Here is a 144,179-nt window from a genome sequence, read left to right on the forward strand (position 1 = left end):
TTAAGGCACCTCAGGATAAATTTGACCGTTGTCCAGTGGTCCACTCCTACATCATTCTTGTACCCTCTTTTCCAGATAAGTGACAAGACACACATTAGGTGTGGTACACAGCATGGCATATCGTATGGAACCTATGGCTGAGGCATAGGGAATTGTTGGGTAACGTAGTAATTTCAAAAAAAATCCTACGCACACGCAAGATCATGGTGATGCTAGCAACGAGAGGGGAGAGTGTTGTCCACGTATCCTCGTAGACCGAAAGCGGAAGCGTTAACACAACGCGGTTGATGTAGTCGTACGTCTTCACGATCCGACCGATCAAGTACCGAACGTACGGCACCTCCGAGTTCAGCACACGTTCAACTCGATGACGTCCCTCGAACTCCGATCCAGTTGAGTGTTGAGGGAGAGTTTCGTCAGCACGATGGTGTGGTGACGATGATGATGTTCTACCGATGCAGGGCTTCGCCTAAGCACCGCTACGATATTATCGAGGTGTAATATGGTGGAGGGGGGCACCGCACACGGCTAAGAGATCAATGATCAATTGTGTGTCTATGGGGTGCCCCCCTGCCCCCGTATATAAAGGAGCAAGGGGGAGGCGGCCGGCCAAGGAGGAGGGCGCGCCAAGGGGGGAGTCCTACTCCCACCGGGAGTAGGACTCCTCCTTTCCTTGTTGGAGTAGGAGAAGCGAAGGGAGAAGGAGAAGGAAGGAAGGGGGCGCCCCCCTCCCTAGTCCAATTCGGACTAGTCCATGGGGAGGGGTGCGGCCACCCTTTGGGGCCTTTCTCTCCTTTCCCGTATGGCCCATTAAGGCCCAATACGAATTCCCGTAACTCTCCGGTACTCCGAAAAATACCCGAATCACTCGGAACCTTTCCGAAGTCCGAATATAGTCGTCCAATATATCGATCTTTACGTCTCGGCCATTTCGAGACTCCTTGTCATGTCCCCGATCTCATCCGGGACTCCGAACTCCTTCGGTACATCAAAACACATAAACTCATAATATAACCGTCATCGTAACGTTAAGCGTGCGGACCCTACGGGTTCGAGAACTATGTAGACATGACTGAGACACCTCTCCGGTCAATAACCAATAGCGGAACCTGGATGCTCATATTGGCTCCCACATATTCTACGAAGATCTTTATCGATCAGACCGCATAACAACATATGTTGTTCCCTTTGTCATCGGTATGTTAATTGCCCGAGATTCGATCGTCGGTATCTCAATACCTAGTTCAATCTCGTTACCGGCAAGTCTCTTTACTCGTTCCCTAATACATCATCCCGCAACTAACTCATTAGTTACAATGCTTGCAAGGCTTATAGTGATGTGCATTACTGAGTGGGCCCAGAGATACCTCTCCGACAATCGAAGTGACAAATCCTAATCTCGAAATACGCCAACCCAACAAGTACCTTTGGAGACACCTGTAGAGCACCTTTATAATCACCCATTTACGTTGTAACGTTTGGTAGCACACAAAGTGTTCCTCTGGTAAACGGGAGTTGCATAATCTCATAGTCATAGGAACATGTATAAGTCATGAAGAAAGCAATAGCAACATACTAAACGATCGAGTGCTAAGCTAACGGAATGGGTTAAGTCAATCACATCATTCTCCTAATGATGTGATCCCGTTAATCAAATGACAACTCATGTCTATGGCTAGGAAACATAACCATCTTTGATCAACGAGCTAGTCAAGTAGAGGCATACTAGTGACACTCTGTTTGTCTATGTATTCACACATGTATCAAGTTTCCGGTTAATACAATTCTAGCATGAATAATAAACATTTATCATGATATAAGGAAATAAATAATAACTTTATTATTGCCTCTAGGGCATATTTCCTTTAGTCTCCCACTTGCACTAGAGTCAATAATCTAGTTCACATCGCCATGTGATTTAACATCAATAGTTCACATCTCCATGTGATTAACATCCATAGTTCACATCGTCATGTGACCAACACCCAAAGGGTTTACTAGAGTCAATAATCTAGTTCACATCGCTATGTGATTAACACCCAAAGAGTACTAAGGTGTGATTATGTTTTGCTTGTGAGATAATTTTAGTCAACGGGTCTGTCACATTCAGATCCGTAAGTATTTTGCAAATTTCTATGTCTACAATGCTCTGCACAGAGCTACTCTAGCTAATTGCTCCCACTTTCAATATGTATCTAGACCGAGACTTAGAGTCATCTAGATTAGTGTCAAAACTTGCATCGACGTAACCCTTTACGACGAACCTTTTGTCACTTCCATAATCGAGAAACATATCCTTATTCCACTAAGGATAATTTTGACCGCTGTCCAGTGATCTACTCCTAGATCACTATTGTACTCCCTTGCTAAAATCAGTGTAGGGTATACAATAGATCTGGTACACAGCATGGCATACTTTATAGAACCTATGGCCAAGGCATAGGGAATGACTTTCATTCTCTTTCTATCTTCTGATGTGGTCGGGCTTTGAGTCTGACTCAATTTCACACCATGTAACACAGGCAAGAAACTCTTTCTTTGACTGTTCCATTTTGAACCACTTCAAAATCTTGTTAAGGTATGTACTCATTGAAAAAACTTATCAAGCGTCTTGATCTATCTCTATAGATCTCGATGCTCAATATGTAAGCAGCTTCACCGAGGTCTTTCTTTGAAAAACTCCTTTCAAACACTCCTTTATGCTTTGCAGAATAATTCTACATTATTTCCGATCAACAATATGTCATTCACATATACTTATCAGAAATGTTGTAGTGCTCCCACTCACTTTCTTGTAAATACAGGCTTCACCGCAAGTCTGTCTAAAACTATATCCTTTGATCAACTTATCAAAGCGTATATTCCAACTCCGAGATGCTTGCACCAGTCCATAGATGGATCGCTGGAGCTTGCATATTTTGTTAGCACCTTTAGGATTGACAAAACCTTCTGGTTGCATCATATACAACTCTTCTTTAATAAATCCATTAAGGAATGCAGTTTTGTTTATCCATTTGCCAGATTTCATAAAATGCGGCAATTGCTAACATGATTCAGACAGACTTAAGCATAGATACGAGTGAGAAAATCTCATCGTAGTCAACACCTTAAACTTGTCGAAAACCTTTTGCGACAATTCTAGCTTTGTAGATAGTAACACTACTATCAGCATCCGTCTTCCTCTTGAAGATCCATTTAATCTCAATGGCTCGCCGATCATTGGGCAAGTCAATCAAAGTCCATACTTTGTTCTCATCTCAGATTTCATGGCCTCAAGCCATTTTGCGGAATCTGGGCTCACCATCGCTTCTTCATAGTTTGTAGGTTCGTCATGGTCTAGTAACAAAACCTCCAGAACAGGATTACCGTACCACTCTGGTGCGGATCTTACTCTGGTTGACCTATGAGGTTCAGTAATAACTTGATCTGAAGTTCCATGATCATCATCATTAACTTCCTCACTAATTGGTATAGGCGTCACAGAAACTGGTTTCTGCGATGAACTAATTTCCAATAAGGGAGCAGGTACAATTACCTCATCAAGTTCTACTTTCCTCCCACTCACTTCTTTCGAGAGAAACTCCTTCTCTGGAAAGGATCCATTCTTAGCAACGAATGTCTTGCCTTCGGATCTGTGATAGAAGGTGTACCCAACTGTCTCCTTTGGGTATCCTATGAAGACAAATTTCTCCGACTTGGGTTTGAGCTTATCAGGATGAAACTTTTTCACATAAGCATCGCAACCCCAAATTTTAAGAAACGACAACTTTGGTTTCTTGCCAAACCACAGTTCATAAGATGTCGTCTCAACGGATTTAGATGGTACCCTATTTAACGTGAATGCAGCTGTCTCTAATGCATAACCCCAAAACGATAGTGGTAGATCGGTAAGAGACATCATATATCGCACCATATCTAATAAAGTACGGTTACGATGTTCGGACACACCATTATACTGTGGTGTTCCAGGTGGCGTGAGTATTGAAACTATTTCACATTGTTTTAACTGAAGGCCAAACTCGTAACTCAAATACTCTTATCCACGATCAGATCGTAGAAACTTTATTTTCTTGTTATGATGATTTTCCACTTCACTCTGAAATTATATGAACTTTTCAAATGTTTCAGACTTCTGTTTCATTAAGTAGATATACCCATATCTTCTCAAATCATCTGTGAAGGTCAGAAATTAATGATACCTGCTACGAGCCTCAATATTCATCGGACCACATACATCTGTATGTATGATTTCCAACAAATCTGTTGCTCTCTCCATATTTCCGGAGAACGGCGTTTTAGTCATCTTGCCCATGAGGCACGGTTTGCAAGCATCAAGTGATTCATAATCAAGTGATTCCAAAATCCCATCAGTATGGAGTTTCTTCATGCGCTTTACACCAATATGACCTAAACGGCAGTGCCACAAATAAGTTGCACTATCATTATTAACTTTGCATCTTTTGGCTTCATTATTATGAATATGTGTATCACTACGATCGAGATCCAACAAACCATTTTATTGGGTGTATGACCATAGAAGGTTTTATTCATGTAATCAGAACAACAATTATTCTCTAATTTAAATGAATAACCGTATTACAACAAACATGATCAAATCATATTCATGCTCAACGCAAACACCAAATAACACTTATTTAGTTTCAACACTAATCCCGAAAGTATAGGGAGTGTGCGATGATGATCATATCAATCTTGGAACTACTTCCAACACACATCGTCACCTCACCTATTACTAGTCTCTGTTTATTCTGCAACTCCCTTTTCGAGTTACTACTCTTAGCAACTGAACCAGTATCAAATACCGAGGGGTTTCTATAAACACTAGTAAAGTACACATCAATAACATGTATATCCAATATACCTTTGTTCACTTTGCCATCCTTCTTATCCACCAAATAGTTGGGGTAGTTCCGCTTCCAGTGACCAGTCCCTTTGCAGTAGAAGCACTTAGTCTCAGGCTTAGGACCAGACTTAGGCTTCTTCACTTGAGAAGCAACTTGCTTGCCGTTCTTCTTGAAGTTCCCCTTCTTCCCTTTGCCCTTTTCTTGAAACTAGTGGTCTCATCAACCATCAACACTTGATGTTTTTCTTGATTTCTACCTTCGACGATTTCAGCATCACGAAGAGCTCGGGAATTACTTTCGTCATCCCTTGCATACTATAGTTCATCACGAAGTTCTACTAACTTGGTGATGGTGACTAGAGAATTCTGTCAATCACTATTTTATCTGGAAGATTAACTCCCACTTTATTCAAGCGATTGTAGTACCCAGACAATCTGAGCACATGCTCATTGCTTGAGCTATTCTCCTCCATCTTTTAGCTATAGAACTTGTTGGAGACTTCATATCTCTCAACTCGGGTATTTGCTTGAAATATTAACTTCAACTCCTGGAACATCTCATATGGTCCATGACGTTCAAAACGTCTTTGAAGTCCTGATTCTAAACCGTTAAGCATGGTGCACTAAACTATCAAGTAGTCATCATATTAAGCTAGCCAAACGTTCATAATGTCTGCATCTGCTCCTGCAATAGGTCTGTCACCTAGCGGTGCATCAAGGACATAATTTTTCTATGCAGCAATGAGGATAATCCTCAGATCACGGATCCAATCCGCATCTTTGCTACTAACATCTTTCAACATAATTTTTCTCTAGGAACATATCAAAAATAAACACAGGGAAGCAACAACGCGAGCTATTGTTCTACAACATAATTTGCAAAATACTATCAGGACTAAGTTCATGATAAATTTAAGTTCAATTAATCATATTACTTAAGAACTTCCACTTAGATAGACATCCCTCTAATCCTCTAAGTGATCACGTGATCCATATCAACTAAACCATGTCCGATCATCACGTGAGATGGAGTAGTTTCAATGGTGAACATCACTATGTTGATCATATCTACTATATGATTCACGCTCGACCTTTCGGTCTCCGTGTTCCGAGGCCATATCTGCATATGCTAGGCTCGTCAAGTTTAACCTGAGTATTCCGCGTGTGCAACTGTTTTGCACCCGTTGTATTTGAACGTAGAGCCTATCACACCCGATCATCACGTGGTGTCTCAGCACGAAGAACTTTCGCAACGGTGCATACTCAGGGAGAACACTTTTATCTTAAAATTTTAGTGAGAGATCATCTTATAATGCTACCGTCAAGCAAAGCAAGATAAGATGCATAAAAGATAAACATCACATGTAATCAATATAAGTGATATGATATGGCCATCATCATCTTGTGCTTGTGATCTCCATCTCCGAAGCACCGTCATGATCACCATCGTCACCGGCGCAACACCTTGATCTCCATCGTAGCATCGTTGTCGTCTCGCCAACTATTGCTTTTACCACTATCGCTACCGCTTAGTGATAAAGTAAAACAATTACATGGCGATTGCATTGCATACAATAAAGCGACAACCGTACGGCTCCTGCCAGTTGCCGATAACTCGGTTACAAAACATGATCATCTTATACAATAAAATATAGCATCATGTCTTGACCATATCACATCACAACATGCCCTGCAAAAACAAGTTAGACGTCCTCTACTTTGTTGTTGCAAGTTTTACGTGGCTCCTACGCATCAAAACCACAACGATAGTTTGTCAAGTTGGTGTTGTTTTAACCTTCGCAAGGACCGGGCGTAGCCACACTCGGTTCAACTAAAGTGAGAGAGACAGACACCCGCCAGTCACCTTTAAGCAACGAGTGCTCGCAACGGTGAAACCAGTCTCGCGTAAGCGTACGCGTAATGTCGGTCCGGGCCGCTTCATCTCACAATACCGCTGAACCAAAGTATGACATGCTGGTAAGCAGTATGACTTATATCGCCCACAACTCACTTGTGTTCTACTCATGCATCGGATGCCACTGTTGGGTAACGTAGTAATTTCAAAAAAAAATCCTACGCACACGCAAGATCATGGTGATGCATAGCAACGAGAGGGGAGAGTGTTGTCCACGTACCCTCGTAGACCGAAAGCGGAAGCGTTAACACAACGCGGTTGATGTAGTCGTACGTCTTCACGATCCGACCGATCAAGTACCGAACGTACGGCACCTCCGAGTTCAGCACACGTTCAGCTCGATGACATCCCTCGAACTCCGATCCAGCCGAGTGTTGAGGGAGAGTTTCGTCAGCACGACGGCGTGGTGACGATGATGATGTTCTACCGACGCAGGGCTTCGTCTAAGCACCGCTACGATATTATCGAGGTGTAATATGGTGGAGGGGGGCACCGCACACGGCTAAGAGATCAATGATCAATTGTGTGTCTATGGGGTGCCCCCCTGCCCCCGTATATAAAGGAGCAAGGGGGAGGCGGCCGGCCAAGGAGGAGGGCGCGCCAAGGGGGGAGTCCTACTCCCACCGGGAGTAGGACTCCTCCTTTCCTTGTTGGAGTAGGAGAAGGGAAGGGAGAAGGAGAAGGAAGGAAGGGGGCGCCCCCCTCCCTAGTCCAATTCGGACTAGTCCATGGGGAGGGGTGCCGCCACCCTTTGGGGCCTTTCTCTCCTTTCCCGTATGGCCCATTAAGGCCCAATACGAATTCCCGTAACTCTCCGGTACTCCGAAAAATACCCGAATCACTCGGAACCTTTCCGAAGTCCGAATATAGTCGTCCAATATATCGATCTTTACGTCTCGGCCATTTCGAGACTCCTTGTCATGTCCCCGATCTCATCCGGGACTCCGAACTCCTTCGGTACATCAAAACACATAAACTCATAATATAACCGTCATCGTAACGTTAAGCGTGCGGACCCTACGGGTTCGAGAACTATGTAGACATGATTGAGACACCTCTCCGGTCAATAACCAATAGCGGAACCTGGATGCTCATATTGGCTCCCACATATTCTACGAAGATCTTTATCGATCAGACCGCATAACAACATATGTTGTTCCCTTTGTCATCGGTATGTTACTTGCCCGAGATTCGATCGTCGGTATCTCAATACCTAGTTCAATCTCGTTACCGGCAAGTCTCTTTACTCGTTCCCTAATACATCATCCCGCAACTAACTCATTAGTTACAATGCTTGCAAGGCTTATAGTGATGTGCATTACTGAGTGGGCCCAGAGATACCTCTCCGACAATCGAAGTGACAAATCCTAATCTCGAAATACGCCAACCCAACAAGTACCTTTGGAGACACCTGTAGAGCACCTTTATAATCACCCAGTTACGTTGTGACGTTTGGTAGCACACAAAGTGTTCCTCCGGTAAACGGGAGTTGCATAATCTCATAGTCATACGAACATGTATAAGTCATGAAGAAAGCAATAGCAACATACTAAACGATCGAGTGCTAAGCTAACGGAATGGGTCAAGTCAATCACATCATTCTCCGAATGATGTGATCCCGTTAATCAAATGACAACTCATGTCTATGGCTAGGAAACCTAACCATCTTTGATCAACGAGCTAGTCAAGTAGAGGCATACTAGTGACACTCTGTTTGTCTATGTATTCACACATGTATCAAGTTTCCGGTTAATACAATTCTAGCATGAATAATAAACATTTATCATGATATAAGGAAATAAATAATAACTTTATTATTGCCTCTAGGGCATGTTTCCTTCAGGAATGACTTTCATTCTCTCTCTATCTTCTACCGTGATCAGGCTTTGAGTCTTACTCAACTTCACACCTTGTAATGCAGGCAAGAACCCGTTCTTGGATTGAACCATTTTGAACTTCTTCAAACCTTATCAAGGTATGTTTTTTGTGAAAGTTATATTAAGCGTCTTGATCTATCCCTATATATCTTGATGCTCAATATGCAAGTAGCTTCACCATGGTCTTTCATTGAAAAATTCATATTCAAGTATCCTTTTATGCTATCCAGAAATTCTGTATCATTTCCAATCAATAATATGTCATCCACATATAATATCAGAAATGCTATAGAGCTTCTCTCACTTTCTTGTAAATACAGGATTCACCGTAAGTCTGTATAAAACCAGATGCTTTGATCACCTCATCAAAGCGTATATTCCAACTCCGAGATGCTTGCACCAGTCCATAGATGAATCGCTGGAGCTTGCATGCTTTGTCCGCACCTTCAGGATCGACAAACCTTTCTGGTTGCATTATATACAACTCTTCTTTAAGATATCCATTAAGGAATGCAGTTTTGACGTCCATTTGCCAGATTTCATAATCATAAAATGTGGCAATTGCTATCATGATTCAGACAAACTTAAGCATCGCTACGGGTGAGAAAGTCTCATCGTAGTCAACTCCTTGAACTTGTCGAAAACATTTTGTGACAAGTCGAGCTTTGTAGATAGTGACATTACTATCAGCGTCAGTCTTCTTCTTGAAGATCTATCTATTACCAATGGCTTGCCGATCATCGGGCAAGTCCACCAAAGTCCACACTTTGTTCTCATACATGGATCATATCTCATATTTCATGGCCTCAAACCGTCTATCGGAATCTGGGCTCGTCATAGCTTCTTCATAGTTCGTAGGTTCGCCATGGTCTAGTAACATGATTTCCAGGACAGGATTACCGTACCACTCTGGTGCGGAACGTGCTCTGTTCGACCTACAAGGTCCAGTAGTAACTTGATCTGAAGTTTCATGATTATCATCATTAGCTTCCTCTCTAGTTGGTGTAGGCATCACGGGAACGGATTTCTCTGACGTGCTACTTTCCAAATTGAGAGAAGGTACAATTACCTCATCAAGTTCTACTTTCGTCCCACTCACTTCTTTCCAGAGAAACTCCTTCTCTAGAAATGTTCCATTCTTGGCAAGAAAGATCTTGCCTTCGGATCTGTGCTAGAAGGTGTACCCAATTGTTTCCTTAGGGTATCCTATGAAGACGCACTTCTTCGATTTGGGTTCGAGCTTATCAGGTTGAAGCCTTTAAGTGCCCTGTTTAACGTGAATGCAGTTGTCTCTAATGCATAACCCCAAAACGATAGTGGTAAATCGGTAAGAGACATCATAGATCGCACCATATCTAATAAAGTACGGTTACGACATTCGGACACACCATTACGCTGTGGTGTTCCAGGTGGCGTGAGTTGTGAAACTATTCCACATTTTTAAATGAAGGCCGAACTCGTAACTCAAATATTCGCCTCTGTGATCAGATCGTAGAAACTTTATTTTCTTATTACGATGATTCTCCACTTCACTATGAAATTATTTGAACTTTTCAAATGTTTCAGACTTGTATTTCATTAAATAGATATAGCCATATCTTCTCAAATCATCTATGAAGATCGGAAAATAATGATACGCGCCGCGTGCCTCAACACTCATTGGACCGCATACATCGGTATGTATTATTTCCAATAAGTCATTGGCTCGCTCCATTGTTCCGGAGAACGGAGTTTTAGCCATCTTGCCCATGAGGCATGGTTCGCAAGTATCAAATGATTCATAATCAAGTGATTTCAAAAGCCCATATGTATGGAGTTTCTTCATGCGCTTTAAACCAATATGGCATAAACGGCAGTGCCACTATAATTATCAACTTTGCATCTTTTGGCATCAATATTATGAATATGTGTATCTCTACGATCAAGATTCAATAAACCGTTTACATTGGGTGTATGACCATAGAAGGTTTTATTAATGTAAATAGAACAACAATTATTCTCTGACTTAAACGAATAATTGTACTGCAATAAACATGATTCAATAAACTCTCTACTTCTTCCATCAAATAAACTTGCAAAAGAATGGAGAAATATTTCTGCTGTTTCCTCAAAGAACTTCAAAAGAACAAAAGGACAAAAAAATCATTTTGGGTTACTTTTAAAAGCAAACAACAAACAAAAGAAAAGAAACAATAGGCTGCAAAAAAAAGAATACAAAAAAAGCGATCAAAAACTAAATGAAACTAAACAAAGAAGAACGAGAAATACTTTTATGTTTTTGATCTTTAATTAAGAGAACACCTACTTGCTACTTCTAGTTTCATCGCTCGGTACTTCTTCGTCAACCTCTTCAGTTGAGACCCTAACTACATTGGAGATTAGGCGACTTCAGTTCCTACTAGCTGATTCTTTTGGTTCTCCATCAACAGGTTTGCTACTGATTTTTCTAGTACCAGGTGACCACTTTTTACACGGGTGACCACTTTTTAGATGACCAGGTACATCTTCAAGGATCCTTTGTACTGGACGTATTTTCATAAAACTTCTAATTCTTCCAGTTTGTCATCCATTCGACCCCCAGATTCTCACATTCATGTTCTTACTGCAAGGAACTTCCCTCACAGTCGATAGTCAAGGTATTCTTAGCACTTCGTATTTTCATGTTCCTTCAAGTTCCTCGACCCATGCAACTCATTTCAGGTGGTTAGATTGTTTACTTTGGTTGTAGGGTCATTCTTTAATTCAACTCTTGTTCTGATTAGGATCCTCACATGGATGCTCTACTTGGTGTTGCCCCTCGACATTGAAAGGCTCAAGTCCTCTGGGAGTTTGACTGGCTTAATCTTCCCTCTGCTGCCACTGCCGCCAGTCTCTCTACCTCGGTTACTTTGTCTACCGGTTCTTTGTAGCATCATCATCTTGGTCACTTGTGTGGCCTTTGTCTCTCATCCTTAGTTCGAGATAGTCTTCTTGGATCTGTGTGTGACGTTGTGCCTTTAGACTATCAAGTTCGTCGGCTTGGCAAACAAGTTCGATTACTTTATCCTCATAGCTAGACTATTTCTCAGTGTCCTTTCTATCTTATTCATTTCAATGTTTGGGGTCCAGCTCTCTTTGCCTTAAAAAGGAGGCCATCGGTACTATATTATCTTCATAAATGATTTCTCTCAACACACATGGATATATTTTATGCTTTTCTTGTAGAGGTCTTATCTATCAGTAAGAAGTTTTGTCGCTATGTTGCATACCCAGTTTTCCACTCTTATCCATGTCGTCCATGCAAAAATTGCTTGTGAGTTTATCTATCATTTGTTGCGCGGATTCATTGCTGAGCAGGGCACATTTCTCAGTTCTCTTGTCGTGGTCCTGATGTTCAGAATGGTTTTGCTGAGTGTAAGCATTGTCACCTTCTTGAGGCAGAATGTGCGTTGAAGATTAACGCCTCTCTTCCACCTCATTTTTGGGTTGAGGTTGTTTCTACTTCCACCTATCTTATCAACAATCAGCCTTCTTTTCTTTGCATGATGACATTCCTCTTGAGTGTCTTTTTGATGGTTCTCGTGGCTACGTTTGTTTTGCTTGTTTTGTTGCATTTACTACGTTCTCCTTGCCGCCACCCACCCTCCTAACACAGCAAACTGACTACTTAGTCTGTTGAATGTGTCTTCTTAGGTTACAGTGATGAGCACAAGGGCTATCACTATTGGGATCATGTCGATCAGCGGATGCGCATTCTTCAGGATGTGACTTTTGATGAGTCTCGCCCTTTCTATCCACGTCCATCCTCTCCTTCAACCTCCCCCATTGAGGATATTTCTTTCCTAACTTTTTCCGATACACCTATCACTTATGTATTGCAAGATCCATGATGTATTGCCCTCGTCCATCCATTTCATTTTGTTTGTTCTTAGGCATATAATCCTAGTTTTTGGAGAAACACCCATAATGCAAATCAGAATCGTCGTATGCTAGATTGTGTTGTGCAAATGAAGGCAACTATATCGTGGGGAGTTATCTATGCGATTATAGTTCACCTCGAACTCTGAGTTTATTTGCCTCTAAAAATGAACATCGGCCCTCAGAACATCAGCATCGTGTGTGTCTTTCCACAAAACTAGAACTCATTTTTTTAATGATCATATAGAAGAACGGTGTTGCTTCTTAAGCGTGGAGCTAAGCAATCAAGGAGTAGTATATCTGGTAGGTAGGAAGATAAGTTGTTGCTTCGGTTGTGGAAAATAACTAACAGAAACCATGACTTTGTTAATCAGGCAACCATGTTAAGTAAACAAAAACCCATATTTATCTAGTAGGCGGGAAGATAGGTTGTTGAATAGTACTGCAAGAGAACTGGGAAATAATGCAAAAAAGCAAACTGATAATATTGTACTATGTAATTTACAGAAACGGTCAAGCATTTCCATACCTGATGATTTCATGAACCTTTCATATCACATTGTATTCAGGGGCGTAGCTTTCAGATCAAACACCTTATAAGCGCAGTTCCAGGTGAGGAAAATTGTGTCGTAATTCAGGTGCACTGATTTTTAACATTAGAGTTGAGACCTATCACCAGCACAGTTAAGGCATAATCTATTCCATTAAACAAATAACATGTTTCCTGTTTTGCTCAGTACAATTTCATGACCACAGCTGAGACTATCTTGAACAAAATTAACGCATAATCTATTCCATTAATCAAATCTTTTTCCTATTCTTCTCAATACAATTTCATGACCACAGCTGCATATACTACCAATTTTTATCAACACAAAATTGCTGGATTAGAGCAATTATGCTAGAACAAAAGCAACGGAAATATTAATGATTTGGAAAATAAACAAAGCAGGATCAAAAGAGACGTCACACCAGGCTATCACGCTTACATAGCGATTGCTTCTACTGCTAACATCTTCTGTCACAATCATCATAGCACCAGAATGCACTTGATCATAGTGCGATCCATGTGAACTTGAGATTCTCGATAGTTGATACAAATGCTCAGCAATTGCCCCTTTGAACCCAAACCGAAGAACATATACCCAATCCATGCGGCTGCACATAACATGTGGAATTTAGAAGGAAATCAGTGGAAAGGACAGCCATAGGCTGGCAGGGAATAGCTGACTGAACACGTAACTTGTCCGGTCATCCCAGCGCATTCAGGTGTGCATGCTACTAAGCTGTGCAGTTTACCCAGTAAATTAACCAACCACACACAATTCATCACCGAGCAACAGATTGGTGAAGAACAGCTGCTGCATAAACCGTGAACCACACAGCTGCTGCATTGCCATTTCACTGCATCCACGGCTGCTCATCTTATTAATCGTTACTACCATGGGAATTTGCTTGTCCTAACAATGCTATGTAATGTATGATTGTTTCTGATTCCTGAGTGGGGCTATGTGGTTGGTTTAGTACCTTCTTGTCGACGCAGTGGTTGTGCTCGCGGGAGCAGGCGTCCAGGTCGTCCGAGGGCTTCTCCCCACCGCTGCCGCCATCAATGGATACTCAGATTAGCAACGAATGACAATACAATCCATGGATTCAGACAGATGTTTGAAGGGCACGCACCATCGTAGTTGAGGGTCGCGCAAGAGCGGCTGCACGGAGGTGGCCGCGGAGGCGCCAGCAACAGCCTCGGGGCACTCCGCCGGGGCACCGTAGGGGAGGGCTTGATACGTCTCCAACGTATCTATAATTTTTGATTGCTTCATGCTATATTATATTCTGTTTTGGATGATTAATGGGCTTTACTAAGCACTTTTATATGATTTTTGGGACTAACCTATTAACCCAGAGCCCAGTGCCAGTTCCTGTTTTTTCCCTTGTTTCAGTGTTTCGCAGAAAAGGAATATCAAACGGAGTCCAAACGAAATGAAACCTTCGGGAGAGTTATTTTTGGAACGGAAGCAATCCAGAAGACTTGGAGTGTACGTAAGGGAAGCAACGAGGAAGGCACGAGGCAGGGGGCGCCCACCCCCTGGGCGCGCCCTCCACCCTCGTGGGCCCCTCGTGGCTCCCCTGACCGACTTCTTTCGCCTATATATATCAATATACCCTAAACCCATCGGGGGACAGAATAGATCGGGAGTTCCGCCGCCGCAAGCCTTTGTAGCCACCAAAAACCAATCGGGACCCTGTTCCGGCACCCTGCCGAAGGGGGAACCCTCATCGGTGGCCATCTTCATCATCCCGGCGCTCTCCATGACGAGGAGGGAGTAGTTCACCCTCGGGGCTGAGGGTATGTACCAGTAGCTATGTGTTTGACCTCTCTCTCTCTCGTGTTCTTGAGATGGTACGATCTTGATGTACCGCGAGCTTTGCTATTATAGTTGGATCTTATGATGTTTCTCCCCCTCTACTCTCTTGTAATGGATTGAGTTTTCCCTTAGAAGTTGTCTTATCGTATTGAGTCTTTAAGGATTTGAGAACACTTGATGTATGTCTTGCATGTGCTTATCTGTGGTGACAATGGGATATTCACGTGATCCACTTGATGTATGTTTCTGTGATCAACTTGCGGGTTCCGCTCGTGAACTTATGCATAGGGGTTGGCACACGTTTTCGTCTTGACTCTCCGGTAGAAACTTTGGGGCACTCTTTGAAGTTCTATGTGTTTGTTTGAATAGATGAATCTGAGATTGTGTGATGCATATCGTATGATCATACCCATGGATACTTGAGGTGACATTGGAGTATCTATGTGACATTAGGGTTTTGGTTGATTTGTGTCTTAAGGTGTTATTCTAGTACGAACTCTATGATAGATCGATCAGAAAGAATAACTTTGAGGTGGTTTCGTACCCTACCATAATCTCTTCGTTTGTTCTCCTCTATTAGTGACTTTGGAGTGACTCTTTGTTGCATGTTGAGGGATAGTTATATGATCCAATTATGTTATTATTGTTGAGAGAACTTGCACTAGTGAAAGTATGAACCCTAGGCCTTGTTTCCTAGCATTGCAATACCGTTTACGCTCACTTTTACCACTTGTTACCTTGCTGTTTTTATATTTTCAGATTACAAATACTCATATCTATCATCTATATTGCACTTGTATCACCATCTCTTCGCCGAACTAGTGCACCTATACAATTTACCATTGTATTGGGTGTGTTGGGGACACAAGAGACTCTTTGTTATTTGGTTCCAGGGTTGTTTGAGAGAGACCATCTTCATCCTACGCCTCCCACGGATTGATAAACCTTAGGTCATCCACTTGAGGGAAATTTGCTACTGTCCTACAAACCTCTGCACTTGGAGGCCCAACAACGTCTACAAGGAGAAGGTTGCATAGTAGACATCAGGGCTCCATGTCCTGGGCTGGTGCGAGGGGACGGGCGGCGCCGTCCTGCTCCATCCCCGCGAGCTAAGCCGAGCAATAGCTGGGCGAGGCGGCGGAGATGCTACGTGCGTGGCTTCTAGGGCTTTCGCGTGGACGATTTGGCTCTCCCCTCGGTGGATTGGCCGGCGGCTTGGATGGATTGGAAGCCGAACCTTACATCCCCTTCTCCACTCTGAATCGTACACGAACAGCGAGTTTGGTTGGGGGAGTTGGAGATTGGGAATGGGAGTTTAAGGTATGTGAGATTTAAAATCCCTTGATTGGCTCAGGAACATGGGAATTAAGAAGGGAAGGGGAAGAGGAATTAAGAGTCCAACTCCCTCAAATCTCTTCCCAGGGGGACCCCTGGTAATTGATGTGGGGATTGGGAGTTGACAGAAGAAAACAACGATAAGTTCGTTGGATACGTGCGCCAGGGAAGGGCCACCGTTGCAAGTTTGTTATTCTCCTACCTAATCCTACCAATTAAATAGGGACAGTTAACTCTCTCTTAAATTCCCTGGTCTAATTGCCTCCACACGCCAAACAAGGGAATCGGATTTGATATCAATTTCCCATGATAATCCCTCTGCAAACTCCCATCTCCAAATTCCCATTCCCTCTCCCCATCGTTGCCAAACACGCTGGAAGCAGGCAAGCGAGGAAGATGTGTGAGTGCGGGGACGGACGAGACGACGGACGAAGAAACGGGAATCAGCCGACGGCGGAAAGCGACAGGGTGTGAGAGAGAGAAAGATCGGGAGATGGAGACGGGGATGAGGGCAGAGCAGACAGCGGCGGTAGATTGGTTTTTCAGCTCCCCACTCGCGTTCGTGTGGGAGGCGGAGACGGAGACGGACGACTCCGTGGGCTACTGGGCTGGTTTTTTTTCTCTTTCGCGTTGAAGAACAACTTTGGAAGGGGTCCGGCCCATTGGCAGGCAAGCAAACTAATGCCACGCTGCATCGGTTCACCGTAAATCGCGAGCGCTGTAGCGGTATTGTGTGCGATACTAACAGTGAGTGACTGTAACTTTGGTGTTACTGCATCTCGTAAAAATACTGTAGCGTCTTATTGTATCTCGTGATTCAAAAATTTGTGAACGCAATTTGCTAAAGGAGTGAACATTACTTTTTGAAAATTTTGAACAATTGCATAATTTCGAACATTATTTTGAAAACAGGAAAAACAAATTGAAACTCTGAATTTTTTTTGTATTTTTGAACATTTATTTAAAAGTGTGAACATATTTCTAAATTTAAAACAAAATTTGAAGTTTAAAATTTTGAACAAAAAAATTAAATTCCGATCATTTATTGAATTTTTTAACATTTATTGAAAAACTTGTAGGACTTTCAAAATTTCAAACATTAAAAAAATGAATACTGAACATTATTTTAAAAAAAGCACAAAGTTTAAGAACTCCAAATAGAAGAACGAACAATTTTTTTGCAGGTGAAAACAATCTTTGAATTTATAAAAAATAGAAAACACAAAAAATAAAAATAAAATAGACAAAAATGAAAACCAAAAAACCTAACAAAAAAAATAAAAGAGGCAGCTAGAAGGTTCCCAAGACAGTTAATTTTTTTTTGCTTAGAAGGTTCCAGAACAGAACACCTATGTGTACCGCTATAATGGGTCGGCCCATTGCACTCCTCCTGTGCGATGCCCCGACTATTTCCGGGGAGGCAGACGACGTAAAAAAAGAGACCGACACAGACAAGAAATTCAGAGAAACAAACCTTGTTTTTTTTATCATCACTACTACTACCAGCGCGTGCTAGGCGTCATCCGGCTGTTCCCTCGCGCCCGGGTCGCTGACCATCGGATGATCCCGTAGCGGTGTTGCAAAGTAGGACACTCATCCACATGAGTGGAGAGCCCTGCACTACTCAGCGGTTCTTTTTTCTCTCTCTCAGCGTTCAGTGATGAGGGTTCAGCTCTGGCTCAGTGCTGCCCATGCGACAACAGACCTTGCAACATATTCTGGAAAAAGGCAAAGTTTGCAACAATATGATTGTATACAACATAGTTGTAAGCATTTTTTTTGTTGCATGTCAAAGATCATAATATAATATTACAAATATTTTGAGTGCATATATGCAACAACCTAATTCATTGCGACAAAAAATGCTCAAATAATAATGGTCGCAACGTATGCAAACACCTCTGAAGTCATCCGACGTGACACGCATAGCCGTATGATCTATTTGCCTCTGCACCTCCTCCGATGCAGCCGTACCATGCAAACGCCGAGTCTTCTTCTCGGAGTGCCACTTGCTTCTGACTCCATGGCAGTCATATCATCACCACGCTCACAACATCGTGTATACTCTCATTTAGTTAAACTCCCTGGAGAACTGGACGAGATCAACACAACTTCACAGCCGATTAAGGAAGAAACTGCATGATTACAAACATAATAACTCCCCGCAAAAGAAAAAACACAATAAATCAGGGAAGAAAAATATGTGTTCTATTCCACTTTTGAACTGATAACTAGTACTTGCATGATTTCTTTAAGCAGTACAAACAAAGATGCGTGAGTAAAGTACCATCTTGTGTTAAATCATCAAATACCGACATGATAATAACACACACACATCCTCTTATTGTACAAAGACACCAAAGAGGCTGATGGCCAAGTGGATGTACACGTACAGGTATCCATTTGGCTTTACCAATTCTAGTTCCTGATGCCTTCTATTTCGAAATCCTTAGGCTGCCTTGGTTTGTCACTCTCACCCTCCACTCATTTGCCTCCCTTATCAATGGTAGTATTTTATAGACGGGTGTAGGTGCATGGTTCAACCTCTCAAGATGTACAAACTTGATTATTTCACCTACCACCCAACATACAAATGTAGGTTGTAAAAAGTTCAAGAAAATTACACCAATCGTCCTTCGACTTGTTGGCGCGTAACAGGAATGTCCTTTTACTTGCGAAACATTGCAATACGGTACTTATATGAAAAATACATTACATTTATGATCCTGTATATGGCCCTGTCTACATGTCTACAGTAGGGCTTTTTCGCTGCCAACATGTGGCCAGTGTATTTTTGTGGAAACGCCCCCTAGAATGTCCTGTAATCAAATTAATGGCAGCGGAAAGCCCTACTGTACACAGGGTGTTTTCACAAAAATACACGGGCCCTCCGCATTGCGCTGGAGTGGTTCAAGGTGGACACCGGCGGCAGCTCCGGATCTAGAGCGACGCCGCAACTCCCGGGCCGGTGCAGCGTGGACGCCGGAGCTGGACCCTCCCAGTCTGGATTCTGAAATTCTCTAGCCACTTCACTGCATCCACGGCTGCTCATCTTACTAATTGTTACTGCCATATGAATTTGCCTGCCCTTTTTATTTTTTTGCTTGTCCTAACAACGCAATGTAATGTATATATGGTTGTTCCTGATTCCTGAGGGGGGATATGTGGTTGGTTTAGTACCTTTCTTGTGGACGCAGTGGTTGTGGTCGCGGGAGCAGGCGTCGAGGTCATCCCCACCGCTGCCACCATCCATGGATACTCAGATCAGAAACAAATGACAATACATTCCATGGATTCCAGACAGAGGGTCTCGCACGAGCAGCTGCACGGAGGTGGCCGCGGAGGCGCCGGCAAGGAGGAGGATCTACGGCCTCGGGGCACTCCGCTGGGGCGCCGTAGGTGAGAGCTCCGTGTCGTCGCGCGCCCAGCCGTCCATGGCGACGTCGTCTAGGGCTTTCGAGTGGACGATTTGACTCTCCTCTCAATGGACTGGCCGGCAGACTGGATGGATTGGAAGCCGAACCTTACATCAAATGATCCCCTGCTCCGCTCTAAATCGTACACGAACTAGGCGAGTGAGGAAGATGCGTGAGTGCGGAGAGGGACCGGACGACGGCGAAAAAGCGAAAAATGTTGGGAGTTTTGAAATTATGTTAATGTTTTTTAAAGTTTGGAAGGTTCCTAAAACCAGAACAGAACGCCTCTATGTACCGCTATAATGGGTCGGCCCATTGCACTCCTCCTGTGCGGTGCCCCGACTGTTTCCGAGGAGGTGGACAATGTAGAAAAAACTGATACAGACAAAAAATTCAGAGAAACAAACCTTTTTTATCTCTAAACTACTATCGGGGCTTGCTAGACGCCATCCGGTTGTTCCTTCACGCGGGTCAGTCGGGTTATTGATCGTCGGATGATTCCAGGTCTGTCCATTGGATCCCTTAGTGGTGTCGCAAAGTAGGGCACTCATCCACATGAGTGGAGCCGTGCACTGCTCGGCGTTCTTTTTTTTTCTTTCTCTCGGCGTTCAGCGATGAGGATTCAACTTTGGCTCTCTTGTGGGCTCGTGGCTACCCATGCGTGGCACGTCTCTCTCGCTGCAAAGGGTCAGGGCCGCTGACTAAGCAAACCTTGCAACATATTCTTAAAAAGGCAAAGTTTGCAACAATATGAGTGTATACAACATAATTGTAAGCATTTTTTTTGGCATGTCAAAGACCATAATACGATATTACAAAATATATTAGCATCTACAACCACAAATTAGTCTCTTGAGATTCTTTACGAAATATATTTTCATTACAACTGTTATAGTGATTGGCGAATTTAGGAGCCGTCCATTCACTACGATCAAACGGTGGAGAAATAGGAGTTACGAGAAGTTACGAGAGTAAAATTACATGAAATTACAAATAACTGTGGGACCATTACAAGATTATGGTGGGGCTAATCATTTTCCAAAAGGGTAGATTCGTCCAATTTAGTGTGCAGCGCTGGGAGAAAAGGAAAAAGAAACCTAGCCAAGCACGGTTCTTCCCCCTCTGTCGATCCCCTCTCCGCGCCTCCTCCTCTGCCGTGTCGCTGCGCCGCCGCACGCTTCTTCCCCCCCCCCCCCTCTCCGCGCCTCCTCCTCTGCCGGTCGCTGCGCCGCCGGCTCAGCCGCTTGTCCTGCGCCTTCTCCTCCCCGCTCCTCGCTGAGTCATCGACCAGATCGGCGTCCATGTTCAGCAGCGGCGGGGGCATCTTCAGCGGAGGAGGCGGGTGGTCGTGGCGGCGGCACCTTCAGCGGCGTCGCCGGACTCCCGTCGCTGACCTCGGCCTCACCCAGAAGAGGTCTTGTCCGCCCATGCCGCCAAGGAGGGGGAGCAGCCGTGCCCGGACGAGGTCGTCCCCAACTCCTGCATCTAGTCGTCGACCTTACCAACACTGCAGTCGCCGCTGCTGGTCGAGGTCGCCCAGGTTGACACCGGCCCCGCCGGCCTGCAGGTCATCCTGCCCGACATGGTACGTACGGTCTCTTGCTCCCCCCCCCCCTCATCCCCTATGTTGATCTCGACATGTATTGATTTGATTGGGCAGTTCAATTCGGTGGTTCCAAGCGAGGAAGTGGTTGGATGTGCGATGGTCTAGCGGCGTAGATACGCGATAGATTTGTGCTTTGTCGATTGATGCACATGGGGAGCTATGCAGTTACCCTGGAGAGGAATCAAATTTCTTGTAGAATGATATTTGCAGTGTTATTGTTCGTCACGTACAAAGCGTAGGAATCATATTAATAAGTTATACATCGTTTGTGCCATAATTTGCCATCTTGGATAAGGATTGATAGAAGACAGAAGGACCAAAATCATCTACACTTGCTCACTACTAAGTGGAAATTTGCTACTGCAACCCTTCTGGTTTAGGAAAGTGACAGTTTTCAGCAATTGTTTAGCCGTAGGGAAGAACATACAACATATCCCTTTATTCTGCCCATTCGTGTCTGATGGAGCAGTTGTAGAACGTTGTTTTTTCTCTTCGATGTTCTTTTCCAGGTGAAATCCATGGCTGCTTCCGAAAACGTAAAATTTGTAAGCAGACGTTTTATTTGCCAAAAGATGGTTGTTGTCCTGCCACTAGACTGACCATCCAGCTTTTAATTTTAGTTTAATATCAAGATATTGCAATTGAACTCTTCTTAAGGTAATTCTCTGTTTTATCTGAACTCACTAAGATTATTTGCTTTTTCTTTGGTCTTTTGCGCATTTAAAATGCCAGAGAAAATTTTGCCAATCTCTTTAATTTTCACGCAAAGCTAAGATGTTTCCCATTTATAATTTAGAGACAAGCATCTTGTCAAAGCTTAGGCTTACAATGGAGACACCATCAGTGGCAATTGCAAAGTTCTGTGCTTGATATGTCAGTATCTTTCTAATCTCCCACCTCACGCGCTGAAATTAAAGAGGAAAGGAGCACACAATGAGCACCCACAAGTAATATATTCTGCCAAATATATACAAGCATGCCTACACAATGCTAGTAATAATCATTGTGTACAATGGCGCCATACATTGTGGAGCAAGGCCAGAACTATGTTTCTTCATCTACATTTTGTACAGATGAGCAATTATCATCTTCTTGCCTTTTTCAGGTATTTGGCAATATTGGTTCTTGGGCTGCCCAATTGATCACTGAAGCTGGTGGCAAGGTGGTCTCCATCAGAGATGTCACAGGGGTTGTCAAGAACTCCAATGGCATTGACATAGCCAAGCTGATGAAGCACTCGGCAGAGAATCGCGGGATCAAGGGCTTTGACGGAGGTGACGCCGTCGACCCGACCTTGCTGCTCACAGAAGAGTGCGACGTGCTCATCCCGGCAGCTCTGGGAGGAGTCATAAACAAGTAATCTTCTATTTCCTCATCCCATCTCACTTCATCCAATCTTTATCAGATTACTGCTCAGAAGCTCAGTTAAAGTATCCTCCTGGCTGTTATTTTTTGTGTATCTGAATACATTTTTGTTAATAAAAAGTCCGTTCAATTTTCTTCTTCTACTAGGGACAATGCTGATGCCATCAAAGCAAAGTACATCATCGAGGCTGTTAACCACCCAACAGACCCCGAGGCCACGAGGCAAGAACACCAACATTTTGCCACAAAACTAAGCTGCATTTGTTGACACATTCACACATTGACTGACAGCAGAGAAATGTTCATGTTCGTGGTGCAGATTCGGGCAAAGAAGGGCGTGCTGATCCTACCGGACATCATGGCCAACTCCGGCGGAGTGATGGTGAGCTGCTTCGAGTGGGTGCAGAACATACAGGGGTTCATGTGGGACGAGGAGAAGGTGAATCGGGAGCTCAAGACATACATGACCCGCGCCTCAAACATAGTTCTGAATATTTAGGCAATGTATGGCACAGTAGAAAATGGAAAGTAGTTATGTAAAGTATATCTTCAAAAACCAGAATTGGCTCAATTTGGAAGAATGCCTACTTCATATGAATTTCTTGCCCGCTTTGCACGCGTTGCTACATGTGCATTATCATGCCTCAGCCATAATCATTGTCGACAAATATGGAACAGAAGAAGTATGTCCCCTATTTTAGTCCTCTCTGTCATGTTTGCGTGCACAACCTATTTTGCCAATGAGCAAGTTTAGCATCTGTTTGTTCTTCCATGATCTTATGCTGGTTGCCTGGTTCTCATTGTCGTCCTAGCTGTCTAGTTAGTAAGCAGAACTCTGTTAGAGTAAAGCTAGCTGGGACATCTGTTTCAGTATTGTTACCCAACAGACTTAGGCCTAGATTTATTAGTTGTAAATTCATTAGCTCCATGTATCGCATTAGTTTCGATGCAAAACACAAGCTGCAATGTGCCAACTCTTGTCGACATGTCTATATCAGTATAAAAATGGTACATGGTGTTCCTGATGCTATTCCTTCTTATTTTCTGCAGGAGAGGCTGGCATTTGACAATATGGTTCTGTGTGTGCATTGACTGCTGGTGTTGCAGCCTGAAATTTTTCTTGTGGAGTGGACTGAAGTAATCCATCAAACTAGCTGCATTATTGATTCTGTTCTTTTTGCTGGCGAGGTAATAATCTCCCACTCAACTCGTGATGTGAGAAATAATAGTGTAACCATGATATTTACATAATTGCTCATGTGTTCTATATGCTATGATTTTTCTTCCTTAATTACCCTGCCTCAGCCATAATCATCATCCACTTAAACCAGAACGGTATACTTACGCAGTGTATGGCGCCGTTAGAATGGGGAGCATGCGTTTGTAAGTAGTCACTTATGGTAGTGTTTTAGATGTAAGGTTACTCCGATGCAGAAAGGTATGGATCAGATGGTGCAAATGATAGAAGTGGAACTTGCAGCTCATTAGCTGGGTTTTTTCTAAAAAGAACCAATGAAAAGTCAAGCATTTGGATGGACATAAGCATACATATAATATGCAAAAACATTAGAACATAAGTGTAGTCTTTAATTCAAAGAACATGCCATGAAGATCAATCATTTGGATCTGCCCTTGAAGTGCCTCTCCGTGTAGCCCATTCATGGTTGTACGAATGGGCTGGACACGGCGTTTGATGGTTTGCGCTTGCGTCTTTTTGACTCCACTTGTTTAGCGATAGTCTCTGTGTCAAATTGTTGTTTCACTGGATTACTAGGAGGGGCATTCTTCCTCGGGCGTCCACGTTTACGCTTTGGGGCACCGGATGTGTCTGGTTTGTTTGTAACATCAGGGTTGCTGACAATCGTGACGTCATCGTCTGCACCTTTTCGTTCCTCTGGAATGCTGGCTTCGTACTCGTCCTTCTGTAGAGGAAATAGTGGTCATGAAAGGTAGGAACTACATGACATGAAATGCTAGTTGTGTAGAACTTACCTCTATAGGATTCTTGTATGATTTTTTCCGAAGCTTGTTGCAATCCGAACGCAGCAGGCTTGAACATATTTTCCAGCTGAAAATATGTATTTCTGCCTGAATTAGATAGTGACGCATAGGTTAGGATAGCGGTGAAGCATAGGTAGTGCATGATTACAAATGTAATTTAGTGTTCGGCAGACCTGTGTGAAATCCTCAGTAATTTTGTCTCCGTCCCATGTCAACATGTATTTGAGTGTGTACGCCCCACAGGAATAACTGTGATGTAAAGTTGAAGTTAAGTATTGTAATGTAGGTGAGGAATCATGTAGCTGCCTATACGTACCCATCCGTCTGTTGTGGTATGTTAGTATAGCAAGTGGTTTTCCACTGGGTAATATTGATGGGTTTAGGCAGTGTTACCAAGCCATCCTCGACCGCTTCGTTGATACACGCCTGAATGGACTCCACCTGGTGTATGAGGAGTGATTCAAGGGATTGCGTCAGTGCATTTCAAAAAGTGTCACATGAGGTAAGAGGAAGCAAGAGAGCAAGCTTACCAGTGCAGTTTCCTTGGCAATGTCACGATATGCTTGGATGGAGTTTAGGACCTGGGTCTCTTCTTTGTCTAAATTAAACACGAGTAATAACCAGTGCATGCTGTGCACATTCATTGGGACACGTACCTGGCAGAAAATTAAAGCGGACTCAATTTAGGGAAAATCAAGATATACAATTAAACAAGTCAGGAAATATGCATACCATTTTGCGTCCTACAAATTTCGTTGATACATTAGCAACATGTGGGCTTTTGCATCCCATTGGAATACCCCCAAATTCGCCTAGCAATCTTCTGCTTTCTATGGTGGAAATGAATGATGTAGCATCAGTTGCAACATTGCTAATGTGTGCATATGCATTAATAACCTGCAAAATTTGTAGTCATGTAATATGGCACAATTTAGAATACTTGATGTAGATTGCAGTATACGGGCCTTACGTCATCGACGAAGAATAGTTTGCTAACATTTGTCTTGAGTTGATGAACTGTTAGCACAATGTCTTCGATGTGAACTACCTCAACAAGGTCGTGACTCCCTCGGATGAAAAGTGCAGCCTCATAGTCTTCATCTGTCAATATGTAATCATTGTTGAATACAGGCTTCCGTGGTGGGATGTCTTGGTCCAACTCCTCGTTTTGCACCACAGGTTTTGCACTAGGTGTACCAGTATAAGTACGTGCTTTCCATGCGTCAAACCCAGGAGTTGATGAAAACTTGCCATTGCTTGGTTGCTCTTGTTCCTAAAATTAGGAGTTGGTCAATGAACAGAAATTAGCTCATGTTAGCAAGGTTATGGGCCATAGTTATCACCTGTACGTATGCATTGTTCGTCGTTGATTGTTTGTTTGTTTCAACTAGGGATCTTAATTCCTGTAACATGAAATGCATAGAATGAAAATATAGGAAGTTATGGGTAAAATTGATGTTGTAGTGTCACTTACTTGGAGTTCCCTTTTGAGGTCTCCAACTTCCCTTTTGAGGTCTCCAACTTCGTCCTCCAGCTTGGACAACCTAGGTTGAGTGGCAATTTTACCCCTTATGTTTATCACGTCCTCGGTCACGGTGATTATTCTTTTATCTAATTTGTGCTCTACTTCTACTACTTGTTTGACCAACTTTTTCTCTTGTTCTGCAAATAGATCGTTCTGGGTTTGAAGTATCATGTCCATCTGCATAAAAGAAATGTCAACTCGTTTTGTTAGAAGAAAAATAAGTGTGGTTAGGTGTGACCTTTGTTGTGTTATTGAGAAGGATGTGTCTTGGAGCAACTTACTTGTTGGCTACTCATAGTTTGACCTCGTGGTTGTGGTCGATAGATAGCATCTTCATGCGCATGTGTATCTTTGTTGGTATGCTGGTCATTTGTAATGTTGGTTGGCTCCAGACCGCCAATGTTCATGACAACCTTTGAAAAGATATAAAGAATCAGTACTAAGAAATAAATATGGTAAATAAAGAAGTCAAGTCTAGAAAGGTACCAATCCATTATATAGGCCTCCTTTATCATAAGCCTCATGTCTTATTTTACCTGTGGCTTCATCCCACCGTGCCATCAGCGGACGGGGTATACGAGAATACAAAATCGATCCAGCACGAACATGTTCCCAATACCAAAATTATAGGAAATATTAGTTCATCAATGATAGAGATATATGCATCATATGAATAATAGTTGAATGACAACTACTGTTGTAGCACTTACTTGGAGCAAAGCTATATTTCCTTGTAGATTGACTTGATCCTTATAATTAAAGTATTGATGGATGTTATCAAATGGTCCAGTGTGAAACATCCCCAGTTAAAATTGGGAATTCTTGCGACGTCTTCAACAAGGACGAAATATTTGGAGTCGACATAATCTTGTACCGTGGGTGCTAAAATAATGCCAATAGCATACAAAACAAACCGCCTGATGAAATGATCATCTGGAGTTTTGGAGGCTTTAATTTTGTCCTCGAGGTCACTCAGCTTAAGTCTTCCATCTGTTTGATAAGCCCTTAACAGGTTTGCGTCTTTTGGTTTTCCCATTTCCATATATATATTTTTCCCCTCTATTGGAAGGTCCATTAATTGATAGACATCCGTTGGAGTTATAGAAATGTCCTTACCAGCAATGTGAATACTCTGCATGTCGTGGATGTAGCTCTTCGCTAGCAGCACCAACATAATACGTCGGAGAGACACTGACTTCATCTTTGTTAGCCCTCCAAGACCGGTTTGAGTGCAGATGGCCTTTAGGTGCTCGTCATCTAACACATCAATCATTTGCGCGAACCTTATCGGTGAGCACATTAACCTCATATTTGCATGTTTCACACTGAGTTCGTCCAAAAAAGCCTGAAATACGTGTAAAGGTAAAAGAACTATGTGTTTTCAAAGATTTTCACCTAACTGGGAAAAAATATACCTGATTGGTTAAGTCTGGTAATTGTGTGTCGGCACAACTTGTAGGAGAACTGGCCATTCCTTGAAAATATGCACAAACAGAGACTGGGTCAAGTCAGAGAATAAACATAAGCTATGGGGTTGTACCATACTGTAATTGTTCCACCTGTTTCTTACATAGCACAAAATTACTATGATAAGCTATTTAATTTAATTACTTCTTTGTTACTACCTCTCCAGAGGTGTACGTTAACCACACAGATTGATCGGTGATTAATGATTACTTACTAAATTTTCTCTACTGTCGTTAATGTGAAGAACACGTGGTATTTATTCTGCCATTTGATATTTATATACAAAGTTTTGGATTACATGTCAGACATTGAAGTGAGACGCGCGTTGATTACATGTCAGTCCCAAAGCCGGAGATATTCCATATCTTGTTTTTTTGTGCTCTATGCACTGCATGTATCTGGTAGAGCGATAAGTTATTATGCGAACTCTAATCACAGATAACCTGCCACACACAGTATAATACACCAACCAACAGAGAGGACAGAAAGAGCATGCACCACAAACCAAATGAGGTTGGTGTTAATGTTTCATTGAAGCCGCAGCAGACCATGTAATAAGTGACAAAACTGCAACACACCTGACCACCTCATTTACTAGGATTAATGCACCACATTGCCCTCTTGTCTTACCAGTGCACCACCCTCTACAGCAGTGACGGAAATGTGTATTGAGTGGTTCACTAATTTGTGAGTTTTTTTAGATGAATTTTTAGCTATGCTAGATCAGCTTAGGTCTATCTCCATGTCAGGCCAGGCGTGTGCCTACACATGATTAATGTTCATAAATTGCAACTCAAAAAAATCCTAAATTGTAGTAAATATTTTAAATTTTAGGAATCCATGATTTTAAAAAAAAATTAATATGTCCACTGAATAAGATTAAACTAGTGCACCTAGAACATATAATCATAGCACCAAATAGCTATTTTTATTTTTTAGATGAATTAGTGTGAACTTTTAAGTATGCTAGATCGGCTTCGGTCTATATCCATGCCAGGCCAGGCATGTGCATACACATGATTAATGTTCCTAAATTGCAACTCCAATTTTTTTTTCCCGAAATTGCAGTAAACATTTTAAAATTTCAGAAATCCAAGCTTTTAATTTTGAAAAGTATGTCCACTACATAAGATTAACCTAGTGCACCTAGAACAAATAATCAGATCCCCAAATAGCTCATTTTCCCTTTTAATTGAATTAGTGTGAATTTTTAACTATGCCAGATCAGCTACGGTCTATATCCATGTCAGGCCAAGCATGTGCATACACATGATTAATGTTCCTAAATTGCAACTCCATTTTTTTTCCTAAACTGCAGTAAATAATTTTAAAATTTTCAGAAATCCAAGATTTTAATTTTGAGAAGTATGTCCACTACATAAGACTAAACTAGTCCACCTAGAACAAATTATTACATCCCCAAATAGCTAATTTTCTTTTGTAGATGAATTAGTGTGGATCTTTAACTATGCTAGATCGACTTAGGTCTGTCTCCATGTCAGGTCAGGCATGTGCATACACATGATTAATGTTCTTAAATTGCAGTGAATATTTTGAAATTTCATGAATCCAAGATTTTAATTTTGAAAAATGTCCACTACAAAAGATTAAACTAGTCCACCTAGAACAAATAGTCAAAGCCCCAAATAGCTAATTTTCATATTTTTGTTATCCATGTTTCCCCATGTATCTACCAGTATGTGCGTCCTCACCTATCGCGCAATCAGTGTAATGTTATACTTATCACTCAATAATTCATTTTCACGTTGTTCTGCTGATATTCATCAGCACTAGAAATTAATTTGTGTTTGTTCCAATGGTTATGCTTATCACATGATTCAGATTGTACGTCACACACAAAACAGTAGGAACCTACAAATTAGAGGTGCCTAGCAAAAGCAAGCACCATAAATCTCTCACATGCTGCCGACTTTTCGCCGTTTGGACCATTATAAATGAGTCTGTGGGTCATCATTGCACCCAGCAAATATTAGTATGCATACAAATTAAAAGCTTCAAGGCCCACTCTTGCCCCGTATAGAAAAGTGTATTCAAATGCATTACTGAGCAACACTGTTTGTATTGCAGGAAACACTATATTAATTAGTAATCTAGATGCAAACACGGACGGTCGAGATTTTGGCATCGTATGCCACCATGTCCCAAAAATTCGCGTCCCACATCGCATGCACTAAACTAAAATACAGAAATCTAATACTTTCTCTAAATTGTAGCAGTATGGGCATACTTTATAATGATCATGCCCTTCATTCATCTCTTTTCAAACTAGGAATGCATCATGGAATAGAATTGATCATTTATTTCTCATTGTATTATAGAGGCTGTTAGCGGAATTACCAAGCACTCCGTACCTTCAGTTCGGCCACATTGTGTTGAATAGTGACAGTTTGAAATTAATAGATATTTCAATTTTCAAACATATTGTAACTAGCACTGTTCTGTTGGTTTCTATAGGGACCATGGATTCAAAGGCACAGCACAACCGAATGGATGATGACAAGTACTTGCATCAGGCGCGTCAAGAGATGGACAAGAATATGCAGCGAGAGCGAGAGGTGATGGACAAGAATCTGAAGCAGGAGTGGGCAACCGTGGACCGCATGAGGAAGGAGGAGCGTGCAGCCGTGGAACAGATGATGACTGAGGAGCGTGCAGCCATGGATAAGAGGTTGAAGCATTTCCATGACGATATGGACCTAAAGTTGAAGCAGGAGCGCAAGGACCTGGATCGCGCTATGCAGCTCGAGCATGGCATGATGGAATTCAATATCATGCAGGCGCGTGCGAACATGGACCGTATGTTGCAGCAGGAGCGTAATGACATGAATCACAAGGCCAAGATGGAGGGGATCCGCATGGAAGGGAATATGATGCAAGACCGCGTTCTACATCTCGAGCGTGGTAAAATGGGCTTCGATAACATGCAGACGGGTGCGGGCATGGACCTTAACTTACCAAAGGACCGCAATGATCTGGATTACAAGGCCAAGATGGAGCAGATCCGCATGGAAGGAAATACGATGCAGGACCGTGCTAATACACGTCTGAAGGTACGTTCCTTTACTAAGATTATTATTCATTATGTTATCCACACACAAAGCAAAATCAGTTTGTAACCACAGCAGGCTCAGCAGGATGAGAAGGCCAAAATGGAGGAGATCCGCATGGAAGGGGGTATGATGCAAGACCATGCTAGTACAGGATGAGAAGGCCAAAATGGAGGAGATCCGCATGGAAGGGGGTATGATGCAAGACCATGCTAGTACAGGCACGAAGGTACCTTTCGTTATTTACTTATTACTCATTAAATTATCCACACACAAACGAAAATCAATTTATATCAACAGCATGCTCAGGCACAACAAGACATCAGTACACTAGAGCAATCTGTCTCATCACCACCTCCGCAGGCAAAATGCGACATCCCACCACCGGAACAATCTATCTCATCACCACGTCGCCGAGTAAGTATGTTTTACAAATGGTATGCACATCCTACGTATGAACACTTTAATATTGTGCAAAAACTGATGTCAACGAGCCGTATGTAGGTAGTTGTAATGGAATTTATTGTTCATGTGGACGAAGAACTTTCTCATGTTCCTCAAGCATACCACAACAAGAAACCTGGTATGACGACAGTAGTTGAACCTGGCAAGGTGGATTGGCAGATAATGGTGAAAAATTTGCGTTACCATGGGTACAGAGGGGAAGCAGATTTGTACTACATCAAGCCTGGGTGCGTACCACCTGAAGGAATGGTACAGATGTCAGGCCAGCATGACGTCGATGAAATGTTGCACGCTTTAGAAGGGATAAAGAAATGTCATTTGTACATTGTGAAGAATTGTGCATTCTTAGATAATAGCGATGATGACATGTCTGAACAGGTTGGTTATATTTCCAAGTTCCTATTTATTATACAAAAAATGGCCACATCATTTGCATAAATACCTTTCGCATGCATTTGGGCAGGACATGTCCGAAGAAGACATATATGCATGTGGGTACATGGATATCGGCGAGAGGGACTTGGGCGAATATGGGTCATCGCCCAAAAGGAAGAAACTTGCAGATAACAATCCGAAGAAGGCATTGGATTTCGGCAGCAGTGACGAGCCTCTTCAATAGGCTTTTGGTTTTTCTACAATTTCAAGCTTTATAGCTGAACTATTGTCCCAAGTAGTTTTTTCATTATTTTCGAACCAACAATCACTTCATTGAAGTGATTGTGAGACTATGTTTGCAATAATAGGCTTTCAAATTTGAGTTGTTGCTCAATTTTTAGATGAAAGGTTCCTTTGCTGCCCGCACACTTAATTGTGGCTTTTACTATTTTTGTATTGCATGTGCTGCACTAGTCCAAACCAGTTTTATGTTCATAACGTCAATTAAACGAGGGACTCCACTTGAAATCAGTGGCGGAGCTTCAAAGAAATCTTAGGAGGGGTGAAGCTACATTTTCTATGGTTCGAGGGACTCCAAATATGATCTACATCGACTCATCTTCTTCCGCTGCAACTCGGAGTCGGTAACGATCGCACTCAAACCGTTGATGCATCTTCATGTTATTCCTGGGCGGCACAGCAGTCAAGCACAAGGGGGAGTGCGGCGCGGATCACAGAGGAAGATGGACATCAAAGACATCAATACACGTGATGATCCAGTTATCTCTACTATTAAAATCTACTGTTAAAGGTGAATGTGTGCGTCATTGTATATATCTAGATCCGAAAACGCGCATAATCATATGCCTGCCAACGTCACATGTAAAATGCATAATCTTAAACCTGTATAAGCGATGGCATGCTCCAGCAAATTGTATTATACAACATCCTGAAAGCACAATATAGAAAATCTGATAGAATATGCCTCGACCCATCCACAAAAACACAAAGTCGGCACTGTTCCCCACCTGCAGCCGAGCAATCTGACATCCTCAACACAGCAAACATCTCACTTGCTAAACTATCTGGACTGCAGATCACTAATTACATAACATTCTCACTAATCCACAATGAGATATGACAAAAACAGTTAGAACTGCTACCCAGGAAATGCATGCAGCTCTCTGTTCTTCTTGATGACGCCCTTGTCGCTGACCATCCAAAATCTTCCTCATACCCTCCTTCACATGGCATTCCTGGTTCAAGGAAACATAGGAAGGATTCAGGATCGGAATATTTTGCTATCATTGGTCACTCAAATGTTATGTGCGTAAATCAAAAGAATCAACTTTGATCAATCAACATAGTTTCTTTTATCGAAAGCTCCAGGCAGTACAGCTTAAATGTCCTCATATTGGAGACTAGCATGTTTCCATTTCATAGTTGCATTCCATTATAAAAAAACTGATAATACAAGAAGAAATATGTGCCTGAGGAAAACTTCCATGGTTCATGCACAAGCTCAGTCATGTAAAATGGACCCATACTTATAATAAATTAAGGATCAAACATGATCAGAATCTCAGGTAACAAATAAAGTAATTTGTTCTTCACAAAACCAAAAAGACAAAGCATCATGCTCAAGGAGCAAGTTCAGAGAGCCCCTCCCTGCATGTAGGAATGGCTTTCTGCCAGCACATGTAAACTTGCTTTAGGACAAAAAGAACTCAATGTCCATATAACAGATAATACTTTTAGGCTTTAGCAGCTAGGTTGCACCACAGGATCAAAGTGGAAAGAAAAGACCAAGAAACACAGTAATGCTCACATAGGATATTCAGGGTTGGGGCACTTCGCCACCAACACAACATCACTCTCTTGAGGCTCAACAGCTGTGTCCATTTTGCCAATGGCCTTGTACAGAGAGCTGTAGCTAACAGTTTGCTGCCATCATTTCCTACACAGCAACAGATATAATCAGTGCACTATAGTAATGAGTAAATCAGATGTAAAAATCAAAGTTAAGACATATTTGACACCTCTTTCAATTTATTGCATTTACGCCGATTATGACCTTCCACCCCACAGTAGCCACATTTCCTCTTTGATCTTTGCTTCTTCATCTTTGCCTGCAGCCTTTTCTTCGGTGCACCTCGGCCTTGCACATGCACTGGGTCCAGAACTTTTTCCAAATCTCCACAATCAATTTCCGTGGTCTGTGGCAGCACCGGACCAAATCTAATGCATTCTTCCTCACCACGGCTTGATTCCTTGCTGCCATCTTGTTCACTCAGAACCATCTTCAGATGCTGATACTCCTCACTAGATTGACATGCCCGGAAACATGCCGCGTGACTCAAATTCCGCAACTCACGGTACCTCACAAGGCTTGCCGAATAGTCATACATCTCGCTCTTTCTGGTCGGAGGGAATGCAGACTTCGCACTCATCGTCCACCTCATGGGAACACAACACCTAGGCAGCAGTTCCACTTGACGTATTCCCAAGATGTAGAATATGTGAGAGCAAGGTGTTCCCAAGCATTCCAGCTTACGACAAGAACAACTGATCCTGTACAAAGAACCTTCCTTCATCTCACAGCGCACTTCAGAATTCTTCTCTCTTCTATCGATCTTAGCCACAACATATGTAGTCAACTCCCATGCATCTAGTATCTCGTTGATAACACATTTGCTAACAACACTTATGCTCCATCTGACCAACTGAAACATACAAGGCGTGAAAACCCGGGTAGCATGTTTCTCGAGACTTGAAGCATCAGCGTCTGTTAATGGAACGGACTGCAAGGCCACGATGTCTAGGATCGCCTCGTTCAAGCGTCGCCCGGAAAGGCAACGCTCATAGTGCTCTAGCATATCAAACAATGTCATCTTACCCTCAAGATGTGTATGTAGCACGGAGTTTAGGCTCTCACTCTGCTGATTGCTGCTCAATCCTAAGAAACAGCGCCCCACCAGGTATGGAGCACACCACAACTTCCTCATCTGATACATCTGATGCAGCCACGACTCCTCACTTGTCACTTCATTCCTTCGTAAGAACTCTATCCATTTTCTCTCATGCTCTTCAATAGAAGACGAGTCATATATGAAAGATCTGAATTCTTCCCTAACCTCATCATCATGCAGATGGCGTACGATGTTTTGCTGAATGTGCCATACACACAGCCTGTGGTATGAGTCAGGCCACACCACCCTGATCGCTCTCTGCATTGCAAGGTCCCCGTCAGTGATTATAGATATCGGATGCTTCTGCGACATGGCTTCAGAAAATGTCCGCAACATCCACTCGTACGCCTCGTTAGTTTCATGAGAAATGATCCCGCATCCAAAGATAACTGTGCTGCGGTGGTGATTCAACCCGACAAACGGCACAAACGGCAGATTGTACTTATTGGTCCTGTATGTGCTATCAAAAACCACAACATCGCCGAAAGCCTCGTAGTCAAGGCGGGATTGAGTATCGGACCAGAACAATCCCTTCAGATGCCCATCTTTATCAACCAAGTATTTGAAGAAATAATCTGGGTCTCTCTCTTGCCGCGCCATCATGTGACAGATCACCGTCTGAGCATCACCGGCAGCGACTGTTTCCTGCTTGTAGCGATGACAGAAGTTATAGATGTCCCTCGTCATGCATCCAACATGGTCATATCCACCGTACTGCATGCACAACACATCCATGATTTTGTGTTTCCGGATTCCAACACTTTCCATCTCTATAATGTCCGCTTTCTGCTCGTCGCTGATTCTTCTGTGGGAACGCAAAAAGCAAGCAAGGTCTCGTGGGGCCAGAGGATGGTTGTGTTCATCGATGAAATCCTTCACAAACCACCGCCCTGTTTTCGCGACTCTTGCAATGACAAATTTCGCTTTACACCCCACACGAGTGATATTCCGTGGCTTCCTCTTCCTATCTTCTCTCTTCCTCTTCATGTGCTTCTCTTCACGGCAACATTCACGACTACAGACAAGTTTCCTCAGAATTATCTTCTCGTTCGCTTCATCCCACTCAACATAGCCTTTTCTCACACTAAAGCCTTTCTCAAGAGCATACTTGTTATAGAACTCAAAACCTTCATCCTCGCTATGAAACATCCTGCTGACAATGTTTACGTACTCATCCAAACACTCTGCACTTGCATCGGCCATGTCTTCCTGCATATCACATATAAATTATCAACCGGTCTCAATCATGTACTGGATGTAAAATAATTTCCATGCTCACATGTTCCCCTCAAGATAAAAGGTTCAGAGATTCAGAAGTTCCATCATGGCTTATTTTGTTCAGGTTAGTCTATGTTTTGTTCTCTTGTTCTAAAGATAAAAACTTAAACTAAGTGATGCTCTTGGTGCTTAAATATAATGGATATTGCAACAAAGAAGTTCAGTTCAACGTTGTTGCTACTGCACTGCTTTTACAAGATTCAGATTTATGCTAGCTAAAAATTGTACATACTGTACCAACCTATGGACAATTCTATGCACAGTTTATATGGTACTATTTAAAATCTGTGCATTGCTTTTCATGGCAACCAATCATAACACAGCAGTTAACACCATATAACAGCTCATAACTGTGGATGGCTGGTCATGTTCTGAAAGAACTATTTGGCTGCAGCATATCTTCAGAAGTGAATTAATAATATGGTATACAATGAAGCTAATTATTAAATTATTCTAGTCAACTGGTCACATAGCCTTTTTACCATCAGAATCAATGATAAGAGACATCCAGTGGGGTTGGAACATGTTTACGATAAATTACCTTTAAAACAAGCTCAAAGTATCCAATATCAAAATCCAGTGTATTTGGAGTATAAGGCTTGACTACTTCCTCACCAGTAGCATCCTTCCCTCTGCAGTCGGTTAACAAAATACAGAAAACAGAATCAGAATATTCAACTCACTCCATGTACTAAAAAGGATGACCATAACTCAACATCATAATTGTACACCAGGATATGAGCAGTACAAATGGTCAGACCTGCATCTTATATATCGGCCAATTGCAAGGCCCAAAACAGAAGTAGGTCTAGGGAAACTAATTTGAACTTGGCCACATTATGACTGATCTGTCTCTTCTGCACAACATCATAGCACATCCATTAATTTTTATATTAAACACAAACTTCAAAAGCAGTAATCTTGAATGCAGCATATAACTTTGTCCACAGGGTACTAAATGTGAAAATGAGGATCCCGCAAAAAAAAATCCGCACACTGATTAATTAAGCTGGCATGCTAGCTAGCTCACCTAATTTAGGCTGCCTTTTTCATGGTGGGGCTAGTTAGTACTGATTCTTTAGACTATATCTCTTGCGGTTGTTCACAACAAACTGATTGTGTGTTTTTTACTCTTCATGTACTATTGGTTAATTAAGGTAGGTCATTTGGTTCCTATGATGTCATATGAAGTTTGACTGCAAACTGAATAAAACTGCAACTGTTATGTGACCACTTCAATTTGTTTTCTTCTGCCTCTAATCTCTCTAGCTAGCTACATATTGACATTTGTTCCCACTACAAGGTTGTTGGATTTAATCATGCTTTTCATTCAACGACAGTGCGTGTAATCTAGAATGGGAATCATATTCGGTGGCGAGTGAGCCTACCGACTTATAATTCAGTCATTGACTTGCCAATGATTCCAGCTCCTGTTCTCCGAACCTAACCCGTGATCAGTCTTGATTTGATACATGCAGAGAGAGTATTTTCCATACAGTGTATTCCATAGAAAATGTTATGGCGCCACTAGCAAATTAGTACGCAGTACGGTTCGCATCAAGCAACTGAAATTCCTCTGACAGTCGGCGGACAGTCTGACTACCAACGTGCGGGGCGGGGGGAGGGGGTGGGGTGGGGTGGGGAGGGGTGTAGGGGAGGGAAAGGTACCTGTCCACGGAGTGCTCGCCGGCGTTGCTGGGCGTCGCCGGCTGCTTGGCGGAGGGAGGCGCTGCAGTGGCGGTGGGGCAGGGAGACGTCGGCCGGCTCGGCGCGCCGCAGCGGTTAGCAGTTCCTGGCGTTGGCTGCTTGAATGGATTGGGGCCGCCGCCAGATCTCTTGATCGGAACGACAGAAAGGGCGGCGGCGGCGGCGGCAATGCTTTGGAACGACGGAAAGAGTTATCTGTGCGGGGGCGGACGAACTAATTCTCTTCGGAACGGAATGGAAAAATCTGACCATTCTACCCTTTTGACCAAAAAACAAACCTTTAACTGATTTTTCAGATCCGACGGTCAGGAAAAAACAAGGGTAGAGTTACATGAAATTACGAGTTGTAACTCGCCAATCACCCTAAAAGAGCTCTATTTTCATACTATGTGTATTTGGTGTTATAGATCTTAGCATCATTTTCTATAGAGTTGGTCAAACTTAAGCAATTTTGACTTAGACAAATCTAGAACTTCAATTATTTGGAAATGGAGGGAGTATGGAACCCTCCTCTGCTCCTACAGCCTCGTCGTGGCATCAACTCGGTTGCGCAGTAGCGGAGCCTAGTAGGCTTGTCTATCTGCTACTGCATGCGCTACAGTGCTGAAGTATACATTCTTGATGATGACCCATGCTGCATGTGGTGCTCCATAGTCCTCCCAAGTTACTAAAGGATAGTAATAGCATACATTGTCTTGCTAAACCAAGACAGTGAAGCATAAAATTCTTGGCTCGTGATCGTCACGGGGCACAAGGATTTTCATTTGGCTCCTCCAACTTTAGTTCCCAATGCCTCCTACTTCGAATGGATTATGCTTAGGCTGCTCCGATGCCCACTTGGTTTGTTACTATGACCCTTCATTTTTATGGTTCATACCTAGCCCCACTAATACTATTTTATAGGTGAGTGTAGGTCCACGATTCAACCTCTTGGAAATGCAAGATGTTAGATGTCCGCATGATGTAGAAAGTTGTTCATACATTTGAAGAGCTAGTTGGCTTGCATGCAGATGGTGTCCATGTATTCTTTGAATATATGGAACCTATATGGCAGGACAAGGATGCTTGTCGCACTTAGTGCAGATGTCCCATCTCAATTGTTGTCGATTACTACGGCATGGTCTCATTGAAGTAGTTGAGCTCCGTAGTTCATCTACACCCAGTGATATTTGAGCTACACAAATAGAGCCCTTGGAGTAAATGGGCCACTCACGTAGGCATTTGGATGGTGTTGAACCAATCTGCAACCAGTCACTCATTATTGCCCCCACTAGCTTCCAGCAGCAAGAAAATAAAAATAAAAGAAAGTGTCTAGAGGGAGGGTGTTATATATATAAAACAGGACGAGAGTCTGTCTCAAGAGAGGGAGGGTGCTTCCTGGCCAGCGGCCCTATGGGAAGCGCACCGAGCAAAGCCACAACGCCAACTAGCTGAGTCCCTACCATCCCAAGGAATGAGACACAAGTTTAGTGACTTCCTGGTTTTGCTTCTACTTTTAAAGGATCGGCGCCACTTGGACAGGCTATATGGAAACAAAAGTCCTACACTTACAAAAAATCCATACGGATTCGCTTTTACGGACTCATCTTCCACTAAGGCCTTATACAATGCAAGGTACTTAAGGAGGTGCTTCATAAAATAAATTGAGTTTTTCTCAACCACCAGTGCTTATCTCTACAGTATGGGTGTCTAATTAAGCGTCCGTCCTCTATAAATAAACATCGATGCTTAAAGAAAAATTGATTTATTTCTCTAAGCATCTCTCTTAAGCATCTTGCATTGTACGAGGTTTAATTCTCCCCCTATTTTCAGGGGTGGTCCCCCTCTTCCGATAAATACCCAAGCACAATTTGACACGCTCGTCTGAAATGTCAATCTCATAAGAATCTGTTTATAGCTCTAGTATCTCTCATATGGAAAAGACCACAAGATGATACTCGAGCTACAAACCACTCAACAGCCGCTAACACATGAAAACAGAGAATATTGTTTGAACACACAGACATAAAAAAAATCAGAAAAACAATAGAATGTTTCACTATTTACAAATATCTTACCTTTCTTTGAAAAGGGGATAACCCTGGCCTCTACATCATATATTGTAGGCAACCATTTTATAGGACATAAAAGTAAGTCCAAATCAAGAAAAACGAAACGGTTTACAACAAAACACGACCGCATTGGTCAGAAACGAGATTACATAGCTCATCTACGTAATCTTCTACTGGCACGCTAGCCAAACTGGCAGAACAAACCCCGTACAACTGTTTCCAGCGGGCTGCGCCCAAATGACATAGGCTCCCGTGTGTTCACACGCTGTAGTGATGAACATGTACGGATTGACGTCGTAGTTTTGAACATAACCTGCAAGAAATTAGAAATAGATGAATCGGTAAAAACACAATCATTCCGGCAATTTCAAATTGCCCAAGAATGGCACAAACTCCCACGTGAATTTGTTCGTTCAGATTATAATTAATACCACCCAACTAGTTACCAAACAAATTTGGTACACTTGTTGTTGGTGATAAATTGAAAGTAACATGAATTCTACGTAAAAAAGTGTTTCTGATTTTTGTTAAATCAAAATAATATAGGAAATTACAGAAGTACGTGCACACTTTGAAAAATCATAATGTGTATATAATATATATCAAATGTTCAGAAAAATCATAGTGTGGCCGTTGACCGCACTCTTGCGCTGAGCTTCTGCGATACCGGCGATTTGCCGAATGCTGATGAATCTGGTTCTTCGTTCCTGACAGCTTCCGGAACAACGATCCAGTGCAGTGGCAGGGCGAAATGGACTACAACTTCTTCCTGAGCAACGATCACGCCGGCTTTCCGCTGAGCTGCTCCCGTGCTGATTGGGCTTCCCCGGCGGCGTGCGAGCATCACGGCGAGACATCATCTGGTCCTTGCAGGTTGCAGCTTCTCGTTGATCAACGATCACGCCGCCCGCAGAACCCTCGTGAGCCCCGGTGCTGATTGGGCGGCAATTGAGCAATACAACGCTATTTCTTTTGGTTCTTGGATGAGCAGGATGGACTTCTTTGAGAGCTTTCCCATAGCCAGATTCGATCAAGAGGCGTCGATCTACTTGTCCGGCGAACCGTCCTCTGCTCCTAGCCACCTACAGAATCGTCGACTGCATTGCACGGCAGCGGAGCCGAGTGGGCTTCTCCAATGCTACTCCCACTACAAGGATGGGAAGATCTCACTGACGATCATTAACGAAGGATTACACACACGCATCCTCTTGTTGTACCAGACAACAAGGTAGATGATCGTCTAGGATGTTTAAGTCCATTTTCATTTTAAGCATCTGAATGTTTGGTTGTCTGTCCATTCTGAAGTTTGGGTGTTTGTTCGGCCTGCCTATTGTGGTTTCCTGCGATGTAACCTTCTGAAGCTGTTGTTTTCAGCTCATAACTGGTTCAAGGACTAGCAATCCTTTTGCTTAATATATATGGGAGTCTCTATATACTCTGTTTTGAATAGGTCGTGCTTCATTTTGTAGTTCCATCTTTTTTAACTTGACTCAGAATGAAGCATCAAGGTGATACAAACACAATGAGCACACACCCGGCCTCTGCATAGTTAGGATGCACACAACCAATACCCAACTCACACACGCAAATAAAAAAACATGTTGGAAATAGCAAAGTCACCAAAGCTATGCCAAACGAGGCAAAAAAAACCCAAAGTGATCAAATCTGCGACCGACAAATAACAGTTATGGCCATATCCGCACCAATCATCTCATGACATCATAAGGACAATGAGGATTTTCAACAGCAACGCCTTCTAGAAGGGAGCGACGCTCGAGCGCCACTGTCACCGCATCCAACCACCAAAGGCTAGATTTTAGGTTTTCACCTGAAGAACCAATCCGAGCATATCCGAACAATGCCTTCAAGAAGGGAACAATGCAAAAACATCGCCATTGTCAGCTATAACCAACTTGGGTCAAACCTAGGTTTGAACCCCGGAGCTCGTTGAAGTCAATCATGTGTTGTCACCACCACTTTTGCACGATCCCATCAGCTGCATGTGTTGGCTAGCTAACCACCGCTGCTGCACAACCATACCCTCTACGTCAAGCCGTCGTCTGTAGGTAGCATCACACCGTCGAAGACAACCACTGAATCTAGAGAGAGGAACTCTCACGAAGATCTTTCGATGGCCACCAATCAGCGGATCCGCGGCTGCAATCCGGTGTGATCACCGTTGCCATCACGGCCGCCTGAGATGTAGAACCGGATTCGGCAAATCATACCCTTCATGCGATGGATGGGCTAACGACTCAATCTGCCGCCGCGTCAGTGCTACACACGCCGCTAGCCGCCGCCCGGGGAGACGCAGCTGATGCGGACAACCGCTGACCTGACCAAGGACCGGCGACCATGGGCGCCCTCAACTGGCCCCGAACTGGGCATGGCAGGACGTTGTACATGGCCCCTGCCTCATAGGTGATGGCTGGATCTGCGTGAGAACCATCCCTCACCGGCTCCTCCATCTGGACCCAATCAGATCTGGCTAGTACATATTTTATCGTTTGTAGTTCCATCTGGCCCTGGCTATTACAAATAACACAAATTTGGTAAGACTGTGCATCATGGTTGCACATGAATCATAGTATATTCTCATTCAATTAAACTCTCTGAATTTTATCGAAAAGTTAAGCCCTTTTTTTGCATGGTGAAGCTAAACTCTATGGAGGTCTGGACAAGAGATCAAGGAAAATGACTTTCATATTTATACAGTCAGAAACTGTACAGAAATACAATCCTTTTCATTTCCTGGGGCAACGTATGGTTATAAACCTCTATTATGCCCTGGATGAAATGAACAGTACATCATATTCGAGGTCAAATACCCTAAAGAAAATGATCAGGATACTGCATCCTACTGTTACTGCAAATATGTACACCTCTCCTTTGTGGATACATGGTAGCAGCATAACATAATTGAATTTTATCAAAGTTAATTCAATACATGGAATCCTCCCCTGCTCCTACCACAGCAGCAAGCAGAGCCTCAGTCGACTTGTCCATTTGCTACTGCATGCCACTGCAGAGCTGAAGGATATAACCCAGCTGATGACCCATGCCGCCGTGTTGAACAGAAGGATATATAATAGCATGCATCGTGTTCCTATACCAAAGACACTGCCGAATTAACATCTTGGCTGATGACGGTCTGGATGCACACACGCCTCCTTTTGGCTTCTCCAACTCTAATTCCCGATGCCTTCTATTTCGAACAGATTATACTTAAGCTGCTCTGATGCCCACTTGGTTTGTCGCTCGGACTCTTTATTTTTGTAGTTCATACCTAACCCCACCAATGGTATTTTATAGACGAGTGTAGGGCACGGTTCAATCTCTCAAGATGTACAAGATCGAGTGTTTTGCCAACCACCCGTAATGCAAGATGTCACATGCAAATGTTGTCAAAAGTAGTCAATAGCTTTGGAGCTAGTTGGCCTGCATGCAAATGTTGTACATGGATTCTTTGAATATATGGAACATGTATGGCAGGAGAAGGATGCTTCTTGCGGCACTTACTGCAGATGTCCCATCTCAATTGTTGTAGGTTAGTACGACATGTTCGCATTGAAGAGTCTGTCTGAGTTCATTTTTTTAGGCAAGTTTGAGTTAATTTACACCTAGTGATATTGGAGCTAGACAAATAGAGCCCTTGAAGCAAAATGGACCACTTAGGTAGGCCTGTGGATGGTGTGTCAAGCCAATCTGCAACCACTCACCCATTATTCCCCATCAATGATCTTACAGTCCCTTGGGCTGCAAAACAATATTCGGAGTGGTGATCAAAGTCGCTATGGTTATACCATCACTAAGATAAGCTTTGAGCTATGGTTCTAAATTGTAATTTTATTTTTGAAGGCCGAGCTGTTAACGGCGAAGCCCATAGTTTAGCTAAGCACTCTCTTACTCTCGGTCCGGGTCACCACGTTTGGCTGGCTAACCTACATGATCTGAATGTAATTCCACTCCATGTGGCTTTTGATTAATAAGCTTAGCATTTTCCCCCTAAAAAACCCATTATTCCTCACACTGCTAAAAAAAATCATTATTCCCCACGGTAGTTAGCAGCAGCAAAAAATAAAATAAAAGAAAGAGCGCCTAGAGGGAGGTTGCTTGTTGTTCACACCGAGCAAAAGCCACAATGCCAACTAGCTGAGTCGCTACCACCCCAAGGAACGACGATTCGGACCAGCCGCTAGCCTCTAAAAAGAGAGAATACTGTTTGAACAAACAAACATAAAGATACCACAACAAACAATAGAATGTTTTCACCATTAGAATAAAATAATCAACAATGCCATTATCTTTCAGTTCTGCACCAATACGACACAATGACTAAACGGCTTTGTCTCGGACACAAGTTTCGTCCACCACCAAACATAGTATAGTTGCATCAAATATAACAGTTGCAAGAACTCAAGAATAACCATTTCAATCCAAACAGCCAGATACATCAAGAAACTGAAAGATATGTATCTCTTTGTTCCTACAGCCTCGTCGATCGGATGCGTCAACTCGGAGCAGCGGAGACGAGTGGGCATGCCCATTTTCTATTGCCACTACAGGGACCTCTGCTGGTCGGGACTGCTTACTCGTGTAGCGGTGTTGGACAACCTCTCGTACAGGTTTTCATCCAGCTTTATAGATAATGCCTAAACGGCAAAATCGATACAATATGACTAGGAAATCTTCAAACAAACTGGTCAAAGGGAAAACAACACTAAACGGGGACCACATTGCTACGAAGCGCTACTGGATAGTCCTACCGAGTTATTGAAGGATAAAAACACACATTCTCTTGTTGTGCCGAGAAACCATGACATTGACATCTTCGTTGATGGTCATCTGGATGCACGCACACAACTCTCCATTTGGCTTTATAAACTCTAGTTCCCTATGCCTCCTATTTCAAACGCATTATTTGGCCGGTATGGTTTGTCATTCTCACCCTCCATGCCTTTGCCTCCCACACGAATGATAGTATTTTATAGACAAGTCTAGGTGCATAGTTCAACACCTCAAAATGTACAAGCTTGAAAACCTGTTTGGTTGCTCGCATTCCATGTAGGTTCTCGGGGCAAAATCTAGCCCATTTTGTTATCTACACGTGCACCTCGGCCCCCTCCTCAAAGCAACCTTGCTCCGGTGGAACGAATCGGCGGTTTCTAGAAAGCCAGGAGCGAGCAACTATAGCGAGGGCAAGCGGTTGCACGCGCAGGGCTGAGTGGGAGATGGCACGCTTTGTCACGAAGCAGCGCCATCCATTCACCGCTCACTCATCTCTCTCTCTCTCTCTCTCTCTCTCTCTCTCCCTGGCAGTGTGGCAAGCAAAGGCGTCGGGAAGATCTAAACGACGAGTATCGAAGGCAGGAACATCTGGATGGCGTCCGCTGATAATGATGACCATCTGTGGGCGCTTCCTCACCATTTCGTCAATGGCCGTAAGCCCTTCCTTGCCAGATTTGGGTTTGATTAAGGTTGCGATTTAGGGCATTTAAGGTTTGATTTATGGCATGATATGGCCCGATTTGGGGTCACGGTTTGCATGTCGGTTTAGGGTTAGATTTGGGGTAACATAAAGTTCAATTTGGGGGAACATCTATGTGATTTGAGGGATGATCAATGTGATTTAGGGTTAGAACAGTGTGATTTAGGGTTATATGTGGTACTGTATTGAGCAATGATCTTCACTGTTGTGATGTCTATGTATTAGGGTGATCATTAGCGATTATTGGTTATCCGACCCCTTCTACCTTGGACATGCACATTGCTATCATCCTTCACATCACCATTGACGTGCACATTGGCCATGTGTAATATGCTAGAAATATGGTAGTGTGTTCAACCTATGTTCTTCATTGCAGTGCTCCGCTGACAGGTTGGTCCTCGGCAAATGATGCTTTGACCAGCTGCTCGAAAGACAATCTTGTCCTCGGCAATGTTGCTCAAAGCAGTTGCTCCAAGGACAAGCTAGTCCTTAGTAACGTACAAGAAGGCAGTGCCTCCAAGATGCGACGGGGGAGCCCCCGATGAAGGATGGCCATTCACACGACAAAGTGAACAAGAAAACTTAATTTTCGTGTTTATACCGTCAGAAACTTTAAAGAAATACAATACCATTTTGATTTCCTAGGGCCAACGTATGGTTGCAAAACGCAAAATACATCATATTTCAGGTCAAATAATCTGGGTAATAGGTTGAGTGTATATCTGCAAGACTGCAATAACAAAACGATCAGCATGCTGCATCCTACTGTTACATGAAAGAAATGGGTATCCTGTTAACAAAGACTAGAACTAAATCAAAGATAACATCAAGACTGGAAAAATGCTGGCAAACATCAGAAATCACCATTTCCTTCAAACAACCGGATACATCATTGAATTGAAAGATACAGCTGAAGAGAAAGGCATCAAACTGCATGCATCAGTAGATATCATGGTGTTTTTTTTTTTTTTTGGGAATAAGTAGATATCATGGATGAATGGGGCATTACACAAACTAGAACTTGTGTACTATACCTCTCATTTTTTAATACATGGGAGCAGCATACTTGAATCCGATAAAAATTATCAACACGAGTCAAAATTAATTCAATCCATGGAACCCTCTTCTCCTCCTACAGACAATTCGGTTCCACAGCAGCAGAGCCTAGAAGACTTGTCCATTTGTTAGTGCATGCCACTGTTGGGCTGAAGTATACATCCCTGCTGATGACTCATGTCGTGGTTCTGGATGGTTCTCCTAAGTTAATGATAATAGCATACATCCTCTTGCTGTACGAAGACACTGCAGAATTAACGTCTTGGCCGATGATCGTTTGGATGCACACATGCCTCTTTTTGGCTTCTCCAACTCTAGTTCCCGATGCCACCTATTTCGAACAGATTATCCTTAAGCTGCTCCGATACCCCCTTGGCTTGTCACTCTCACCCGCCATTGCCTTTGCCCCCACCCCCCCCCCCCCCCCCCACCCCATCCACCAGTCGTATTTTATAGACGAATGTAGGTGCATGGTTCAACCTCTCAAGATGTACAAGCTTGAGTGTTTCACCAACCATCCAACATTCAAAGATGTAGCTGTAAGAGCATCTCTAGCTCATCCCTTAAAATCGGTTAGAGGAATAAGAATGAAAAATGCTTTTAACCGGGAATTAGCGGAAAGCCTAAATCCTATAGTGGAGTCCAATTTTAACCGGGAACTAGCGGAAAGCCTAAATCCCATACTGGAGTAAATATTTTACTCCACGCTTCCCTGAGCACCTGAAATTACTCCTCCGCTCGGTCGCGGAGTAAAACATAGCATGCCTCTCTGCCTCCACCCAATCCCATGCCGCCCACCTCGCCGGCGATCCCTGCAGCGTTCCCGCACCCGCACCCGCGCCGCCATGGCCGGATCCAATGGTTGGCGCTCCCCGCCGCCCATCCGCAGCGCAGATCCGTGCCGCCATGAGCACATCGCCGGCCCATGTACCTCCCACGACTGCCGCAATTAATGCTTCCTCGAGCGCCGCCCCATCTGCCTCCCGCGGTCGGCTCTCCGGTTTCCCCGAGCTCCCCGCGCCGCTGCCGCCACACATGCCGTACATCAGCGTGCGGCAGCAGGCATGGGGGATGTGAGTGGCCGAGATGACGGGCCGGCCCCACAAAAAGCTTTGGCTCAGATCCTTCCACTCCATGAGCAGGACGCCAAAGAATACGGCATTTTGTTGGTCCAGGCGTCCAGCTGCACGATGCTGACAGCCACAGGAACTTTGAGTTCGGTGAGATGCCACGGCTAGATGCCTTCGATCCGTGGGTGGTCTCTCCGCCGGAGAGGACGGAGGACCGGGAGGCGAGGGGAAGGCTGGTGGCAGAGGCCTCCGATGAGGCTTACACGGTGGAGCTCCGCCGGCTCTACCCAAAGCAAGTGGAAGCGGAGCGCCGCCTGTACGAGCAGCTAGCGACGAAAAATACAACGGCAGCAATAGAGGCAGCGGAGGCGGCAATGGAAGTGACAACGACGGCGGCGGCGACAACGTCTTCAGGATTGGATTTAAAAGAATCTTCCGCGGCGAGGATGACGTCACATGCCCGGACCCCATGATCGGTAGGATGTCCAGAGCGGAGTGGAAATTGCTCGTTGAAGATACAGATAGCAACTAGATTTTCGTAAGTTCTAGTTTCAGTTAAGTTAGTAGACTATGTTTCGGTTGATGACATTATGAAATATTATCAACTAGCGCAATGGCGAGTGCGTTCTTTTTCCACTCAAGCCACCTAGGTTCGAATCTCCCCACCTACCTAACAACGAAAGTTAAGGGAGGGAACTTCCCCCCTTAGCCTCTTTTTTTTTTGAAATAGTATGAATCGGTGGTCGAATTTCAGTTAGTATGTTTGTTTGAATCGAATTTGCGTTTATCTTATCCAAATTTGTTTTTTACTCTGCTAAATTTACGAGATCGGGTAGAAACGGACAAAATTTAGAGTAAAATTACTCTACTAACGTTTACTCCTCCATTTTTTTGGGATCGGCTAGGTGCTCTAAAAAGTTCTAATAGCCTTGAAGAGCTAGTTGGCTTGCATTCCAATGTTGTGCATGGACTCTCTGAAAGTCTGAATATATATGGACCTAGATGGCAGGACAAGGATGCATGTCGCACTTACTTCAGCTACTCCATCTCTCAGTTGTTGCAGATTAGTACAGCATGTTCATCTATCCTCCCATCGAAGTGTTGAGTTTCCGTAGTTCCTTTACTCTCGGTGTTACGAGCTAGACAAATGGAGCCGTTGAAACAAATGGCCAATCAGGTAGAGCCTTTGGGTGTTGTCAAGCCAGTTTTAACCACTATCTTGTTGTCTGTCTATTCTCATGTTTGAATGTTTGTTCGACCCATGTGTTATGTTTTGCTGTCATGTAATCATCTGAAGCTGTTGTCTTTGAGCTCAGAACTGGCTCAAGAACTTGCAATCCTTTTGCCTAATATACTCTATGTACTGTGTTTTGAATACGTCGCATACCTCATTTTATGGTTCCCAAATTTGCTAAGAATGTGGGTGATGGCTGCACATCAATGACAATTTATGGCATTACACGGAGAAAACTGAATCACGTGTACTCCCCTTCAGTTAAACTCCCTGGAGAGCTGGACAAGCGATCAACAAAACTAAACTTTCTATGTGCTTATACAGCCTGAAACTCTGGAGAAATAAAAATGCTCTAATGATTTCCCGAGGTCAAAGTAATCTATGTAGCAGATTAAGGAAGAAGCCGCCACAACAATTTTGTGTCGGACACAAGTTTCCTCCGCCACCAGTACATATTACAATTGTATTCAGAAGGAAATGGGTAGCCAGTTAACAAAGACCGGTCAAAAGAAAACCGTTGCAAGAAAGAAACTAATGATGCAGAGGCCGGTGTCATTCCCCTTTTCAAAAAAAATGAAAGAAACTGATCGACAAATAGTACTCATTTCCTACAGCATCGTCGAATGTGTCAACTCGGAGCAGCGGAGCCGAGTGGACTTGTCAAAGAAAGAGTTCTTGCCTGTGTTACAAGGTGTGAAATTGAGTAAGACTCAAAGCCCGACCACGTCAGAAGATAGAAAGAGAATGAAAGTCATTCCCTATGCCTCAGCCATAGGTTCTATAAAGTATGTCATGTTGTGTACCAGATCTATTGTATACCCTACACTGTGTTTTGCAAGGGAGTACAATAGTGATCTAGGAGTAGATCACTGGACAGCGGTCAAAATTATCCTTAGTGGAATAAGGATATGTTTCTCGATTATGGAGGTGACAAAAGGTTCGTCGTAAAGGGTTACGTCGATGCAAGTTTTTGACACTGATCCAGATGACTCTAAGTCTCAATCTGGATACATATTGAAAGTGGGAGCTATTAGCTAGAGTAGCTCCGTACAGAGCATTGTAGACATAGAAATTTGCAAAATACATACGGATCTGAATATGGCAGACCCGTTGACTAAACTTCTCTCACAAGCAAAACATGATCACACCTTAGTACTCTTTGGGTGTTAATCACATAGCGATGTGAACTAGATTATTGACTCTAGTAAACCCTTTGGGTGTTGGTCACATGACGATGTGAACTGTGGGTGTTAATCACATGGTGATGTGAACTATTGATGTTAAATCACATGGCGATGTGATCTAGATTATTGACTCTAGTGCAAGTGGGAGACTGAAGGAAATATACCCTATAGGCAATAATAAAGTTATTATTTATTTCCTTATATCATGATAAATGTTTATTATTCATGCTAGAATTGTATTAACCGGAAACATGATACATATGTGAATACATAGACAAACAGAGTGTCACTAGTATGCCTCTACTTGACTAGCTCGTTGATCAAAGATGATTATGTTTCCTAGCCATAGACAAAGAGTTGTCATTTGATTAATGGGATCACATCATTAGGAGAATGATGTGATTGACTTGACCCATTCCATTAGCTTAGCACTCGATCGTTTAGTATGTTGCTATTGCTTTCTTCATGACTTATACACGTTCCTATGACTATGAGATTATGCAACTCCCGTTTACTGGAGAAACACTTTGTGTGCTAACAAACGTCACAACGTAACTGGGTGATTATAAAGGTGCTCTACAGGTGTCTCCGAAGGTACTTGTTGGGTTGGCGTATTTCGAGATTAGGATTTGTCACTCCGATTGTCGGAGAGGTATCTCTGGGCCCACTCAGTAATGCACATCACTATAAGCCTTGCAAGCATTGTAACTAATGAGTTAGTTGTGGGATGATGTATTACGGAACGAGTAAAGAGACTTGCCGGTAACGAGATTGAACTAGGTATTGAGATACCGACGATCGAATCTCGGGCAAGTAACATACCGATGACAAAGGGAACAACGTATGTTGTTATGCGGTTTGACCGATAAAGATCTTCGTAGAATATGTGGGAGCCAATATGAGCATCCAGGTTCCGCTATTGGTTATTGGCCGGAGACGTGTCTCGGTCATGTCTACATAGTTCTCGAATCCGTAGGGTCCGCACGCTTAAAGTTCGATGACGGTTATATTATGAGTTTATGTGTTTTGATGTACCGCAGTTAGTTCGGAGTCCCGGATGAGATCGGAGACATGGCGAGGAGTCTCGAAATGGTCGAGACGTAAAGATCCATATATTGGACGACTATATTCGGACATCGGAAAGGTTCCGAATGATTTGGGTATTTTTCGGAGTACCGGAGAGTTACGGGAATTCGCCGGGGAGTATATGGGTCTTATTGGGCTTTATGGGAAAGAGAGAGGAGAGGCTGGGCGCCCCCCCCCCCCCCCCAAGGCCTAGTTCGAATTGGACTAGGGGGAGGGGATGCGCCCCCTCCTTCCTTCTCTTCTCTCTCCCCTTTCCTTGACTCCTACTCCTACTACTTGGAAGGGGGGGAATCCTACTCCCGGTGGGAGTAGGACTCCTCCTAGGGCGCGCCATAGAGAGGGCCGGCCCTCCCCCTCCTCCACTCCTTTATATACGGGGAAGGGGGCACCCCTTGGAGACACAACAATTGATCGTTTAATTTTTTAGCCGTGTGCGATGCCCCCTCCACCATAGTCCACCTCGATAATACTGTAGCAGTGCTTAGACGAAGCCCTGCGTCGGTAGAACATCATCATCGTCACCACGCCGTCGTGCTGACGAAGCTCTCCCTCAACACTCGGCTGGATCGGAGTTCGAGGGACGTCATCGGGCTGAACGTGTGCTGAACTCGGAGGTGCCGTGCGTTCGGTACTTGATCGGTCGGATCGTGAAAATGTACGACTACATCAACCGCGTTATGTTAACACTTCCGCTTTCGGTCTACGAGGGTACGTGGACAACACTTTCCCCTTTCGTTGCCATACATCATCATGATCTTGCGTGTGCGTAGAATTTTTTTTGAAATTACTACATTCCTAACACATTGAACCTGTGTGTTCGGGTATAAACCGGAAATATGTCTCGACCTATGAGTCTAATGATACACACACCGTGGTCCTGTTCGTCTTCAACTTTAATTCCCGCTGCATCCTAATCTCGTTTCCAATGAACCACACTGGTACCGCTTCTCATCCTAGCTTACATGGTTTGTCGCTCGCACCCTTCATGCTCCAGCCTTCCTCGTCCACACCATATATTGACGAGAGCAATAGCAATAGATGCACGCTTCATCAACCACTCAAGAGAGAGAAGCTTTAGTGCGCATAATGAGAAAAATGAATGCGTGTACGAAAAGCCAGAGGACTACATGCACATATTGCACATGGTTTCTTAAAGGTATGGAACATGAATGGCATGGTGAGGACCCGTGCCACACTTGATGTAAGTATATAATTTTAGTTGCCGCTTGGACCACACGCGAGTTTGAGACTCATCATGACCTTGCTTTCAAACAGAAATGGACGTGTGTGGATTTGGATGGAGCGGAGGAGTCGGAAGCCTGGAATATTGCACAAAGGCCGAATAGGACGCTCGTGAGAGCTCCTATCCAGTGCCTTAAGCGCCAGTTAGGCCAAATCGTGCCCACGCGCGTGTGATGGGCCTGCCCAACTATGCCTAGCAGGCTAACAGGTGGATGGTTCACCGTCCACCATTTACTTTTGAAAAAAATTGTCAATTTGAACAGTTCATAAATTTCAACTAAAGTCTATATATATGAAAATTTTGAAAAGTTCATGGATTTTGGGGAAAATACGGATTTGATTTATTTTTTCTAATTTGAAAACAGTACATAAATTCCAAAAAATGCTCATGTGTATGAAAAAGTTCAAAATTTTGGAAAAGTTCTTGGATGTGGAAAAAACTGAATTTGCAAAAAGTCATGGATTTTGAAAAATAAGGTTCGTGGATTTGAAAAAAGTTCACATAGTTGGAAAAAAGTTTGTAGATTTCAAATGCTCACATTTGAAAAAAGTTCATGGATTCAAAAAAACGTTCATGAATTTGAAAAAAAATCATTTTTTGAAAAAGTTTGTAACTTGAAAAAAGAGTTCAAAAAAATAAATAGAATTTCATATAATTGGAAAAAGATCAGAAAATTTGGGAAAATTTCAAAAGTTTGACAAAGTTCATGAAATTTAAAATATGCTCCCTCCGTCCCATAATATAAGAGCATTTTTGACACTACATTAATGTCAAAAACGCTCTTATATTATGGGACAGAGGGAGTATTACACATCTGAAAAAAGGGAAAAACACAAAAAGATTTTTTTTGGAAAATAATTCATGATTTTGAGAAAATTTCATGAAATTGGAAAAAGTCCACGCATTTGAAAAAAAGCTCAGAGGAAGAAGAAAGAAAAGGAAAAAAGAAAAAAAGAGGAAAATGATAAAACTTGCCAAAACCCATGGTAGGAGAAAAACCAAAAAAAATCGTTCATGAAAAACCGACCAAACATTCAAAGGTTACATGATGAAAAATAAATAAACTTAGTTGGGAAGAGCCTAAGGTGGTGGTGGTAGGGGAGGGGGTGCATCAATTGCGAAATGCCCTTTAACTGGTGCATAATGTTCCCCTCAAAAAGGTCGACAGGACCACGCACACGGCGGCTGCTCGTACCCAGCACCAATCATGCTAAGGCCTCTCCTACCTCCCACTAGTGCCTTCACCAGTCTATCTCGTCTCCTGTGGTCTTAGGACCATGGAGGCGCGGTGGATCCCGGTCATTGCCGGTGGAAGGGTTCCTTTTTTGATATATTTTTAGTTTTCTTAGGGCGTGTGTTCTGCTCAGAGACGCTAGGTGGCGGTGGCTCTCTGTAGACGGAAAAGGTCCTTCCCGCCACCTGTTTTTCTCTTTTCGAGAAGCATATGTTGTGCTTATGACGGAAGCACATGTTGTGCTTCTCCAAGAAGCAAATCCGTGCTTCCATCGGAAGCACAAACTTTACTTCTGATAGAAGCACATGCTGTGCTTCTCATGAAAGCATACGGTTGCTTTTTTCAAGAAGCACAACTGTGCTTCGCAATATTTTTCTTCAAAAAGTAGAGAACAGGCAAAAACGAAAAGCCCAAAAAAATCAAGAGGACCCATCTAAACCCCGAAAACACATACAAAAAAAACCAAAATGTGAGGGAGTACCCAGCACGCCACACATGGTGACGGCTAGACGAACGACTTGACAAAACAAGTGAGCTTTGCATGAGCCCCCAAGGGGTAATGGTTTGTTAAGAACTTCCCAAATAGGATTTGGCGACGCCTCATGCACTAGTTGGCTAGATAGCACCCACACAGAATGCTCGTGGGCTGCGGCCCATTATCATGCTTCGACGCAACCCGATCAACAATTGACCAGTTGACCAGTCAATCGTTTACTTAAAAAAACATAAATTAAAAAACCATAAAAAAATAGTGCACTGATTTTAAAAAGTTCAGTTTTTTATGAATTTCGGAATTTAAGAAAGTTCACTGACTTCCAAAAAATATCACTAATTTAAAAAAAAAACTTTCACGAATTTAAAAAAGTCATAAATTTATTTTAACAAAATCATCGATTTCAAATAAGTTCACAGTCTTTGAATGAAAGTTCATCAACTTTGAAAAAAAATCATGAATTCAGAAAAAAGTTCATGAATTTGATAAATGTTCCTCGATTTTGATTTTTTTTTATTTAGAAAAAACTCATGAATTTGAAAAAGAATTGAATTAAAATAATGATGCAGTTTTTAAAAAGTTCACGAATTTGGTAAAAAAAGGATTCCAAAAAAGTTCATGCATTTAAAAAAAGGAAAAAGCAAAGAAAACGTCAATAAGAAAAGAGGAAAAAAAACGGCAACAATAAGATAACCGAAACACATGAAAAATCCGGTTGGGAAGCTTCCCAAAACCTGTGGGGTTTCTAGAAAACGAACACTAGGGATGCGCCGGCCCATTAGGAACGACTTGAGGCAAGGGGGTGCGCTAGTTGTAATCAACCCTTTATTTACGTTTAATGCGCCAAATAGGGGCTGAGGACCCAGTTGGGGATCTCCTAATTGGCGCTTTAGTCTATGTTTGATAGCAAAGATTATTAAAACTAAAGTATTGAAAAACTACAGTAATATAGTCTGTAGGTACCCAATACCACAGTTTTAACATAATAGAGTATTTTTGAAGTATTTAGAATATTGTGAACCTGTTTGGCAAGAGCTTGCATGCATCGACGTAATGTTAACTAGGTAGCCCTTTGAACCAGTTGCAAACGGTGCGTTGCTAGCTACAAACTGGTGAACGGCGCACAGTGCACCGGCGTGCACAAACTAGCAAGCCCATGCACTAACTGAACCGAACGGCCAAGCTAAACGCACCATGCACAAGCTTAGTGCACACTTACCAAAGTACACCAAATAGGTCAAAGTACCATAACACCGATCACACCGTCGCACCTCGCGGTGGAGCTGCGCGTTGACCGGGTCTTGGAGCACCAGGAGCTAAGAGCAACTCCAACGGGTCGATCTAAATGGACGATGTTTTTGTTTGTTTTTTTTTCATTTGAGTCGGCGGCCCGCTCGGTGACCGCCCTGTTTGAGATTTGTGTCGGCAGTCCGTCCAACGCGCCGACCCATTTCATGTTCGCACGTAATTTTTTAAAAAGGCTCGCGGCTATTGATTATGCCAGCGGCCATGTCGTCGCCCGAAGCTCATGTCGGCACCATGCCAGCGCCGGCATACAAAACACTACACAGTTCATACTGGCGCACTCGTCAGTGGCTAGCACACATGCCAGCACACAGAAAAGGGTGGGATTTGAGTTTGACCACGCCATCACGGCCCATGGTCATGCATATGCCAACACACCTGCCGGCATACAAAAAGGATGGCGCTCGCCGCCATAGATCACGCATCATCGAACTTGAGCATGTCGGCCTGCATCTTCTCGAACCACGGCCTCTTCCTTGGCAACATGATGTTGAGATCCACCTTCATGATCTCCACCCCGGTTATCATGCTCGCGAGAGCCACTTCTTTCGCCTTGGTCTTGGCGTTGGTGGCCTCGATCTCTAGCATCTTGGCTTGCTTCTACGCCTCCATCTCAAGCATCTTGGCTTGCTTCTCCGCATTCATCTCAAGCCTCCTCCTTTGGATCTCCATGAAGGCGTTCATTCGTTCTTCTTTGTATCGCCGGCGCTCCTCCTCCCTTGAGTCCTTCTTACTCATCATGCCCTCCACGCTTGCGATCAAGGCGTTCGACGCCGCATCCCGCTTGTCCTTCTTCTTGGAGTTAGTCTTCCCCCACGACTGTGCCTTCTCGCCATCCCCAACCTCCTCCACGGCTTGCTTCCCCCACGCGACTTGAGGCGGCATATTGCGCCTTGAACTTTTCCTTGTCTTTGATGACCCACCAACAATGGGAGAGGTTGAATCACTTGCCATTGTGTTGGACCTTGAATGCCTCCAAAGCTTGAAATGCCTATAAATGTATTTCATGCAAGCATATTGGCAAATGGATATGGAAATGGACACGCAAGCATAAACGGAATGACACAAAAAAGAGGGTTGCTTGCTAGCATACCATGTCTTGCATGCCGATGACGCTCACGGGGCGGACCTTGACGCTCTCAAGAGTGGCACAAAACTTGTTGCACTCTTGTTGGATCACCCTCCATCTCTTCGAAATGAACACCCACCCGCGCGTGCTTTGGATTTGGTACGGCGGAAACTTCTTGCGCTCATGGAACTCACGGTGGACACAAATCCAAAAGGTTGATGCCTTTTGTTCGGCGCCGGTCTTGGGGTCTTGCCCAATGTCCCTCCAACACTCACAAAGGAGCTTGTCCTCGACCGCCGTGTATACCTTGGTCCGCTTGCTCTTGTGCTTCGGCTTCGCCCCGCCAGCTTGGTTGGCGAGCTCGTCCTCGAATAAAGGCTCCCCTTCGATGTCGCACTCATCCTCTTCCTCTTGCCCGTAGTCCTTCGGAAACTCATGGTCGAGGGGGAAGCCGTCCAGGTCCAGGCCGACCTGATCATGCATGAAGGCCACCCGATCTTGATCAAAGGTGGACAGTGTGAACGGTCCTCGGTCGTCCTGGCTTTGTGTCTCGTCAGGATCATAGCCAGCCCCGGAGGCACCGCCAGCGGCCGGCGCACCACCCTCGGAGATGATGTTCTGCATGTAGTCGCCGTCGCCGGAGGCCGGCATTCGGTCGAACAAGTTGCGTGCTCCCGGCAGCACGTCGGCTGGCATGTGCCGCGCGCGTTTCCTCGCGCCTCTGGATGACGAGCCATCGGCCACCGGTGTGGCGTTGAGGTCGATGGGCGCGGGCGCGGGCATGGAAGGTGCCACCACGCTCACCTCGGGCGAGCACTCCCCGGAGAGACGGGAGGCCTGCGGGTAGACATGGAAGCCAGGTATCGGCTGCATCGCCGATGCGCGGGGCGAGTCGGGCAGCACCATCCGAGGGAACGCGGATGAGCCGGTGCTGGCCACGGCCACAACGGCGTTGACGAGGCCGTGTTGGCTAGGGTTTAACCCTAGCCTGTATAGCGCCTCCCTCGTTGTCGCCGCGACGCGGGCGTTGGTGACCTCCTACTGCGCGGCGGCAGCGATGGCGGCCGCCGCGATGGCTTCGTTCCTCGCGTCCGCCGTGTGCATCCGTTCCTTCCTCTTTGCCGACTCCCTTGCCCCCTGTTCGGGCGTCGGTCTCTTCTTCGGTTTGGGCTCGGCGGCGGTCTTGCAAGGGGCACGAGGCTTGCCTTTGTCGGAGGGGGCGGTCTTCATGCCTGACGAGGCGATGGAGGCGAGGTCGGCGGTGGCGTCGAGGTCGTCGCCCATGGCGGGTGGCGGGAGCGCGCGCGGGCGGGAGGGCTTTTTTTGGGTGGGAATGGAGTGAAATGGTGGAGGCTGCCACCGACCAACGGGCCAGGGGAGAGGACAAGGCGAGCGCGTGCATGTCCGTCTCGTGTCCACGCCGACTCAAATCCGGCTCAAAAATGGGCCGGGAATGGGTCGGCAGGCGGATGAAAAGCGGACGAGCGTCCGTTTGGGTCGACGCGTTGGGACGACTTTTCTGTCTGCGTCGACCCAAACAGACGCCCGTGGACGAAACGAGTCGCCCCGTTGGAGTTGCTCTAACGCTCAGCAAGACGGCAGTGCCGGCAGCGCACCACGCAGCGAAGCGCTCATGAACTGAGAGCAACTCCAACAGGGCGACCCATTCATCCGCTAGCGTCCGTTTGGGTCAGCGCGGACACAAAAGTCGGCCCAACATGCCGACCCAAACGGACGTGTGTCGGCTTTTCGTTCGCGGGCGACCCATTCCCGGCCCATTTTTTAGCCTGATTTGCGTCGGCGCGGACACGAGACGACGCACGCACGCTTGCCTTGTCCCCCCCCGGCCCGCTGGTCGGTGGCACATTGGCCTCTCCCCATCCAACAGCAAACCCTCGCCCGCCTCCTTCGTCGCCACCGCCCATTTTTTTCCGGTGAGTCTGCCAGCTGCCGGCGCCGCAACATCCGCCCAGCAACGCCGCCAGCTCCCACATCGCCCGCCACCGCCGTCTTGCCGCCGGCGAACCGACAGCTTCCCACCCCCGCTCCCCCCGACACAGCCGCGACCGCGACCAAGAAGCCGCCTCGCCTCCCCGGCCAGATCCTCACCGGCACGCTCGTCGGACGCCGGCACGGCAGCTAGCTGGTCCGCGCGCCGCGACTCCCTTCGCCAGCCGTCTCCTTCGTCGACGCACGCAAGCTATTCGACAGTATGCCAAGGTACAAAATGGACTCCGCCGACGAGTTCTTTTTGTTGAAATATATGTTTGACTATATGTTTGAATGCAAAAGTTGTGTGAAACAATGCAAAAATGAGTTATTTGTTGAAATAGGGCGACCAGCCTGCCACGGCGGCACATATGGATCGGCGCGTTGGGCGCACTGCCGACCAAAAACTAAAACAAGGCGGGCGGCCGACTCAAACGGACAAATTCGCCGTCCGTTTGAGTCCGCCCGTTGGAGTTGCTCTGAACGGCTTGGCCTTCGTCCGCGTCGCCGTCGAGGTAGTTGCCGCCGTTGAAAGAGACAAGTCTAGCAGCCTGCTCCTTCCCATCAAGTACGGTACTCTCCCATGTACACGCCACACTGTACTGCCTATCGTTGATTTGTCCATAGGTGCCCGATCAAGACGAGCTCCACGGACAACAGGGCGGCGGCGGCGGCTTGGGAGCTACCGAAGATAACGATGGGCTCGTTCTTTTCACATGCTCTGTTAAAAAAAAAGATGTTCGGGCTTTTTTTTTACGCAGAGAAAATACCATAGTATTGAAAAAACTGTAGTATGAAAACCACGGTTTTGTGCGGTTGTCAAACAGCTCAAAGTAAATAAAACCATGGTAATCCTAAAAACGGTAGTATTTTTGAAATACTTAGAAAATATTGAGGTATCTTTTTTGAACACAGTACAAACGCAAGCACTCATATACACGCGCATACACTCACCTCTATGAACGCACACACGCACACCCTACCTCTATGAGCACCTCCAAAAGACTGAGCCGGCATATCATCTTGAAATTTACAAAGTCGCCGTAGACACCTTGTCGTCGAAGGGAACGTCTCCTCCCACTGAATGCGTACAACCGAAAATCCTGAAATTAATTCAGGAATAAATGCGAGCACCAGGATTTGAACCCTGGTGGGCTAGGTGTGGCACCCCGGCTCAGAGCAACCGGTTTACCTTGCATTGCCAGCCCAGAGATCAAGTCTTCGGGCAACACACAACAACATGGTACAGAAACAACAGCTTTATTGATGCTAGCGGATACATAAGTCTGATATTACATCGAGATAAGAGGTCAAGCGGCACACACGGTGCGGCTGAACAATATGTACATTATTTAATGAACATGAAGGGGCCTCGATCACACGAACTACGCGGCAGCGGAAGGACGAGAAGTGGAACTCCATAGCACAGGGACACCGACGTGGACACGGCCTAGGCGCGGGAAGCTCTCCGATCCGAAACGACTTGCCTGAAATCTGGCATGACACGCCAGGTCAGTACATTGAATGTACTTGCAAGCTCACAACAAACATAAGCACGATGACAAACAATATCATGACAATTATTCAGGTTAATGCAATGCAAGTAATACTACTAATGCAGTGAAACCAACATGTGCCCCGAGTCCCTCGGACTCGCTTACCAGACGGGTTACCTCGTAACCAAATGGGGATCATTCCCGGATCACAACTGAAACCAATCACTCATGACCAGCTCATGATCCAACAATAATTATTAGTGTGCAAGATTAATTATAAAGGTTGATCCATGGTGTGACCTACTCCCGAGTTGTGTCCATAACCGAGGATGCGACTATCGATAGATTGAACACACTCTGCAGAGGTAGCGCACTTTACCCACACCACGGAACCCATGGCCTCGCACTCCCATTCGGGTGGACCAACGGCATTCCGACGAAACCGTCCCTTTGCCATGACACTCTCCCGGCCACTCCGACCAACTCCCTCCCAGGGCTAAGTCATGGGTGGCCCCGTGCCTACCAAAGGCATCAACGACCACCGTCGTGGCAAAACGGTCCCAAACGGGGACAAGGTACCATAAAAACAAATGGGCACACAAGGTTATGTCTGCTTACCGGGCCAGGGTACCGCACGCCCATAACCTTCCCTCGTTGGAGGCACCGACGAGAGGCACAACAAAGGACCGAATCAAGACCCCCCACAAGGTAAATGTGGTCGCACTGAGAAAAACCTGATTCAGTGGCACCATGACTTGATCAACGTTATATTCAAGTTGGACTATTAACATGTTTAACTTGAAAATAATTTTTTTATACCAAGTCATACGATGCCATGATCATGCAACTACTCTATATGCAAAACATGCAACTTCCACGTACGGATCAAACTTATCACTGTAACTTTCTTGCACTTACTAATCATGAAACCTTACTGGTTCTACCTCATTATTTATTGTCATGCAATATTGTGATTAACCCATAATTTATATGAAAATCTCACTTAACAAAAAGAACTACCATTATTTATCATAGCAATATAACTAAGGAAATTTTTTATTCTACTATACCAAACTAGTCCATGAATTCAACCAGTAGCTTAAACAAACATTTCAAGCATGGCAAAGTAACTAGCAATCAACCATATTTATTTAACAAATTTTTAATGCATAAAAGAGCTCATATTTAAGTAAGAAAAATCATAGATATTGAAATGACACCATCCAAATGCTGGTGTGGCTTGCCTTAGTGCAGAGGAGGGTCACACTCCTCCTGGTTATCTTCAAGGCAAGTCCCTCCTTCTGAAAATAATTAAAAACCACAAAACAAAATATCAAAAACCAATCTAAAAATCACCAGAAATTCTAGACAGCAATGAAAATTCCACATTTTGGTGTGCTGCTAGAGCTTTCTGAAACAAACACAATGCAAAAAGAATCAACTCATTTGGACTTATAGGCTAGGAGTTATTACTGGTCAAAGTTGTGGTCAAGATTTTTGAATTAAATTGAATTAAAAAGAAAATCTGAGGGGGGGGTGACGTCGATGGCGTAAAGAAAGAATACGCCTCCACTCGTACCGCTTCGGGTGCGAGTGGAGAGGCTGACACCGGGCCCCACCAGTCAGGAGAGAGAGGGGGAGAGAGGAAACAAAGCGCGGCGGCGCTCCGCCAGAGTTTACGCCGGCGATGAGTGGGTCTTGGGCGAAACCAGAGGGATAGAAGTGGAGAGGGGGTCATGGCGCACCTGCCCGTACCCGTGGCTTGTCGGGGGATGGCCGGAGCTGCTCGCAACCAAGCTCGCAAGCGGCGGTGCCGGTCGGGGCTTGCCGGAGAGGAAGAAGGCGACGGCGAGGGGCGACTCCAGGGGCTCTGCTGCTTCCAGGCGACACCAGTGGATCCCCAATGACGCGCCTGAGAGGTTGATTGAGCTCGAGAGGCTCTAGAGCAGGGTGGTTGGGCTGCGGGGGTCGCCGACGATCTCTGGTCGAGGTCAACGGCCAGAGGCCTGCCCAACCGGACTACGGCTATCCTACGGGGTCGTGGTGGTTGAGAAGTGCGGGGTGAGGCTTCGAAGCGACGGGAGGGGCTCTATATATAGCCGGAGCGAGGGGGGGTACGTGGCGCCGCCGGAGCTCTCTGGAAGCCAGCGAACGGCAACGAAAGGCTCCAGTGCGAGGAGGCAAGGGCTCAGTGCTCAGGCGGGAGCTGTCCACGCTCGCGGACGAGCACAGGAAGCAGGGAAGAAGCGGACAAGGGCACGAGCGCACTGTGGCTTTTGGCCGCGACGTGCCCGTGCTTGCTGTGGCGTCTCCGGCGTCGGCGAGCGCCAGGGAGAGGTTAAGGGTGATGAGTCGGGGCTGGTGGCGCTGCGCGGCAGTCGTCGGCGAGCTCTGGCTCGAGCACGCGCTGAACAGAGGCGTTGGCGCGACGCAGAGCACGTCGAACGCATGCCAGACCCCGTGTCCGCACGCGGTCACCGCCCTGGCATGGTCAAAACGATGCACACGCGCGGCCAAACCTTGTCTGGGCTATAGTCCACGCAGTGATAGGTCTAGGGAGGCTGAGGACTCAATGCCAGGCCGACCAGAGGTGACTCAACCTTCTTGGCAAGTTTCTAGCCAGAAACTTGGCCGCTACTTTTGGATAGCTTCTAGATGGCCATTAGGGCTAATCTCCTGGAGTTAAGGGTTACTTAGGAGGGTAAAGAGGCTCAAGAACACCAGGGCCAAAGGATCAACGAAAAATACACTTGTTGTACAAAGTGTATTTTTGGGACAGAAGAGAAATGATTTTCTGTAGCAAAATTATTACAAAAAGTCATGCAATATTTTTGTTTGGGGAAGTGGGCCAAGGTTCAAAGAATATTCAGGAATTATCTCAAGATTTTTGGAGCAATAAAAATAAGGGTTGCTTTGGTGCACTAGTTTCTGAAATGAGTTTCAGAAGAGAAATTGAATATTTTTCTTTTATGAAAAATATTCATTTGACCATTTTGGGATTTTTCAAAGAAATAAGATTGAATGAGAGGTAGATAGGTCACTTGGGTGAAAATCAAGGGCATGCCCAAGTGATAAGTCCATTTGAATTGATTCCAAAAACTCAAATCCAAGGCAAAGGCAAAACCAAGTCCGAAAAAAGAGAAGGCAAAATCCAAACTATCACACTAGGGATACTTAAACGCTACCCACCTACATGAATGGAATAGGAACGTAATGAAAAAACCTGTGAGAAGGACGAATTGAACTCTACATCAGACTATCGAGGAACGCCCTGCTGCGTTGTGCTAACCACTAGTTCGGCCACGACTTCATTGTCTAAAAGAAGGAAACTGTACTATTTAAACCTTAATATCGCACATAACTATATATTACTCCCTCCAATTTTATTTACTCTACATATTAATTTTGGTCAAAGTCAAACTTTATAAACTTTGACAAAGTTTATAGACAAAAATATTAACATGTACAATTACAAATCAATACCATTAGATTCATTATTGAACGTACTTTCGCGTCATATAGATGTGTTATCGTAAATATTTATATTCTTTCCTATAAACTGGGTCAAACTTTACAAAGTTTGACTTTAGTCAACTCTAATATGCAGAGTAAATAAAAACGGAAGGAGTATACTATAACCAGTATAAATTAATTTTAAATACAAAACATAAATTTCTAAAATAATTAGTAAATATATAGAAAACCATGAATATGAAAAAAGCTAATTGATTTTGAAAAAGTTCATCAATATAGAAAAAAAGGTTCACACAATTTGAAAGAAAGTTCACTGAATTTGAAAAAAGTTCACACAATGTGAAAGAAGTACATCGGTTTTGGAAAAAAACTCATCGAATTTGAAAAAAATATCATCTAATACGAAATAAAAGTTTGTCAAATTTGAGAAAAAGTTAATTGAATTTGTCAAGTGTATTTTTAAAAAGAAAATAAAAGTTTGTCAAATTCAGCAATTTTTTTAAAGTTAGATGAATTTAAAAAGAAAATGATAGTGTGACAATATGACTTAGTTTATAGAAAATGTATATTATATATTCATTAAAAATTAAAACATACTTGTTTCTACCAATTCTTGTTAAACACAAGCACAATTACCAAAATATTTTCTTTCACAATGCACACAATTTGTGTATATCACTGTGTGCTTCCGATTATTTACAACACTAGTGGAAAAAGTGCTAACCACAACTTCTGTTGATGGCGCGCCATTTTTATCCAACGCCATCACTATTTTTTCCAGATAGTGGCGGCGTTGAATTATTTGGTACCACATTAGTTGGGTCATAGTGGTAGCGTTGAAAATTAGGCGAGCGTCAGAAGCATATGGGATCAATAATTTGTACAAATCGTAATATAGTGTAGGTGTGGTATAACATGGAACGCCAAGACTATTACGTTTAGTTGTGGTGTGTCACTGGTTTCCACGTCAGTATTGTTATTTTGTCATTGTGAACATTCTTAATTATATTGATATATTAGACTTGAAATATGTAGTTTACTTTTATTAACTTTATATTATTTTAAATGGAAATACTGAAATTTTTTAAAATATATACTTTGAGGCTTCAAATTTATTTTTTTACTTTTAGTTTGAGACTTGAAATATGTACTTGTTGAGACTTCAAATATGTAGTTTCACACTTGAAAATAAAATTATTTTTATTTTTCTAGGTGGTGATCATCTTTAAAGTATATTGTAGTTTATTTTTTAAAATTTATATTATTTTAGATGGAAATACTGTTGATTTTCAATTTACATTATTTTAAATGGAAATATTGATGATTTTAAATGTAAATACTGATGATTTTTAATTTACACTATTTTAAATTTGTATTATTTTCAGTGGAAATACCGATGATCTTAAATTTGTATTTATTTTAAATTTATATTATTTTAAATGAAAATATTGATAATTTTAATTTATATTATTTTAATTAAAATACTGATGATTTTAAATTTATATTTATTTTAATTTATGTTTATTTTAAATTTATATTATTTTAAATTTAAATATTGATGATTTTAAATTTATATTATTTTAAACTAGAAAAAAGGGCCGTGCGTTGTAACGGGGAAAAAGTATCGATGTACTTGCTTATCAAAATCTTAAAGCACCAATCAAGATCTTCCAGAAATGGAAATTCTCTTAATGACATTCCAAGTTCCAACTCTATAAGATTAGTAATAACATTTATAACTCATGAATACATTTAATTCAATGATGCTTCGCTACAATCAAACACCATTTGCAATGTACTTGGGTTGACCGGGTCGAGGAATTGGATGGAAGAGCGCCTTTCGTATCCCACTAGCGAGAGCAGGATAAAGATACTCCATCCTTGGGCTAATACAATAGGGAAAATTGAGCAGTTCATGTCGTTGATCTGAGCCGCTAACTCTGCTTTCCATTCGATTCCGATTCCCGCTCCATTCTCTCATGTTGTTCATCTTGTTCAGACCACATAAAGGTTCTGTGTTTAATTGCATATTTGCATCTCGGCTTCTGGTTCTGTTTGTAATAAACAGAACAAAATATTAGGTTGACTCATTATAACTTCAGTATAGACAAGATTGTAAGTCATGTAATCTTGTGCTTTCAGAAACCGAAATTTAGACATGGCCAAGCATGTTGTCGCTGCTGTGCTGCAAAGGGTAGGCGCAACCAACATGTATGAGGCCACCAAATAATTCTTTTGTGTTATGAATGAACTCCAAAAGGACCAATCATACTAAAATATCATGGTAGTTTTTAACAGAATGTATTCCTCTCTAACTGAATTAAATGAATATATAATTGAATGGATGTCACGTGCCACCTTCAACCTTCAAAGGAACGATTATCCTGTATAATGTTTCGTCCCATTCAATCTTGTACAATTAATCTAGTTTCACAAGAAGACTTCGGGCTTTCCTTTGGCAATGTTCTGAATCTGGTTCTTCAACATGTGTAAGACAAATCTGAACATATATGAAAATCAAGATCCAACAAATACGCTGGCAAAAGTATCTGCAAAACTCTGGACTACAAAATATTAAGTTTCATCTTGCTGTCTGGACATGAAGTAAGAACATGAATCAATTTACCTGGTGAGGATGTGGCTATTCTCATAGGAAAGGAATTGTTATGATTACTACGAAAAATCTCCTCATGCACCAAACCACCTGATGAAATTAGAATGAAACGACATTCCAAATTACAAACCTTACCTACAAAGAATGGGCGAGCAACTCTACCCCGTTTGTCTATTATGCTAATCTTTTGTCAGGCGATACATTTAGGTCCATCAATTAAAATGAGCAGAACAGTCCAGCCCAATTTTCCTTCAATCTGAACCCCACGACGTGCAAAGGCAGCTCCTATTCAACGGCCAGTAAACAGAGTGCATGTGTGCTCCTAGACTCACAATACCAATGAAACTCGATTGACCATGTTTTATTGGTTTGGTAGCAATGCCAACACGCTACAGCAAATCTAGAGCCAACGAAAATTCAACCCCATCCTTGGCTAACCTGAGGTACTAACGGATTTCAGGGTTAGACCAAAGAGGGCCTACAGTCGCATGGCACAGGCACAAAACCAAGGCTGCTCATGGCAATGTCGAATTGCGGTGCAAATTGGAGGGAATGCAAACTCACTGTAGGGTCATCAGCGGACACAGTTACTTAGCGGTGTGGTCGTATTAAGTCCCACCAGGTAATCCCCGTTGTCGCGGCCTCACCGAAGATCACCCACGACGCACACTTGTGGAGGTGCTGGGGCACGAGCCCGTCCTCCGTGTGTGCTCTGCCCCGTCCCCGACGAAGGCCTCCATGAGCCACTCGTCGTGCCCAACTTCTTGCCCGGCTCGAGGAGACCAGCTAGGTGCTCGTGCACGTGCTGCATCTGGCCGGGTTGCGCCGATGGGCTGATGGCCTTGGATTCCTCTGCGACCGACGCCATCCAGCCGAGGAGTGGATGGGCTCCGGTGGTCGAAGATGGGGTGGGTGGCGGCGCTAGTTCGGGTAGGAGGGGATTTGGGGTTGCAGTCAAGCAAAATAGAACGACCGCGCTTACGTGACGAAGATGGACGGTGACCCCTGGGCCGACGCGTCAACCATTACCTTATATAGGATGGCGACGTGGATCTGCGTCCCCGCACCTATGGACGGGTCGGAGCTCTCCCGCCGAACCGCCGATGAGGCTTGCGTAGAGGGCGCCGCCGGCCTCAGCTCCCGTCTTGAGTAGATCCCTCCTCCTTCCCTCGTGCACCGAACCAGGAGGGGAGCACCGCGCCCCATCTCCTCTTCATCCTCCCGCCCGAGGTGCAGCGGCCGCCGGCGCATGAGAGAATGGGCGGTATGGATAAGAGGAAGACGCTTTTTTCTGAATAAAGGATTGCGGGTTGAATAAAACTAAATGTAGGGTTGTTTATGTAAAAAGCGAAATGTTTTCTCAGATCCACTTAAAGAGGAACTGCGGATTGAATTCCAAAAAATACAGGGATCTTGTCGTAAAAATGCCGCGTCGGTGAACCCGACAGAATCAATGCGTGCTTTATTAGTAGGTAAAGATGGAAATACGGATGATTTTCAATTTATATTATTTCAAATGGAAATACTGATGATTTTAAATTTATATTATTTTAAATTTTGTATTGGGCCAAGCCCAAATATTACTAGGAGGCCATGGGGGGTCAAAACAAGGGGCAACGCCCCCCTCACCCCACTCCCCCTCTCTCTCTGCCCCGCTCTGTTTCTCGTTCACCTTTCGTCTCTCCCTCTCTCGCTGCTCGTCGTCGCCGCTCCGATTCCGGCCGGCTCCGATGGTTTGGTAATCTCCCCCTCTATCCCCCTCTCTCTCCCTCTGTCGCCGCTCATTTCCATCCAATTTGATTGTAGTACATTTCGTTTTGAGCTAGGGTTTCGTCGATGGCAGCGGCGACAACGACGGCTTGCTAGGGTTCCTCGCCTCCATCTTCGTCCCCTCGGTGAGTTCATCCCCTCCACTTTTTTTTATTTACATAGCTAGGGTTCATCACTAGGTAGTGGCAGATATACAAAAAGTAATGCTCCAAGTATGTTTGAATCAAATTGCGCATGTTATAGCTACAAAAAGTAATGCTCCAAGTATGTTTGAATCCTCTGAATTTGTTTCTAGGAAAATTTCCACTCGAAAGTAATGCTCCAAGTATGTTTGGTTCTTGTCACTACAAAGGCAAGAAACCTCTAAATTTATTTCTAGGAAAATATGCTAGGTGTGTGTTTGGTTCTTGTCACAACTAAGGCAAGAATCCTCTGAATTTTTTTCTAGCTAGGAAAATCTGCTAGAGATTCTCTAAGCAAGTATATAAGCATTCTTTGTGTTAGATCTTTTTAAGGTTATGAGGTATGTTGATGGAGGAGGAAGAAGACTTCAGTTCTCTCAATGATTAGAATGTATTGTATTTTTCTGTATGGATGAGTTTTTGTAAGGACCTGTGTTGCTTAATATATAGCATTAGGTCTTTTAGTTAAAAAAGGATTGTGAGGTATGTCAATATTGGCTCGGCAAGTTGGTACGGTGGTGTGTGTTTGGTTCTTGTCACAACTAAGGCAAGAATCCTCTAAATTTGTTTCTAGGAAAATCTGCTAGGTGTGTGTTTAGTTCTTGTCACAACTAAGGCAAGCATTTTTTTGTTAGCACTAAGGCCCACATGTTATAGATACAAAAAGTATGGCAAGATTCCTTAAGTAAGGCAAGTGTGACAAAAGAGAATGGCAATATGTAGATAATCTTATCCTGACTTATTATTACTTTGTAATTGCAGCCATGAGTAGCTGGAACAACCACTACAAGTCCTCGTGCAACTTCGCGGCGTATGAAGAAGTCAACAAAGGCGAAGCGAGCACCAACAAGGTAAGATTTCAAAAACATCCATGAACATTGCAAACACATGCATATATCTAACCATTCATTATTGATGATTTCAAATATTTGACTTGCTAGGCATATGTACGAAACTCATCTCCAGCACTTGTCGAGCGGCAGCTATGTGATGTGGGCATGCTCAACCATGAGCTTGTCGCGTCAAAGGAGAGTATAGTGAAGGCCCACAGGGAGTTGAATAACTCCCTTGGAATGAGAGGGATCAGATCATAATGACAACTCGGATTACTACGATAGGAAACTGAAGCTCAATGAGCAGAAGGACAAACTGGTCGTTGAGATAGATTCTCTGAAGAAGGAGATACGGCTCCTGAAGGACGAGAGGGTGGAACTCAAGACGCTGAAATTCCATTACAGGAAGGAGGGGGAGCAACAAGAACAAGTTGCGAGAGATGAAGATCATTCTTCAGAGAGATGTAATGCGCATGTGTAGGTAGTTTGGACGTATTATCAAAGGTTGCGGTCACTTTTGCTTCTAGCTAGCTAGTATACTAATGTTTGTGGATTTGAAGTTATCACTAGAAGTACTAACCTTTTGTGAGTAAGTTTAAATGGCTGCATATATACTAGGTTTGAATTGCTGGGTATATTTTTTTATTGGCGACAAAATGTAATTGCTGACGTTGGCACAAACTCAACGCCATAGCTAACACGAATATATTGCTGTTGTTAGCCTCGTGGCACGCCAGCAGTACTCAGAATACTGCTGACGCATGTTCCAACGCCGCCACTAAAAAATTTCACCGGCCCCATATTAGTGGCGTTGGAACCCACGCCAGCAAGGGCAATTTTGGCACGCGCATAACTGGCCTTTTCTGCACTAGTGCAATTATGAATTATATTAATATTATATGCATAAAAGCACTTGATGAAAAGCTTGAACTCTAAAGCTTGTAGCTACCTCACATTAAATAAAGTTGATACTTTTAGTGAACCTTTGTTTGGCACTCAGGAAACGGTAAATGCAAGGTGTGCCTTTCTCTAACTCTTTTTATTTTTCGCATCCGCCCACTTCATCATGTATAGAGGAAGCTTCATCAGATTCACAGTTTCCTTCATTTTCTCAACCTCCCGCTTTATCAATAACACTTGTTAGACAACAATTATTTGATCAATGAATGTTACAACCAGTTCAGGCCATGAATTTACTCGAAATAAATCTCTCAAATTGTTCACCGGGATAAAAATGGCACAAAACAACCAAAAGAATACATTTGCAGAAGCTTACTCGGTTCCCACCATGTTAATAAGAGCCAATAAAAATAACATATGTTACATATATGTAGAACTTGAGTCACTTATGTTTCAATCATCAGGCAAACATGCAGGTCAGCAGAGACACCTACAGAAAATCTCCACAAATGTTTGTCGTTGTGTGCATCTTTTAAATCCATACACTTGTTGCTTGATGACTAAATAATTACCTAGAACAAATCTTGTTTTGTATGGAAATTCAACTTCAGTGACCGGAATTGAACAAACAACATAGCATTGAAAGCTATCAACAGGTCAACCTACCACAAATCTTGTTTCCGGAATTGAACAGACTACATACCACTGAAAGCTATCAAGGTATCACACCATTCAATATCTTGGTATATCTGAGTTACAACTTTTGGTATTTGATTTGATCGTCATAACTTTCAGCTTTATCTCGGTGTATACAAAAAAAAAATACTGATTCAGGCCTATCACAGCAACAGAAAACAATTGCTTGACAGGAAAAAGATAAATGACATAACCAACAGGCACACCTCAAATTACCCAGCATAAATCAAATGTTGGGCACATCACCTGGAAAGCACATACATGCGTGCATCAATATAATAAGGGTGTTGGGCATAAGTATAACCTGCACAATTTTTTAATCTACAGCCACTCCCAACTCGAGTATGATTAACCACACATGTAGATACGATCTCAACAATTAACTGGCTCTGTTGTTGCCAAACTAGCTAGATCACAGAGGGAGCCAGGTGTGTGTGTGTGTGGGGGAGAGAGAGAGAGAGAGAGAGATAGAGAGTTGGGGTGTCAATTAACGAGCCATAGATTTGTGCTGCCCGAAACTCAGCAGCGTTTTCTGTTTTCTCATTGCATCACTTTATCTGTTACATCACGCGAGCTAACTACCTCCCGGTGGGCGCGCTATGATCCGCGACGGCCGCGCCATCCCACGGCGGCCATGTCCCACAGCGCATGCACCCACCAGGAGGAATTAAAGGGATAAGTGGTCAGTGCACACAACGGCACTTGATCCACAGAGCTACGTGCATGTCCGGGTCACATCACCCCGCATGCATACGTTATTCAAAACAGAAAACTACTATCCTAGCCAACGAGAGCTTACTGGAGCTAACATGCACCATATTTCAGAGTACATCCGACCATGTGACGAACACCTCGCCAAGGCTGGTATCGAGTCCAAAAGCATGCCACACCGCGGCGGATGTGCTGATCTCGTCGGTGCGGCAGCCGTTTTCGGTGTCGCACTCGTCCACGACCATAGCCTGCCCGATTGCCCCATCCGAGCTCTTGATGTTGATCATCCTGCCACACCGGAGGCCCTGTTGGTACCACTGCGTGGTTAGCGCCACCAGGAAGAGGGAGTCGTTGTGGTACTGGCCATCACACTTTGCAGGCCCGCCCTCCTCCCCTTTCTCAAAGCCGTTCACCGACATCACCGCCGGGATGTCGCCAACCACCCCTGTGATGCGGGACACCTGCAGGACGATAACAATGCTAAGGATTACCACGGCCTTGGTAGTGCTAGCCATGGTGATTCAGCGAGCTCCTGCTTGGGTTTATCAGTTAGCTTGCCGTTGCCCTCCCTGTGTGTTTTCCTTTCTCCCAAGGCTGTTGGTTGGGGCACTTTATGTAGACTCGTGCTGCAGCCTGGAGACAAACCGAGAGACGTATGCGCACACGTGATGCGCATGCCGTCCTTGTGTTACTGATTATCTTCTCGTACTTGCATTGGTAAGACCACGCATATTTTTGGATCTCATGTGGCCGAAAAAGGAAGGAGCATTGCAATCCAAGTTGAATGTAATTAATATTGCGCTACGTACAAACAAAGATGGTTGAGGGCAAGATCGAGACAAGTGCATGTAGTAATTTACTCCCTCCGTCTCATAATTTTTTTTGGCAGGAAAAACTTCCAATATATTCATCTTCAATCATGATAGTACAACAAACACTAAAAATAATAAAAATTACATCCAGATCCGTAGACTACCTAGCAATAACTACAAGCACTGAAGCGAGCCAAAGGCGCGTCGCTGCCACCGCCCCTCCTTCACCGGAGCCGAGCAAACCTTATTGTAGTAGACAGTCAGGAAGTCGTCATGCTAAGACCCCATAGAACCAACGCACCAGAGCAGCAACTGCCGCAGATGAAGAGTGTAGATTAAAAGGATCCAACCTGAAGCTGTCAAAACACTTTTATATTATGACACTAGTAGAAAACAGGGCTTTCGTTCGGGCCTGACCAGCCCATTAGTCCCGGTTCCGCACGAACCAGGACCCATGGGGTGCATTAGTCCCGGTTCGTGAGCCCAGGGGGCCGGCCGGGCCACGTGGGCCACTGGTCCCGGTTCGTCTGGACCTTTTGGTCCTGGTTCAACGCACAAACCGGGACCAATGCGCCTCGCCCCTGGCCCATGACCATTAGTTCCGGTTCGTGCCACAAACCGGGACTAAAGGGTTGGTCCTCGTTGCGGCCAGAGTTTAGTCCCACCTCGCCAACCGAAGGGCGCTCACACCGGTTTATAAGCCCGTCCCTCTCTGCCTTGTTGAGCTCCTCTCAAAATGAAAATAGATGCCCTTATACAGGTAATTTGACCTAAATTCATAGTGAGTTTCTCTGAAATTCATAGAAATTTATTATGAATTTAGGTTGAATTTTCTCTATAGGCGCATCTATGCTCATTTTTTTATGTTGGGGTTGGCGATCTTTACAGACTTTTTGTGTGTTGAATATGCACCATTCAAAATCAGTCTCTGTTTTGAAAGGTTCATTTTGAACACACAAAAAGTCAGGAGTTCAAATAAGTTTTAAAATCCCTTTTAACAGACGAGTTTCCGTATGAAATCCTGATACTTTGAAAGAGATTGTCCGTTTTGTACACGAAGTGCATCCAGTTTTTGCCGGGACCCTCTCAACTTTCTTGCACATGCTATGTGGATGAAATGATGATACCATGCCAACTTTCAACCTTTTCAGAGTTCATTTGAAATGCTTTTCAATTTTATGGTCTTATAGCTTAAAATAATTAGTAAATGCATGAAAAATAACAAATGAAGTCAGAAAGGATTGAAAAATGATGATGTGGCTTTGAATGCTGCATTTTGAACACACAAAAAGTCAGGAGTTCAAATAAGTTTAAAAAATGAAATCCCTTTGTAACAGACGAGTTTCCGTATGAAATCCTGATACTTTGAAAGAGATTGTACGTTTTGTACACGAAGTGCATCCAGTTTTTGCTGTAACCCTCTCAACTTTCTTGCACATGCTATGTGGATGAAATGATGATACCATGCCAACTTTCAACCTTTTCAGAGTTCATTTGAAATGCTTTTCAATTTTAGGGTCTTATTGCTCAAAATAATTAGTAAATGCATGAAAAATAACAAATGAAGTCAGAAAGGATTGAAAAATGATGATGTGGCTTTGAATGGTGCATTTTGAACACACAAAAAGTCAGGAGTTCAAATAAGTTTAAAAAAATGAAATCCCTTTGTAACAGACGAGTTTCCGTATGAAATCCTGATACTTTGAAAGAGATTGTACGTTTTGTACACGAAGTGCATCCAGTTTTTGCCGTAACCTCTCAACTTTCTTGCACATGCTATGTGGATGAAATGATGATACCATGCCAACTTTCAACCTTTTCAGAGTTCATTTGAAATGCTTTTCAATTTTAGGGTCTTATAGCTCAAAATAATTAGTAAATGCATGAAAAATAACAAATGAAGTCAGAAAGGATTGAAAAATGATGATGTGGATTTGAATGCTGCATTTTGAACACACAAAAAGTCAGGAGTTCAAATAAGTTTTCAAAAATGAAATCCCTTTGTAACAGACGAGTTTCCGTATGAAATCCTGATACTTTGAAAGAGATTGTCCGTTTTGTACACGAAGTGCATCCAGTTTTTGCCATAACCCTCTCAACTTTCTTGCACATGCTATGTGGATGAAATGATGATACCATGCCAACTTTCAACCTTTTCAGAGTTCATTTGAAATGCTTTTCAATTTTAGGGTCTTATAGCTCAAAATAATTAGTAAATGCATGAAAAATAACAAATGAAGTCAGAAAGGATTGAAAAATGATGATGTGGCTTTGAATGCTGCATTTTGAACACACAAAAAGTCAGGAGTTCAAATAAGTTTTCAAAAATGAAATCCTTTTGTAACAGACGAGTTTCCGTATGAAATCCTGATACTTTGAAAGAGATTGTCCGTTTTGTACACGAAGTGCATCCAGTTTTTGCCGTAACCCTCTCAACTTTCTTGCACATGCTATGTGGATGAAATGATGATACCATGCCAACTTTCAATCTTTTCAGAGTTCATTTGAAATGCTTTTCAATTTTAGGGTCTTATAGCTCAAAATAATTAGTAAATGCATGAAAAATGGTGCATGAAAAATAACAAATAAAATAAATAAGTAATTAGAAAAAAAATAATATAAACTTTATTAAAATATATAAGTAGAAACAAATAAAATAAATAAGTAATTAAAACTTTTTTTGATAGAAACTTTAATAGAAAAAAGAATTATCATAAAGTAAAATAAATAAGTAATTAGAAACAAAATAAAATAAAATAAATAAGTATTTTGTTGTAAGTAGAAACAAAATAAAATAAATAAACCAAAAAAGAAAACAAAATAATTGGGAAAAAATAAAAAAAATGCCACCTACTGGGCCACCACGGTCTGAATACGACTAGAAACCCATCCATGGGCCAGGATTCAGGCCCGCAGAAGGCCCACAGGCATAGCAGTGCAAGATTAGGCCCAGAGGCCTGAAGTTCACAGGAGTTCAATGGAGCTGGCGGGGCAGGGCTTATAAACAGGTCATGCCGCTCCTCGGCTAGCGAGGTGGGACTAAACATCCCACCCCACCGCGGCTTTGACAGGCGCAAGACATTGGTCCCGATTGGTGCCACGAACCGGGACCGATGCCCCCCTTTGGTCCCGGTTGGTGGCACCAACCGGAACCAATGCCCAAAACCTTTAGTCCAGGTTGGTGCCACCAACCGGGACCAAAGCCCTCTGCTTCCCGCCCTTTGGGCTGCTGAAAAGAGGCCTTTGGTCCCGGTCCGTGATAAGTACCGGGACTAAAGCTTCATGTATATAAGGCACACTTGTGAAAATTTTGGTTTGCATCTTGCAGTTCGCCCCCGACGACGCGCGCGGAGAGGACGCCGCCAGGCTGCCGGACGCCGTCGCCGTCCGCCGCCCCCGCCGTCGCCATCGCCCCCGCCCCGGAGACCACGCCGACGCCGTCCGCCGCCAACGCCGTCGCCGTCGCCCGTGCCCTGCTCCGCGCGCCCGCCTGGATCCTCTGCACGCCGACGCCGTCCGCTGCCCCCACCGTCGCCGCCCCCGCCGTCGCCCTAGCCGGCCGGCCCCGCTGTGAGCCGCCGCCGCCCCGAATCCTTTTTTTTCATTTTTTTGTATATGTATTTTTTTCATGTATATATACTAGTAAGTGTTTAATAAAATTAGTTAGATTAGTTGAATTAGATGTTTTTCCATGTATTTTAGATTAGTTGAATTAGATGTTTTTGTTAATTTATGTATATATATGTGCATATTTAGAAAAAAAAATTGTGTTGAACTAGTTAAATATAATAGAACTAGTTAAACAAGTTTATTTTTAGTAAGTGCTTAGTAGTTGAACTAGTTGATTTAATAAAACTACTTTATTTTACTATAGAAGTAGTTTATTTTAGTAAGTACTACTTTATTTTATTTATAGTAAGTGCTTAATTAGTAGTTGAACTAGTTGATTTAATAAAACTACTTTATTTTACTATATATAGAAGTAGTTTATTTTTAGTAAGAACTACTTTATTTTAATTATTTATAGTAAGTGCTTAGTAGTTGAACTACTTTATTTTAGCAAGAAAATTAATAGAACTAGTTTATTTTTTTAGTTCAAGCAATTAATCCCGCATCGACGTCGACGATGCCTATCCCGCATCCTCATCGTTGACTCGGCGGAGGAGGCCGGCTTGATCAGAGGGGCCATGTCCGGGACTGGGCTCCGCCAGGCTGGTTTTGGAAGGTGCTACCTTCCGGTGGACGTAGGTTGGTGAGGAGCCAGCCCGTCGTTGACCCGATCCTTGTTTGGTGGCGGTCGCGTGGGCCAGTGACGGTGCCGAGGCTTCCGGACACCGCGGAGGTGGTACGTCACCGTGTCAGCGAGGAGGACCAGCACGTCCGTCGCTACATGGTTGCGTTGGAGGGCAGGTTCGACAATACTGTTGGGAATCGTAGCATAATTTAAAATTTTCCTACGCTCACCAAGATGCATCTATGGAGTCTACTAGCAACGAGGGGAAAGGAGTGCATCTACATACCCTTGTAGATCGCGAGCGGAAGCGTTCCAATGAACGTGGATGACGGAGTCGTACTCGCCGTGATCCAAATCACCGATGACCGAGTGCCGAACGGACGGCACCTCCGCGTTCAACACACGTACGGTGCAGCGACGTCTCCTCATTCTTGATCCAGCAAGGGGGAAGGAGAGGTTGATGGAGATCCAACAGCACGACGGCGTGGTGGTGGATGTAGCGGGTCTCCGGCAGGGCTTCGCCGAGCTTCTGCGAGAGAGAGAGAGAGAGGTGTTGCAGGGGAGGAGGGAGGCGCCCAAGGCTGTAGTTTGCTGCCCTCCCTCCCCCCCACTATTCATAGGACCCCTGGGGGGGCGCCAACCCTTGGGAGATCAGATCTCCAAGGGGGGCGGCGGCCAAGTGGGGGGGAAGGGGTGCCTTGCCCCCCAAGGCAAGGGGGAAGCTCCCCCTAGGGTTCCCAACCCTAGGCGCATGGGGGGCCCAAGGGGGGCGCCCCAGCCCACTAAGGGCTGGTTTCCTTCCACTTTCAGCCCACGGGGCCCTCCGGGATAGGTGGCCCCACCCGGTGGACCCCCGGGACCCTTCCGGTGGTCCCGGTACAATACCGGTAACCCCCGAAACTTTCCCGGTGGCCGAAACTTGACTTCCTATATATAATTCTTCACCTCCGGACCATTCCGGAGCCTCTTGTGACGTCCGGGATCTCATCCGGGACTCCGAACAACTTTCGGGTTTCCGCATACATATATCTCTACAACCCTAGCGTCACCGAACCTTAAGTGTGTAGACCCTACGGGTTCGGGAGACATGCAGACATGACCGAGACGCCTCTCCGGTCAATAACCAACAGCGGGATCTGGATACCCATGTTGGCTCCCACATGTTCCACGATGATCTCATCGGATGAACCACGGTGTCGAGGATTCAATCAATCCGTATGCAATTCCCTTTGTCAAACGGTATGTTACTTGCCCGAGATTCGATCGTCGGTATCCCAATACCTTGTTCAATCTCGTTACCGGCAAGTCTCTTTACTCGTACCGCAATGCATGATCCCGTGACTAACGCCTTAGTCACATTGAGCTCATTATGATGATGCATTACCGAGTGGGCCCAGAGATACCTCTCCGTCACATGGAGTGACAAATCCCAGTCTCGATCCATGCCAACCCAACAGACACTTTCGGAGATACCCGTAATGCACCTTTATAGTCACCCAGTTACGTTGTGACGTTTGGCACACCCAAAGCACTCCTACGGTATCCGGGAGTTGTACGATCTCATGGTCTAAGGAAAAGATACTTGACATTGGAAAAGCTCTAGCAAACGAAACTACACGATCTTTTATGCTATGCTTAGGATTGGGTCTTGTCCATCACATCATTCTCCTAATGATGTGATCCCGTTATCAATGACATCCAATGTCCATAGTCAGGAAACCATGACTATCTGTTGATCAACGAGCTAGTCAACTAGAGGCTTACTAGGGACAGGTTGTGGTCTATGTATTCACACATGTATTACGATTTCCGGACAATACAATTATAGCATGAATAATAGACAATTACCATGAACAAAGAAATATAATAATAACCATTTATTATTGCCTCTAGGGCATATTTCCAACAGTCTCCCACTTGCACTAGAGTCAATAATCTAGTTCACATCACCATGTGATTAACACTCACTGGTCACATCACCATGTGACCAACATCTAAAGAGTTTACTAGAGTCAACAATCTAGTTCACATCACTATGTGATTATCACTCAATGTGTTCTGGTTTGGTCATGTTATGCTTGTGAGAGAGGTTATTAGTCAACGGGTCTGAACCTTTCAGAACCGTGTGCTTTACGAATATCTATGTCATCTTGTGGATGCTACCACGCGCTATTTGGAGCCATTTCAAATAATTGCTCTACTATACGAATCTGGTTTACTACTCAGAGTCATCTGGATTAGTGTCAAAGTTCGCATCGACGTAACCCTTTACGACGAACTCCTTTCCACCTCCATAATCGAGAAAATTCCTTAATCCACTAGGTACTAAGGATAAGTTCGACCGCTGTCATGAGATCCTTTCCCGGATCACCATTGTACCCTCTTGACCAACTCATGGCAAGGCACACTACAGGTGCGGTACACAGCATAGCATACTATAGAGCCTACGTCTAAAGCATAGGGGACGACCTTCGTCCTTTCTCTATCTTCTGCTGTGGTCAGGTCTTGAGTCTCACTCAATACTCACACCTTGTAACACAGCCAAGAACTCCTTCTTTGCTGATCTATTTTGAACTCTTTCAAAATCATGTCAAGGTGTGCTGTCTTTTGAAAGTATCATCAGGCGTCTTGATCTATCTCTATGGATCTTGATGCCCAATATGTAAGCAGCTTTATCCAGGTCTTCCTTTGAAAAACTCCTTTCAAACAACCCTTTATGCTTTCCAGAAATTTTACATCATTTCGGATCAACAATATGTCATTCACATATACTTATCAGAAATGTTGTAGCGCTCCCACTCACTTTATTGTAAATACAAGTTTCTAACAAACTTTGTATAAACCCAAAAACTTTGATCACTCCATCAAAGCGTATATTCTGACTCCGAGATGCTTGCTCTAATCCATGGAAGGATCGCTGGAGCTAGCATACCTTTTAGCATCCTTAGGATCGACAAAACCTTTCTGATTGTATCACATACAACCTTTCCTTACGAAAACTGGTAAGGAAACTTGTTTTGACATCCATCTGCCAGATTTCATAAATGTAGCTAATGCTAACATGATTCTGACGGACCTAAGCATCGCTACGGATGAGAAAAACTCATCGTAGTCAACTCCTTGAACTTGTGAAAATACTCTTTGCAACAAGTCGAGCTTCATAGACGGTAACATTACCGTCCATGTCCGTCTTCTTCTTAAAGATCCATTTATCTCAATGGCTTGCCGCTCATCGGGCAAGTCAGTCAAAGTCCATACTTTGTTTTCATACATGGATTCTATCTCAGATTTCATGGCTTCTAGCCATTTGTCAGAATCCGGGCCCGCCATCGCTTCTTCATAGTTCGAAGGTTCACCGTTGTCTAACAACATGATTTCCAGGACAGGGCTGCCGTACCACTCCGATGCGGAACGTGTCCTTGTGGACCTACGAAGTTCAGTGGCAACTTGATCCGAAGCTTCATGATCATCATCATTAACTTCCTCCCCAGTCGGTGTAGGCACCTCAGGAACATCTTCCCGCGCTGCGCTACTTTCCGGCTCGGAAGGGGTGACTATCACCTCATCAAGTTCCACTTTCCTCCCACTCAATTCTTTCGAGAGAAACTCCTTCTCTAGAAAGGACCCGTTCTTGGCAACGAAGATCTTGCCTTCGGATCTGAGGTAGAAGGTATACCCAATAGTTTCCTTAGGGTATCCTATGAAGACGCATTTTTTCGACTTGGGTTCGAGCTTTTCAGGTTGAAGTTTCTTGACATAAGCATCGCATCCCCAAACTTTTAGAAACGACGGCTTAGGTTTCTTCCCAAACCATAATTCATACGGTGTCGTCTCAATGGATTTCGACGGAGCCCTATTTAAAGTGAATGCGGCAGTCTCTAAAGCATAACCCCAAAATGAGAGCGGTAAATCGGTAAGAGACACCATAGATCGCACCATATCCAATAGAGTGCGATTACGACGTTCGGACACACCATTTCTCTCAGGTGTTCCAGGCGGCGTGAGTTGTGAAACTATTCCACATTTCCTTAAGTGTGCACCAAACTTGTGACTTAAATATTCTCCACCACGATCTGATCGTAGGAATTTTATTCTCCTGTCACGTTGATTCTCAAACTCACTCTGAAATTCTTTGAACTTTTCAAAGGTTTCAGACTTGTGTTTCATCAGGTAGACATATCCATATCTACTTAAATCATCAGTGAGAGTGAGAACATAACGATATCCTCCGCGAGCCTCAACACTCATTGGACCACACACATCGGTATGTATGATTTCCAATAAGTTGGTTGCTCGCTCCATTGTTCCAGAGAACGGAGTCTTGGTCATCTTACCCATGAGGCATGGTTCGCACGTGTCAAATGATTCGTAATCAAGAGACTCCAAAAGTCCATCTGCATGGAGCTTCTTCATGCGCTTGACACCAATGTGACCAAGGCGGCAGTGCCACAAGTATGTGGGAGTATCGTTATCAACTTTACATCTTTTGGTATTCACACTATGAACATGTGTAACATCACGTTCGAGATTCATCAAAAATAAACCATTGACCAGCGGGGCATGACCATAAAACATATCTCTCAAATAAATAGAACAACCATTATTCTCGGATTTAAATGAGTAGCCATCTCGAATTAAACGAGATCCAGATACAATGTTCATGCTCAAAGCTGGCACTAAATAACAATTATTGAGGTTTAAAACTAATCCCGTGGGTAGATGCAGAGGTAGCGTGCCGACGGCGATCACATCGACCTCGGAACCATTCCCGATGCGCATCGTCACCTCGTCCTTTGCCAGTCTCCGTTTATTCCGTAGTTCCTGTTTTGAGTTACAAATATGAGCAACCGCACCGGTATCAAATACCCAGGAGCTACTACGAGTACTGGTAAGGTACACATCAATTACATGTATATCACATATACCTTTGGTGTTGCCGGCCTTCTTGTCCGCTAAGTATTTGGGGCAGTTCCGCTTCCAGTGACCACTTCCCTTGCAATAAAAGCACTCAGTCCCGGGTTTGGGTCCATTCTTTGACTTCTTCCCAGTAACTGGTTTACCGGGCGCGGCAACTCCCTTGCCGTCCTTCTTGAAGTTCTTCTTACCCTTGCCCTTCTTGAACTTGGTGGTTTTATTCACCATCAACACTTGATGTTCTTTTCTGATCTCCCCTTCCGCTGATTTCAGCATTGAATATACCTCGGGAATGGTCTTTTCCATCCCCTGCATATTGTAGTTCATCGCAAAGCTCTTGTAGCTTGGTGGAGGCGACTGGAGGATTCTGTCAATGACTGCGTCATCCGGGAGATTAACTCCCAGCTGAGACAAGCGGTTGTGCAACCCAGACATTCTGAGTATGTGCTCACTAACAGAACTGTTCTCCTCCATTTTACAGCTGAAGAACTTGTCGGAGACATCATATCTCTCGACCCGGGCATGAGCTTGAAAAACCAGTTTCAGCTCCTCGAACATCTCATATGCTCCATGTTTCTCAAAACGCTTTTGGAGACCCGGCTCTAAGCTGTAAAGCATGCCGCACTGAACGAGGGAGTAATCATCAGCACGTGATTGCCAAGCGTTCATAACGTCTTGGTTCTGTGGGATTGGTGCATCACCTAGCGGTGCTTCTAAGACATAATCTTTCTTGGCTACTATGAGGATGAGCCTCAGGTTCCGGACCCAGTCCGTATAATTGCTGCCATCATCTTTCTGCTTGGTTTTCTCTAGGAACGCGTTGAAATTGAGGACAACGTTGGCCATTTGATCTACAAGACATAGTGTAAAGATTTTAGACTAAGTTCATGATAATTGAGTTCATCTAATCAAATTATTTAATGAACTCCCACTCAGATAGACATCCCTCTCATCATCTAAGTGAAACATGATCCGAGCTTAACTAGGCCGTGTCCGATCATCACGTGAGACGGACTAGTCAAGATCGGTGAACATCTCCATGTTGATCGTATCTTCTATACGACTCATGCTCGACCTTTCGGTCCTCCGTGTTCCGAGGCCATGTCTGTACATGCTAGGCTCGTCAAGTCAACCTAAGTGTATTGCGTGTGATCCGAGGCCATGTCTGTACATGCTAGGCTCGTCAACACCCGTTGTATTCGAACGTTAGAATCTATCACACCCGATCATCACGTGGTGCTTCGAAACAACGAACCTTCGCAACGGTGCACAGTTAGGGTGAACACTTTCTTGAAATTATTATAAGGGATCATCCTACTTGCTACCGTCGTTCTAAGCAAATAAGATGCAAAAACATGATAAACATCACATGCAATCAAATAGTGACATGATATGGCCAATATCATTATGCTCCTTTGATCTCCATCTTCGGGGCACCATGATCATCTTCGTCACCGGCATGACACCATGATCTCCATCATTGTGTCTTCATGAAGTCGTCATGCCAACGATTACTTCTACTTCTATGGCTAACGCGTTTAGCAACAAAGTAAAGTAAATTACATGGCGTTATTCAATGACACGCAGGTCATGCAAAATAATAAAGACAACTCCTATGGCTCCTGCCGGTTGTCATACTCATCGACATGCAAGTCGTGATTCCTATTACAAGAATATGATCAATCTCATACATCACATATATCATTCATCACATCTTCTGGCCATATCACATCACATAGCACTTGCTGCAAAAACAAGTTAGACGTCCTCTAATTGTTGTTGCAAGTTTTTACGTGGTTTGTAGGTTTCTAGCAAGAACGTTTTCTTACCTACGTATGACCACAACGTGATTTGCCATTTTCTATTTACCCTTCATAAGGACCCTTTTCATCGAATCCGTTCTGACTAAAGTAGGAGAGACAGACACCCGCTAGCCACCTTATGCAACTAGTGCATGTTGGTCGGTGGAACCTGTCTCACGTAAGCGTACGTGTAAGGTCGGTCCGGGCCGCTTCATCCTACAATGCCGCCGAAACAAGAAACGACTAGTAGCGGCAAGAAGAATTGGCAAACTCAACGCCCACAACTGCTTTGTGTTCTACTCGTGCATAGTAACTACGCATAGACCTAGCTCATGATGCCACTGTTGGGAATCGTAGCATAATTTAAAATTTTCCTGCGCTCACCAAGATGCATCTATGGAGTCTACTAGCAACGAGGGGAAAGGAGTGCATCTACATACCCTTGTAGATCGTGAGCGGAAGCGTTCCAATGAACGTGGATGACGGAGTCGTACTCGTCGTGATCCAAATCACCGATGACCGAGTGCCGAACGGACGGCACCTCCGCGTTCAACACATGTACGGTGCAGCGACGTCTCCTCCTTCTTGATCCAGCAAGGGGGAAGGAGAGGTTGATGGAGATCCAACAGCACGACGGCGTGGTGGTGGATGTAGCGGGTCTCCGGCAGGGCTTCGCCGAGCTTCTGCGAGAGAGAGAGAGAGAGGTGTTGCAGGGGAGGAGGGAGGCGCCCAAGGCTGTAGTTTGCTGCCCTCCCTCCCCCCCACTATTTATAGGACCCCTGGGGGGGCGCCAGCCCTTGGGAGATCAGATCTCCAAGGGGGGCGGCGGCCAAGTGGGGGGGGGAAGGGGTGCCTTGCCCCCCAAGGCAAGGGGGAAGCTCCCCCCCTAGGGTTCCCAACCCTAGGCGCATGGGGGGAGGCCCAAGGGGGGCGCCCCAGCCCACTAAGGGCTGGTTCCCTTCCACTTTCAGCCCACGGGGCCCTCCAGGATAGGTGGCCCCACCCGGTGGACCCCCGGGACCCTTCCGGTGGTCCCGGTACAATACCGGTAACCCCCGAAACTTTCCCGGTGGCCGAAACTTGACTTCCTATATATAATTCTTCACCTCCGGACCATTCCGGAGCCTCTTGTGACGTCCGGGATCTCATCCGGGACTCCGAACAACTTTCGGGTTTCCGCATACATATATCTCTACAACCCTAGCGTCACCGAACCTTAAGTGTGTAGACCCTACGGGTTCGGGAGACATGCAGACATGACCGAGACGCCTCTCCGGTCAATAACCAACAGTGGGATCTGGATACCCATGTTGTCTCCCACATGTTCCACGATGATCTCATTGGATGAACCACGGTGTCGAGGATTCAATCAATCCGTATGCAATTCCCTTTGTCAAACGGTATGTTACTTGCCCGAGATTCGATCGTCGGTATCCCAATACCTTGTTCAATCTCGTTACCAGCAAGTCTCTTTACTCGTACCGCAATGCATGATCCCGTGACTAACGCCTTAGTCACATTGAGCTCATTATGATGATGCATTACCGAGTGGGCCCAGAGATACCTCTCCGTCACACGGAGTGACAAATCCCAGTCTCGATCCGTGCCAACCCAACAGACACTTTCGGAGATACCCGTAATGCACCTTTATAGTCACCCAGTTACGTTGTGACGTTTGGCACACCCAAAGCACTCCTACGGTATTCGGGAGTTGTACGATCTCATGGTCTAAGGAAAAGATACTTGACATTGGAAAAGCTCTAGCAAACGAAACTACACGATCTTTTATGCTATGCTTAGGATTGGGTCTTGTCCATCACATCATTCTCCTAATGATGTGATCCCGTTATCAATGACATCCAATGTCCATAGTCAGGAAACCATGACTATCTGTTGATCAACGAGCTAGTCAACTAGAGGCTTACTAGGGACAGGTTGTGGTCTATGTATTCACACATGTATTACGATTTCCGGACAATACAATTATAGCATGAATAATAGACAATTACCATGAACAAAGAAATATAATAATAACCATTTATTATTGCCTCTAGGGCATATTTCCAACAAATACCTGGCAGGTTCTTCAGGGATCTCACTGGAGCTATGATCCTGTGATGGTTCCGTCCCTTTGGGTGTCCACCGCCCGCGCCGATACCCGTCGAGCGCTACTGTTCTAGCTGTACTAGCGATGCTATATGTATGATAGTATTCGAGGTGTATTAGTGATAATATTCGACGACGTACGGACGCATGGAGATGATGTAGTTTTGCTTATAATTGAATTATCCTAATTTGAATACTACTTTATTTTGTGATTTGATTTTGATTATTGAATGCTCAAAGTGGAAAACTACTCCTACTTTGAATGCTAAAATTGGAGAGCACTATGCAAGGCGTATGCATATGATTAGTTGATCGCTTATAGGGTTTTTGTTTTCGCAGAAATCTAGGAGCCCCCGGCCCCTCCATCATCCCCGCCGTCGTCCCCGTCACTGCCCCCTCCGACATCGAGGTGAGACTAGCCAAATCCTCTTTTAGAAAGATAATTAAACGATATTTCGGGTTGACTGTAAGTCTGTCGAGTCTCCACCATATATGAGAGGACGAAGAATCCCGACTGTTGTCGTGGGGGTAGCTTCTCCTTCGTTCCCGTGTGCTAGACAATTTGGTGTAATGCACTCGAGAACGAAAGGAGGAGCTACCATACCATCACCGACAGTCGCAAATGTCAGAGAGGAATCAGTGAGGGAGAGTTCCACCATATATATATGAGAGGACGAAGAATCCCGACTGTTGTCGTGGGGGTCGCTTCTCCTTCATTCCCGTGTGCTAGACATTTTGGTGTAATGCACTCGGGGATGAAAGGAGGAGCGACCATCACCAACGGTCGAATGTATACACCACGTGAGCTGAGAGTTTTCAAGAAAAGACTCGACAAACCGATAGTCAACCCGTGATGAATAATAATGATCTAACTTAGGTTTTTTAGTACATATATTTAATTGTAGACGTTTAATATTTGAATTATGAACATAGAAAATGTCGTACTCGGACGACGAAAGTCTCTCCGGGGAGTGCGACTGGTGCCACGACGACCGAGGTCAGTGCGACAGGCCTCACCTGGACGAAGATCGGCGCTTTAGTATTAAGCTGGAGGAGACCTTCGATGTTGAAACGGTACGCAACGACGACAAGTGTTATTTTTTCGTAATTAAGCACGACTTCAACTATTTCAACGTGTACTTTTCATCTTTTACAATTTGGCTAGCTTATCCCATGCCATTCAAGACGCTACGTCTTGGAGAGGATGGGTTTTGAAGACCATGAAAGTATGGAAACAAAGAAAATTCACCTAAGGGCCCATCATAATATAGATTTTGAAGTAAACATGTATAATTCTGAGAGCGTAACCCATTTTGGTTGCAAAAATTGGGAAGTATTTTGCAAGATGTATGATTTTGATGAGGGTATGCTTGTCACCATGGATCTTGGTGATCCTGACATCGAGCAAGACAATATGGACATTTGGGTCCTTGTTGATACGCCTCCAATTCTACCGCTATGTGAGTTTCTCAAACATAGTTATTAGCTAATTTATATTATTCATTTCAAAATAGTTGGCAGCTTATTTTGATTGTTCAAACAATGTGCGGAACATGGTAGACAGAACCTACTACACCGATGGCTCTGAGTTAACTTATAAGGAGAAAACTCATCTGGTCGGATTTTGTACTGATCTTGAGAATTACAATATCTATTGTAAAACTCCTCCACATTATGGTCAATACGTGCCACTAGTGCACGTGTTGATCTACGGTAACTACTATGGAGATACCCTGGTAAGATTTCTTACTATTACGACATCCGTGCATCTTTTGCATACTTCTAAAACTAGTATATCATTGCTAACTATGAAGTTATTACTATGTTTTTCAACAGATAATCCCAGAGGATTGTGTGCCTCATTTGATGTATCAGAATGGTAGGCTTGATGTTTTGAACATACAACCAGGTCATCCTACGAATCTCAACTGTCCATACCGGATTTCTAAAAGAAGTGGAGACATGCAAATCAAAGAATGGAAAAAAAATGTATGGACAGTCGCAAGGAGGTTCTTGGAAGCAAAAGGAAGCGAAGCGCAAGAATTGGAGACAGGATGATCTCCATTCTCCATAATGGAGAGTCAGGGTCTATATTGTTTTATGCTATTTTACCTTAAAGAGGGTATTTTGGTCCTACCTAATACTGATGATCATGTGCTAAGAACAATTAAGAAAAATGATTCGATGACTATGAGGATGATGATCGTATGACTGGTTATTAATAACGAGTAGGAGTTGTATGATGATGATTAGTAGGACTTGTTATTATATATGATGATGCATGATGCGCGCATGAAGAGTTATTATATATCAGCGGGTGAAATGAACATGGATTGGATTGAAGTGAAGGCAACATGCATGTGGTGCATGTCGAAAGTAGTACAATCCGAACTTGATCAAGTTAGGATTAATATTACTTTCGACATGCACCACATGTCGCCTTCACTTCAATCTAAGCCATGTTTAGGCATAGCAGTACGTAGCGTTGGTAAACCAAGCGCGGAGATATAAGAGAGGACACTTCTCTCTAATAGCTACCTAATAACAACCTAAATTAACCCCCAAAACCCCTAAATCAGCCCCTTTCAAAAAAAACAAAAACCTCAGCTCCAGCCAGATGCTGACGCGTGGATGCCTATTGGTCCTGGTTGGTGTCACCAACCGGGACCAAAGGCCCCCCGGCCTGGGCTAGCCGCAGCGGCCACGTGGAGGCCCATCTGTCCCGGTTCGTGTAAGAACCGGGACTAAAGGGTTAGGGCATTAGTAACGACCCTTTAGTCCCGGTTCAAAAACCGGGACAAAAGGCCCTTACCAACCGGGACAATAGGCCCTTTTTCTACTAGTGTGAGACGGAGGGAGTAGTTGTTAATTAACAGGACAATAGACATGGTCAAATAACATGACTTAGCAAAGGCAAGGAACATGAAACTAGTTCTATGCCTCTTTGAACAACTGTCTGGACTGAAGATCAACTTTAATAAGAGTGAGTTGTTCTACTTTGGATGCGCTAACACTAGTGCAGAATCGGGCTTTGGTCCCGGTTCGTAAGGACCTTTACTGCCGGTTCTGCAACCGGCACTAAAGGGTGAGGACTAAAGCTGCCAGTGCGTTGCACCGGACGAAAAATTAAATATAACATGCTCCATCAATCAACTTTATTTTTTGTTTTTCAGTAAAACATGATTTTTTTTACTTTGAGAAGGTGTTTTTTTAAAACTGAGAGTATTTAAAAAAATGGAATCATTTTTATGGTGATGAACATTATTTTGGAATATTATATTTCATTTGTAATTTATTTTGCACTGTTTTTTGGGCTTGGCCCATTGAATGATTTGTCTCACACACACACACGCGCGCGCGCGCGCGCGCGCACACACACACACACGAACTTGATCTTTCTTCCCGTTCCCCATTCTTCTTCTCTACTATAGTGCCGCCGTCGCCTTCCTTGTACCCGTCGTTCTTCACGTGCCATTATGCAACACTTAAAACCAAAAAAAATCAATGACAAGCAACTATAAAATAACTTTTGATCAAAAAAATCAGTGACAAGCAACTATAAAATATCTATTGATCGACACAGTACACGACTTGGTAGTACTTGTGATTTCCACAATATTATCATGTCAGAACCCACATCAAAATTGTACTCCATCACCTCTTATATTTGGCAACCCAAAAATATGTATATCCTGGTAAGCTCCAAAAGAATTTACATGTGGTGAAGAACTTCTTAAGTGATATCTTAAGTACAAACCAAACTCCAATGTGAATAGAATGAAATCAACGTTGGATTGTACTGCAACATGGATTTGAAACATGCTACATATTAGATGTAATAAAAATTGTGGTCTAAGATATGTAGAAGTGTTATTACCGATTTGCATGTTAAAACATTATATTTGATACCAGGCCAACTACAAACAGAATTAGCTAGTTGTTCCACATCTAACTTTTTATGAATGTCTGGGTGACATCCAAAATCAGTAGTTATCTAGTGTATAAAATAATTGGTTAGAAAGGTGATTAAAAATTAGAATATACAAAAAAAATGAATATAAAAATGTACCCAAAATCAATTGAAAACACTCAGAAACTGGAGTAGATGTTGACATAGTTGGTGACATAGGTGATGGCTCCAGAACACCTGATTCGGAATTTTCTTTTTCTTTTTTGGAAGGTCGGTTATCAAAATCCACTACAATGTCCAGTTCAGTGATGTCATCTATTTCTACAGTCACAACTAAAATAAAAGGTAAGCCTCCAACCGTTTGAAGCACTATCACTGGAATCAGTTGAAACAGAGGTAGTACATCATAGTCAGTTTATAGTTGGGATGTTACTGCATAAATTACCACTTCACCTCACCAGTGACCACCACCTCTAGTCTAGTAGCATCTCTAGAGTACTGGTTTAAAAGAGATGGCTAACCTCCTTGACAACATGGCCCCTGCTTGCTTACTGATGGATCGGATAGACAACCAAATCCTAAGTTTTTTTTACTTTCACCTTGATGGCCACTGGTTCATTTTCTCTATTTGTATAACCTTGATGTTTTAGTTTACGGGAAGACATTCTTTTCTTATATGTGCACCCTTTGTTTCTATCATTTTTGGTTTCCAAGTAACAGAGCACCACCTACACCAGTTTCATTATAGATACGTGTCTAAAGTACTTGCATCCATATGGCTATTTTGGATGCAGAACCAAAAGAAGACATACTCGGTCTAACCCTGTAAACCACATCACAGTTCCGATACATCAAAGGAACAACTTACAAACTATCACGTAACAGCTAACAGACTATCAAATATGAATAATCCTATTTTTGTTATGGACCGGAACATATCAAGTATATTCTGCACAAATTAATTAGTCCTTGGAACTGGAATCCTTGACCACTTTTGGTTTCTCAATCTGTGATGGAATATAACCAGGACAATAGAAAAAGGACCAAACTAACAGCGTGTATAAGGTGTCAACTCTATTCTTGAGGTCCAATAAGCAGCATGTATAACAAATTATGCAATTTGCATGCGTTCCTAGCAATATCATGTAAATGCAGCATGTCTTGCATCAATATATCAGGACTGAGAGGGGAAACTTACAATCTGCACGTCAGTGTCATCGAGAGTGATTGCTGGCATGTCTGAGAGCGAGCCGAACCTCCTTGGACTCCACCTAAATTCAATCGGACGCCTCTGGCACCTGCACACACACACACACACACACACACACACACACACACACACACGGCAGAGACATGAAACCTGGCCAAATCAAACCAAGCTCACACCGACCTGATTCTACCAGGCTGAGGACCTTCTATTAGCAATCGGACATCAAATACATGTTGTTGCAGTAGTATGACGAAATAGGAGGTGCGTATCATTTCATTGATAGAACCCCCACATAGCACTCTAACATAGACATTATAAGATAATTCCAAGTTTCGTCTGCACAGTACTTCAAGTATGTTTGAATCAAATTGCGCAAGTTATAGATACCAAAAGTAATGCTCCAAGTATGTTTGAATCCTCTGAATTTGTTTCTAGGAAAATTTCCACTCAAAAGTAATGCTCCAAGTATGTTTGGTTCTTGTCACTACTAAGGTAAGAAACCTATAAATTTATTTCTAGGAAAATCTGCTAGGTGTGTGTTTGGTTCTTGTCACAACTAAGGCAAGAATCCTCTGAATTTGTTTCTAGCTAGGAAAATCTTCTAGAGATTCTCTAAGCAAGTATATAAGCATTCTTTGTGTTAGATGTTTTTAAGGTTATGAGGTATGCTGATGGAGGAGGAAGAAGACTTCAGTTCTCTCAATGATTAGAATGTATTGTATTTTTCTATATGGATGAGTTTTTATAAGAACCTGTATTGCTCAATATATAGCATTAGGTCTTTTAGTTAAAAAAGGATTGTGAGGTATGTCAATATTGGCTCGGCAAGTTGGTACGGTGGTGTGTGTTTGGTTCTTGTCACAACTAAGGCAAGAATCCTCTAAATTTGTTTCTGGGAAAATCTGCTAGGTGTGTGTTTAGTTCTTGTCACAACTAAGGCAAGCATTTTTTTGTTAGCACTAAGGCCCACATGTTATAGATACAAAAAGTATGACAAGATTCCCTAAGTAAGGCAAGTGTGACAAAAGAGAGTGGCAATATGTAGATAATCTGATCCTGACTTATTATTATTTTGTAATTGCAGCCATGAGTAGCTGGAACAGCCACTACAAGTCCTCGTGCAACTTCGCGGCTTATGAAGAAGTCGACAAAGGCGAAGAGAGCACCAACAAGGTAAGATTACAAAAACATCCATGAGCATTGCAAACACATGCATATATCTAACCATTCATTATTGATGATTTCAAATATTTGACTTGCTAGGCGTATATACGAAACCCATCTCCAGCCCCCGTCTAGCGGCAGCTATGTGACGTGGACATGCTCAACCGCGAGCTTGTCGCATCAAAGGAGAGTACAGTGAAGGCCCTCAGGGAGTTGAATAACTCCCTGTGGAACGAGAGGGATCAAATCATCAATGACAACTCGGATTACTACGATAGGAAACTGAAGCTCAATGACCAGAAGGACAAACTGGTCACCGAGATCGATTCTCTGAAGAAGGAGATACGGCTCCTGAAGGACAAGCGGGTGGAACTCAAGACGCTGAAAGTCCATTACAGGAAGGAGGGGGAGCAACAAGAACAAGTGCGAGAGATGAAGATCATTCTTCAGAGAGATGTAATGCGCATAAGTCAGTAGTTTGGACGTATTATCAAAGTTGGCGGTCACTTTTGCTTCTAGCTAGCTAGTATACTAATGTTTGTGGATTTGAAGTTATCACTAGAAGTACTAACCTTTTGTGAGTAAGTTTAAATAGCTGCATATATACTAGGTTTGCATTGTTGGGTATATTTTTTTATTGGCGACAAAATGTAATCGCTGACGTTGGCACAAACTCAACGCCATAGCTAACACGAATATATTGCTGTTGTTAGCCTCGTGGCACGTCAGCAGTACTCACAATACTGCTGGCGTATGTTCCAACGCCACCACTAAAAGTTTTCACCGGCGGCGTCATATTGGTGGCGTTGGAACCCTACGCCAGCAAGGGCAATTTTGGCACGACATAGCTAGGCTTTTCTGCACTAGTGCAATTATGAATTATATTAATATTATATGCATAAAAGCACTTGATGAAAAGCTTGAACTCTAAAGCTTGTCACTACCTCACATTAAATAAAGTTGATACTTTTAGTGAACCTTTGTTTGGCACTCAGGAAATGGTAAATGCAAGGTGTGCCTTTCTCTAACTCTTTTTATTTTTCGCATCCGCCCAGTTCATCATGTATAGAGGAAGCTTCATCAGATTCACAGTTTCCTTCATTTTCTCAACCTCCCGCTTTATCAATAACACTTGTTAGACAACAATTATTTGATCAATGAATGTTACAGCTAGTTCAGGCCCTGAATTTACTCAAAATAAATCTCTCAAATTGTTCACCGGGATAAAAATGGCACAAAACAACCAAAAGAATACATTTGCAGAAGCTTACTCGGTTCCCATGTTAATATGAGCCAACAAAAATAGCATATGTTACATATATGTAGAACTTGAATCACTTATGTTTCAATCATCAGGCAAACATGCAGGTCAGCAGAGACACCTACAGAAAATCCCCACAAATGTTTGTCGTTGTGTGCATCTTTTAAATTCATGCACTTGTTGCTTGATGACTAAATAATTACCTAGAACAAATCTTGTTTTGTATGGAAATTCAACTTCGGTGACCGGAATTGAACAAACAACATAGCATTGAAAGCTATCAACAAGTCAACCTACCACAAATCTTGTTTCCGGAATTGAACAGACTACATACCACTGAAAGCTATCAAGGTATCACACCATTCAATATCTTGGTATATCTGAGTTACAACTTTTGGTATTTGATCTAATCGTCATAACTTTCAGCTTCATCTCAGTGTATACAAAAAAAATACTGATTCAGGCCTTCCACAGCAATAGAAAACAATTGCTTGACAGAAAAAAGATAAATGACATAACCAACAGGCACACCTCAAATTACCCAGCATAAATCAAATGTTGGGCACATCACCTGGAAAGCACATACATGCGTGCATCAAGATAATAAGGGTGTTGGGCATAAGTATAACCTGCACAATTTTTTAATCTACAGCCACTCCCAACTCGAGTATGATAGACCATATTTTAGGGATAATTGATTTTATGCCCCTAGTTGGGTCACACTCGGCAGGTTTGTCCCTAGTTTTCGAAAACACTCGTTCACGCCCGAACCACTTTGTTTGCCCTTTGACCGTTTGACCATGATTTCAAAAAATTCATAACAAATTCATACTAACTCAGAAAAATGTGAATAAGGTATCAAAATGTTAAGAAAATATCTCCTATATGTGCATGCTATTTACACTAATGAAAAAATTGTTGGGTAGTCACCATCTCAGTTTGAGCTCATATTATCTCAACACGAACAGTAAATTCTGAAAAGATGGAAAAACAATTATTAATTTTTTTCTGGCAAACATTGGCGAATGTTTTGAGTGCTTGCCAAGTTTCATCAGGGAATGACATTCATGGATGTCGTGGCCAAAAAACAAAATTAGCACTCCAAAATGCTTTTGTTTTCGAGCATCGGTTTTGTTTGCTTTCACCACGACTTCCACGAATGTCATTCCCTTATGAAACTTGGCAAGAACTCAAAACACTGGTCAATGTTTGCCACCTAAAATATTTAGAAATTTTAGAATTATCTTTCAATTTTTTCAGATTTTATGGTTCATGTTGAGATCATATGAGCTCAATCTGAGACGGGGACCTCCTAACACATTTGTCATCAATGCAAATGACAGGCACATATAGGTGATGTTTTTATGAACATTTTGATATCTTATTCACATTTTTCTGAGTAAGTATGAGTTTGTTATGATTTTTTTAAAGTGATGGTCAAACGGTCAACAGGCAAAAGCATAAGACGAGCAAAGTGGTTTGGGCAGAAACGAGTGTTTTCGGAAATAGGGGTAAACCTGCCGAGGCAGACACAACTAAGGGCACATAATTAATTATCCTTTTTTTATTCAAATCTTCCAGAAGCGTCAAACTGAGTATTGTGAAAATAAAATTGGCTAGCAGAATAATTGGAACATGGCAAGTATCCTATAGTATGAAAGTAAGTTAAGATACAGAAATGAAGTACAAAAACAGCGGTTTCCAAGGTTATTCTTTTTTCTCCAAGATAGTTGAAAAGAACAATGTGAATTTAAACCGACGCATTTTCGAATCCACCCATCAATATCTATGTGGACAACATAGGTTTCCTTTGAAGCCTCAACAATGAATAAGATAAGCTTGCTGAGAAAGCAACAGTAGCCAATGTTCCTCTTTCGCACTTTTTGTTACATAGTACAAATGCCCGTGCATTGCAACGGGAGGAAAAAAATCACAAACCTGCTCCGTGTGCCATTACTCATCATTTCTTATACCCATTTCTAATAAGCGTCTGTAATAAGTTTAAATTGATTATCGCTTTTTGGAGCATGAATTGTGGACGTGAAGAATTCACTCTGACATACTTCATTTAATGGAAGAGTAGTGGTGTATGGATTAGTCTGCCAATCACTTATATAGTTTACTCTTTGGAAAAACTATGCGTCACAACATGTGAAGAAAAAATATATCAGATGTCCTTCCCATAGGAAGCATGATTCAGGATCCCCACAAACTCGCGCCCTCTATTTCAATACCCGCCCATTCGTAATGACACTTACTGCCCTTGCCTCCCATGGCCTTCGAAGCGTTCCACATGACTAAGCTAAGCTTTGAGTTAAAATAAGTAGGATAGCTTTTTTTAGTGTTTAAGATAATTCTTGTACAGCTGGCTGCTGCTGATTTACATGGTGGCGACTCATGGGACCGATGTACTTATCTGTAGTTAATCTATAGTAGCACATGGCGGAGGTAGAGTTAGACCACGCCGAGGTAGAGCATCGTCGCTGTCGAAGACAACCAGCAATCAGTGGCGGAATTACATATGCCTGAAAGCAAGACATCCATTGTAGAGTTGTCACCTAGATACAAAGGGCCTCACCTTTTTTTGAAAACATAATGAACTTTATTAATTAGAAATAATGGTTATATCATCTATAAGGAGAGATACAATATTTTCCATAGGCTCCTCGATCCAATCCCTAGTCGTGGAACATTTTGCTAGTCTAGCAAGCTCATGAGCTACCTTGTTCGCTTCCCTATTATAGTTGAAAATTAGTAAGAAATCACAAGCCATAAAAAAATCATAAAAAATTGGCGCTGCCGCTAATATCCTATGTTCCCCATTGTGTCTAGGGATGGCAATGGGTACCCATTATCCGCGTACCCTGCGGGTAAAAACCCTATTAGGGTAAGGGTATGAGACAAAAACTTACCCATGGGTGCTTAAATGGGAAAATATAATACCCATTGGGTAGAAAGGGCACATTTATGGGACCGTATAACCCATGCCCGCATACCCATGTACTCATTTAAAATGTTCACAAGAGGGTTTCCTTTAATATCTTAACATATTAACTCCCCCCTAATCGCGCTATGTAAAAACTCTAAAAGACAGTCAAATTATCTCTAAAATTTATCGTGATTTTGTGAAATTTAAGTGCATGACCATGTGTTGTTATGTATGATTATGTGTTGTCGTTTAACATTTTTATGTGTTGCTTTATAGGCAAGTTTTTTTTATGAGAATGTGTTGTTGTACATTGTTGTTTAATATGTGTTGCTATTAATAATTTGTGATTATATGTTGCTTTTTATAACTATTTTTCTGCTCAATTTGATGTGTTGTAAATGCGGGTATTTTTACCCGCGGGTACCTATAAAAAGAAAGATGAGAAAGAAAACAGAAAACAGAAAAGAAAAAACATAAAACATAAAAAAAGAAAAACCAAATAAAAATACAAGAAAAATGAAAAATAAATAAAATAAAAATGGTATGTAACCTTCCTAAAACCGGAAGAGTGATCCTGCTTTACTTGGGCTGGCCCAAAATCACGAAGCAGGCATGGGGGTGCGCATTTGGTCGACAACCGCCGACCTACGCGGTAAATAGGAGAAGCCGCTCCTATTTATCGCAAAATCACGTATTAAGGTTATCCTTGCAAAGGTCACGACCCCACCTTCTATAGTGTTGACAATTGGCGCACTTCCTATGCACTACTTGCGTAACCTAGGAATTTTTTTCCTTTTTCATAGCTTCGTTTTATTTTTGAAACGTTTTATCTCTTGAACCGTCCAAATCATGAACTGTTTTACCATCGAATTAGTCGCATCGAGATCTTCCAAACTAGACCCCATGCTAATAAGTTTTATGAACTTTTTTTCCATGAAAAAACCGGCAGAAAAGCCTGTTTTTCTTTTCTTTTTTTGCGAAGCACGGCTATGCTTTGTTTTTTGGGAAGTGCAACTTTGTTTTTCCTTTTCGAAGAAGCACACGTTGTGCCTTTCCTTTTTTTCAAGGAAGCACAACTATGCTTTTTTCCTTTTCGGGGTGCGCAGCTGTCCTTCTTGCGGAACAACATAGTTTTCGGGAAAATACTGAACTTTTTTTCTGTCAGCAACCTAGAAGAAACTAAGAAAAATTGAAAAGACAAAAAAGTAAAATAAAAAAAATCCAAAAATGCATGAAAAAAATGAAATCCTGAGGGTGTGCCCAACGCACGAGACATGGCGGCGGTTGGGCCTGCTCTTAGGGCCCCAAAGATGTACCCGGGATAGTTGCTCTCAGTTTTCATTTGCCCTGCTTACTTGTAGAGAAGCTTAACGTAAGCGGATGCGGAGTATCTGCTCCCAAGCTCAAATGCCCCTTAATGAATAGGAAACCGAAGAAAATAATAAAATTCTAATTTTTGTGGTAAACCTTAGCAAATGTGTTGTGCGCTTGTAAAATTTATCATGAATTCACATTCATGGAAGTCATGGCAAAGGTTTATGAAAAATGATTTATGATGTGAAAAGGAGGATTAGGACAGATGGATTATCATGTGGTCCAGACAGTATACGTTAGCAAAAAGAAAAGAAAATGAAGCAACATATGACTGGCTTAGCAGAATCACAAAGAGGGATTGTTTGATCAAATTTTCAAGGTAATACGTGCGTTGAACAATTCCATAAAAGCTTATAGCGTTTTCACTATTTCTTCTTGAACCAGATGCAAAATATTTGCCTCATGTTTTAATTAAGTGGGAAAAGAGAGTGTCGTGTTACAGTGACACCCCTTATTACATCAAAGGTATTACTATCCTGGTACGAGTGTCCTTAGTTTCTTAGCCCCCGCGGCCACCCAAAGCAAAGCTTTCTTGATGTTGTAGAGGAGTACTCTTGGTGGCGCACCCTTATTGCGAAAGATGTGGGCATTGCTCTCATTCGAAATGGTTCATGAGGTGAGCCTGGTGAGTGAGACCATGGATTTTCCACTATTGATAAATTAGTTGACATGAATATTACTTTGGATGCATCGAAGTGTTTACTGGTAATGTGAATATTACATATATCTAAATTATTACTATTATGATGTTTATAGTAAAGGCCCCCGAGTTTTAGCTTCGCCCCGGACCCCCAAATTCTCAGGACCGGCTCTGCCAGTGACCGGGGCGCGCTGGTGCTCTGCAAGATCTACAAGACGCCTCGCCCTCGCTTGGGACGATCGGGGTCGAACTCTTCATCGTCAAGGTTGGCACGCAAGAGGAAAGCAAGGGATGAGCGCTCTTCCCCGGCGCCTCCTGCGTCGAATCTGCCACCGGCCACATCGCAGTTTCGGTTTCTTCAGGAAGAATTGTTGATGCTCGTCGAGCAACATCAGCACTGGACTAGAGCTTCTTCATGAACGATTACGCCGGTTTCCCGCTGAGTTGATTGTGCCTCCCCGGCTGCTTCCGAGCAGATTTCCTCTGGTTCTTGCAGCTTCTTGTTGAACAGTGACCACGCTGCACAACCCTCCCGTGCTGATTGGGCGGCCTCCGAGCAGTACGGCTAGACTTCCTCAGGTTCTCGCAGCTTCTCGTTGAACAAGGATCATGCCGGCGCAGCCCTTCTGAGCCCCGGTGCTGATTGGGTGGCGCCCGAGCAGTATGGCCAGATTTCTTATGGTTCTTGCACGAGACAAGGTGAACTTCCTTGAGAGCTTACCCATCACCGGATTCGAGCAAGAGGAGTCGATCTACTCGTCCGCCAGACCCCTCCACTACTCCGAAAACCTCCTCGGCAGCCTTGACTCCATTGCACAACAGCGGAACGATTGGGCCTCTCACTGCTGGTCATTACTCAAGGATTACGTCACGTACTGAGTTGACTGATGATTGTGTGGAATGTTTAGGTTTATTTCATTAGTTAACATTTGAATGTTTTGTTGTGTGTCCATTCTCACGTTTGGATGTTTGTTCGACCTATGTGTTGTGGTTTGCTGTGATGTAATCTTCAGAAGATGTTGTCTTTGAGCTCAAGAACTTGCAATCCTTTTGCCTAATATACTTTGTGTACTATGTTTTCAATACATAGCACTCCGTACTTCATTTTGTGGTTCCCAAATTTGCTAAGAGAGTGGGTGATGGCTGCACATCAATGACAATTTATGGCATTACACAGAGAAAAACTGAATCACGTGTATACACTCGTTCAGTTAAACTCCCTGGAGAGCTGGACGAGAGATCAATGAAACTGAACTTTCTATGTGCTTATACAGCCTGAAACTCTAGAGAAACGAAAACTCTCTAATAGTTTCCTGTGGTCAAAGTAATCCCCGCAGCAGATTAAGGAAGAAGCCACCACAACGACTTTGTGTTAGGCACAAGTTTGCTCGGCCACCAATACATATTACAGTTGCATTCACAAAGAAATCGGTAGCCAGTTAACAAAAACTGGTCAAAAGATAATCGATGCAAGAAAGAACCGAAAGATAGTACCATTCCCAACGGCCTTGTTGGATGTAGTACTCAGTCCCTACGGCCTCGTCGGATGTGTCAACTCAGAGCAGCGGAGCCGAGTGGACTTGTCAATTTGACACTGACACTACAGGGATATCTGCTGGTCGTGACTTATTACTCGTGCAGCGGTGCTGGATAGTCATCTTGAGTTAACGAAGGATAATAACACACATCCTCTTGCCGTACTAATGGACCAAGGCATTAACATATTGGTTGATGGCCACCTGGACGTGCATGTACAAGTCTTCATTTGGATGCAAATACTCTAGTTTCCGATGCCTCCTATTTCGAATGGATTATCCTTAGGCTGCCTTGGTTTGTTACTCTCACCCTCCATGCCTTTGTCTCTTTTATAGACGAGTGTAGGTGCATGGTTCAACCTCTCAAAATGTACAAGCTTGAGTGTTTCACCAACCACCCAACATGCAAGACGTAGTACGCTGTAAAACTTTCTCATAGGCTTGAAGTGCTAGTTGGCTTGCTTGCATGCATGCAGATGCTGTGAAACGATTCTTTGAATATATATATATATATATATATATATATATATATATATATATAATAGAGGGAGAGAGAGTTCTTTTACGGTGCATCCCATTGTTAGATTGGGAGCCAAAATGAAGCCGCCTCAGGGCGTCTGGTTCTGGGCTGTCGGATTAGCTGTCCAAAACGATCACGGCCGTCGGATCTTCGTCTGGATCAATCTTGGCCGTCGGATCGCGCTCTGGAGTGACCAAGGCCGTCGGATCGAACCGAGTATCAAAACAGGCTGCCACCGAGCCAAAATGAAGCCTCCTCAGGGCGTCTGGTTCTGGGCCGTCGGATTAGCTGTCCAAAACGATCACGGCCGTCGGATCTTCGTCTGGATCGATCTTGGCCGTCGGATGGCGCTCTGGAGTGACCAAGGCCGTCGGATCGAACCGAGTATCAAAACAGGGTGCCACCGCGTGTAATTTTCAGAGCCCCCAAAGGGCAAGGGTGGAATTTCACGTGTGTGGCCGTGCGTGGCGTGGTGTGGATGGCTGGGTTTCACGAGGGTTCCCGATTGGTTCAGAACCCTAGCCTCCACTCCCTCGCGCCCCTCTTCTTCGCCCTTGCAGCCGCCGCCGCGCTCTTGCCCCCGCCGTGCCGCCGCCGCGCTCCTGTTCTTGCCCGCCGCGCCGCCGCCGCTGGCCCTGCTCCCCATCCTCGGCCTCACACACGCCGCCGCTCGCCCTGCTCCCCATCCTCGGCCTCACCACCGGCGCAGGGCCAAAGGAGAAGGTAGAAGAAGACGCGCTCCACGGGGCCGGTGAAGATCGAGGGCACATCGAAGAAGGTGCTAGGCAGCGCGCCGCCGCCCTCCGCCGCGACGGCGAGCGTGTCGAGGACCCTGGTGGCCGTGGTCATCATCACGGACCTGCCGCTCGTGCCACCGCGTCCCCGTCGAGCTCGCGCGTCATGTAGCCGGGAGCAGAGGAAGCCGGCGCTGCTCTTCCCAGAGGAGCGCTCTTTCGTGTTGTTGACTGGAGGAGACCAGTCGGAGCGATGGGATAGGCCAAGCGGAGCGTGGCGTCGCCGCCGGCTAGCGCGTCAACGGGAGGAGCCTTGCAGGTGGCCACACTATATATTTCTCCTCATTTAGCCTGCTCTCTCCTTTAATTTAATCCCTAGACTTTCTCTTCTTTGTGCATGTTCATTTGTGTACGTGCCTAGAAGATGCCACCAACAGCAAGATCTGGGAGAAAGAGGAGGAGACAATGAGGGAGATGGGGTCGGAAGAAGAGATGGTGAAAGTATCTGCTTGGGACTTCATGGCTAGGCCTGTTATTGCTAAGGTGAAATTGCTTAAGTAGTTGTATTTTGTGATTTGTGTACGCATTACTTCTGCAACGTAATTGTCTTGCAACTATGAAATGAATATTTTGCTGATCTTCAGTTGGCAGCCCGTCACACTGTTGCACACTGCTACATTTGTACTACCCCCAGCTGGTCCAAGTAGAGGAGTAGAGGAGATAAGGCGCGTATTTGGATGTACATGCCCACCACTCATTGTATCCAACCATTAGCATATGTATTTAGATTTAGCCTGCAAAAGCTTGAGTAAATTGTGATCTTGGAATTGTATCTATAAGTAAACATTGTTCACTGATTTATCATGTTTTGGATGTTCCTCTTCAGTCTTCAGGAGATGCTTGCACCTTGGTCAGGTGGAGAGGCTGCCGAGCAGCAACCAGGTGGTGGCTATTTTGTCTACTGCATCTGAGGCTAAGTCAATGCTGACACCGGGTACTGCATGTCCTTGCAATGAATAAGTAAATATGCTATAGATAGTAACATCCAGTTGGATCTCTACCAAGCTCTTAAAATGGGCTAGGCATTCAGGGCTTCATGCTTTGTTAATGCCAACATGTTTGGTAGAGTCGTCATTTTTGGCTAATTTTCTTTCTGCATATAATAGTGAGAGGTACATGCTTATTGAGCCTTTTCTTATGTTTGTTCAGGTTCAGGTCAGCCATGGATCTCTTCGTCCATAAATAAGAAAATGTTTGTCATTAGCCCTTCTCAAACTGTAGCTGTACAGATTTAATGTATTTCTACAACGGAAAGAACCATGAACCTGTAGATGTATTTTTCCTTTAGTCGTCTTTTGGTCTGAAAGCATGTTTTTATACCCATCGATTGATGAAACCATACATCTGGAGGTGTACTCTTTTCCATGGAAATGAAATCCTTCCCTTTTTAGCTTCAGGAATTAACTTTATTGTAACTTCCCTTTCACGAAAGAGGTATGCATTTTTTGGCTTAAGAAGCATGAGCTATATTTACATCTCTTTGTCGCCTGCTAGATGGTTTTGTCTAAACGAAAAGGTTACACACTACCAAATATTTTCCAGCTATCTCTTGAGTGATCTTGCTTGTCAGTAATGTTTACAGTTTACACTACCTAAATCCTAAGCTAAGGTTTATCAGTAATTAGATATACTTAGGTAAGTAGAGCTGTACAAGCCTAATAATAAAGGTTCATCAAATGGGGAACTTTTCATGTACATGATCACATTTTTTGTTGGCCTTCGTTTTTTATTTTCCTCCCCTGAACTGGGACAACGTAGCCTCTGTTCCCTTGATTGTGTGGCTTTGATCAGTTGGTGTAGATTCTATTGTTTGCTATCTCGAGCAATATCATAAAAATCCGATATTGTAGATTTGTAGACTAAAATAGTCGCTCATCCTCACTATTCGATTTTGGGCGTCCCTCTTAATGTTTCTCCAACTGGCTACGTAGTTGTGTTTTAGTTGATGCTGTAGAATTTCATTTTCTTGAATGTGGAAGGATACTGAAAGGGATACATTTCAGTTCTCATATTATTAGAATATATACCTGCTCCCTGTCTTTTTGGATATGTACTTCTGTTAGCTATGTGAGCTATGGCTGTCCTGTAACATGTACTTCTTGGGGGCAGTAGCACTACTCATCTGCATGTACAATGTTTATTTAAGATACAAGACAGAATGACTGCAGTCTTGGTTGATACCTGATCAAAATCACCTATTTAGCTTTACTGGAAATGTTCAGTTTCTTACCAGTTATCATTTGTTGTCAATATAAAAAAAGTTTGTTGCTAAGAGAAAACTCTTCCAATTGATGTTTGGGGAATGATGTGCATGGTATTTAACTTTATAGTGAGGTTCTATTTTACTTGCATTTGTCTTGCTATGTTACACCAGATGCTTAAAGTGCATTTGTTTTGACAACTAAAGAGTGGTGAGGATTCATCACCCTACTTCACTCGAGTTGCTTCAGCATCTGCCATCATCTTTTGTTGTTTATACTTTTGTAAAATCTATAGATTTCTCAGCGGAAAACTGATAGATTCAAAAGATGCATCAAAGATTTCTACTTCACTCTTTAGTGTTATTTATAGTTTTGTGTTTAACAACTTGACTACCTATCATCTCTCTCCTACGACAATTTAATGTGAACTTAATTACCACTAGATATGCGAATGTAATGTTTACATCTTATCAATATGTACATGCACGATTAGTTATTCAGGTGAACACTACTTTACCTTGTCGGCCTTAGATTGCAGTATTAGGCTCCTCCACTCATTGCTTTGCTTAGTTAAATTTGTGGGAGAAAACAAATATATATGTATGCATTTATTATGTTTAGTTTCTTTGACCTAATTTTATAGAGGAAAATCTTATTTTTCTGATAAATTGTTTCTTGTGCAGAAGAATCACAATGCTTACAAATATTGTTCTGAATATATGGATTTTTCGGTAAGCTCATCATTCATTCGGTTAAGCATACAACCTTCTGTTTCATCTACAGAACAGAAGAGGTAAGCCTACTTTTGAGGCTGAGTCGACAATGCTTCCTTTTGTGTCGGCGTTCACAAGATGACAATGTCATGAAATTAAATACCCCCTTTACAAGCTGTAAGGAAACCCCACTTTTTTATAAAAATGAAGGAGTAGAAAATGTAGTTGCACGGTTAGGTAATTTACTGGTGAGCCTACAGATCCGGAATGTTGAGAAGCACAATTGTGTGTGCCTAATATTATTATATTTCTTTTGCAACAGTTTGCCCCCCAGCACTTCGAATAGCTTACAGTCACGTGAATATGCAACCTCATATCAAAAGAAATGATATTCACCTCTACTTTCATGGCAAAATGTATAGGGGAAGTTAAAGGTTTATTTAATATCGGTGCAGTTGTGCAAACATTGCAGGACAAGGACTAAAATTTATGTACAATATTCATTTAGAATTGGTTTTTAAATTGGCAAGATGGTAAGAGAAACTTGAATATGAGGTCAGTGGGAATGAAAGTTTGTCTTAAAAATGAGGTCTATAAGAAGCAATTAAAAATCTTATTCATCACCAATAATGATGTTGTCTCTAGCTTTATATAAATAAATAGTTGGTGCTTGTTAGGTCTTAAATATATGTCAACTCAAGACCTATATGTCTTTTATACCAGACAACATGACTAATTCCTAATTGTTCCCCATCAAACTCTGTTTGTAGCCTGCCTACTGTTTGTTACAGCCGAACAGGAGCATGTTTCATATCATGACCCATGATCAACAGCGGGTGCTGCCTCTGCTTCTTAAGGCTTGACTTCGCTCTATGGAAGGTAATAAACGTCCCATTTCCCTATTTCCAGCACGTAGATTATTCTGTGTCTGCTCTCTGAAGAGATGATTTAGATGTTTAGTTCAGTACTGGGTTAGTTGGTTCTAAGTGAACTTAGGGTGCGAAAGATGGGGATCCATGTATGGTGGGATAACCCTTGGGGCGTGGGCAGGCCGGGATGTCGTGCGATGAATGTACACTATCCGGCAATTCTTTTGACATTCTCTTTATACTGCTGAGATCTTGCTGGCACTGAAAATCTATAATATAGTTGCAGTGTCATCCCAATTATCTTCTTGCCATATTAGTAGCTTAGAAAATAAATCCCTCCTCTGTTTTTTACCCTTTCCTCACTGTAATTTGTATATACATAAACAATATGCAAGTTGAGTATATATATGACATGACCAAGTTTTCGGGAGACAGCTGGTTTTACTATTCGTGCTGAATTCTGTCTTTGGTACCTCCAGTTTCAGTGCAATACTTTTGGGTCTGTACTTCCTGGTTAAAGTTGGTTGATGGACAACCAATTAAATCCAATCAACTATCTCCAGCACTAAATACTGACGTACTGAGCCAACGACCTATTGGTCCAGTGTGTGTTGCATTTTCTACTTGCACTTGTAACCTAGTGTGATGTTTTGGAAGGTATCATATTGGTGATAGTCTGCAAGCCATTGTTCTTGTCATGTAATCTCAGATTTTACGGGTGTCATCATGCAGGTCGATTAGAACAATGTGTAATTATTTATGCCAGATGTGTATCCTCAAGGATTTTGCTTGGTAACTTAGTGTGTATCAAAGGATTCTGAAAAAAATAAGGTGAGTTGTTATCGGACATTGGACCCATCCTCATAGAACCATCAATAGAATGAGTGAAGCGCCTCTCATTTAGAGAAGAAAGAAATGTGAAGAATGGGGCTATTCATTGATGCTCAAGTCCTCGAAGAAATTACATGAAGGCGGTGAGTGACCTGGTCTTGACTAAACAACCTTTTTTTCAGTGGTGCATGATTTTCTGAAGTTTCTTTGCTTGGAGAAGAGTATGTCTATGTTAGACCTTATAGAAGCATGCATTTCCCCCTATGCCCGCTGCGAGATTCATTATGCACACACTATTAACTGTAAGATTTAATTGATATTTAAAGATGAGCTTATATAAGGTTCTACATTCCAATCGCCCATGTGGGAGAGGCTGTATGGTCAAGAAAGGATGGGTTGGTTCATTTGGTAATATATTTCTCAACAAAAGCACAAATTGCACATATTTCTCAACCAGCAAGTTTTTTTCTTTATCGGACCAGTTTCTTTTCTTACTGGGAAGCATGACTCCATTGTGTCAAATCGTATCATATGGTTGGGTTGTTGGGTAAGCAATTCTTTATTGGGGTGTGATACCATTGGTGCAGCTATTGATTGTTCTGTGTTCCCTCATGTATTTTCAATTGTCACTAAGATTAAATTTCTGATATGTGTTATGTTTCTCTTTAGTTTGAAGTAGGAGTATCCTTTCGAATAATATTGTTACAACAATGAAAAACAATCTGCAGACTCACTTGCAAAGGTGGAAATGGAGAGAAAGTTGTTGATGCTCAAATCACGCAATGAAGTATGGAGCAAGAAGAGACAAATCTGGAAACAATTAACTTCCCATTTTTGTGTGGCCTATTCTTAGGTTGTATCGGTTGTGGCATCGACACTCGGTTTTTTTCTATTACTCCTGACGTTGGCCATTTGATGAATAATTGATGAATGCTCAATTGTTTGGAGTTGAATTTAAGAATATACCAGCAATACAAGAAAGTTTTTTTTGACGGTGTATATGTTTCATTTCTTATTTTTCTGAGAAATAAAACATCATTAATTTTTTAGGCGGCAGATCATCATTAATTTTGACCTCTCATATATTGATATAAACTTACTATAGGTGGATGATTCATCCTAAGCAATCATTAAATGCTTTGTTCAAACGTCGAGACTACTAAACGTTGACCCAGGCACCGCGCGTCAAAACATTTATAATTTATCACCGTCACCGGCTCACCGCCACACACACCCCTATCGTCCTTTTAAGTCTTCCACCATCCCACACCCTCTCTTCAACTACCGTCACACTATTTCGAGTGGGTCAAGAACAACACGTGACCGGATTGGATATGACTATCCCCGGCAGCACCGGCAAGCCGCACTTCCTAGCTAGTCTATTGGGGTCGGTCATTTATGTGGTTGGAGGGCCCCGATGAGCCAATACCACAACATATTTTCAGTAATATATTGATTAGTTAAGGGCATTTTAGGTACACTATTTATCTGTCTATCAATCACCTAGGCAGGTTCACGCATGCAGGTTTCCTCCCGCCATGACCAAGCACTCCTGTCAGCATGCAAGCGCCCTTTTGTAACGAGTAGCAGTCATGTGGCCAGCAGTCGTCGAGCTTGACGTGCGGCCTCTCTGCTCGTCGGGCACGGCAAGCTCCCCCTGGTAGCCTCTGCTTGCCGCGTTCTCGTTCGATTTAGCATGAAGTGAGCTGTAGTTGGTCAAGTCGATTACTTTGTATTGTGCTTCATAAAACTACAATCACTCAGGAAACAAAATATGTGTTATATTCCACTTTTTGAACGGGCAACTATTTGCATTTTTTCAAAAAGGAGGATTATCTCCTGCCTCTGCATCCAAAAATGCACACATCCATTTCATTAAACTAGGTACCAACCAAGTACGTAGTTCAAACCAGTTCACAAGCATAGCAAATGAAATGAATAACATGCATGCCACAACCGGCGAAAATACTTCAAGATGATTAAACACATATTCTATTATCGGACCACCATTCAAACCGGTTATACTTATTTCGTGCTACCGTCTCTCAGCATGGCATCCATAGGCCATATATGCTCCGTGACTTCCGAATGATTGAGGAACGACCACATACGGATCCATCCAGACGCGATGTTGTGTGTTAAATATAGCGTCATTCCAACAGTTCCATGTAGCCCAAAGTAATGCACATACTTCAACTCAAATATGATGGTCTTAAGCTCTACCCTGTTTAACCAAGTCCAAATTAAACAGAAGATGCTATTAGGAGGACACATGTATTATACGCCACAATAACTTGGCTAGTGGACATTTGAGAAATAGATGTTGGATTGATTCGTCCAGATCACAAAACAACATCATTTACTATCCTCCCATCTACACTTTGGCAAGTTGTCCTTAGTCATGATCACTCTCTTGTGCACAAACTGCATAAAGACCTTTAATTTTTAAGGCACATTAATATTCCAAATACGATTCGACCACATAGATTTAACTGAGAAAACTCCTGACACCGAAAGCTTCCAGTCCAGGGTATCTGGTGCATCAGAAAGGTTAACCTCCAGCAATATACACACAAGATGTAGCCATCTATCCCACCGTTCTCCCACCAGTACCCGCCTGAAATGAATATTTAAAGGAACCGAACCTAGTATTATATTGACAAATACGTCTTTACATTGTACAATACTATAAGGAGTTGGAAATTGTAGGGCTAACAGTGTCTCTCTAGCCAGGTACCTTCCAGAATCTAGTAGTGTTTCCATTCCCTAATAAGAATTTCCTCATATCATTAGACCTTCCAAAAAAGGAGAGTCGTTCGGCTGCGCCATGACCTGTGCTAAGGTTTTGGACTGTAAATAGTTGTTACACAATAACTGTATCCACACACCACCCCCCTCGATAGACAGCCTATATAACCATTTATTAGCAGACACCTATTCTATACTTCAAGGTATTTGATACCTAAACCTATTTGGTCTTTCGGCCTACAAATAATATCCCACTTGCTAGTATGTACCTTGATTTATGCTCATAAGTTTGCCAAAAGAACGCGATCGATAGATGTCCAACCTTTTTCGTACCCCCATGGGCACTTCAAAGAAGGATATAAGAGCATCTCCAGCCGCGCCCCCAACAGGCTCTTCCCAGGCGTTTTTGCCGCGCCGGCGCCGAAAAAACGGCCCAGTCGCCCCCCAGAAGCCCTTTTTCGCCGGCTCGGGCCGAATCTGGTGCCGGCGGACCCAGGCAGAACCCGGCGCCCTGGGGGGCGCCTGGGGCGCCGACACAAGCGAAAAGGCGCGCGTGAGTCCGCCCTGTCGGCGAGTCGAGCGCCTCTTCCCGCCGTTTCTCCCCGCTTTTCCCCCAGTTCCCTCCCATTTTCTCCTTTCCTCCCGCCATTCTCTCTCCCGCTCGCCTCCCAGCCGGCTGCCATGGCACCGAAGAAGTACGTCGTCCTCCGCGCTGCGGCAACCGCGACCGCCTCCGTCGCCCAGCCGAAGCAGAGGAAGCCGAGGGCGCCGCCGTCCAAGCCGCCGGGCATGACAAACGCCGATTGGAGGGTAGAAGTACAGCGACGGGGGGCCGTCACCGCCGACCGGCGGAACAGGGCCCTCGCCAAGAAGGCCCGTGACAACGCGGCACGCGCGGCTGCGGGTGCCGCTGCCGCTTCCACGGACCAGGCCGAGGCCGAGGCGGCACGCGCGGGGATGATGAATCCCCCCGGCAACCACGCGCCGTACGCGCCCTGGGGCCAGCAAGGTGTCGGGTCTCCTACGCCGCAGCCATGGGGATCGCCGGGCTACGCCAGAGTGCTTCGCCGACCGCCGCTCGCGTGCAGGAATCCATCCAGCACTGCCTTGCCGACGCACAGGCCCGGGCCGTCCTTCGTGAAGAGAAGACCGAGGCGCGGTGGTCGGCGTTGATGTCGACAAGCGCCGTCAAGCTCGACCTACTCCGGACCAACGTCGCCGCGAAGAAGAGGAACACCGACCTAGCTTTCCTGCTGGGCGGGGCGGACATGCTCCAGAGCACCGACGAGGCGGTCAAGGCGTGGTACAGGGCGCATGTCAGCCTCATCCTGGACCAGCTTCCCTCGACGACGCCGCCCACGCCCACGCCCACGACGACGCCACCCACGCCCACGCGCACGCCGACGCCGCCAACAAGCCCGACCGATGATGCCGCCGAGACTGCGCGCAGCGCAGAAGCCACGCCGCCAAGCACAGAGACCCCGTCAAGCCCGCGCACGCCGACTCCGCCGACGCCGGAGGCCGACCTCGCCGTCTGATGCGCGTTTCTGTTCTGATTTTTGTACGCCGAACTTTTCATCGATCGCCGATCACCGCTTGATCGCCGGATTGTGGCATTTATTTTTGGGCGCGGGAATGAACTACGTTTGAATTTGCCAAGGCTGGGGGGGGGGGGGGGGGCGCCTGGGGCCGTGGCTGGGAGCTAGGCCGCCCCCAGGGGCCGAACTAGCGCCGGCTCGCCCCCAGGGCGCAGTTTTTCGGCGCCCTGGGGGGCCGAACGGCTGGAGATGCTCTAAGGAACATGGGCATGCTTTGTAAGCACAAAAATTATTAGAATTAGCTGACGCCCATAAAACTTAAGCTTGCCTTCCAACAACTTAGATTTTTCTCAAATCGACCTTCAATGCACTTCCATTCCTTGTTGGTTAACTTACGGTGATGAATTGGGATTCCTAGGTAACTAAATGTAGGGATCCCAACTCACACCAGAACAACTGTCTAGAATTTTCCTATTCCTCTTTGGCGCGCCCAAAGCAGAACAGTTCACTCCCATTGAAATTTATTTTCAAACCGCCAGTTCTTCAAAAAGACATAGAATCATTTTTATATTTCTAGCTTTTGCATATCATGTTCCATGAAAATAATTGTGTCATCCGCATATTCTAGTATGGACACCCCACCATCCACGAGATGAGGAATGAGCCCACCTACCTTCCCGTCCTCTTTGGCTCTACCAATGAGGACCGCCAACATATCAGCAACGACTTTAAATAGGATAGGAGACATCGGATCCCCTGCCATAGTCCCTTTTGCGTCTCGAAATAATGACCTATGTCGTTATTAACCTTGATCCCCATGTTGCCTGCTTGTACAAAGGATTCGACCTGCTTCCTCCAGGCAACATCAAAACCCTCTATATGTAAGCTTCGCTACAAGAATGGCCACTTAACTTTATCACAAGCCTTCTCGAAATCCACTTTGAAGACAACTCCATCAAGTTTCTTCGAGTGAATTTCATGTAGGGTTTCATGCAAAACGACTACTCCCTATAGAATATGTCGTCCAGGCGTGAAAGCAGTCTGAGTCGGCTAAACCACATTATGCACAATATGTGTGAGGAGATTCACACCAACTTTAGAAAAATCTTAAAACTCACATTAAGCAGACACATCGCTCTGAACTGCTCAATGCGAACCACCTCCTTCTTCTTTGGAAACAACGTAATCGTTCCAAAGTTAAGTTTAAACAATTGGAGGTGGCCATTAAACAAATCATGAAACATAGGCATCAGGTCCCCTTTAATAATACCCCAACATCTCTTATAAAATTCTGCAGGAAACCCATCCGGGCCAGGTGCCTTATTATTCTTCATTTGTGCAATTGCCTCGAATGCCTCCTTTTCTGAGAAAGGAGTTGTTATCACCTCATTCTCATCGCCCCCAGATGAGATATATCGTTAACCACATTCTCGTCTAGAGAGGCAAAATTCTCCACCGGTGCCCCAAAGAGCTTTTTGTAAAAATTTGAGATATACAATTATAGGTTCACGTGCCCTATAATCATACCCTCATCCTGCTCAAGTTGGATACTTTTATTTTTCCTATGTTTTCCATCGCAGTCATATGGAAAATTTTCCATTCGCAGTCATATGGAAAACTGGGTATTATTTTCCCTTTGAACCACCCATCGAATTTTAGCTCTGCTTGCCCATTACATCTCTTCTTTTTTAAGAAGCTTTTCTAGCTTCTCCTCAGCCTCTCGTTTGGCCACACTGTTAGTTAATTACATCGAGCGTATATACTGACCTCGGCTTTTAGATTTAGATCATTAATGAGATTAAGATGCTAAATCAATAGATAAATATTTCTTTAAACAATACAACAAAGATGTGTGAACAAGTACCATCTTGGGTTAACTCATCAAAGATTGGCATGATTTCTCTGTCTTCTAATGGCTCTGCTGAACAGTTGCAGCAAACTTCCAAGAATTGATGCAGCTACCCTTCTGACCATAAATGGTCCTTGGTTCAGTGCTACAAGGATATACTATATGAAAAAGACCATAGGATGACACTCGAGCGGTAAACCACTCACCAACCCGCTATCCTCTGAAAAGTGTGAAGACTGTTTGAACAAACATACATAAAGATACTACAAAAGAAGAGATAAAGTGCACAACCAATAGAATGTTTCACTATTTACAAATGTCTTAATTTTACTACCAGAAAGAAAATAATCAATGATGTCATTTTCTTTCATTGACCCAATGTCACACAATGACTCAATGGCTTTGTCACAGAGACGGGTTTCTTCGACCACCAACACACAGTACAATTGTATTTTGAAAGAAAAGGGTAGCCAGTTAACAAACACTGGATCAAGATAGCATTTGCAAGAACTCAGGTATAATTACTCCATCCAAACAACTGAGTGCATCCAGAAGCCGAAAGATATCTTATTGTTCCTACAACCTAGTTATATGCATCAATTCTGAGTAGGGTAGCCGAGTGAACTTCTACATTTGCTACTACCACTACTAGGATGAAGGGCATATCACAGCTGATTGCGAGTGATGACCTGTGCTGCGGTAGCTGCTAGCTCAACTAAGTTACTGATGGATAAAAATAAACTTCGTCTTGTTTTTACCAAGACACTAAGGGCTCCGGGCGACGGCTTCAACGCAAGGCGCTGAACGGCGCGCGAAGCGAACTACAATTCAGCAGAGATCTTCATACAACGGCCGAAGGCTAGAGCGATCTGTGCAGGGAGATGCAGCGGCAGGCGATCTGTGCACAGGGACATGCATAGATCAATAGCTAGAGCAATCTGGGAGTTCTGAACTGGGCAGCCTGATGATGCCTTGGCACAGCGCGACCAAGTCGAGTCGTGGCATGCGTGTGTCTCCTGACGTGAGTCCGTGCTCACATTCGTTGCGTGGAGGAGCTGAATGCACGAAGGCGTGCGATCTGTTGGAGCCAGCCGAGTCATGCGTGCGGCCGGAGCAGTTGGTTGCCCACGTCCTGAGGATGACCATGCATGTAGCTAGCAGGTTGTGTGTGCATGGCTTAGTTAGTTGGCTCAGCGGCCGGATGATTCGTGCGTGTGTGCGTGAGTTAGTGGGGTGTGTGTGGCCGCTGGCCTGTGTGTGCAGCTGGCTATAAAAGCCCCGTGTGTACTGTTTGTAGAAGGTGCCGGTGTGTGTAGCCGTGCTCCGGTGTGTTGCCGAGCGGCGGGGTGTGCCGAGCCAAGTGTGAGGGCCCTAGAAGATGTAGTCTCCGTCGGGACCGTGATGTGTGTCCGGTCGATGTGAGAGTTCTTCCGGGTTGTGCCGCGTGGATGCGTGTGTACCTCATGTGTGTGTTCGAGTCGTAGATAGAAATAAAGCCAAGATACAGGCGTTGGTGCGCCGCGGCGTTCGTCGCCGGAAAAATCATGGTGTCTCCTTCGTCTACCTTCGTCCGGCGTTTGTGGCGCCGAAAGGCTGCCCGGCGTGTGTCACCGGGGAGGATTGGTCCGGGGTTTGTCCCAACAATGGCCTGGGTGGAGATGACCATTCATTCTCCTCCAGCAGCCTGCGGTCAAGATCGTGCGGGTTCGGAGCGAAGCTTCCTCCGGCTACTCCAGCTGTCCAGTACGTTGAGCACGGCAGCGTCGGTGATAAGGGTCATCTGCCTTCTTTGGTGCACTGCGTCCCAAGCAGGAAGCGACCCAAGACGCTCGCCGCTATTCCCGTCGGTGGATCACAAGGCCGAAGGAGGTTGGTGGTGGCGCCTTGGGACTTACATCAGTTGGCCGATGCTTGTCACTTGGCCGCAGGTGGTTCGTCCGATCGATGCGTGGGGGCAATTTTCGTCTTGACCGCCGATTGATGCGAGGGGGCAATTTTCGTCTTGGACCATGGCGGCACCGTCCGGCCACTCGAGGGGCGGATTGCAGTGGCCATTCAAGGGTCTTCATGATAGTTTTTTCTTAAGATCGAATGGCTGCTGCCAGCAGCTCGCACTCGCGAGGCTGTGTGATGTAACCAGAAGGCTCCATTGTGAGTTTCGATGGCTCTCAATCCGGCCAGTTTGCATTCAGCGGTGAGATAAATTTTATGGACGACGGCTTGACGCAGAGGAGATGGTTGCGCAGCGGCAGTCACGCCGGCACGTAAAGACTGTGCCTCACTTGTAGCTGATGGGATCGTGGAAAGTGGTGGCGACAACATGATGACTTCAATTTGGTGGTGCTTATCGAGTACCCGGTCTCGAGTTCCGGGGTGAAAACCCTAGGTCTGGCATGAATTGGTTATACCTGGCGATGGCAATGTTTTTGCATCGTTACCTTGATGAAGCATTGCTCGAATGTGCTCGGACTTGTTTTTCAGGGTGAAAACCTAGATTCTGGCCTTTGTTGGTCGGGTCTAGTGACGACGACGTTTAAGTGTCGTTTCCTTCCTGAAGGCGTTGCTGTTGAAAAAACTTTCTCGTTGCATTTGTTCTGTCAAGAGATGGTTGGTGCGGATATGATCGTTGATGTAGTTTATCGACGTTGTTTTGATCGTTTCAGAGTTTTTTCTCTTTCTTTTCCCTCGCTTAGGCATAGCTTGAGTCTTGTATGACTTTGCTCTTTGCTGGCGTTTTTTGTGTGTGTATGTGTGTTGGTGTTGGCTATATGCATCCTCATTATGCAGAGGCCGGGTGTATGCTCAATGTGTTTGTATCCCCTTGATGCTTCATTTTGAGTGAATAAAATCCACCCTTTGTTAAAAAATGATCATCTAGATGTCCACGAGGTTCCATTTCTCTGCTCGAACTCCAGATCCCGATGCCTCCCATTTTGAACGGATCATGCTTAAGCCGCCTTTGTTTGTCACTCACACCCTCCATGCCTCCCACCACGCTCCATAATGTTATTTTATAGACAAGTGTAGGTGCACGGTTCGACCTCTGAATATGTACAAGCTTGAGTGTTTCGCCAACCATCCGAAATGCAAGATGTAGTTAGCTTTGAAGAGCTAGTTGGCTTGCATGCAGAGATGCCTTGGATTTTTTATTTCAGAAAATGCACCCAAATGGTATTTTATATCTGATAATTATCAGTGAAAATAGTAACCATCACATGGATTCTTTGAATATACCCAAGCCTTTATTCCAGGCAAGGTTTTCGCTCCAAGATTCATCCACTTGGTGAAAATGACCCATGATGAATTGTGGATGTGGGACATGCTATTATTTTGGGAGGTCAGCGGGTAGAAATCGGCCGTGACTACAGGCTTTCCGTGAAAATTTTGTTAACGTGGTTTGTATTCCCGTGTGTGCGCTTTGTGCCCTTAGCTATTTTCTGGGTTTGTGTGGGCCATCTCTTCCACGTTGACCTGACTGCATGATCTCTCTTGCGTGGATGACTACATGTATGGGCTGACATCAGGTGGGCTTCGCTGTCGCTGCGCCGTGATTGCTCCCTCGCTTGTGCATCTCGCCAGGGTCCACGTTGTGATCGATGCTTTGAACGGTGCCGCTTTGTTCGTTCGTCTAGAAACGATGCGGCTGGCTCTTTCGTGTTCTTTCTCGTTTTCTCCTCTTGTCTTTTCGTGAATTATAAATAGGCTTTGCCTCCTGTGATATCCTAGTGTTACGTGGGCTTTGTTTCTTCTCTTCCATCTACATTGATTGAATTACATGGTTCATTCTTCTTCTACCTGTAATGGTCCGTGGCGTCCAGGCCAGCCTCTTCGGGGGCGTGGGGCTATGGTTGGTCGCCGTGCTGCTGCCGGAGCAGTCCCCGCCGTCCAGGTCGGCCTCCTGCTATACGTGGTGCTGTTATTGGGCGTCGTGGTGGCCGCGGTGTTGTGCTGGGCCGTTCTGCATTCATGGCGGATGTCGTCGCCGCCTTCGTTGCTGGGATCGATGCCCTCGGCCATCGAGGAGAACTGTTGCGACTACTGCGGTCTCTCTGATGGCGGTTTCCGAGATGGTGATCCTGTCCTTGCACCGGCGGAGGCCGTAGCCCGAGAGGGACGACCGGAGAGACCCGGCCTTAGAGCGAACTACCACGAGCTCCTTTGAGTTTGCCCAATATTGTATGAGCGCCGCGCCGGGAATCTGAGGTGGGTGCTTCCTCTTCCTTCCCAGATCGAGCGCTCCGCGGCAAGCATCACACCACGCTACGCACTGAGGGGCGCCGTGCTGTTGCTGTCTGCGGCCTGGCTCACTGTGCGGTTTGGCCGTCACCATCCGGTAGTTACATGGAGGGGTGCGCGGGGGCCGAAGACGAGGCAGATGAACTGCTGCTGCTCACATTATCAGGCCGCATGGAAGTTCCCTTGCACGAAAACGAGCTGCTGCTGCTCTCCCCTTCTCGGATTGCCGGCCTCGCCCCACGTGCACTCTCGCTTACTTACTAATCGGTATGTTCGTCGATTGCAGCTTCGACGTCACCAGCTACGTCGCCGGGTTTGATACCCGGACTGGTCTTGCAAGCACGAGCCGGGTGACGCCATGGTGGCCGCCGTGCTCGCTGCCGACGCGACGGTCGTGGGCAGTAGGTGATGGGTGAGATGGCCTTAAGCGAGAACGCGCACGCGATCCCGGTCGCATCTTTGCTGGCTGCTCCGGTGGTTACGTCGTCGCCGTTGCCGTCGCTCGCAAGACTCGCCCACCTCGCCCTCCGCATCGACATCGGCGGCAGCGCCAGGGTGTGCCTGCCCTGACTCCGAGGCGGCGGCCGCGACGGACATCCCCGACACGCTGTTCTACTGGTGCGTGCGCGACGTAGTCCTTTTCTCTCTCTTTGCCATGCAGAATAATGGTGGTAGCAGTAGCAGCCTGGTCTATTGTTACCCGCAAACTTTTGTGGTAGCTGCTCTTTTAGCCCTTAGTTTGATGCTTTCCATTTCAGGGTTTGTACATTGGATGATCATTGGAGTAGTAGTTAACAACTAAGGAGAGTCTTTAACGGCCATACTTTAGTTAAGTTCGATGCTACTACTTCTGATTATTTTAACATAGTCCAAAGTTGGGCAGAACATGCATACATGGGTACACCAACATGTACAACTTTAAAACTAATTAATTTTATTGGATGCACCAACATGTATAGTCCTTAAACAATTCATTTCTTTGTTAAGGTATTCTTTTTTGGACATCCTTTCTTAAGGTATTAGTATAACTCCTCTATTCACATACGTAAAGGATTTCCTTTTTTTGTGTGGAGATTTTCTGGGATTTACAAGCGAGTTCTATGGGCTTGCTATTTGTAATTCTTGGGTCACTGAGTGGTACGCTCCTTGGGTGGACATGGCGATTCATCCTGGGATATTTTTTATCAAACTGGGTGGTATGGTAAGGAGTCTTTAACGCTCCTTGGGTACACATGGAAGATTTAATGTTGAATTTTCAAGCTAATGTTGCCCTAGGGAAATACTACTAGGGAGTATGATTATTCAGATTTTGCTTTCATGGTATAGGTATTTATGCAGTCACTTAATCATGCAACTTTTACCAAAATCATATACCAAAGTGTTGTCACTTTGATGGAGGTGAGCATTTTAAATTTTCTTGGTTAGATTTGATATAAAATATGGTCCGAATTTTGGACTGCAGTACAATATGCTACTGATTAGGCAATCCTGAGAATATGCTAAGTAGCATGACCTTGAAGTCATCAGTGAAGTCTCTGTTTTTGTGATGTGTGATTGTTAGGATTTCAGCAAGGTGCCAAACTACTAATATGCGTTTGTGTCTTTTGCAATTTTTGTTGATACACATTTATTTCTTTGTTTGTTACCAAGAAAATGCGTATATGGCAGACAAAATAACTGAGGTTCTAACTACACGTCAGTGGCACAGTACTGTTATACTTAGGAACGGAGGGAGTACAATTTTTTATTATAGATTGAGTAATTATAATTCAATTTCCAATTGCTTGATATGCTTTCTTTGTTTGTTTTCAATAAAACTAATCATGTATCACATTTACACAACACACTCACATGGATTTGAGATGGGGGTTCATTTCTTTTCTGAAGAGCGGCACCTCTTAGTAACTGTTCAATTTTCTCTAATAAATAGAAAGGTTTCATATTGAATCCGTCACTCTCAGACAGAGCATGTCTTATTGTGGTAATGGATACCTCTTAGTAACTGTTAAATTTTCCCTAGAAAATAGTAAGTGTTCTTATTTAATCAGTTCACTCTTGACAGAGAACATGTCATATTTTGGTATGGCTGCCCATTCTCTCATGCATATCTTGGACCGGCATTGTGGTACAGAATAGACAATGTTCATTGAGTTTAAAATAGACAAGATTATAGGTAGTTGAGTGGATCAAACACCACCATCAATGATTATAATTATGATGTACTTCCTCCGTAAAGAAATATAAAAGCGTTTAGATCACTACTTTAGTGAACTAAATGTTCTTATATTTCTTTACAGAGGGAGTACTTGAAGTGACCAAATATTCTGCTTTCACCGCAAGAGAAGGCACACATCAAGAAATGCCAGTTCAACATGGCCCGCAAGCAGGTAATTAACCGTCCGACAAAATGAGTTTACAAGGCCGACTCAAACATATGAGACAATTTCTTGGATGGTAATTTTTTTGCTATACGTGTACATAAGCGTACATGTACAGAAGATCCAATCATCACCTATACCGGCGCAAGCCACCCATGGCCATTGGTCACATGCAACAATTTGCAAAGGCTCTTTACCACTTCCTCACGGGCAGCAATCATGCAGTGAGCTCCACCAGAATGATGTGGACCAGAAGAAAACGCATTGTGTCTATTCTTAATAGAAATGTATCAACATGTGCTTCGTGTTCCCGATCGAATATGCACCACACATGGTAATAATAATGTATCCTTTTCAGTTTGCTTCTAAGCATGGTTTCCTTTTTATGATTGCAACCTTATCCATGTAGTTCTTTCACTTCAAATTGAAACTCACTGCATATAACAAAGACAATATGTGCAAACATCAAATACCGATGGGGCGCAGCGTGCCGCCGCGTGGGCATTGCTAGTATGGTACCTAGATGGCAGGACAAGGACGCATGTCCCACATACTGCAGATGCCCCATGTCCATTGTTGTAAATTCATACGACATGTTCATCGGATCCGGCTTGCCTGCTCCCTCTCCATGCTCCCATCCGTGCTCCCACTTCATCCTACGGCTGTTCTTTTCCCTTTTCTTCTCTAATCTAATCATCTCCCCCCTGATTTTCAGGGGTGGGGCCGGGCCTTATTTTCTTCCAATCAAATCAAGCCACGTATGCGGGAGCACGGATGAAAGCATGGGCAGGGAGCAGGCAAGTCTCGTCCATGTTCATCTATCCGTGCATTGAAAGTGTTTCAGTTTCCTTAGTTCTTATACTCTCTGTGTTTTTTTTGAGAATTTCTTCTACTCGGTGTGATATGGGCTAGACAGATAGAGCCCTTGAATAAAGACGGGCCACTCAGGTAGAGCGCCTCTGGATGCTGTCAAGGCAGCAGTGTTTAACCACTATTCCATTGCGTCAGTTTTTTCACCTTCATGAGTTAAAACGTGACATGTGAGGTGGTTCACTCGAACAGATCTGAGGGTTCCCTCCCTCCCTTCCCCGCCGCCACCCGCGAGGCGCTGGGGAGGGCCCCAAATCTCCGCCGCTGAACACCCCTCTGCCTCCTCCCTCGCCGCCCTCAAAGGGCGCGGTCGGGCGAAGCCCGGTCGTCGCCGGCGGCGGCGGGGCCTTCTCGTCCCCCGCGTGCGGGGGTTGGCGCGGTTCCGATCTTGCGGGCGGGGCGCAGCACTCGGTGTCGGGCATGGCGGCGCCCCGAAGCAGGCCGGCTATGGTGGCGTGGTGTCGGGCAGCAGAAGGCATGGCGGTGGTGCGGGCTGGTGTGGCGTGGGCGGCGGTGTTTCCGGCAGCGCCTCGGCGTCGCGTCCGGCGCCGCGGGTTGCGGCTGACCGGGTCGCGGGCGGCCCTCTCGCCGTGGTCTCTGGTGGGGGGCGGCGCGACAGCCGAGGTGGTGAGCTGCTCCCTCCCAGTCAGGCCCTCGCGGCTGGGTGGCGGTGCTCGGCTCGGGCGAGTCCCCCTGGTGGCGTCTCTGGGCGGCGACAACTCGGCCACCCTCCCTCTCCGGCGTCTGGCGGCGGCCAATGCCTCCCGGTGCCCTGGGCCTTCGACGCGGGGGCGGAACTCGGTTTCGGGGGGTGCTGGAGCCGGCAAGGCGTCGGTCGTGGCCTTCATCCAGTTCTCCACCTTCCCCTTCTCCCGGTCGATGTATGGTCGCGGCCCTTCCCGAGGCAGGCTGGCCGCCGTCGATTCTGGAGGTGGTTGGGGTTGCAGATCTGAGCAAAGCCGTGGCCTTTAGTTCCTACAGGGTGGTCTCGGGGCGGGGCGGCGGCCCTGGCGGTGGGAGTCATGTGTTGGTCGTGGGCGGACTGCGCGGCTCGGATGCGGGCAGGCAACCATGGCCGCTTGGGCGGCATGGCTGCGGGTGTTGACGGACCGGGGCGGCGGAAGAGTTGAAGCACGGAAGTACATCACCTACCCAGTCTGTGTACTGGTCGACGGTGACGGTGTCCGTGGATGTCGTGTCCTCCTTGCAGGCTCCATCGTGGTGCTTCTACCCCTTCCATCTTACTCCGGGTGAAAACTCGATCCTCGGATCGGACGGTGGCGATGTTCATGGTCGTGCCCTTCCTGGAGGTACCGTCTTGGAATCCTCGGTCTGGCATGTCCGTTACATCCTCCCGGACGATCACTCCTCGTGGTGGTGTTCTCCGTCGGCTTTTAGCGGATTCGTTTTGCTCATTTTTAGTCATTGTGGTTGTGTGTCGGTGGCCGGTATTCATGTATCTTGCCTTGGGTGTGTGATGTGCGTTTGTATCAGATGCTTTGTTGTTGTGGTTCATGCTTTATAATATAAAGCGGGGGAAACCCTTTTTCGTACAAAATGTGACATGTGAGTATGTGACATATCGCTTTCTATAGGCTTACTGAATCAACATGTCTTCAGTGCTTTCGATTGTACTTGATAATTGTCCATGTGTTTCAATGGAGCACAAATATAATAATTGTGATTTGCATGTCCATGTACTCTGTTTTCAATGTACCTTCATTTCGTGGTTCCATTTACCCTTTTTTTTTGGGATGGTTCCGTTTACCCTGACTATTAAAGATATCACAAATTTACCCTGAATTTGTTGCTGATGGCTGCACATCAGCGACCAATTTGTTCCTTTTATTGTGTACCTGCATGTAATTTTACAATGTGCTTATCGCGTTACAGAGAGGAAAACTGAATCGCTTGTATATATCTAATTCAGTTAAACTTCCGGTACAGCTGGACGAGCGATCAACAAAACATAACTCTGTGTTTATATACAGTCTGGAATTCTAGAAAAATAAAGTGATTTTTTGAGTTCCTAGGCCCAACATAATCATTTGTGATGGGAACAGAAGCGGCTTAACTATGTAAACTGAACCAGGATAATAGGTTCCAAATGCCATCACGCGTAAACTGTGGACTTATCTGAAGACAAAATCTCCCATGGGGACTGAAAAAAAAAGACATACCCATGTGCCAGGTCAAAGTAACCAGGGGAGTAACAGGTTGAGTGTAGTATGTGCAATAAGAGCATCTACGGCCCGACATTGTAAATCCGACCCTTTATACGCCCGGGCGCGCGTCCACGGACAGCGCCCGCCAGCCCCTCATATCTTGTGCCGCACATTTACATACCTCAAATGCGGATCCTCAAATCTATGTAATCCATGCACGTCGATCATACTAAACAAATTGTTCGAATTCAACAGTTTGAAACAAAGCAAAGCAAATCATAGCTCAATAATTTGGACATGCCAAAATGAAATAAATGTCCGAGCGTGATGGATGACTCGTTTGCTGGCAGGATCACTGGTCGGACGCCGTCCATGCCACCTGCTCCGAGGCCATCCTTACCTCCTACTCTGCCTGCATCCAGACTGCTTGCTCCACCTGCATATTTGCCGCATGCTCTGCTGCTGCCGCAGCCGCCCTCGCCGCCTCGTACTCTCTACACTCGTGGATCTCCACTACTAGGGAAAACCCTAGTAGTAGCGCGGGTTTTGATGCTATCAGTAGCACGGGTGGCCGCGCTACTACTACGGCGCTACAACTAACAGTTAGTAGCAGCGCGGTCTAGCCCAGCGCTACTACTATTGACTATATCAGTAGCGCTTTTCTGGCACGCGCTACTATTAAGTAGCTGTAGCGCTTTTCTGACCCCGCGCTGCTGCTGTATCTTTCATCATTTTTTTCTGCTTCCTATTGATGTAGAACAGTACCCCATTTCAATAAACTGCAATTTCACATATACCAGATAATAATGTCATTAACCACAATACCATATAGTCATACAGTAGTCATACAATATCATTAAGCATTATAGGTACTCATATATAGTCCACATGCATCCTCATATGAATATAGCATATATGATAAGCAGTACTAGGTAGTCTTATAGCTACACATATATAGCAGTTCTACTAGGTATAGTCATACAGCCCCACACACATATGTAATTCTAAATGATATCGACGATGATCATCATCTTGAAGCCTAGGCGGCGGGTGTTCCTGATAGCAATTAGGATGGCATACCCAACACGAAGGTTCTTGCCAACGAGGAAGCTCTTCCACCCAACCGAGCTTAAGTGTGTGCGACCGTCCGTGTCCACGCCGTACGTACAGGTGGTGATGGAGCCCCTTGCAGTAAGGCGTATTCCAGCTGAGCCTTGTTCATCAGGCTCGATACCACAACTCACAGATAGACTCTTTGGCAATTTCTGAATAAGAAAAACATATCAATTAATAAGTAGCATTTCTACACTATCAAAAGACACAGTACTACACATTTCTACTAAGCATGAATTCTACTAATAAGTATGGATCATCTACACTATTAACAGTTCCTTGGATTCTACATTAATAAGCATGTCATCGGACTCTACACTAAAACATATCATCGACTAGATTCCACACATCATATCATTGGACTCTACACTTAGCATATCATCGGATTCACTAAGCATATCATCGGATAATTTGCATTTGTAAGTATAACAATACATCATATATATATATCATCAAATTACTACAATAAGTATAACATACCATATCATGCCGATCAACCATGGTACTTGTCAGGCGGGTCACGAATGGCACCCCGACAAAGTCATCACGTGGCAGAATTATGTCCCATAGGTTGCACACCTCCTCCTCGCTCCGCCTCATTCTTTGAGCATAGATGGCTTCATGAAGTGGGTCGTCATCATCTTCATCAAGTGGGTCCTCATCATCTTCATCATCTTCATCATCTTCCTCCTTGTTAATATAAATGATAGCCAGCTTGGGTCTTTCTGCTCTGAAGGAGAAGCTGATCAACTCACCACCAGTAATACCCATGCGGGCGAGGAAACGGACCCATCCATCTCCTCCAATCTGCGACATATTGCGTCCTTTCTCGACCTCCATAGTGTAGGGCCTCCGAGGAGCCTCAAAGGTCACAGTGTCTCCGATCAGCTTGTTGAATTTCAACCTCACATTGCATGGGACGATCTGTGTAAAAAAGCAAAATGACACAATGCATTAATGCCAACACTAAAAACAAAATAGTTGTTACAAGTTTCATATAATTTCTTGCTGCCGCATGATGAAAACTCGGCTGGAAGTAGATGCCGAATATCTTGCCAGTTGCAAGGATGTTGGCACACCTTGACTTGCACAGTCGACATGGTGGTGGCGGTGGTCGCGCCATTTTCCTAAAGCAATATGAGCAAAGATGAACGATCCACTTCACAGGAAAGAAAAACAATAACATAAAGTTCTCAATGCATCGATCTTAATCGGAAAACAGAATATTCAGGCTTAGTAACTAAAATTAACATATAAGATGATATGAGGTTAGCAAAAAACATTACATATAACAAGAACTGCCATGCTACTGTTTTCAATCTTTGTTGTCTATCTTGTGCATATAAAAAAAATTCAAAAAACAGTGTTATGCCATCTCAAAGGTCACAAATGTGTTATGCTATCTAACCTAAACTAAACAACCAGATATCTTAACACAAGCCAAACTGAATATATTCAGGTTTATATGTGATACTAACAATAGGATCTAGAGATGCTGGAATTAACCCAATCAAAAAACAGTGGTACACCAACTTCAATATAGCATAAAAAACAACTATTGTGAGGAACACAAGAACCACAACTAAACCAGAGCATCGGTATGCTAGCTATAATCCCTAAAAACTTGGATCAGTCAACAAGCTAGCATCAGTACTAATTAAACAAGATCAATGGATCTACAACCACATGTTGCAACTTAGCATGGGATGATCCTCAAGCTCAACATGCAAACCAACATAGCAAACTAGCATCGATAAAGTCTAATGCTAGTCACTGCACTCTCAACGTCTCTCTCGTCACCGCACTCCACAACCGTCGACATCACGGTGGCCAGCAACAGAGCCGTCAACCCCTACGTGCAAGTCACCCCGGCCAGCGCGTCCCCCTCCACGACCCCGTCATCAGAGTGGGGGCGGCGGTGGAGGTTGGGGGGCGGAAGGGGGAGTGGGGGCGGCGACGGAGTTGGGGGCAGTAGGGGAGTGGGTAGGCGGCCGGCGACAGCGCGCGGGCGGCGACAGACCGGGGCGGCGAGAGGTGGGAGGAGCATTACCTGCGGCAGCGGGAGGTGGCGTGCGGTGGCGCTGTCGGGCGGAACCCTAACCGCGATGGCGGCGGGCGGAGGGGATCGATCGAAGTGAGGGGTGCACGGGGGGTGGGGGCGCGAGGTTCTCTTTTGCTATAGTAGTAGTGCTGGGTATGGGCCGGCGCTACTGCTAAGACCACTAGCTATAGCGTTGGTGGACAGGAAACGCTACAGCTAAGTGGGCTTCCGTTCTGGGCCCTGCGGCACATGTAACAGTAGCGCGGCCCATGCTAAACAACGCTACTGCTAACCAGTACCAGTAGCGCGCTTCGTAACCAGCGCTACTGCAAATTACCAGTAGCGTGTGTCCCAAACAAACGCTACTACTAAACTTCTATGTATAAGCATTTTCCTAGCAGTGCTCCTTCTTCTTTTCCGCAATCCACTTCTTTGCATGCTCATCAAAGTGGGTTTCATCCGCCAACATGATCTTCACATCCTCCGCGTCCCGTGCGAGTTGCAACCTCTCCCTCTCAAACTCAATCTCTCCAAACGTCTTGGCCTTCTCGAGCTCCCATTTGATCGCCGCCTCTTGCTTCTCCAACTCGAACTTCTCCCTCTCAATGTCAATCTTATTCTCTTCCCTCTTCCAGTCTCAATCCATCATCTCTTTTTTCCCATCAAACATGAGCTTATACCTCTCCTCTTTCTTGTTCTCCCTTGCCGAAAAATTGCCCGTCGAGGTGGCCGACATTCCGTCGAACAGGTCATGGGCAGCCCGGGCGCTGCTGTGCCCAGTGGCGAATCTACTAGCCAGGCTTCGATAGGCTTGAGCCTATCCTCCAAACTCACAAATTTTTATACTACTACTAGTGTCCTCACCGTGCTGTTGGAGATGTCCATCATTTGTACTCTGCCTACGTGCATTGTACTGGTTTGTCTTCCCCATGCTTGCTATAATAACTTCTTTACACGGTCACCTAAAAAAAGCTTCCCTTTGCACAGTCCATCGCGAGCTGCTCGCCGCCCGGGTGCTCCCCATGTCAGATACATATCTCTACAACCCACGATCACTGGCAGTCTGAGAGGCTTGATAAACATACGCGCCTTCGTCATGTCAACTCATTTGCTCCTAGCTTCCTTTTGGTTAAAAAATGGTTTATTTAGTTTAAGATATGCTGGATGAATGAAAGTTATTCCCCCGTCTTGTAACATACTGCATATCTTCTACTCCTATAAAAGACTTATTTGGTAATGATGGTGTGTCTGCTATCTGTCATTTTCTACCATTAAATCTGCATTTAACGACTGCTATGTAAGTTGTTGTATTTTTGTAAAAATATCCCACTTCTCTACTTCAAATTACAGAAAATTTCAGTTTATTTATACAAATGGATTAGGAGATAATCGATTTTTTAAAATGTTTAATTTTTTCAGCGTAAATTTTGAGCCCACCCTCCATTTTCTTTCTAGATTTGCCACTGGCTGTGCCAGTGCTCATCCGCGCCCGAACAGCTGTGGCGAGTGACATACGTCTACCGTCGGCATATGTGTGGGCGGAAAGCTCTCCAGAATGGTCCGCACCTCCCTGCGCCGCCGCCGCTTCCCTCTCTCGCTGTCGGTGTCGCTGCATCCTTCGAGCGATGTTCTCCACCTTGAACGACGGAGCCGAGGAAGGGACGCCGACGGATGAGGCGGATGCAGTCTCCGTCGCGGTAGTCGGGGACAGGCTGGACGATATCTCGGGCGGATGATCGGGACCGGTGGTGAGGACGGGGAGTAAGGGTTGCGGACGGCGAGGGCTCGGGCACGGGAAAGGTAGGAGGACGTCGGGAGGAGGAGAATGTCGGATTTAGGGTTCCGTAGACCCTTGAGAGGTTCGAACTCTGGGGTGCGTGCGAAGAACTCGTCCTCCCCAGTCTTTCTACTCGCTAATCTCACTGCCTAGCTCGATGAACTGGATGTAGAAGGGACACATCAGTTTATCCTGGTTCGGGCCACCTTGCGGTGTAATACCCTACTCCGGCTTTGTGGTGGATTGCCTCAGGGGGCTGAGGATGAACTAGTACAATGGTAGAACAGCCTCAGGAGGTGAGGTGTTCTTGTGCTCGATGAGCTGGTGGGTGTGAGGATGATCTGTCCCCTTCTATGGTGGTGGCTAAGTCCTATTTATAGTGGCCTTGGTCCTCTTCCCAATTGTAAGGCGGGAAGGGATCCCACAATGGCCAAATTTGAATGGGGCAGCTAGTACATGCTATCCTGACAAAAGCAGCCTTCGCCTAAGAAAAGCTTCTAGTCGTGACGCCGCGGTGGGCTCGGCGATGACCTCCGTCCTGCCGTCCTGGCGGTCTTGGTCTTGTTGCACTGAAATGGAAACCTTTGGCTAATTTCTCGGGACTCCGCGCCTGCTCTTGCCTCCTTAGCGCAAAAGAGGAAACTGGTACACTGCGCATGTTGGCGCCCGCCTGGCCTTGATCGTCATGGCTTACATCATCTGAACCTCGCGAGGTGAGCCTTGCATAGGAATCTCCGCTCCTCGGGAGCCAGCCTGAGGAGGCCGTCCCTCGAGGAGGTCTTGGTGTCGTCCCTCGCGAGGCTTGGACCCTCGCGGGGTCTTGGGTTGTTGATCCTGAAGCTGGGCCATACCAGGCCACCGATGGAGCCACGTCATGGGCCGCAGATAGGGAAGTCTGGGCACTCCCGGTCCCAGGACACCGACAGTAGCCCCCGGGCCCAAGGCGCGCTCGAACTTGGCTTCCAGGCGAAGCCAAGGGGCAAGTGCGGAGTGCCGCGGGCCCTAACCGCCTGCGGCCTCGGTTGACGCGTGGCGATTGATGGGACATGGGCGTCTCCGCTTCACCACGCTGCCTCGGCAACTATTCGACTTGACGAGACTCTGCTGCATGCAGAGGAAAACCATCATTACACGCGATCGTGGAGGCCGACGGTTGGCTTCCTTCTGGCTATAAATGGGGAGGGGCCGGAGCCCCCTTTGCTCATTTCCATCTTCACGCCACCCGCTCCTTCTTCTTTCCTCTTCGCTTTAGCACCCATGGCGCCGATCAGGAGGTTATCCGCAGCGGAGAAAGGGAAAACCCCCCGTGAGGAGCAGGGGCCGCTCCCGCCGAAGAAAAGGCTCAGCCGCCCCCACGATGTCGGCGGGAGGCCAGAGGCGACGCGGCCTTGGTATGAGCGGCCTCCGCCTGGCCTCCCACTTCCTCTGTACGCCCAAGCGCGAAGCTTCGGAGAAGGCGGTAGCACCTCGCGCCGCGTGAGCCACGGCCGTGGTGGCCAGGCTGAGGTTGCACGGGCTGCTGGCCCACGAACCCACGCTGAGGGCTCCTCGCGCGAGTTCCTGATGTGGGCGGCGATGCCTCCACGCACGTGGATCCAGCTTCCACGATTCTTCGTCGAGGAGATGCCGCCGAGGGGGCCTCTTGAGCTGTGGCTGCAGCACGCCGGGTGCTGCAGTCTGGCCACGGGGGTGGAGGTCGAGGTCGTCCCCCCGGGCAAAATCTTCATGACCCGAGGATGGGGCAAGGTCGCCTGCGCCTGCTGCGCGGAGGGGGCCCTCGCCATCCACTTCGAGTATGATGGCGCCTCCACGTTGTTCTTCAAGGTCTTCGACAAGGAGGGATGCCGCTTGGAGTGTTGCCCTGGGGGAAGCGGCCTGCATGGCGTAGCTGCGGGCGCCGAACCCGCCTCCGGTCGTGCCGACAGCTCCTCCAGTAGCAGCGACGACTCCTGGGAGTCCAGCGGCTCGCCCGAGCCTAGCGATTCTCCAGAGTCGAGTGACGATAGCTACGTGCCACCGAGCTCTCGCCGTGCCCGGAGTGCGGCAGCAGCGTCCGCTCGGCGTCGTCGGTGATGCCCAGCAACCAGGGCTCCTTGAAGTTTTCTTATTTTGTTTCCCTGCGAGGAATCGAGACAAACCCCGTGGGGGTATGTAAAGAACTTGTAATGCTTTTGCCCCAATGTTTACTGTCCCTAGTATGAGTTTGCAATTGTGTGTCTCGCTTCGGCATTGCTCCCCTGTGACACCCAAAATTTTATTTGGATTTTTCAAAAAAATTTTATTTGACTTGAGGGAGGTGATTTAAATTTTTCTTCAAAGAACCCTCCCTTTCAAAATATTTTTTTATGGCAAGAGTTTTATTTGGATTCACCCAAGACTTGTTTTTGGTCTTGGAGGTTCTTGTTCTTTATTTGGACTCAAACCAAAATGCTTTTCACTTGAGAAAAATGTCTTTTGAAGAATTCTTTGAAAATACTCTATAGCTTTTGGTATAATCCTTTACCACTTTCAACAAATCTCTCTTGCCATGGCCTTAGTGCAAATCCACTCTCCTAAACCTTCCCTCATCTTTGGATCATGATTTGCATCAAATCCAGCAAGTTGAACCTCCCCATATGATTATTTTTCCATTTAAATCTTATCAAAACAATTTCTGTTTTCTATTCTAGCCCTTGGAGTTTTACAAAGGAGCTACCATTTCTGTCTTGATTTTTGCCCCCAAACCAATTTCCCTTCCTAGTCCTTTGAACCCTCAACCAAGATCCATGAAGATCCACTGGTCTTCAGTTCAATTTTTTCAAACTATACTTGCTGCAAGTTTGGACCAGATTTGTCAAATTTGATGAAATTCATTCAAATCCTTCTCCAAAAATTCTGAGTAAAATCAGGCAGCCTCTGGGTGCATTGAGAGGTCACCTCACCAAGTCCCAGCCCCAGGAAAAATTGTCTTCATGCCAAATCATTCTGTCGAACACCAGCAGTGCATTGTCAAAATCAAGTTCAGCCAAGTTCAGTTAACAGTGGCTGAAACCACTGTCGTTTTCTTCAGTGTTCGATCTCAATCTCGCCAGTGCCCCGGTGTCGCCTTGCTCCCCGTCCCCTCCCCCTTGTTCCTGCGCCGCACGATCCCCTGGAGCCTTGCGGACGTCGGCGAAGATCTGGAGGAGGTGCGCCGCCCCGTGACCGACGGCAGCGGCGGCTTTGCGGCCGCCAGAGAGAGGCACAGCGCAGACGGCGCCACCCAGCGCCGCCGAAGCCACCGGAGGCTGCCGCATGGCCACCCACTCCCCAGTGCGCGCTGCCACCCTCGTCGTGAACCGCTGGGCCGGAGCGCGCTCTCTGCCGCCGTCGTGCCAGTACGGCGACCCCGACGAAGACCGACGCCATTACGCCATGCCCGACCGAGTTTAGCAGTGGAACGGGACCAGTAACTCCCACTGATGCTGCCTGGCCACCTAAACCCCCTGCCAATCCACTGCCTCGCCGTAATTGCTCGCCGGAGGTTCTCCGTTCACGTCCACCCCCTCGATCCGCCTATAAATAGAGGCCCCGAGCTTCAACTCGAACCCACACCACCTCTGCACTCCACCTAGACCACACCAAGCCACTGGAAGAGCCCCGAGGGAGCTTTCTTCCCCGACTCCGGCCGCCGCGACCCGCCACGGGATCCAAATCGATTCGCTCCCGTGCGTGCACCTCTAACCCCAACTCTTGCCAGTAGCTTCCCTATGCATCCACTCTCCTGACCCGCGCTTCAGTTCGGAGTTTGCAGCACCCACCGGAGTTCTCCACCATCACCCGAGCCGCCGTCCGCCGGAGAAAGTGTCGCCGTCGACGTAGTGCTCTCCGTCGGTCGAGTCCACCACCCACCGACGCGGAAGCACATGCTGAAGCTCTTGGTACACTCCGATCTCCCTGTCTCGCCGTGGTTCGACGCCGGCGACCACCGCAGTCTTCGGGCGCCGGCGAGCTTTTTAAACCTGACATGTGGACCCCCCTGTCAGCCTCTATTCTTTTCTCCCTCGAAACGTTTTCTGTTGGCACCTTCGGGCAAAATACGTTTTCCCTTTTGAGCTGGCGCGTTTCTTCCCGAAGCGTTTTCTGTTTTCTCAGTTAGGCCCCTGGAACTTTTCTGTTTCATTACAGATGAGTCCCTGGACAGAAACCTTTATAACTTTTTAATAAAAAGTGATTTTTGAGTGATTCTTTTTCTGACAGTCTTAAAATTTTGTCTAGTTTTTTATGGGATTTATTTGGAAAAATTTTGGAACAACTTTTATGCACGCGTTGGTTTTCACGTTAGTATGCCTTTTCGCTATACCGTAGGTTCCGGGAGAGGTGACGGAGCCGCGAACTTCGCCGAGCTAGACTCCGACTTGTCTGAACCAGGCAAGCATGTTTGAACCTTTGATATGATAGATGCTTTGCATGTTTGCGTGAGAGGTTGTGCGTGGCATACGAGTGTCGGTGAGTACCTCGTTGCTTGTGAGGCAACTACCCGCATGTTCCAAAGTTGCGATGATCTCTGGTGAGAGATGGGCTAATCATGTGGTGACATGAAGGGCAGCAAGGTGGTACTGTTGTAGCATACCAGCCTTGCGTCATCCGACAAATTCCGATGTTAACGTGGACGGAGTCACGTTATCGTTCTTTTCCCTTCTGTGCTACCACATGTTTCTTTTGCCAGGATGCGGTTTAGTAAGTTGGTAACCTCTTTCCGTGTACACACTAAACAGAGGGGCCGGGATGATGGTTCCATGGCCCTGGATTAAAGCCAGTCATCCGGTCAGGGGGCATGGGTGTTTCCGGTTGGGACCGAGAGGGGGGGCACCCCCTTAGAGCGCGCGTATAGAAATTTGATCCCATGCTACGCGAGGTTGTAGCCTCCCCGTCTCAAGGTTTTTCTTGAACGTTGCCGAGGGTGATCCCTGGCTTCGGAATGTTGAATAGGTGTGTACTGGTTAGACGTGTTTCTTCCAAAACACCGTAGACGGAACTAGTCCCCGTGACTACTGAAATCCATTGGCTGTGGTTAAAGTACAAACTCTGCAGAGTCAAATCCTTTCGAGTCATCGTATCCATGGTCAAGTATCGTGATCAGTGTATCCATATCTATGTCAGGTCTTCGTGGTTTGTTCTCTTTTCCGGTAAGTGAGCATGAGAAGTGGACCTGGCTGAACGTTACTCCTGTGGATGGACTAACCCTGTTATTTATCTCATGCCTGATTATTTCTCTTGATGTGATTTAAAATTCATGAGTTACTATGTTATGAATATAAGCCCTTTATGTGATGTCGCTCAGACGTCCGACTGTGGCATGTTTGTCTCTTACTTTCAATATAAGCCCTTTATGTGATGTCGCCCCGACGTCCGACTGCGGCATGTTTGTCTCTTACTTTCAATATAAGCCCTTCATGTGATGTCGCTCAGACGTCCGACTGTGGCACGCATTGTCTTCCTTTTCTGTTATAAGCCCTTTATGTGATGTCGCTCTGACGTCCGACTGCGGCATGTTTGTCTCTTACTTTCAATATAAGCCCTTTATGTGATGTCGCTCAGACGTCCGACTGTGGCACGCATTGTCTTCTTTTTCTGTTATAAGCCCTTTATGTGGTGTCGCCCCGACGCCCGACTGCGGCATTATTATTCTTGTAGTTTCCTCTCGAGGAGTCATTCAGACCCTCGTTTGGCACCGGTATTATTATTCTTGCAGTTTCCTCTCGAGGAGTCATTCAGACCCTCGTTTGGCACCCAGTATTTTATATATTTTTTGGATTTCGGGAGGACTACCGCCCGACTTCTCTGTTGTTATCCCATGCATCATTGTCTCTATGCGCACTTGTTATTCTGTTCTCATGCTTCATGTTTACATTTGTTATATCTTATGTCTGAACTGTCTTGCGAGTACTTTCATAGTACTCACCTGGCTTGTTGATTTGGCCAGATGTTGACGAAGGCGATCTCCTGGATGAAGAGTTTGATAGTGAGTCCGACGCCTAGAGGAATCCCAGTCAGTCCCGTGCGATCCTGGACATTGGTCACTTGCATTATATACGCTTCCGCCACCCGCAATAAGTCTCCTCGAGCCTCCCTCCGACGCTCGAAGAGCTGTAGTTTTCAGGGGTCATATCACCCGCTCCGCTGTGATATTTCCACCACCGTTGTTATCATGAGTTAGTAGTTTGCCACCCTATTCGCCGTTATGTTTTATCGGCGTGTTTGTAATAAATTGTTGAGCAGTCTCCGCTCAACCTTGTATTATATTCAGTACCCCTGGTATTTTTCTTCTATGACCAAGATATTGTCTACCAGTGAGAAGGAATTCTTCTTTACTGGTCCATAAAAGGGATTGGTCTCTCAATAAATGTTTTATTGAAAAACCGGTCGTGACAAGCTTGGTATCAGAGCCAGGCTGACTGTAGGAAGGCACTAGGTGTGATCGCTAATCGGTTATTAGCGTCTTTTGTGCTTTTTCAGCATTTTGCAATTGTAGCTATTTTCTGTTGGTCATCATAAATTTATGACATGACTACTCAGAATTTTTGCCTACTTTTGTAGATGGCTGGCAGCAACTGCGAGACTCGAGTGTTCACAAACGTGCCCGAGGGTTTTGTCAAACTCCTCGTCTCCATCACCAAGCTCGCGATCGGGCCAGCGACACGTCCGGAGTTCACGCTTTATCAGCACAAGCTCAGTGACGACGTGTCTATGCACCAAGCCATGGTGCAATTCAAGGGAGGACGTTTTGCATCTCGCCACTTCCGTTTTGTGGGAAGGGCCATGCCTACGGAGAGGCATGCCATGCAGATGGCTGCCCGTGAGGCAATAGCTCGCCTTCGGGACATCCTTCCTATCATGAAGACTCGTTGCTACCGCTACCTCCCATGCCATGTGCCATACACTTGCCACTATGCATTCGCCTGCCATCGGGGAGAGCGAGATGAAGCCATCGAGATGGTCGTAGAGTACCTCAAGGCTCTGGAGGAATCCTTCGACAACCTCGTGGACGATCTTGTGGCTGCCCGCATGGACTTAGTCCGGGGCGGTCCTGCCAGCAGGAAGGAGCTTCTCCACACGGCACCGCCTCTGACATTCGTCTCGTCTTCAGCCTCTTATGCACCGGCCATTTTGGCTACTGCTTGCCGTCTGCCTACCACTGAGGAGTTCGACCGAGTCATCGCCCCTACTCCAGTCAGAGCTGCACCGCCCGCTACACCCGCTCTGCCACCTGTCGCCCCCGCACCATCACCGCGGCGCAGTGCTACGCGCCAGGAGCCTGCTAGAGAGGAGGTGGAGGTTGATTCTCCTGCACCGCTGAGTCTTGCCCTCGGCAAGGGGAAGGACATCGTCACCATCTCCGACTGAGAGCGCCGAGTAGCCGCGCGTTATGTCTGCTTGTATGATGTGTTTTCTCTGTACGCTAGTTTGTATTAGTGTGTTTGCTGCTTTCCGGAGGAGTACGCTAAGTCTAAATAACATGTCAGGATTGTGTACACGCATCCTGAGTGCTGTATCTTGTGTTTGCTTTTCGCGTGTAAGATTTGTGTTAAGCAGTTCTTCTCCGTGCGAAATCGTTTTTGTTTTCTTGAAAACCTTGAGGTCTTTTAAATTGTTGCCTTGCAAGATTTTTCCTTGTGCCACACAGTTCTTCTCATGGGTTTTGCAAAATAATACCCCAGACTGGAAAAATGTCTCGTCCGTGGACTCGCTCCATGCCCAATCAGCCAGAAGAAGTTTATGGGACACAGACTAGCAACAATTTCACTCAGGGTCAGTCCAGCCAACAGGACAGCGAAGCAGCCCTGTCTCAAGTATGCCGTCTCTTCGAACAAAGCCAGCAACAACACCAAGAGATGATGAATCACGTCATCAATATGGGAAACCACCGTGAACCCTATCAACCGCATTCCAAGTTATCTGAGTTACAGAAGACTCGCCCTTCAACGTTTGCTCACACCGATAGGCCGCTAGAAGCCGATGATTGGCTTCGCGACATCGAAAGGAAGCTGATTATTGCTCAGTGCTCAGACCATGAGAAGGTGCTCTATGCACCACACTACCTTACTGGAGCAGCTGCAGCATGGTGGGAAAACTTCCTACACATGCACCCCAGTGAACACAACATCACCTGGGAGGAGTTCAAGGAAGGCTTTCGTGGGGCACACATCCCCAGGAGCATCATAAAAATCAAGAAGAGAGAATTTGATGACCTGAAGCAGAGAGGCATGTCGGTGACAGAATACAATGGTCAGTTTACCCAGCTATCTCGTTATGCCTACGACGAGCACATGACAGAGAACAAGAAGATGGAAAAATTCCTGGACGGCCTGGCACCAGCACTAAGATGCCAACTGATTGTACACACCTTCCCGGATTTTATAACTCTGGTTGACAAGGCCATTACCTTGGAGAATGAGCGCCGTAGTCTGGAAGATATCCGTAAGCGAAAGAGGGACAAGACGACTCTTGCTCGCAACAACCAAAGCAAGACTGAGGTTCCAAGGACAGAAGCAAGGAGATCCACGACTACTGATCCAAGGCCCGTCAGATAGTTTCATGCCAGGGACAAAGAGTTCACGTACCGCCCAGGGGTCACATGCTATGCTTGTGGAGAAGAAGGGCACTATGCTAAACAGTGCCCAAAACCAAGGAACTCGGTACCCAAGCCGAACAATGGTGGAAACAATCCAGCCCCCAAGCGCAACAATTTCAACCCCAGCAACAACCACAGGAAGGGTCACCTGAACCATGTGACCAGGGAAGAAGCGCAGAATGCCCCAGACATCGTGCTCGGTACGTTCCCTGTCAACACAGTACCTGCCACGGTTTTGTTTGATTCTGGAGCTTCCCATTCGTTCGTTTCGAAGAGTTTTGTTTTGCAACATGGTTTTCCGATACTTCCCTTGGAAAAATCTATGATCATCAAGTCCCCCGGAAATAAGCAAATCGCTCAGAGTTACTGCCAAGGAGTGATCATTGAATTCGAAGGACTACAGTTCCAAGCAAATCTCATCGTGTTGGAAAATAAAGGACTGGATGTCATTTTAGGGATGGACTGGTTAACCACCAACAAAGGATTCATTGACTGTTTCAATCGGACCGTGATTCTCACCCACCATCATGGCAAGACAATAAAGGTTACAGCTCAAGAAAGGCCACGGTCACGGCAACCAAAACTGAACAAAGTGGACATTTCGGAACTGAGAAAAGTTCCAGTGGTATGCGAGTTTCCTGACGTATTTCCTGAAGAACTACTAGGCGTGCCACCAGACCGAGAAATAGAATTCAGCATCGAACTAGCACCCGGCACCGCTCCCATCTATAAGAAACCTTATAGAATGGCACCCTCAGAATTGGTAGAGTTGAAGAAGCAGATAAAGGAATTATTGGACAAAGGCTTTATTCGAGCCAGCTCCTCACCATGGGGTTCGCCAGTTTTATTCGCCAAGAAAAAGGATGGGACGCTGAGATTGTGTATAGACTATCGAGCTCTCAATATGGTCACCATCAAAAACAAATATCCGATGCCACGGATAAATGATTTGTTTGACCAGCTCGCACAAGCCAAGGTGTTCTCAAAGATTGATTTGAGATCGGGATATCACCAATTGAAAGTACGGACAGAAGATATCCCCAAGACCGCATTCACTTCCAGATATGGGTTATATGAGTTCACAGTGATGACTTTTGGACTAACGAACGCCCCCGCATATTTCGTCCACCTCATGAACAAAGTGTTTATGAAATTCATGGACAAATTTGTTGTGGTATTCATTGACGATATTCTGGTTTACTCAAGGACACCAGAAGAGCATGCTGAGCATCTCAGAATTGTTTTGGCAGAATTGAGGAAACATCAGTTGTATGCCAAATTTAGCAAGTGTGAATTTTGGCTAAGACAAGTTGGTTTCCTAGGCCACATATTGAACCAAGAAGGCGTGGCCGTAGACCCAGAAAAAGTCAAAGCCATACTTGACTGGAAGCCACCCGCCAACGCTACAGATGTGCGGAGTTTCCTGGGAATGGCCAGATATTACAGAAGATTTATTGAAGGATTCTCCACTGTGGCAAAACCAATAACACAGTTGCTCAAGAAAGACAAGAAATTTGTATGGACGGAAGCATGCGAAAAAGCTTCCAAGAACTCAAGAAGAAGCTAACAACCGCACCGGTATTAACCGTGACAGACATACACAAGAGTTTTGAAGTATATTGTGACGCGTCCCGAAAAGGCCTCGGATGTGTACTGATGCAGGATGGCAAAGTTGTCGCGTATGCCTCCAGGCAGCTGCGAAAACATGAGGAAAAGTACCCAACACATGACTTGGAGCTAGCAGTAGTCATACATGCACTCAAGGAGTGGAGGCACTTTCTGTTGGGAAATCGCTGTGAAATATATACGGACCATAAGAGCCTCAAATATATTTTTACACAGCCAGAGCTAAATTTACGCCAACGACGCTGGTTGGAATTGGTCAAGGACTATGATGTCGGCATCCACTACCACCCAGGGAAAGCAAATGTATTGGCTGATGCCCTTAGTCGAAACCCCAGCCCGGACAACGACGGTCCGCGAAACTTGAGGCCCGAGTTTCAGCAAGAGTTCGCTAGGCTCAACATGGTGTTGGTCTCTGAGGGCACCGTATCAAATCTGGAGATACAACCCACCCTAGTGGAACAAATTAAGAAGGCTCAACAGGGACATCCCAGCATCGAAGGTATAAAGAAGAAAATGAACCTTGGTAAGGCTTCAGAGTTTGTCGCAGACAGTGAAGGAATATTATGGTACGGAGACAGACTTTGCGTACCTAACATTGAGGAACTCAAGCAACAAATCCTAACCGAAAGCCACACCGCACCATACTCGATCCATCCTGGAGGAACCAAAATGTACAAAGACATTCAGGAAAGATTTTGGTGGCACGATATGAAAAGGGATATAGCCGCATTTATTGCTTGTTGCGATTCATGTCAGCGCATCAAGGCCGAGCATCAAAAGCCAGCAGGGCTGCTCCAGCCAAACAGGATACCGGAGTGGAAATGGGATGAAATAGGAATGGACTTCATCATCGGACTACCCCGATCACAACGCGGAAATGACGCCATATGGGTCATCACAGACCGACTAACCAAGGTTGCTCATTTCATTCCAGTGAAGACTACCTACTCCACACAAAGACTGGCCAAACTTTATCTCTCCCGTATAGTTTGTTTGCATGGAGTCCCAAAGACTATAATATCCGACCGAGGCACACAATTTGTCTCCAAATTTTGGGATCACCTGCAACAAGCTCTGGGCACGCAGCTAGCTTTCAGTACAGCGTACCACCCTCAGACGGATGGACAAACAGAACGGGTGAACCAAATCCTAGAGGATATGCTGAGAGCCTGTGTGCTCACCTATGGGTCCAGTTGGGAAGAAAGTTTACCGTATGCCGAGTTTGCTTACAACAACAGTTACCAAGCCAGCTTGCAAATGGCACCCTTTGAAGCATTGTACGGGCGAAGGTGCCGTACCCCACTAAATTGGTCAGAGACAGGTGACAGCCGTATCTTCGGCCCAGACATGCTTAAAGAGGCCGAGGAGAAAGTTAAGCAAATCAGGGACAGACTCAAGACAGCGCAGAGCCGAAAAAAGAGCTATTACGATCAAAAGCATCGTGAGGTCAGCTTTGAACCCGGTGACCCTGTATACCTACGAGTGTCACCTATGAGGGGCCTGCAACGGTTCAAAATTAAGGGGAAGCTAGCCCCAAGATTTATCGGACCATTCTGTATAGTTGCACGAAGAGGCACAGTGGCCTACCAACTAGACTTACCCAAGGAGCTGTCAGACGTCCATGACGTATTCCACGTCTCACAATTGAGAAAATGTGTAAGTAACCCGGAGAAGCATGTATCCCATGAGAGCATCGATGTGCAACCAGATCTCACCTACAGAGAAAGGCCAGTAAAGATATTGGAAGAGTCTGAAAGGAGGACCCGTCAGAAAACAACTAAATTTTTCAAAGTTCAGTGGAGCAACCACACCGAGGATGAAGCTACATGGGAAAGGGAAGATTTACTTCAGGCAGAGTACCCATATCTATTTGAGGATCAGCAGTAATCTCGAGGACGAGATTTTTCCTAAGGGGGTAGGTGTTGTGACACCCAAAATTTTATTTGGATTTTTCAAAAAAAATTTATTTGACTTGAGGGAGGTGATTTAAATTTTTCTTCAAAGAACCCTCCCTTTCAAAATATTTTTTTATGGCAAGAGTTTTATTTGGATTCACCCAAGACTTGTTTTTGGTCTTGGAGGTTCTTGCTCTTTATTTGGACTCAAACCAAAATGATTTTCACTTGAGAAAAATGTCTTTTAAAGAATTCTTTGAAAATACTCTATAGCTTTTGGTATAATCCTTTACCACTTTCAACAAATATCTCTTGCCATGGCCTTAGTGCAAATCCACTCTCCTAAACCTTCCCTCATCTTTGGATCATGATTTGCATCAAATCCAGCAAGTTGAACCTCCCCATATGATTATTTTTCCATTTAAATCTTATCAAAACAATTTCTGTTTTCTATTCTAGCCCTTGGAGTTTTACAAAGGAGCTACCATTTTTGTACCCTCAACCAAGATCCATGAAGATCCACTGGTCTTCAGTTCAATTTTTTCAAACTATACTTGCTGCAAGTTTGGACCAGATTTGTCAAATTTGATGAAATTCATTCAAATCCTTCTCCAAAAATTCTGAGTAAAATCAGGCAGCCTCTGGGTGCATTGAGAGGTCACCTCACCAAGTCCCAGCCCCAGGAAATTTTTTCTTCATGCCAAATCATTCTGTCGAACACCTGCAGTGCATTGTCAAAATCAAGTTCAGCCAAGTTTAGTTAACAGTGGCTGAAACCACTGTCGTTTTTTTCAGTGTTCGATCTCAATCTCGCCAGTGCCCCGGTGTCGCCTTGCTCCCCGTCCCCTCCCCCTTGTTCCTGCGCCGCACGATCCCCTGGAGCCTTGCGGACGTCGGCGACGAGCTGGAGGAGGTGCGCCGCCCCGTGACCGACGCCAGCGGCGGCTTTGCGGCCGCCAGAGAGAGGCGCAGCGCAGACGGCGCCACCCAGCGCCGCCCAAGCCACTGGAGGCCGCCGCGTGGCCACCCACTTCCCAGTGCGCGCTGCCACCCTCGTCGTGAACCGCTGGGCGCGGAGCGCGCTCTCTGCCGCCGTCGTGGCAGTACGGCGACCCCGACGAAGACCGATGCCATTACGCCATGCCCGACCGAGTTTAGCAGTGGAACGGGACCAGTAACTCCCACTGATGCTGCCTGGCCACCTAAACCCCCTGCCAATCCACTGCCTCGCCGTAATTGCTCGCCGGAGGTTCTCCGTTCACGGCCACCCCCTCGATCTGCCTATAAATAGAGGCCCCGAGCTTCAACTCGAACCCACACCACCTCTGCACTCCACCTAGACCACACCAAGCCACTGGAAGAGCCCCGAGGGAGCTTTCTTCCCCGACTCCGGCCGCCGCGACCCGCCACGGGATCCAACTCGATTCGCTCCCGTGCGTGCACCACTAACCCCCAACTCTTGCCAGTAGCTTCCCTATGCATCCACTCTCCTGATCCGCGCTTCAATTCGGAGTTTGCAGCACCCACCGGAGTTCTCCACCATCACCCGAGCCGCCGTCCGCCGGAGAAAGTGTCGCCGTCGACGTAGTGCTCTACGTCGGTCGAGTCCACCACCCACCGACGCGGAAGGACACGCTGAAGCTCTTGGTACACTCCGATCTCCCTGTCTCGCCGTGGTTCGACGCCGGCGACCACCGCAGTCTTCGGGCGCCGGCGAGCTTTTTAAACCTGACATGTGGACCCCCCTGTCAGCCTCTATTCTTTTCTCCCTCGAAACGTTTTCTGTTGGCGCCTTCGGGCAAAATACGTTTTCCCTTTTGAGCTGGCGCATTTCTTCCCGAAGCGTTTTCTATTTTCTCAGTTAGGCCCCTGGAACTTTTCTGTTTCATTACAGATGAGTCCCTGGACAGAAACCTTTATAAATTTTTAATAAAAAGTGATTTTTGAGTGATTCTTTTTCTGGCAGTCTTAAAATTTTGTCTAGTTTTTTATGGGATTTATTTAGAAAATTTTTGGAACAACTTTTATGCACGCGTTGGTTTTCACGTTAGTATGCCTTTTCGCTATACCGTAGGTTCCGGGAGAGGTGACGGAGCCGCGAACTTCGCCGAGCTAGACTCCGACTTCTCCGAACCAGGCAAGCATGTTTGAACCTTTGATATGATAGATGCTTTGCATGTTTGCATGAGAGGTTGTGCGTGGCATACGAGTGTCGGTGAGTACCTCGTTGCTTGTGAGGCAACTACCCGCATGTTCCAAAGTTGCGATGATCTCTGGTGAGAGATGGCCTAATCATGTGGTGACATGAAGGGCAGCAAGGTGGTACTGTTGTAGCATACCAGCCTTGCGTCATCCGACAAATTCCGATGTTAACGTGGACGGAGTCACGTTATCGTTCTTTTCCCTTCCATGCTACCACATGTTTCTTTTGCCAGGATGCGGTTTAGTAAGTTGGTAACCTCTTTCCGTGTACACACCAAACAGAGGGGCCGGGATGATGGTTCCATGGCCCTGGATTAAAGCCAGTCATCCGGTCAGGGGGCATGGGTGTTTCCGATTGGGACCGAGAGGGGGGGCACCCCCTTAGAGCGCGCGTATAGAAATTTGATCCCATGCTACACGAGGTTGTAGCCTCCCCGTCTCAAGGTTTTTCTTGAACGTTGCCGAGGGTGATCCCTTGCTTCGGAATGTTGAATGGGTGTGTACTGGTTAGACGTGTTTCTTCCAAAACACCGTAGACGGAACTAGTCCCCGTGACTACTGAAATCCGTTGGCCGTGGTTAAAGTACAAACTCTGCAGAGTCAAATCCTTTCGAGTCATCGTATCCATGGTCAAGTATCGTGATCAGTGTATCCATATCTATGTCAGGTCTTCGTGGTTTGTTCTCTTTTCCTGTAAGTGAGCATGAGAAGTGGACCTGGCTGAACGTTACTCCTGTGGATGGACTAACCCTGTTATTTATCTCATGCCTGATTATTTCTCTTGATGTGATTTAAAATTCATGAGTTACTATGTTATGAATATAAGACCTTTATGTGATGTCGCTCAGACGTCCGACTGTGGCATGTTTGTCTCTTACTTTCAATATAAGCCCTTTATGTGATGTCGCCCCGACGTCCGACTTCGGCATGTTTGTCTCTTACTTTCAATATAAGCCCTTCATGTGATGTCGCTCAGACGTCCGACTGTGGCACGCATTGTCTTCTTTTTCTGTTATAAGCCCTTTATGTGATGTCGCTCTGACGTCTGACTGCGGCATGTTTGTCTCTTACTTTCAATATAAGCCCTTTATGTGATGTCGCTCAGACATCCGACTGTGGCACGCATTGTCTTCTTTTGCTGTTATAAGCCCTTTATGTGGTGTCGCCCCGACGCCCGACTGCGGCATTATTATTCTTGCAGTTTCCTCTCGAGGAGTCATTCAGACCCTCGTTTGGCACCGGTATTATTATTCTTGCAGTTTTCTCTCGAGGAGTCATTCGGGACCCTCGTTTGGCACCCAGTATTTTATATTTTTTTTTGGATTTCGGGAGGACTACCGCCCGACTTCTCTGTTGTTATCCCATGCATCATTGTCTCTATGCGCACTTGTTATTCTGTTCTTATGCTTCATGTTTACATTTGTTATATCTTATGTCCGAACTGTCTTGCGAGTACTTTCATAGTACTCACCTGGCTTGTTGATTTGGCCAGATGTTGACGAAGGCGATCTCTTGGATGAAGAGTTTGATAGTGAGTCCGACGCCTAGAGGAATCCCAGTCAGTCCCGTGCGATCCTGGACATTGGTCAGTTGCATTATATACGCTTCCTCCACCCGCAATAAGTCTCCTCGAGCCTCCCTCTGACGCTCGAAGAGCTGTAGTTTTCAGGAGTCATATCACCCGCTCCGCTGTGATATTTCCACCACCGTTGTTATCGTGAGTTAGTAGTTTGCCACCCTATTCGCCGTTATGTTTTATCGGCGTGTTTGTAATAAATTGTTGAGCAGTCTGCGCTCAACCTTGTATTATATTCAGTACCCCTGGTATTTTTCTTCTGTGACCAAGATATTGTCTACCAGTGAGAAGGAATTCTTCTTTACTGGTCCATAAAAGGGATTGGTCTCTCAATAAATGTTTTATTGAAAAACCGGTCGTGACATCCCCCTTTCGTCCCCACGGTAGCTTAGCGCTCTACACTGGCAGGTCCCAGTCCCCAGGCAGGCTTCGGCCGTCGCTGGTATGCCAGGTCACGATGCCGTCATCAAGGCCAGGAGGTGAGCGTCCCGAGGTCAGGTAAGAGCTCCTGAGGCGCGATGCTCAACAAGTCCCCCTTAGCGTGCAAGCAGCTTCCCAAAGGCCGAAAAGGTAAGCGGCATTGCCAGAGCAAGATTGCGAGAGACGAGAATCCTGGGCAACGGGTTTATGCTGATACGCAGAGGCGACTTATCTTAATGAGTCTGAGATGATTCCTTCGCATGACGCTTGATTGTGCTTTAGTGATGATGCTGCAAGGTGGGGCTCACGCTGGCCTCCCCTTTCCTTGCTCTTCTAAATGCTCTACGTCCTCGGGTCCCGACCCTCGAGTGAGGCTCAGCCGCCGCAGGTATGCCAGGTCGCGATGCCGTGGTCAAGGCCAAGGGGTGAGAGCTGGGGAGTCAGTAGGAGCTCCTGAGACGCGATGCTCAGGAGCCCCCCTTAACGTGCAAGCGAATTGCGTGGAAAGAGGGCGGCCGGCGGGGCCGTGTGTAGCCAAACTCCAGGGATTCCTACGGGTTAGTTCGAGAAGAGAGCATAACTCGTGAGCACGCATGCTATCCCGCCGCTGTTCTTTTCGCGAGAAGATGAAGGCACCGAGGACCTGGTGAGGTGACGTGCGCGGAGCGGGCCGCGAGCCAGAGCTCGATCTCTCAGATTTTTCAGCGCTGCAGGGACGGACCCGAGCACAAGCATCGTGCCAACATGTGAGCCCCGTCGCGGGATGGGTAAGAGGTCGATCAGCAACGCGGGAGACCATGAAGGGCCATACAACAGACGCGTGGGTGATAACATAAATCATGGCGTGGATAGGGCAGAGCTAGTTCTGATGGATGCAAAACGATACATGCCACAGGGACGGACCCACATGGCCTGGGGATGATGCAGCCCGAGGGGCGCCCCCAACTGAATAAACCGAAAAATGTCACCTGGCACTGTTGCTGAAGAGATGTTGGAGTAGCTGAAGACACGTGCTGAAGGAGTCGCTCCTCACGAGCCACCTTGGCCTTGCGCCTCAGGAGCCTCCGAAGGCCCGACAGGCTCGTGAAGGACCGTCACCATCTCTATCAGGATTGCATGGTGCCTGGCCTCCTGAGCCGCCAGGACGCTCCGCATGTGGCGCTGGAAGGTAACAACCGCGTTCGGCAGGCCGAAAGGCATGCGAACGTAGCTGTGAGGGGGGCCCTCGCACCGACCAACGCGCTATGGCCAGAAACGCTCCTGATGCGGCCCTTTTGAGCCGAGGGATGTTGACGCAGGCACGCGGTTCGCTGTCCTTGCCAGGACAAGGAGCCGCGCCGAGTAGTGCGTGGTGATCGCCATGCATGGCTCTCGCCTCTTGAAGCTCCTTGGTTTCCTTGATGATGAACTCCTGAGCACCTGGCACCCCGTGCCTTGTGCCCTCCTGGCGGAAGCGCGCGCTGAATCACGCCTACAAGTGGTGCCTGAGCGCCTCCCTCGTGATGTTGGCTAGGTCAAAGGCCCTCCAGAAGAGAGCCCCCGAGCCCAGCCTGAGAGGGGCACCAGGTGCGCCTTCCTATGCGAGAGAGGGAGGCTCCCCGTCCGTGGGCGCAGGTCCTGAGGTGGTGCCGCTGGAGACGCCGTTCTCCTGAGGCCCTTGGTGGAGCAGATGCTTCTTCTTGGGGACAGCCTCAGGAGGGTAGACGGTGCCTTTGTCGTCAGGGTTCTCGACCTCCGCAGCCTGGTAGGCATGCTCAAGAGATCACACTGCGTCCTTCTCCTCGCAGGCGATCGTGATGATGTCGCGGTTCCCTGGCATCTTGAGGACATTGTAACCATGATGAGTCACCGCCATAAACTTGGCCAGGGCTGGATACCCAAGGATAGCGTTGTACGGAAGGCGGATGTGGGCAACGTCGAAGTCGATGAGCTGAGTGCGGTAGTTGTTGCGCTTGCCGAAGGTGATAGGGAGGCGGATCTGCCCTATCGGGGTGGTGGAGCCGTCGGTTACTCTGGGAAAGACTTGGTGGGCTGCAGCTAGTCATAGGGCACTTGGAGGTGGTCAAACATCTCAATGGAAAGAATTCTGAGCCCAGCACCGCCATCAATGAGAGTCTTGGTGATGAGGACGTTGCTGATGACGGGCAAGCAGAGCATCGAGAGGGCACCAGCAGTTGCCGTGCACTTGAGCTGGTTGGTCGAGCTGAAGGTGATGGTGCAGTTGGACCACCTGAGCGGTCGCATGGCCTCGAGCCTGGGGAGGGCCACGATCACTTCACGGGCAAACTGCTTGAAGATGCGATGAGAGGCTGGGGCCTGAGCACTGCCCAGGATGCAGGCAGTGGCGCGAGGCTCCTGGAAGCCCCTAGCCCCCTCGTCCTGGTGGTGGTCGTCGTTCCTTCTTGGTGGTGGTGGCAGCGGAGGGAGGCCGGCGTTGCCCTGAGGACGATCCTCACGAGGCTGATCTCTTCAGGCGTCCTCACGAGGCTGGGCTTGCCAGCGCTCCTCATGAGGTTGATCGCGCCACTCCTGGCGGGGGCAGCGGTCGTCCCAGCGTCCTCCTCCTCGGCCTCCTCCGCGGTCGTAGCCTCGGTCGTTGCACTCGGGGCGACGACCGAGGCACCCGTCGCGAATGGCCCTGAGCTCCTGACAGTCG

The 144,179-nt window shown here is 45.2% G+C and overlaps 3 protein-coding genes and 4 long non-coding RNA genes across 15 annotated transcripts; 4 read left to right on the top strand and 3 right to left on the bottom strand.

Annotated features, from left to right (window-relative positions):
- The first annotated feature begins 20,868 nt into the window (after positions 1-20,868).
- On the top strand, positions 20,869-28,372 carry LOC120964383 (glutamate dehydrogenase 1, mitochondrial-like). The gene is made up of 5 exons (XM_073500308.1): positions 20,869-21,258; positions 22,385-22,635; positions 22,792-23,832; positions 26,961-27,182; positions 27,322-28,372. Exons 1-3 carry the CDS (start codon positions 21,256-21,258, stop codon positions 22,910-22,912), a joined length of 375 nt encoding a protein of 124 aa, XP_073356409.1. The 5' UTR covers positions 20,869-21,255; the 3' UTR covers positions 22,913-23,832; positions 26,961-27,182; positions 27,322-28,372.
- Positions 28,373-31,214: 2,842 nt separating this feature from the next.
- On the top strand, positions 31,215-31,952 carry LOC120968374 (uncharacterized). The gene is made up of 2 exons (XR_012203939.1): positions 31,215-31,548; positions 31,634-31,952. It is a non-coding gene; the product is annotated as an uncharacterized lncRNA (long non-coding RNA).
- A 2,524-nt stretch (positions 31,953-34,476) lies between these two features.
- On the bottom strand, positions 34,477-37,710 carry LOC109785277 (protein FAR1-RELATED SEQUENCE 5-like). Its single transcript, XM_073506366.1, has 4 exons — positions 37,461-37,710; positions 36,334-36,649; positions 34,558-35,723; positions 34,477-34,501 (listed from the first exon to the last, which is right to left on the bottom strand). Exons 3-4 carry the CDS (start codon positions 35,715-35,717, stop codon positions 34,477-34,479), a joined length of 1,185 nt encoding a protein of 394 aa, XP_073362467.1. The 5' UTR covers positions 35,718-35,723; positions 36,334-36,649; positions 37,461-37,710.
- An 18,176-nt stretch (positions 37,711-55,886) lies between these two features.
- LOC120972768 (uncharacterized) lies at positions 55,887-56,918 on the bottom strand. The gene is made up of 2 exons (XM_040398284.1): positions 56,037-56,918; positions 55,887-55,934 (listed from the first exon to the last, which is right to left on the bottom strand). The coding sequence occupies exons 1-2, from the start codon at positions 56,916-56,918 to the stop codon at positions 55,887-55,889; spliced, it is 930 nt and encodes a 309-aa protein (XP_040254218.1).
- Positions 56,919-64,601: 7,683 nt separating this feature from the next.
- On the bottom strand, positions 64,602-66,870 carry LOC120964387 (uncharacterized). Its single transcript, XR_005756407.2, has 2 exons — positions 66,615-66,870; positions 64,602-65,022 (listed from the first exon to the last, which is right to left on the bottom strand). It is a non-coding gene; the product is annotated as an uncharacterized lncRNA (long non-coding RNA).
- A 540-nt stretch (positions 66,871-67,410) lies between these two features.
- LOC123496934 (uncharacterized) lies at positions 67,411-91,440 on the top strand. Its single transcript, XR_006669022.2, has 3 exons — positions 67,411-67,480; positions 90,750-90,838; positions 90,929-91,440. It is a non-coding gene; the product is annotated as an uncharacterized lncRNA (long non-coding RNA).
- An 8,155-nt stretch (positions 91,441-99,595) lies between these two features.
- On the top strand, positions 99,596-105,488 carry LOC109785278 (uncharacterized). 9 transcript variants are annotated; one of them, XR_012184774.1, is made up of 9 exons: positions 99,596-100,141; positions 100,247-100,365; positions 100,467-100,561; positions 100,709-100,816; positions 101,032-101,074; positions 102,767-102,876; positions 103,567-103,675; positions 104,398-104,639; positions 105,225-105,488. It is a non-coding gene; the product is annotated as an uncharacterized lncRNA (long non-coding RNA). The 9 variants fall into 9 exon arrangements; XR_012184773.1 differs by having other exon boundaries at positions 100,006-100,141; positions 100,244-100,365; positions 100,467-100,547; XR_012184775.1 differs by lacking the exon at positions 100,467-100,561 and having other exon boundaries at positions 99,702-100,141; positions 100,244-100,365.
- The last annotated feature ends 38,691 nt before the right edge of the window (positions 105,489-144,179 follow it).

This window comes from Aegilops tauschii, chromosome 1, assembly GCF_002575655.3.
Source record: "Aegilops tauschii subsp. strangulata cultivar AL8/78 chromosome 1, Aet v6.0, whole genome shotgun sequence".
NCBI lineage: Eukaryota > Viridiplantae > Streptophyta > Magnoliopsida > Poales > Poaceae > Aegilops > Aegilops tauschii.

Bases quoted from the DNA above. Each gene is read 5' to 3' on its own strand.
- LOC120964383 (XM_073500308.1), top strand. The intron at 22,636-22,791 runs GTAATCTTCTAT...TTCTTCTACTAG, and splicing joins CTGGGAGGAGTCATAAACAA to GGACAATGCTGATGCCATCA.
- LOC109785277 (XM_073506366.1), bottom strand. From the start codon at position 35,717: ATGGCCGATGCAAGTGCAGAGTGTTTGGATGAGTACGTAAACATTGTC. The intron at 34,502-34,557 runs GTATCAGATGAG...GCTGTTTCTTAG, and splicing joins GAGTCGTGGCTGCATCAGAT to GATTGAGCAGCAATCAGCAG.
- LOC120972768 (XM_040398284.1), bottom strand. From the start codon at position 56,918: ATGGTGCTGCCCGACTCGCCCCGCGCATCGGCGATGCAGCCGATACCT. The intron at 55,935-56,036 runs GTATGCTAGCAA...ATACATTTATAG, and splicing joins TCATCGGCATGCAAGACATG to GCATTTCAAGCTTTGGAGGC.